At 45.5% G+C, this 143,015-nt stretch overlaps 4 protein-coding genes and 1 pseudogene across 7 annotated transcripts; 1 reads left to right on the forward strand and 4 right to left on the reverse strand.

Moving 5' to 3' along the window:
• Window positions 1-5,981: 5,981 nt before the first annotated feature.
• Window positions 5,982-6,410, reverse strand: LOC123393132 (annotated as a pseudogene).
• A 3,417-nt stretch (window positions 6,411-9,827) lies between these two features.
• Window positions 9,828-17,172, reverse strand: NRSN2 (neurensin 2). Its single transcript, XM_004746711.2, has 3 exons — window positions 17,094-17,172; window positions 13,422-13,616; window positions 9,828-11,520 (listed from the first exon to the last, which is right to left on the reverse strand). The coding sequence occupies exons 2-3, from the start codon at window positions 13,605-13,607 to the stop codon at window positions 11,095-11,097; spliced, it is 612 nt and encodes a 203-aa protein (XP_004746768.1). The 5' UTR covers window positions 13,608-13,616; window positions 17,094-17,172; the 3' UTR covers window positions 9,828-11,094.
• A 10,403-nt stretch (window positions 17,173-27,575) lies between these two features.
• SOX12 (SRY-box transcription factor 12) lies at window positions 27,576-32,483 on the reverse strand. The gene has a single exon (XM_004746812.2). It carries the CDS (start codon window positions 31,977-31,979, stop codon window positions 31,026-31,028), a length of 954 nt encoding a protein of 317 aa, XP_004746869.2. The 5' UTR covers window positions 31,980-32,483; the 3' UTR covers window positions 27,576-31,025.
• A 20,081-nt stretch (window positions 32,484-52,564) lies between these two features.
• ZCCHC3 (zinc finger CCHC-type containing 3) lies at window positions 52,565-55,697 on the reverse strand. The gene has a single exon (XM_004746811.2). The coding sequence runs from the start codon at window positions 55,294-55,296 to the stop codon at window positions 54,079-54,081; it is 1,218 nt and encodes a 405-aa protein (XP_004746868.2). The 5' UTR covers window positions 55,297-55,697; the 3' UTR covers window positions 52,565-54,078.
• A 5,114-nt stretch (window positions 55,698-60,811) lies between these two features.
• On the forward strand, window positions 60,812-80,944 carry CUNH20orf96 (chromosome unknown C20orf96 homolog). 4 transcript variants are annotated; one of them, XM_004746705.3, is made up of 11 exons: window positions 60,812-61,235; window positions 61,506-61,554; window positions 62,104-62,221; window positions 70,115-70,227; window positions 74,013-74,171; window positions 76,424-76,523; window positions 77,624-77,781; window positions 77,861-77,962; window positions 78,136-78,222; window positions 78,907-79,025; window positions 80,570-80,944. In XM_004746705.3, exons 1-11 carry the CDS (start codon window positions 61,216-61,218, stop codon window positions 80,628-80,630), a joined length of 1,086 nt encoding a protein of 361 aa, XP_004746762.1. In that variant the 5' UTR covers window positions 60,812-61,215; the 3' UTR covers window positions 80,631-80,944. The 4 variants fall into 4 exon arrangements, with proteins under 4 accessions (XP_004746762.1, XP_012908889.1, XP_012908887.1 ...); XM_013053435.2 differs by lacking the exon at window positions 62,104-62,221 and having other exon boundaries at window positions 60,816-61,235; XM_013053433.2 differs by lacking the exon at window positions 60,812-61,235 and having other exon boundaries at window positions 61,242-61,554.
• Window positions 80,945-143,015: the final 62,071 nt, after the last annotated feature.

The following is a 143,015-nucleotide window of genomic DNA, read 5'->3' on the forward strand; positions in this document are numbered from 1 at the left end:
CAGAGGGTATGACTGCTTGCTTCCCCACAACTTCAACAGCACAGTGCCTTCTCAAAGTCTTTTTTTTGTTTGTTTAAGATTTTATTTATTTGACAGAGAGAGATCGCAAGTGGGCAGAGAGGCAAGCAAAGAGAGAGAGAGGAGGAAGCAGGCTCCCTGCGGAGCAGAGAGCCCGATGTGGGATTCGATCCCAGGACCCTGAGATCATGACCTGAGCTGAAGGCAGAGGCTTAACCCACTGAGCCACGCATGCACCCTCCCTTATCAAAGTTTTTGATTTGTACCAACGTGAAGTGTTTTCATGAAGCTTCCCTATGTTTCTCTAGTTCTGGCAAATGAATCTTTTCACATTTTACAGTCACAAAGCCAGATGGGGAAGAGGAACTAATCAAGGTCATCACCTCCCAGCTGCCTTGGTGAGTGATGAGCGTCCCATCTGGGGAGGTGACCCAGCAGAGGTAAGAGGAGGCCAGGTGCTGGCCTGGCAGGGACTATGCTTCTGAGATAGGTTTCAGCTCCCTCTGCTTCCTCCATTCTCACCTCCCCTCCCCCTCCCAGGCGTGCACATGGGCTGGGCTGTCAGTTCTCTCTCATCTCCTTCCATGTCTGCACCCCCACAGGCCACTCCAGAGTTCTGGCCCCTCCCTTGGGAACCCCTTTTCCTCTTCCTGTTGTTTGACCTTTCCTTGGCCCAGAGTTTCTGGAATGCTGGGCTCAGGTGACAAACAGCCCTCCTACTGGGCCCCACAAGACAGGGAAGAATATCAGAATCTTAGGCTCTCTGCTACTGACACTTGGTGACGGTCAAGACCACACCCCCTTATCGTGGGCCAGCAGACAGAGTGTGGGTCATGTGTCCGGGTGTGCCTATGTGTGGACATTGCTGGGTATTGCACAGATGTGTGTGTCTCTCTGGCCCCCTGCAATGAAGGAGAAAAGGCCTGGGTCTAGAGCCAGACCAGACCTAGGTTTGAATCCTTATTTAGGCGCTAGCTAGCAGTGTGACCTTGGGCCAGTTACTTGCCCTCTAGAAGCATCAGCTCCGGGTCTGAAAATCTAGAATGACAACCAAGGAGCTGGCTCCTGCCAGCCTTGCCTGCCTCCTTCCAACCCTCCCTCTCCCCCTCCCCCGTTCAGTCTGCTCCAACCATGCTCCTTTCCTTTTCTAGTCCTTGTACAAACCAAATTCATCCTGCCTCGGGGCCTTTGTCCTTGCTATTCCATCTGCCCAGTTTCCTCCTCCTCCTCCTCCTTCAGGTCGCAGGTCAAATGTCACCTCCTCGGAGAGGCTCTCATGAAGCGTCATGCCCACCCCAGTCCCGGTGGTCTGTCTCTACTCCAGAGCCCTGTCTTAATGTATTCACAGCACCCGCCAAGGTTTGAAATGATCTCACTTATGTATTGAATTATTTATCCTCTGCATTCCTAACCCCACCAGAAATGACAAACCTGGAGGGCAGTGAAGCCTCCTCCTTCTGTCGAGCACAGAGCCGGGCCCCTACTGGGTGTTCAATGAATTGTCAAAAGAATGAATGTAAAGTGCTCAGCACAATGCCTGACATATAATAAAAGCTCAGAATTGCCGGGTGTGTTTATTATGTAAGTGCGAATGGCTGTCATTATTTATGGGGAATGCACAGCTTTGCTCAAAAATTCTTACAGCAAGTATTTATTTGATCCTGTGTGATGAAGAGTTACGAGAAAAACAGAAATAGGAGACCCAGGACCTGCTGTTGAGGAAGAGACGGGATTGCTGGGAAGACTAAGACTTTGGGAAAATAATAAGACTATTGAGATCACAACGCATTGCATTACTCTAACAAGACCGGAAGTGGCTATCACCACTCCATTTTTGTCCATGAGAAGCCAGGGCTCGGAGAGGCTGATATGCCTAAGGTCACCCACCTGGTCTGAAGCATGAGGTTTAAGAAAGTGCCTATGCCCACAGTGGGGACTCAGTGGCCAAGGGCCTCATGCACCTGTTGGACTTCCCAGAGGTTCTTCTGGTGCTCGCAAGGTAGGACACAAGCCTGGGCACACACCACCCCCCATGACTGGGCACCCAGGTAGAGGCCCAGGGCTGCTCGTGTTCCTCACAATTCAGGGCTCCTGGTGGAGAGGTCTGTGTCAAGGGCCAGAGGGGTCTGTCTGCTAGGAGGCCTATACCCCTGAGCTCCAGGGTCTGCGCTGAGGGGGGGCCTTGGTCCTGCGGTTGGAAGGGAAAAGATGGGGTCAGGTGGAGGCCTGGGAGGGGAGGAACGAGGCTTGTGCTTATGGGACACACATACACACCAAGCTACACAGGCACTTGTGGACACCTGCATACACACCACACCTCTTGCACACTCTTCTCCCCACAGACACACAGATGACTGCTCGCACTGGCAGGGCGCTCCCAGTTCCTCCGTCTGACTGGAGCCATTTGAGTTCTCTGGGCTTGGCAACAGCAGGCTCAGTCTGTCCCACCCACCCAGCACCCACAGTGCCCAGCCCAGGGCAGGCACTCAAGATCCATGGAAAAGCGTGGCACCTGGGTGGCTCAGTCGGATGGGCATCTGTCTTTGGCTCTAGTCATGATCCCGGGATCCTGGGATCAAGCCCCACATTGGGCTCCTTGCTTGGTGGGGACCGCTTCTCCCTCTCCCTCCCGCTGCTGCTCCTCCTGCTTGTGCTCTCTCCCTCTCTGTCTGTCAAATAAATAAATAAAATTTAAAAATTAAAAAAAAAATCTGGGGAGAAGATAAATCCCTTCCCTTTCTCTTTCCATCTTGTATTTATTAACCCCTCCTGATCTCTGTGGTCCCCCCTGCTCAGGGCCACGAGGATCAGGCAATGGTGAGGCCCTGACCCCTCCCTCTGGACTCCCCCTCCCTCACACAGCAAGCATCTGCTGAATGTGCATCAAATACCACAGCGTGACAGCTCTCCCCATGCCAACCCCGGCCAGGGAGCCAAGCTGGGCACACACCCGGCGGACATCCTGTTTCCCTCCCTCTCCCTGCCTTGACCGCACGTCCGGGGCCAGATGCTTATGAAATCCCATGGGTTCTTCCATTACCAGGCTCCTGGTGGCCTGGTGCCCAGGACTTGGCTTTGAGTCATGCACTTTGGGACTTGGCAAGGCCAGGACAGGAAGTTCACAGCCCTTAGTGATGCCAGCCCGGGCTGAGACTTGGAGTGGGGCCGGAGTCACGGGTCCCACCACCACTCAGGCCAAGGGAACACACTTGTGAACAGACATGTGGGGATATGGCCTGTAAGAGGATGTGATGTGCCCAAGGTCATAGGGAGTGTCCATGTGAAAATCCCACCGTGGCACTATTCACTTTTGAACACATCTGCTCCATAGTGGAGACAGGACTACAGGACCAGAGTCTGAATCCTAGCCATTCACTAGCTTTGTGACCTTGAGCAAACTACTTCATGTCTCTGAGACTTATCTTCACTTACACATAGTAGATGCTCAATAAATGTAGCAGTGGGGAAAAAAATCAGCAACAGTGTAAGTGCAAACACACACTGGGTGTATCAGCATGTCTACACACATACCATTATAATAATTTACACACCTGTTGTGTGCACACACATGGATACTGGGACACACCCACACATGTTATGTGTGTATCCAAAGGCTTGTATAGGGGTCCGCTGATTCACATATGGACACGTGTGTCTGTGAGCTCATTTTCACTGATTACTTTTTCCCAACAACATACACCATTCTCAGGGTGGTTTTCCAGAGGATTTTCCAAGCACTTGTCATAGGCAGGATAAAGCAGTGTGTTTATCTGGGTAAATGGGATGCCTGGGTATTTACCCAACACCCGTATTCCTGCCTGTGTCTGTGTGGACCTGCGTGAGGGCTTGTGGGTATGACCTCATCGCTTCTCAGGTTGAAGGCTGATCCGTTGGCAGAATCCGGGGGATGAGTGTGTTTCTGCATCCGTAGATGCCAGAGGTATGGGGCACTCTGGACCTGGACTGTCTGGGCTCAGATGTCACCTGAGAAGCCTTGGGCAAGAGGCTCACCTACTGTGCTCAGGTTCCTTTCCTGTGAGGTGAAGAGGATGGTCACCACGCTACGGAGGTCGGAGGACAAAGAGTTCTCTTCTGTGAGGTACCGAGTACAGAGCGTGGGACAGACAAGCGCTGTCTGTGTTTCTGTTCTGAGTGTCTGTGCATCTGTCCTCTCAGCTGTGATATTACCTGGCGATCCAGCCGCAGCCCTGACTACGATATGCTGCCATCGTCCGATGGTCCATCTGCAGGGCCTGCCTTTCCACCAGACTGTGACGGACGGCAGGACCGCGTCTGAGTCATCCACAGTTATAACCTGTGCGTTTGCAGAAGAGTTGCAGAGGTAATAGAGCTCATAAATACCCTGCTCATCTGAACTTCAGACTCCGCCTCTGGGGTCACGACAGCTAGAACTTATCAGGCACTACGATGTGCCAAGCACTGTCCAGCTCATAGGTCTTCAAACTACCTCAAGAGACAGCCATTCTGGTGTGCCTGTTTTAGAGGGAAAGAAACTGAGACTCGGAAGAGTTAGGGACCGCCTTGGCTCGCAGAGTGACTTGAACCCTGGCAGGCTGCCCCCCTCCTCAGCTTGCTCTCAACTTAGGAGGAAGGGTCAAGGGTCGGGGCGTGGATGTTGCTGGTCATCTGCACCTCCCACTAATGCCTTCCCCACCTCTACCAATATGGCTTCACTTCCTGTCTCGCCTGGGCCAACTCAGCTCCCTGCCCTGCACAGCACCCCCAGAGGCCAGGCTGTGGCCTCAGCTCATGCCTTTTTGATCCAGTTGGGGGTGAGGTGCAGGAGCTCCTCTGAAGCTGGCCTTGAGAAGTCACCTCGTTGGTCCCCTGGGTTTGTAGGTACAGGGAGAGGGGACACAGATCCAACAGGAGGGAGGTGCAGCCTCTGGTTCTCAGGCTCTGGGAAAGAAAGGGGTAAAGCAGAAGGTGATCCTCCCCGCCCCAAGCCCTTCAGCCCCCCGCCCTCTTCCAGAGCCCCCACCTCAGCGAGCAGGGAATGCAGGCTATGGGAAACCTAGCTTCCCTCTGAGGAAGAGGAAATGGCCGGCTGGCTGAGCTGCCAGCACCTCAAAAGAACACCAGAGGGCACCCGCGGCAGCTATGGGCTATTGGGTTCAGTGCCCCCAGTGCCCTTTGGGTCTCCAGGAGCCACCAAAGCCCCAGGCCTTGTGAATTCTCCTGCTGAGGGTGGAGCACCCTGCAACTGTCAACTCGGCTGGGTGATAACGTCATCCGAATCTCCCCTTACTGACAGCCTTATGATTGTCTGTCTACTTGTTTCCTCATTTATTATTACAATCCGCGCCACAGGCTGGACCGTCCCAGGGAAGTCAGCTGGGGGTCCTGTAGGGCTCCCCTCACTCCCTCCTTTCCTGGTACGTCCTTGGTCTTTTTCAGATGGGAGGGTGAACCTGATTCCTGTTACTCCACCTTTTTTTTTTTTTTTTAAGATTCTATTTATTTATTTCATAGAGAGAGACAGATCACAAGCAGGCAGAGAGAGAGAGAGGGAAGCAGGCTCCCCACTGAGCAGAAAGCTCGATGCAGGGCTCGAACCCAGGACCCTGAGATCATGACCTGAGCTGAAGGCAGAGGCTTAACCCACTGAGCCACCCAGGTGCCCCTCCTGTTACTCCATCTTGACAAGAAAAATTGTATGATCATCTTTTTTTATTTAAAAAAATAATTTTAGGGATGCCTGGGTGGCTCAGTTGGTTAAGCAGCTGCCTTCGGCTCAGGTCATGATCCCAGCATCCTGGGATCGGGCTCCTAGCTCAGCCGGGAGCCTGCTTCTCCCTCTGCCTCTGCCTGCCATTCTGTCTGCCTGTGCTTGCTCTCTCCCCCTCTCTCTCTCTGATAAATAAATAAAATTTAAAAAAATAATAATAATTTATTTTATTTTATTTTATTTTTATTTTAAGCCAGAACATTTACTATGTGACTCATCCCTGAAATCCTTCAGATGGACTGGAGGCTACAACAGAGGCCCCCCTGGGCTGAGGCAGTGTTCCTTCACAGAATCCAGGCCTGAATCTTTGGCAGATAATTTTCAGGTGCCTCATTCACCCGGTCCCCATGGTATTTTGTCTTCTACCCTTGACACCCCAGTTACACCTTCTCTTCCACTTGGCAAGATAGCCACATTTGCCCCAGCTCGACTTCTGAAGGTGGTAGGCCTGAAAGCCACGCAGGCCATCTTATTTTGATGCTTTCCAAATGATGATGTCCCCTCTGTCATCTCACTTCTACACCCAAAGTAATGTTGTAAAGTAATGTTGGGGGCACCTGGGTGGCTCAGTGGGTTGGGAGTCTGCCTTCAGCTCAGGCCATGGTTCCAGAGTCCTGGGATCGAGCCCTGAGTCAGGATCCTTGCTCTGTGGGCAGCCTGCTTCTCCCTCTGCCTGCTGCTCCCCTTGCTTGTGTCCTCTCCCTCTCTGTCAAATAAATAAATAAAATCTTAAAAAAAAAAAAAGAAAAAGTGATGTTAGATTTGCAGAAGAGTTGCAGAGATAATAGAGTTCATGGTTATCACAAAGTACTGGCTTCAAACAGCATAAAGGTATTGCCTCACAGTTCAGGAGGCTGAAGTGTGAAATCAAGAGTGGGCAAGGCCACCCTCCTTCTGAAGTCTTTAGGAAAGAAGACTTTTTGGATGCTTCTAGTTTCCGGTGGTTACCGGTGACCATTACCATCCCCCGGCTTATAGGCACATTATAGGCACATAGACCCTGCCTCCTTCTTCAGGTGGACATCAGCCCTCTGTGTGTCTGGCATGTCCGAATCTCTCTTTTCTTTTCTTCTTAGGATGAGTTATTGGATTAGGGCCCATCTTAGTCCAATGGGAACATCTTTTATTATTTTTATATATTATTTTATATATTATTTTATATATTTTTATTATCTCTGCAAAGACCCTATTTTTAAATAAAGTTACATTCACAAACTCCAGGTGGACGTGAACTTTGGGGAAAGAGTACTGAACCCAGTATACATTCCCCCTAGCAAAGTATGGACAGTGGAACAGCCCCCTTTAACATGCTTCAAGGATTCATGCAACAGTTGGTGTCAGTGCGAATTAACTTTGGTTATTGGATTCTGCTTCTCTGAAAAGAGATTCCCTGTGGGGAATGGGGCTTTGTGGGGGCCTGGGTTTTATTGGGCTTACAGATCAGGGTTGGCTTCCTCCATGGCAGCTGGGAAGGAAAACTAAAGTGAGATATAGATATTCCGGGGATGGAGGCCTACTTCCATTTCTGGAGGCCATCTTGTCAATGTGAAATTCCATCCCTGGTCCTGTCCAGCTGAGGGCACGAACTCAGAGTGTCCAAGTCATAGGTCACACGTGGCCTCTCAGGAGTTGAAGCTATCCCTGGGAATGTTTCCTCCTGCTCAGTGCTCAGTCAAATTTTGAAACAGATCTAATTTTTAAAAAATGTCTTATTTATTGGGGCACTTGGGTGGCTCAGTAGGGTAAAGCCTCTGCCTTTGGAACAGGTCATGATCTCAGGATCCTGGGGTCGAGCCCTACATGGGGATCCCTGCTCCGCAAGGAGCCTGCTCCTCCTCCCCGTGCCCCCTGCCTCTCTGCCTACTTGTGATCCTTGGCTGTCAAATAAATAAATAAAAATCTTTAAAACAATTTTTAAAATTATTTATTTATTTGACAGAGAGATCACAAGTTGGCAGAGAGGCAGGCGGGGTTGGGGGGGATGCAGGTTCCCCTCTGAGCAGAGAGCCCTATGTGGGGCTCTATCCCAGGACCCTGAGATCATAACCTGAGCCAAAGGCAGAGGCTTAACCCACTGAGCCACCCAGCAACCCCCATACTGATGTTTTAAAAACGATACATCTCTGGGGTGCCTGGGTGGCTCAGGCAGTTAAGTGCCTGCCTTTGGCTCAGATCATGATCCCAGAGCCCTTGCATCAAAACCCATGCTAGGCTCACTGCCCAGCAGGAAGTCTGCTTCTCCCTCTCCCACTCCCCCTGCTTGGTTTCCCTCTCTTGCTGTCTCTCTGTCAAATAATTAAATAAAATCTTTGAAAAAATTAAAAATGGATACATCTCATATACAAATTTGGATTCTAACTTCTCTGGAAAAAAAAAAAATCTGTTCACACTAAGCTCACAATTCCACAGGGCAACAAACATTCCTAAATAGGTTTGTTGGCTCTCAGTGTCATTTCCCCAGCTCTGCACCTTCAAACCAAGGGGCAGTGCAATGCAGTGACCCAGACTGTGGACTCAGGAGCTCCCCTGCTTGTGTTTGAACCTCAGCTCTGCCCCCTTGCTACCTGTGCATCCTTGGGTCAGCTACTTAATATTCCCAAGCCTCCCGGTCCTCACCTATAAGACTAGGATTGATTTATTCAAGCCATTTTTATCAAGCATCTACTCTGTGCCAGGCGTTTTCTAGGCCCTTGGGGTATGTCAGCAAACAAAGTGAAGGAAGATCCTCCTTTTGGCAGAGATCACACTGGGGCCGGGGTAGACAGGTAACGGAGGCACATATAACAAATAGGTAAGCTGTAGACTGTACTGAGGGGACAAATGCCACAGGCTGTGCGGACGGAGAGAAGCCCGGTGAGGTTGTATTTGCGAGATTGGCTAGCCACTGGGTTGGATTTAGAGGGTGAGGACAGACTGGGGCCAAGATGGCTCCTAGGGTTGGGTTAGAGCCAGCAGGGAGCTGGAGCACCGCCCTCTAAGGGGGAGGGGTGAGGGTGGGGGAAGGGGGCCTCGCAGGGGCTGGTCTGAAGGACGGGTTTAACAGGAGCAGTTTGGGATAGTTGAGCAGGAGCACATCATGGTTGGAAATACAAACCTGCTGTCTGGGAGCCAGGTTTGGGAATAATAGTCCTTACCTCATAGGCTGTTGTGAGGGTAAATGAATGAATGTGTGTCTGTTAGGCACTGAGAACAGTGTCTGCCCTCTGGTAAGTGCTCATAGGGGTTAGCTGTTTGCGTTGCCCTGGAAACGATCCCAGCTCGTGCCAGCTCCAGATCCCAGAGCTCTGGGCTCCAGGAGCTTACCTCCCCCTCAGGGATGGGGGCAGTGGGTTGTCAGGACGCTGGAGAAATCTCCTTCCCAAAAAGTCAGTACTTTTTTTTTTTAATTTATTAAAAAGGATTTTATATATTTTGCCGAGAGAGAGAGAGAGAGAGAGAGAGAGAGAGACACCACAAGCAGGGAGGGCAGCGGGAGAGAGAGAAGCAGACCCTTCACTGAGCAAGGAGCCCGGTGCCCGGCTCAATGGGGGGCTCGATGGGGGGGCTCCATGCAGGATCCTGGGATCATGACTCCAGCCGAAGGCAGCCCCTAACCGACTGAGCCATCCAGGTGCACCCCAACAAGTTAGCATTTAAATCCTCCCTTTAAATTGCCCCATTTCTCTGACCACTAGTTAACTCATCTGTAAAATGAAGATGAGGGGTGCTCAGATGAGCGGCTCAGTAGGTTAAGCCTCTGCCTTCGGTTCAGGTCATGATCTCAGGGTTCTGAGATGGAGCCCCGCATCCGGCTCTATGCTCAACAGAGAGCCTGCTTCTCCCTCTCCCCCCACGCCTGCTTCTCTGCCTACTTGTGATCTCTCTGTCAAATAAATAAAATCTTTTTTAAAAAATTCAAAATAAAATGAAGATGATAGTCTCCTTTCCCAAAGAGTTATTATCATAAGGAGCTAATGAGAAATAGTGGATTTAAGTGTCCAGCACACGGCAGGAGCTCCTAACAGTCTTTTTTCCTCTCTACCCATGCCCCATGGTCAGGGAGAAAAGAAGCCAAGCCAGCATCCGTCTCAGCTCTTTATTGAAAGGGAAAGTAAGACAGAAGGGGTCCCGAGTGGGGAAGGAGCATGGAGCACAGAGGCAGTAGTGCCTGCCTGGTTGGGGAGAACGGTGGACACTCCCAAGAGACCACTTCAGGGTGGAGGTGCGACGGAGAGGGGGAGGGTAGGGGCGGGATCCGTGGGCTCCTCTCTCCAGCTGTCTTGGAGCCCCCTCTAGTGGTAAGAACGGAGGTGATTCATCTGGCTGGGGAGCCTGCGGGATGAGGTTCTGGTGCCCCCAGGAGGACGCATTATGTTACAGAGTAAGGTCAATACCGTGGGTGATGGTTACTAAGTGGGCGGATTTTGAACGGCAAAGACATCCCAGTTCTCCTGCCCCCGGCTCTAAGAGACCATTTAAATGCATGTCCAAATTCTCTTCTGAGCTACCTAGGACCCTCAGGCCTCCAACCAGGCTCCCTGGCCCACCTGCCTCCCAACCCTGGAGGTCCCGTGGAAGCCAGGAAAGCATCGGGCAGGTCTCCTGTTCCAGCCATAGAACAAGAGCTGGTCCAAGAGGAGGCAGAAGATGTGGGTCCCCATTCCTGCGGACTGACCGCTTTCCTCAGCCACCTCGTCTGTAAACTGAGGCTAATTAGAGCGCATCATGGGCCAGACTCAGGGGCTCTGAGGCCAAAACGCACAGAAAACATTCTGTAGGAGGTGACTGCTTCCGCACCATCCGGAAGGGAAGTCCCACTGAGTGCTCTTGACCCATCCGCAGGCATGCTGGAGCAGCTGACAGAGGAAGGGGTCCGAGATGAGAATGACTTTGCTATGCAACCCGCCAACTTTGTCTATGGTAATGCTTATATCTGGGGAGAGGAAAGTCATGGAACTCTAGAATCTGATCCAAACCCCTCACAGTATGGAGACAGGAACAGATGGTCTGAAAGGAAAAGGGGCTTCCCCGGGTCACAGAGAGTAGAGGGGGGATAGATTGAGAGGGATGTTTTCTTCTCCCGAAAGGTCTTGGGAAGGAAGGGTAGGTGGGAAGTTTTGGGAGGACCTGGGGAAAGTTGGCATCTTGGAGGAGTTGGGGCTCAATCCCTGGGAAGGGGTACTGGGATTTGAGCTCCAGACTCTTGACCTGGAGTTGGGTCTTCTGATAGGTGGAAGGGGCCCCACTGAAGGGGAGAAGTTAGGGAGACAACTGGAGGGCCGGGTGTGGTGGGACAGAGGAATGGTCCAGACCCCAGGTCTGGCTCCTCCTCTGGCCTTGTGGGCAGCTCAGGAGTCCCGCTTGGGCTGGATGGTCTGCACGGAGGATTGCCCAAAGGGGCTGGCAGGTGGTGAAAACCAACACTGGCCATTGGCATCGCGGAAGATGGGGGACAGCTGCTGCTCTGGCTCATCCCCGAAGATCTCCACATGGCCATCAGCTTCGGTGTCCAAGGGTTCTGCCTTGGTGTCTGGGCTCAGCCAGCCAGTCATGGCCCAGAGCAGGCAAATGGCCAGCAGGATCCCAGCCGCCATGCAGAGAGCTGTGCCTGCCAAGCGGCAAATGCTCAGGGCCCGGTTGTAATCAGCTGCCCGCTGATCCAACACGAGGAATTCCCCCTCTCCGATGCCCTCCAGCTTGGGAGGCACTGCATAGCCAGTAGTCAGGGCCGCCACACCCAGCAGCAGAAGCAGGGTTCCCGAAGACAGACTAATCTGGAGAGAGGCAGACAGATTGGGAGGTAGTTAGGGTCAGCCTGATGGTGATCCCAATTAGACTTAACGGTAACAACTTGGTCTAACCTTAAGAGATGGGAATCACAGAGAAGTCACAGAATACACTTCCTAGGATCGAACTGATGAGGGGCACAAACTGTCATGTTCTACTTGGAATCTTGAAACCCCTAGATCAACGTCTTTCCAACTCCCACTTAGCAGTAGGTTTTTCCAGTACCTTGAGTTCCCTTCCATCATTATTTGGGTCCCATCTCATCTCTGTATCCTGTCTGCCCCCTTCCTGCATTCGGGATAACTCCTACACATCCCTCAGATCTCATCTCAAACTCACCTCCTCAGGGAAGCCTTCTGGGATGCCCCTGGCCTGCGTCAGGTCCCCTGCTTTGCATTTGTACAAACACTGTGCACATTTTTTCTTCTGTGCACTCACCATGGTGCACACTTGAACATGGAATTTCGTTACTATGTAAGTGATATCTGCCTGTCCCACTGGAACCAGAGACTGGAGAGCCATGAGAACAGACACTGTCTGTTTTGGGTCACTAGGTGTCTTCCTAGCACGACGCTGGTACAGAGCAGTAGCTGAGTGGATGTTTGCAGAATGACTACGTGAACCACAGCTAGGAGCTCCTAGAGGAGAGGGACCACATCTCAAATTCTCTGTCCTCAAGAGCCTAGCACATCTGGCAATTAGAAGATGCTCAAAGTTTTAAAATACATGCTCACTTTCTCCTGGGAGTCTTCCTTGCTCACTCCAGGTCCTGAGAGCATCTCCCTTCCTGGCACCCTCTGACCACTTGGCCTGAGGTCTCTAGATCTCTACACTTTGCCTCCCCAGTAGAGTAGAAGCCCTTTGAAAGCCGAGGGGAAGGGCTCTTTGCCTCAATTTCGTTATAGTATTTAGCAAAGAGCTATGCCTGTTGTAGGGATTCTGCTTACTGCCACTTCCACCCTTTCCCTACACTCTGCGCCCTCACTGACCACTCTCCCTGGTTGTTGGAGACACTCACTGCTCCTTTCCTCCACTGTCCCTGTGACAGTACTCCAATATGTCATTGAGAAGCCACAGGAAGAGTTAGCTGAGATGAACCCCACTTCCTTACAGTCAGTGTATACTGTGCCCTCTGGCCATAGTAATTAGTTCAGAGACAGGCAAGTGATCCAATCAGAGCCAACGCAGTGCTTGACAGGACTCCTGGAAATGGAAAGCAGTGTTTCTTTTCTGAAGGAAATACTGGAGGAAATTCTGATTTCCGGCGGATAGTGTGGAGTGAAAATGCAGAAGATCAGAATGGTAGCAGCTACTTGGAGAACATGTGCATAGATTCTGAAGCTAAAGGGGCCACAGGGGCAGGGGTACCATGGGGAACCTGAAGACTAAGAGAAATCTTGAACGACTGGATTGAACTTGGCCTGAAGTTGCTCAATCTCTGGCCCTTTCAATAAAGTGGGTGATATCTTCCCTTCCTTGTTTAAGCCCACTTGAGGTTTTTTGTGTTTTGTTTTGTTTTTTAAGATTTTCTTTTTAGGTAATCTCTATCCCCAGTGTGGAGCTCAAACCTACAATCCCAAGATCAAGAGTCTCACGTTCTACGAACTGAGCCGGCCAGGTGCCCCAAATTTGTACAGTTTTGAATGACTTATCAACAGTAGTCATTTGCCAATTTTTTAAAAAAAGTAGGCTCCACATCCAATGTGGGGCTTGAACTCACGACCGGGAGATCAAGAGTCACACGCTCTACCAGCGGAGTCGGCCAGGTTTCCCTTAATTGGGTTTTTGTTGCTTGTACCTGCTGTACCATCTCTTTTTCCATCCACCAATCCCATCTCCTCCCTGCAGCCCCGAGAAATCCCAGGAGTTGCTCCTCCTCTGGCCTTACCTTCCAGCACAGTGTGGGCCAGGGTCGGCGGGGACACAGGATGGGAGGCCCCTCAGGGTCATCGCTGAGGGCCGCACCTGCACAGTCTTCGTAGAAGAGGTGCAGGTAGGAGCGGACCCCATACCATTTGCCATCTTCCACCTTGGGGCCGCGGCTACAGCTGCAGGAACGGTCACAGCCTGGCATTGTGGATCTCTGTTGGGGGAAGCAAGGTGCAGACAGGGGGAGAGATCCGTGAGACCCTCCCAGACCCCCGGAATCTTTGTGCGTCATCCGCTTTTCCTCCCATTTTAGATAACCCACACTCATAACGCAGCCTGGCCTTCTAGGTACTGGTTTGTCTTTCTCTAAGTATGCGGTGAATGAGCCAGCGCATAGGGGCACTAAGGCCAGTGCTTAACAATTATAGATGCCAGTAAATGTGCTTGTTTAATCTGGAGGCCATCCGGTGGCTGGGACTGTGGGTTCTGGGGGTCTGACTGTCTGGATTGGAATCCCAGGTCTGGATGGAAATCCCAGATCTACTACTTCCTGGCTGTGTGACCTTAGACAAGTGCTTTCACCTCTCTGAAACTTGGTTTCCTTACCTGTAGAGCAGAGCTAATAATCACCTCTGCTTCACACAGTTACTATATCTGAGGCCAAGGAACGGCACCAGTTGTCATTACCATTACTGTAATTTCTTCCTTATTATTTTTATTCTAAACCTTTTGAGCCCTGTATCTGGAGTAAGAGGTTCTCCACCTCCTCTCAAAATCTTCCCCTCTTCCCGGTACTCTTGGGGGTAACTATCATGGCTGACACTTGTCCAATCAGGCTGAGCTCCCAAGGTGCAAGGCTCTAAAAAAAATCCTCCCGGGGATGCCCCTCACAAGGCAAGAGCCTCCAAGTCCCAAATCATCTTGACTCCAAAGGAGGTGAAAGCCAGGGTCCCTCTTAGTCTCAGGGTGTTTATTTTTTTATTTTTTTGAGGATTTTTCACAAGCAGGAGGAGTGGGAGAGGGAGAAGCAAGCTCCCCACTGAGCAGGGAGCCCGATGCAGGGCTTGATCCCAGGACGGTGGGATCATGACCAGAGCGGAAGGAAGGCAGATGCTTAACACAACTGAGCCACCCAGGCATCCCTTGGGGGATGTTTAGATTTTTAGGGAAACCTATCTAAGAACCCCTCCTTTTAGAATAATACCCTTTTTTATTGAGGTATACGTGGCATATAATATCGTATTTGTTTCAGGTATACAACACGACTCAGTATTTGTAATGATCACCATAATAAGTCTAGTTAACCTCTGTCACCATACCTAGTTACCAATAAATGTCCTTCCTTGTGAGAGAAACTTTAAGATCTACTCTCTTGGCAACGTTCAGATATGCAATATGGTATTATTAACCATAGTCACCAGGCTACACATTATATCCTCATGACTTATTTATTTTATAACTGGAGTTTGTACCTTTGACCCCCTTCACACATTTTGCCCTGCCTCTGGCAACCACTTACCTTAAGAATCTCCCTTTTAACAGATGGAGACACTGAGGGCTTGGTAATGGAAAGTACTTGTGTATCTACACATGGAGAGGACTAAAACCAAAGTGGGGGATGAGGAGAAGGGTGGGTTTGGGGAGGGGAGTTGTTTATACTGGGAAAGGATTGGGGTCCTGCATCAGCACCCCTGCATCAAACAAAATAAAGCAATGAGCGGGGTGCCTGGGGGTCTCAGTTGGTGGAACTTCCGACTCTTGATTTCAGCTCAGGTCATGATCTCAGAGGTCATGAGATTAAGCCCCCACGGGCTCAGCATGCAGTGTCTCCTGAGATTCTCTCTTTCCCTCTCCCTCTATCCCTTGCCCTACTCATGGGCGCGTTCTCTCTCTCTCACTAAATACATAAAATCTTAAAAAATAATAATAAAGCAATGTGCTTACACTGAAGGATAAAACAAATTTCTGGATCTCCCCCCAATTTCCAATCAGATGTAGCTTTCAATTTCCTGCATAAACTCACTAGCACACACATACCCACATAGCACAGAGAGGCAGGCATACACACACACACACACACACACACAAATCAAACAGAGACATACCACAGACTGATGCACAGACACACACACCTGAGACACACACCAACATGGCTACACAAACATAACAGAGACATACCGAGACAGGCACTTACATACTACCTAGAGACATATTCAGATAGACACACATAGCACCAAGAAACAGACACACTACACACAAAGACACTCCACGGAGAAACACACACATATACACACACACACACACACACACAGAGCCAAAGTGTGTGTTGGGGTAATTCTTGGAGCCCCCACGGATCCACACAAGCGCCAGAAGTTCTCTTCTTATAGCCTGTCTATAAATCGCAGTTCTTTATAACCGTCACCCATAACTCAGGGAAAAAGAGAAGAAAAGGAAAATACAAGAAAAAAAAAAAGTTTTGGATCGAGAATGGAAAAAGACACAGACCAAAACCGAAAGATAAGGAAGAAGACAAGTGGTCCCGCGAGAGAGCAGGAATCTCCCTGGGAGGAAGGTGGGGCGGGGCCCCGAGGGGTGTGGCCACTGCAGGAACCGCCCCCGGCCCGGGCCCTCGGGAGGCCTGGGTGGGGAGACTGAATGGGGGCTTGGGGGCAGTCAGAGTCAAAGCTGCAACTATTAATTAAAGTCCTAGGGGAGGGGGCAGGGAAGAGAGGCTCGGGAATTGTAGGTCTGGGTTAGCTCCTCCCCTGCAACTCACCGTCCCTCAACCTCAAATATACTTAATCACTCAATCTTGCTGGCACTGGAGAAGGAAGGTGACCTTGACGCAGCCTCCCGCTAGGCCTGGCCCCTCCCCCTCCCGTGTTAAGGTTGCTAGAAGGCGGTCTGGCGGTCAGGGGGAGGGAGAGAGAGGATGCTCCGGACACCGCGCGAGTACCGGGGACGTGGGTTGCCATGGGAACCGCTGGGGAGGTGTCCCTAGGCGAGGGGAGGAGGAAGGAGCTCAGTGTGAAAGGAGCGGGAAGAGGAGGGGGGCTACAGGGGCGGAGGGGGGAGACTGCGGCGGAGGCGAGCGGAGGGAGAAGTACGCGCAGGTGATAGGCGCAAGGGCCTGAAGATCGTTGGAACCTATTGCCTGAAGGGCCTCATTCATTCTCCTTTCCAGACCCCAATCTGGACCCCCACTGCCCACAACAGTGTCCGGCGCTGCCGGGGTTGGGAGAAGGGGCGCCCTCTTGGGGGGCAAGTCCAGGGAAATCGGGCCAATTCCTCTCTCTCGCTACCGCACCGCTGTTTCTGATAGGAAATAAACCATATGGCCGAGATAAACCATATCATTTCCCCCAGGGGAAAGGGGGAAACTGAGGCACGGAAGGGTGGGAATAGGTTTTTAATAAAGAGGTGGGTGGGGGTCTTGTCCTCCGAAGCCTCTGCCCATCCTCTCAGCATTGAGATATCTCTGGGAGACGGGGCTGGTGAGATCTCTGCCCCCTACGACTTTTCTGGGACCTCACCTCCCAAAGCTCGAGGCACACCAAGGCTTGGGCGCCGCCGTCCCGTCCGAGGTTGGACGTGGCGGGGCTGGGGATGCGGGCTGAGGTGGGGTTCCCCGGAACCCGGGAGAAGGCCGGGTGGGGGTCGGGGCGCGCGCGTGGAGCCGGGCTGAGCTCACCTCTCTGCCTGCTGTCTCCGCCGAGCGGGAGCCAGAGCGAGAGCCGAGCAGAAGCTGGTTCTGTCGGCGCCTGCGCCGCAGTCGGGGGGCGGGGGTGATACGGGGCTGGGGGGTGAGGGGGGGGGCACCCGCCAGCCCCAAAGGCTGGCTCTGCAGATTGCGGACCCCTGCAGAATGAGAGCCCCTACCTCCTTCCAGAGTTCCCTTCTCTCTCTGAGACCCCAGGCCGCTCGCGGAAACCCTATCGCCTCCCCAGAACGCACCCCCTCCTGCAGTCCCTCAAACTCCTGATCCGACTCTCCATCACTCCCTTAATCTCCCACCCCTATCCCTGAAGACCCTTGCTTCACCGAGCCGTCATTTCCTCATTGCATCCTCTCTGGGTCTCCATCCTCTTCATGGAGCCCCTCGCCATAAGTGTACAAGTGCTCATCTTGCTGACCCCACCCCCACTTTCTCCACAGATTCCAGTCTCTCTTTCTGTCTCTCTCTCTCTCAGCCCTCACCCTCACTCTCTCAGGAGCTCCCTACCTCTTCCTGAGGCCCCTCACCTGTCACTGAATCCCTCGTCCTCTCTCCATTCTCTTTCCCTCTTTGAGCCACTGACCCTTGCTAAGGCTCAGCTCCTCTTATGTCGAAAAGGAAGTTGAGGCTGGGGAGAAGGGGTTGGTAGAGAAACTTCCTTTCCCCTCTGGAAGAAACAAGTGTTCTCTCTCCTAACCTACCTGCAGTTCTGCTCCAGGCAGTGTGTGCCTTGTGGCCCCTCTCTCTGGAGAACCAGCCCTTGCCAGATAACTGTGTCTACTTCATTCCTTGTCATGAGCCCACAGCCTTGATTTTGTCTTACACTTGCTGTGTGGTCTTAGGAAAGTCACGGCACTGCTCTGAGCTTCATCAAACACCATTGCACACACATGCCTTCATGCCTTAAGCAACCATTCTGTCTTTCCACGTGCTGGGGGCTGGGGATACAGAGATGAATGAATTCCAAGATGAGGCCAGATCTTTTTCATTCACTATTGTATCCCAGAGAGTTGTGTAGTGTTTGGCGTTGACTAGGCAGCTCAATCGATATTTACTGAACATAGACTAGTAATAATAACAAATATATGGTTTGTTATGTGCAAAGGGCTTATCTAAGTGCTTTACATGTACTACTTACTCATTTAACTGTGTGTGTGAAACAGACACAGACAGACAGAAAAAGAGACAGAGAAAAGTCCTAGAGCCCAAAACTAAAGACCTTGAACAGTGACAGGAGATGATGCTAGAGAGGCAAGCATACATGAGACCCTTCGGGGCCTCATAAGCCAAGGTAAGGAGTTTGCAGTTCAACCCAAGGGTCGTGGGGGTCCATGGAAGCTTTGGAAGGAGGGATGTGTTCTGGACTGCACACTGAAAAGATCCCTCTGGCTGCTGATCCCTCTGTAGAACAGGCTAGAATGCTTCAGAGAGGAAGCAGAGAGATCCGAGAAGAGCCTCCATATCAGAGATAACTATGACTTGGCCTAGTGGGCTTGCAGAGAAATGAATGGATCCAAGAGATGTTAGGGGGTAAAATGAACTACAGGAGAAGCCCATAAGAAGTTGCCTGTCCCAGCTAGGCTTGGCCTTTGAGTCGTCCCAGTTTAGGCATCAGACAAGTGAAGAAGCAACCAGATGATTCCAGTCCGGAACTGTCTGAATCAGGTTCAGCTCTGATAATAATGGGAGAGGGGATGGAAGAGGTTCCAGAGGCGATGGGAAGGGATGAGGTCAAGTGTACAGGAGGGATGGGCTTTGAGCCAGCCCAGGAAGGATCTAGTATCCTCTGAGACCCAGGGGAAGGAGGGAAGGTGGCCACTGAGAAGAGAAACAGTGTGGTGGTTATGTGTTGAACTCTGCCTGAAACAGACTCAGGTTTGAATCTTGGTTCTGCCACTCACTGTTTGCATGATTTAACTTCTCTGAGCCTCTGTTTCCCTGACCACGAAATAGAGATAAGATTAGTGGTTGCTTCTCAGAGGATTTATCAGAGTGAAATGAGATGTGCATCGAAGACCCTTAGTGAAGCACGTTGGCACAGAGTCAGACCTCAACAAATGATTGTTGTTGCTACTGCTATTATTGGTGCATTAGTTTATAGGTAAGGAGGGCAGGGAGTTGAATGACAAGACATCTGATAAATTGAACGCTCTGGAGAAAAACAAGAAGAATCATCTATTAAGAAAGAATGGTTTTAGGGGTGCCTGGCCAGCTCAGTCGGTGGAGCATGTGACTCTTGATCTTGGGGTTGTGAGTTTGAGCCCCACGCTGGGTGTAGCAATTAAATGTAAATTATTAAAAAATAAGAGAAAGGTTTTAGTTCGACAGGAGGATTAAAAAGGGTGGTGAGACAGATACAAAAGGCCATATGTTGTATGTTTCCATATAGATGAAATAGCCTGAGTCAGAAAATCTGTAGAGGCAGAAAACAGATTAGCGTTTCCTACGGGGTGGGGGAAGGGAGGAATGAGGAATGACTGCTTTATGGGTTTCCTTTTAGAGTGATAGAAATATTCTGGACTAGATAGTGGTGATGGGTGCATAATTCTGTGCATGTACCATCACTAATGACAATTTTATGTTATGTAAGTTTTTCCACAATCTTTTCAAAATGTGGTCAAAATTTGGAATAATCAGTAATGATGATGGTGGTGGTAACAGATGTTACTTACTGAGCATTTACTAGGTGCCAGCATAATTTATCTGCTCAATAACCTTATGAGGTCACTTGCCTGAGGTCACCCACCTGAGGTCATTCAGTCACGATTCCGCAGAATCTGAATTTGCTCTGATGGCTCTGAGGCCATGATCTGTAGAGGCAATGGTGTGCATGGCTGTGACTTTCTCTGGCAGTGTCAGGAGAAATGGGAATGAAGGAGGCTGCTGGCACTCCGGTTCTTGGGTGAGGGGGTTCTCCAGGACAGGTGGGGCAGAAAGGAGGGGTGAATGGGAATGCAGAGGAGAAAACAGATCCCATAATGAACCTCAGGATGGATCCTGGCTCAGTGGGGAAGGATGCCAAAGGCAGCTGAGAAAGAGAGCAGATGGATCTGGAGAAGATGCAGGAATTCCAGACGGAGGAGCTCAATGAAGTCCCAAAATAGGTATATGGGAAGAAAGGGAGCCTGAGGTCAGAGTGTGGGATGTTGTAGTTAAACATTTTAGATGTAGAACGCTGTAAGAGATGAGAAGGCTTACTAAGCCAGTGCTATCCAACAGAAGTTTCTGCAAAGGTGGGAATGGTCTAGATCTGTGCTCTCTGAACAGAACCACTGGCCATATTGGGCTATTAAGCATTTAAAATGTGGCTAGTGAGGCTGATGATTGAACTCTAAATTTTATTTAACCTTAATTACTTTATTCACTTCTTTATTTTTAAGTAGGCTCTATGTCCAACATGGGGCTTGAACTCATGGCCCCGACATCAAGAGTCACACGCTCTACCCTCTGAGCCAGCCAGGTGCCCCCTGACCTTAATTATTTTAAACTCAAGTTAAAATAGCCACATGCCGCTAATGGTCATCATATTGGACAGTCAGGTTTCAGTGGGACAAATCTTGCTGCCAGGGCCCTACTTTGAGCATGACTGTCATCTCAGACTCCCATCATCCAAGCCCTTTTACCTAGTGTTTTTGCCCTGCCCTGTAATGGTCTCTTCTTTACATTGTAGCCACAGTGATCCTTAAATCAAGAGTCAGATTCTCATACAGGAGTCTCATTCCCTGGTCAAAACCCTCTAATGACATCTCATCTTACTCAGGGCAAAATGAGAAAACTGGGGGTGCCTGGGTGGCTCAGTGGGTTAAACCACTGCCTTCGGTTTGGGTCATGATCTCAGGGTCCTGGGATCGAGTCCCATATCGGGCTCTCTACTCGGCGGAGAGCCTGCTTCCTCCTCTCTCTCTCTCTGCCTGCCTCTCTGCCTACTTGTGATCTTTCTCTGTCTAATAAATAAATGCTTTAAAAAAAAAAAAAAGGAGAAAACTGTGGTGGATTAAAGATGGCCACAAACTCTTTTTCACTCTGCCCTTCAAAAGGTGGAGTTTCTTGCTCCTCAACCTGAGCTGGCCCTGCCATTGCTTCAACCAACCAAACATGGCAAAAGCAATGCTGTGTCTGTTCTAGACTTAGCTTTCAAGAAGACCAGCTTCCGGGGCACCTGGGTGGCTCAGTGGGTTAAAGCCTCTGCCTTCAGCTCAGGTCATGATCCCAGGGTCCTGGGATCGAGCCCCACATTAGGCTCTCTGCTTAGCGGGGAGCCTGCTTCCTCCTCTCTCACTCTCTGTCTGTCTCTCTGCCTACTTGTGATCTGTCAAATAAATAAATAAAATCTTTAAAAAAAAAAAAAAGACCAGCTTCCTCTTCCCTTCTCTCGGAACACTCACTCCTGGAAAGCTCCCTCTTGGGCCCCAGTCCCCTTGCCGAAGAAGCCCAAACCACATGGAGAGGTCTCATGCTGGTACTCCAGCTGACAGTGCCCACCAGACCTCTAGCCCATAGCCAGCACCAAATACTGTATCAGGCAGCATGGTGTGAGCGAGTCCTCTCGGACATGTCCACCCACTTGAGACCGCAGATGACATCACATGAGCAGAAGAGCTATCCCACTGAATCCCATAAACCCACAGGATCGTGAAAGATAATAGAACAATGTTAAGCTGTTAAGTTGAAAGATGGTGTGTTACGCAGCAATGACTATCCCAAACCAGTTCTTTTTTTTTTTTTTTAAGATTTTATTTCTTTGTTTGACAGATACAGAGAGAGAGAGAGATAGAGAGAGAGCGAGCACAAACGGGAGGAACTGCAGGCAGAGGGAGAGGGAGAAACAGGTTCTCTCTGGAGCAGGGAGCCCGATGTGAGACTCCATCCCAGGACACTGGGATCATGACCCGAGTTGAAGGCAGATGCTTAACTGACTGAGCCACCTAGGCACCTCCAAACCACTTCTTACTAGGACCTGTGATTGCCCTTTGCCCACAAACTTACTTACCTCCGTGTTCTCCTCTTCCTCCATTCCCTCACTCACTGCTCCAGCCACACCAGCATCCTTGAGTAAACTAAGCCCATCAGGCAAACCCCTATCTCAAGGTGTCAGAACCTTTGTACTTGTTTCTCTGCTTTATTGCTCCTTCTCCAGATATCTGCATGGCTAGCTTCTGGCTTTATTCAGACCTCTGCTCACAAGAGGCTTTGTTTAAACACTTTGATAGAGACATAGACCGCTCACCAAACTTCCATGTGCATCACATACATTTCTCAGTTCCCTTGAAGTTAGACAAAACCAGGTGATTAGTTCTGGCCAATGAGATCCAGGACTCCAAAGAGATCCTTGGCTGCAGATTTTCTTGGAAGAGAAAGAGCAGAACTTAACATTCATTTAGTTAACAGAAAACCCTGAAAACAACTGAGGGTGAGAAACTGGGTTGCTAAGAAACCTCCTAGAACGGGGGAGATGTTTGGCATCCATTGCTAGGCAACCTAAAAGAAGCCAGAGAGGCAGGTTTGGCTGCAAGCAGCTTTCCCCTCCTTTACAGAGGCTCCCTGAACGCCAGATGGGATATGCTCTTGAATGCTTCTGGTCCAACCACCTAACTGTATAGATGGGGAAACTAAGGCCTCAAAAGGCAGGATGATTAGTCCAGATTCCCTCTAATTTCTCAACAAGAGCAAAGACAAATGGCATAGGAGGACATTGTTTTTGGGAGTGGCGTGACTGAGGCAGAGCTTTAGGGCAGAGCTGGTAGCTGAAGAAGAGACTGTAAAAACAATAAAGAAGTCAACTGTAAAAGGCCTTGAATGCCAAGGCCAAGAATCTTAACCTTCATCCTGAGGTTAATGGGGAGCCACTGAAAGGTTTCCAGAGGTAGTCACATTTGTTTTCTTTCTTTCCTTTTATTTTTTTTTTAAAGATTTTATTTATTTATTTGACAGAGAGAGATCACAAGTAGGCATAGAGGCAGGCAGAGAGAGAGGAGGAAGCAGGCTCCCTGCCGAGCAGAGAGCCTGATGCGGGACTCGATCCCAGGACCCTGCGATCATGACCCGAGCCGAAGGCAGAGGCTCAACCCACTGAGCCACCCAGGCGCCCCCCTTTTATTTTTTTTAAAGATTTATTTATTATGTTTAGAGAGAGAGCAGGGAGAGGGGCAGAGGGAGAGGAAGAGAGAATCCTAAGCAGACTCCCCACTGAGGGCAGAGCTGGCCATGAGGCATGATCTCACAACCCTGATATCATGACCTGAGTTGAAATCAAGAGTGAGAGACTTAACTAACTGAGCCATCCAGGCGCCCCAGTCATGTTTGTTTTCAAAAGACCCCTCAGGCTTGGGGGCACCTGGGTGACACAGTTCATTAAGCTCCAGACTCCTGGTTTCTGCTCAGGTCCTGATTTCAGGGTCATGAGATCCAGCCCTGGGTCAGCTCCAGGCTCAAGATGCGAGTGTGCTTGAGTTTCTCTTTTCCTCATCCTCTGTCCACCCTACAACGTGAGCGCCCACATGTGCACACGCTCTGTCTCTTTCTCAAATAAATAAACAGATCATTAAAATGAGCCCATGAGGGGCACCTGGGTGGCTCAGTCATTAAGCCTTTGGCTCAGGTCATGATCCTAGGGTCCTGGGATCAAGCCCCACATTGGGCTCTCTGCTCGGTGGGAAGCCTGCTTCTCCCTCTCCCACTCCCCCCTGCTGTGTTCTCTTTCTCCAAATAAATAGATAAAATATTTTTAAAAATTTTTATTTATTTACTTGACAGAGATTACAAGTAGGCAGAGAGGCAGTCAGAGAGAGGAGGAAGCAGGCTCCCTGCTGAGCAGAGAGGCCAATGTGGGGCTCAATCCCAGGACCCTGGGAACACAACCTGAGCTGAAGGCAGAGGCTTTAACCCACTGAGCCACCCAGGTGCCCCAAATAGATAAAATCTTAAAAAAAGAAAAAAAAAGGGAGCCCATGGGCTGCAGTACAGAGACTCAGGACAAAGTCCCAATACCCTCCAGGCCCTTCCTGTTCTTGCCAGTCTGTCTCCTCTCTCCCCACCGCCCCCGCCAGCCTACAGCCAGCTCCCTTCCATGTCCCTTTCTCTTGTGGAGTCCTCTCACTTGCCATTGCTGGTGTCTGGAAAGCTTTTCCTTTCATCTGAATCTGCTTAGTCTTACTGTGCTAGTGATAACCACTGCATAACCAACTGCCCCCAAACTTAGTAGTGCGAATAACCACAATTTCAGGACAACCATGGACTCTATGGGTCAGGAATTCAGACCAGGTAAGAGGGGATGGCTTGTCTCTGCTCCATGACGGCTGAACTCCAGCTGGGAAGACACTGCTTGAATGACTGGGGGCTAGGATCACCTGGAGACCCCTCTGCTCACTTGTCCGGCACCCGAGGAGGGGTCTGGATCACCAGGAGCACCTACGGGGAGGCTCTGCACCTGTTTTGGGCTTCTTTATTGCATGACCATCTTAGGGGTGTTGGACTTCTTATTTGGTGGCTCAGTGTAGAAACCTATAGCATCTTTCTGCTACATTGTATTGGTTATGAGTGGATTGTGAAGGCAGCCCAGACTCCAGAGGAAGGAAATTTATGGAAAGAATGTCAAAGAACATGTAGCCATGTTCTAAAATCACAACAACCTACTGAGGTCTTGGTCACAGCTTGAACATCACCTTCTCCATGAAGTGACCTGACCATGCCCTGCTCCACGTCTGTGTGCCCCCAGCCCCACTGTCCATGTCCATCAGTGCATTTCCATCCCTCTGTTGATGTGTCTTTCTCCTCCTTGGGAGTTAAGTTCAGTGAAGACAGGCCATGTCTGTCTTTTTCACCTTTGTACTCCAGCATCCAGCACAGAGCCTGGCAAAGCTGTTGACTGGGTGAGTGAAGGAGTGATTGAATGAGCTAAGGCAAGGAGTCCAATCCAGAAGCCAGTCCTTCCTTGTGAAGCTGATATACTAATTAGAGAGAGAAAGAGATACAAAATTGAAACTGTATATGATAAATACCACAGCGATAAATGCTATTAATAAAGCAAAGTAAGGGGATAGCCTAAGGGTTTATGTGTAATACTTTACAAGACTGATCAGGGAAGACCTTTTTGAGGTAGTGACATTGGAGCAAGTGCCAAAGAAGTGAGGGAGTAAGCCATGTGGGTATCTGGGAGAAGAGCACTTCCAGCAGAGTGAACAGGAAAAGGGCTGGCTGTTCAGAAGGGCTGAAGTGGGCATGTGCTTGGTAGTTTTAGGAAACAGCAAGGAAGCCAGTGGGCTATTGTATGGCAAGGGAAGGAAAAAGCAATAGGCAATGAATCCCACGGGGGGCCCCAAGCTAGATTACATAGGTTTTTGCAGGCCATGCTGAAGACTTTGGCTTTTAGTTTGAATGAGATGAGCACCGGTGGAAAGTTTTGAGAAGTGAGACATAGTCTGATTTGTAGGCTAACCAGATTCCTCTGGCTGCTGTGGATAAGACTGTGATTGAAGCAAAGGAGAAAGCAAGGAGTCCAGTGAGAGGTTGGTTCAGGAGACCAGGCAAGAGATTGAGGGGGACTGTGAGGGTGGCCATTGAAAGGGTGAGAAGTGATAAGGGCACAGGACACATTTTGAAAGTAGAGCCAACAGGGACAAGGGATACGAAGCTATGGGGAAAAAGAGGAGCTGAGGATGACCAACAGGTTGTTGGCCTTTAAGTCACATGTGATGGGAAGATGTGGAGTGGGGAACAGCCTTGGAAGCACTGCAGAAACAAGAATTCATAGTTAGGCATGCCAAGTTTAAGGTGCCAGTTGGACATCCCAGTGGAGATGAGGAGGAGGCAGCTAGATAGAAGAGTCTGGCAACATCAGGATGGAGATATGGACTTGAGAATCCACAGCTATGTTAAGCGGAGTTCTAAGATGGCCCCAAGATTCCCCCCCACCCCGACCCCTCCCACCGTGGTGTGCATGATCCACATAACCTGCTATCCTCTGGGTGGGAGAGACCAGTGAGTATGACGGATGATGTCGTTCTTGTGATTAGGTTACATTATATGGCAAAAGTGAAGGGATTTTGCAGATGTGATTAAGGTCCCAAATTAGTTGAGCCTTAGCTTATTAGAAAGGAGAACCTCCTGGGTGGGCCTGATCTAATCAGGTGAGCCCTTTAAAAAGAGAGCCTTCCCTGGGGCACCTGGCTGGCTTAGAGCATGTGACTCTTACCTTGGGTTCAGGAGTTCCAGCCCCATACTGGGCACAGAGACTGCTAAGTAAATAAATAAATAAGTAAATAAGAGCTTAAAGTGCCACTCTGTGAGAGAGCTTGGGAAGATAGGACACTGATAGTGACCCGCAGGATTCAAGAGTGGCACCAGCTGACAGTCGGGAAGAACACAGTTCCTTGACCCCAAAGAACTGAACTCTGCCCGCCACCAGGTGAATTTGGGAGAAGACTCGGAGTTCCAGAACGGAATGCAGTCCAGCCAACACCTTGATGCAGCCCTGGGAGATCCTGAGCAGAGAACCCAGCTAAGGCACGCCTGCATTCAGGGCACAGAGACTGAAACAATAAATGTGTGTTGTTTCAGGCTGATACATTTGTGGCAATTTTTTACCGGCTACAGATAACCAACACCTCAGTGTACAGGTGTTCTTAAAGCCTTGGAAACAAGATGGTACAAATAGCCCAGGTCTGAGGGGCGCCTGGGTGGCTCAATGGGTTAAAGCCTCTGCCTTTAACCTCAGCTCAGGTCATGATCAGGACCTGCATGGGGCTCTCTGCTCAGCAGGGAGCCGGCTTCCTCCTCTCTCTGCCTACTTGTGATCTGTCAAATAAATAAATAAAATCTTAAAAAAAAAATAATAGCCCAGGTCTGGGATCCAACGGGGATGAGTCAATGACCTCGGAAACCCAGTGAGATTGGAATGGGATACACCCCACCCCTACCCTCAAATGCTTCCTATTCCTTTCAGCCTCTAGGTGTCCCCAGAGCCCACATAAGCAAGTCTCTCCCCGCCTTTTCCAGGTCAGAATCCATTTCCTTCTGAAATGTAAAGAACCAAGTAACAATAAATGGTCTCTCAACTATTCTGTTCCTACTTTCCCCTCCCAAACTTTATATATGGGGAAACCGCCCAAGATGCCACCGTGATCTAGGACTACCTCTGGCCTGGCACTTTACCCTTCCATGGCACTCAGAAGGGCAAAAGACCGACCCCCTCCCTCTCTCCAGCTTTGATCAGGGAAGGGATCTGCAGTGATGTAGACAGAGGCTGCAGTTTCTCACTGATGCCCACTGGAGGGAGCAGCCCTAAGGTGGGGGCTGCCGGCCTGTGTGGAGAAGGGAAGAGACCCCCCTCCCCACCGAGGTCAGGGGCATCAGAAGTGCCCCGCTGCGGGTACAGGGCCAGTGACCCAATTCCCTCTGTCGGGCCCCTCACCCCCTCCCTTGCAGTCCGAGTTCCCCCCAAACAGACGCTGAGACGGGGTCTGGGGTGCAAGATATTTATTAGGTATAAGCACCTGTGAAAAGAAGAGGAAGCAGGATTGGGTACAGGGGTCAAACTGCACTGCAGGCCTGGCAGAGCCTCGGCTGCCCTGGGTGAGTGACTGCAGGGGGAGGTTGTGCACTGGCGCTGCCTGTTGATGTCTGTCCAGTCCCCAACGCTGAACCAAAATGGCCAGGCATTTGTCTAGATATCTGATCTCCCTGGGACACCGGATGCAGGCTGCCCTGGGTCAAAGGGCTCTCAGCAGCGGGAGGCTATCCACTGACCATACTTCTCATGGCTGGGCAAGTCCCTCCTTCTAGGGGGTTCTGGTGGCACCTAGTTCTGTCTTTCTCACCTTCTCAATTCTATCCTAGAAGCCTTTGCAAGAAGGCACCCAGCACTCCTAAACCTGCTATAGTCTTCTTTTCAATTGTCTATGGGTATCCCAGTCCCCAAATACCCTCTCTGGATGAGGTCTGTACACTTGACCTTGGTTCTTACTTGGGGAAACAGGCTCTGTTCAACCTTAGGAATTCACCGGAACTGGCAATGGAGGAACTGGGAATGGGGGTGGGGGAACAACAAATAATTTTTTAAAAGGCCTTCCTCTGTTTCCAAAACATGCTGGTAAGAATCTCAAGGACAAGAATCACTGTGGCTCCCGTTGCTCTTCTTTAGTTATTTAATAAAATTACACTGTGGGCCAATTATGTTCTAGATACTGGGACCAACCCCACCATCGCTGCCCCCCACCCAGAGGACAGCCTAACACCATCTGTGAATAGGGAAGGAAAGGCAGCACCCACAAGGAGAGAACCAAAATGTGGGGCCCGACTCTGACCTTGGCTGCTGGTAGGCCCTCCTACAGGTTGCTTTGCCACTCTGAGCCTGTTTCCTCCTCTGCACAATGGAGTAATACACTTCAGGGAGCATCTTATTAAATACTTCTGACCTCAAACTTCATTTTAGCCTGAAGCAGCTACTGTTAAACGTTCTCACATGTTAATCCTATGAAGAGTCAGGGTGAAGTGAATTTGTTCAAGGTCACACAGGTGTTCAGGGGTGGTGGTACTCGGGCTTTTTGAGCCCAGACAATGTGGCCCGACTCTTCTTACTTCTCATTAAGGGCAGGGTCAAACTGGCTACCCTTGGACCAGGTAATGCCTGCACACCTGTTTTTAAAAATATTATGAGTCAGCTTTCATTTTGCAATTGAGATGTTCATAGAAACATCCAGATTTCTACCTTCTTTTGAACAATCTGGCCACCATGGGCTGCATTCCCACAAGGTCACGACTGGCCTGAGGTGAGTGGCTGCCCCCCTGCTGAGGCCCATGTCTACCCAGACTCTATCACTTATGTCACATGCCTGGCCCTGCAGGGATGAGTTTGTCATCCTTAATGAAGACCAGGGAGTCCTGAAATAGGAGGAGACAGAGGACCCCCGCTCTTCCTGCAGGGTGCTAAGTCACATGGACTTCCCTCTGGCAAACTGTCTGGGGGAGGGTTGAGGAGAGGCACAGACATGTAGAACCACAGGGCAAGGTCGGGGCAAATACACTTTATTCAGTCCTGGCATCAGACTGGCGGAGTCCTGCTGTGGGTGCCAGTGCCCCAGATCAGAGGGACCCCTCCCCTCGGCTACTAGACTAGTTCTCCAAGACCACAGACAGTGACATCTCTTCACTCACATGACGTTTTCTGGGTTTTTTCATTGTCTTTTTGTTGTTGTTGTTTTTCTTTAAAAAAAAAAAAAAAAAAGAGAGACAGAGAAAGAGAGAGAGAGACAGAGAGAGAGAGAGAGAGAGCGCGAGAAAGGCCCAGAGCCGGAGCACCAAGCTTAAAGGAGGCAGCTGGTGGCTTTGTCAGCGACGGGAACGCGTGGGGCAGAGACCTGCGGAGACCCTGGGCAGGGGTCCGAGAGGACTCTGGGACCGTTTGTTCCTGAGATTTGTGTGTGTGTGAATGAGAGTGTGTGCACACCCAAGAGGGTGAACACACGCCGGTGAGATACAGGTAGTGAGGGCTGAAGGGGGCGTGGGGAGGCCGGAGGGGCGGGACTTGAGGACTAAGAGGGGTAGGGTCATCGAGGGCACCCCGGAACGGAACACAACCTCCTCAGGCAGCAGCGCTATCCCGAGTTTTCACATGGAAAAACACGCGCAAACGGCGGACCTCTACTACTCTGACCCTCCTTTCAGTCTCACTGGCCCAGTCGTTAGTCTCTCTCAAGCCAGCTGTTTAAAAGTGGGGGTCTTCTTGCCACGCCGGCTATCATGCCTCAGTCTCAACACCCCCCACCCTGTACCAACGTGCCTCAGTTTCTCCCACTGAATACTGTCACTGTGGGCACAGGACTCGAGTGATAGAAAGGAGTGGTGGGCGTAGGGAGGAGCCCAGACTGCGAGTGTGCCTTTGACTTGATGGGGCACTTGGAGGGGGTGGAGTGGGGAGCAGCAAGAACCCTGTCCCCAGAAAGACTGAAATGCCTTGGTTCGGAGTTTTCTTGGGCAGTCCTCTCGTGGTCCAGTTCCAGATGCAGACCCTATTCCCAGTTCCCAGGTGGGGTAAAGAAAAGGGAGGTTTCTGGGACCAAGGTAGACTGTAGAGGCAGCCTAGCGGTGTGTTTGGGCAGAGGGTGGGGCGGGGGAGGGAGGGGGAGGAGGTGCACCTCAGTCTGGGCAAGCCCGCAAGGAAAAGGGACTATGCCACCAGATAGAGTTCCAAGCTCCAAACCAAATCCTTCCGGGCCAGCTAGTCTCTTTCTCCCCCTTCCTTAGCGCTCCTCCCATTAAGGCAGTGACGCCCCGTCGGGTTGAAAGGAAGCCGCGGCTCCCGGATCAAAAAATTTCTCAGGATCGCTCAATACCCGCCCCAATTCTTCCCGAAGCGGGCCACAGAGGCGTACGGTTCGACTGGGACTGACCCCCTCCTCCCAAGAAGCATTAAGCATGCGCGAGAAGGGGGCGGGCCCCGGCGCTCGGCGAGGGAGTGGAGGGGGGCATGGGAGGAGCGTGCGGTGCCGCCCAGCCGCAGCGCCCCCCTAAACAAGAGAGGAGGCGGGCTAGGCAAAGGCGGAGGGATTCAGGAGCAAGGGCAGGGGCGTGTCCTCCGGCCACGAGGAGGGGCGTGTGCGAGGTGGGGGAGGGGTGCAGGTCTGTAGGAGTGGACAGGAGGTGTAGAGGAGGGGGGCTGGCTGCTGGTGGCTGTGCGGGAGGGGGCAAGATGGGGCGGGGCTTGGATGTCAGGGAAAGAGTGGGGGTTGGGCTGCCTTGGGGTGTGTCTGCGGGGGAGGGGCATGTCTGGATTTGAGGGGGATGGGCACGTCTAGGAGGGGGGAGGCTGCGCGGGAGATGGGGTGCCAGCCTCGGCCTCCGAGGGGCCCCAATACCTGATTCCTGTATGTAAACAGCTGGTTTGGGGGCGTGCGCGCCCCGCTGACGGTGGGCTCAGTAGGTGAAAACCAGGTCGGCGATGCTAGACGGGCGCCAATCCCCCGCGATCATCTCGGTAACCTCGGGGGTGCAGTAGTCCGGGAACTCGAAATGCGACGTGCCCGAGGGGGGCGGCAGGTCCGGGTCGCGGTCCAGGGCGCTGCAGTCCAGGCCGGCGGGGCCGGGGGGCAGTCTGGACAGAAAGCCCAGCGGCTCCTCCCCCGACGCCACCGTCTCCTCTTCGCCTTCCTCCGCCGCCGCCGCCTCCTCCTCCTCTTCCTCCGGCTCCTCGTCCTCCGACGGAGTGGGGGAGGCGGTGGTGACAGCCACCCCCTCGCCCGACGGCCCCTGGGCGCGCTCCGCTGGTCCCCGGGCAGCCCGCCCCGCCGGGACCATCCTCCACAGCTCCCTCCCGGGGGTCTCGACCAGGCGCACTTCCAGCAGCTCCTCGTCGTCGTCCTCGTCGTCGTCCTCGGGCGCCGCCGCGCTGCCCCCCAAAGGCCCGCCCGCTGCTCGGCGGCCCCCGCGGCCAGGCAGCTGCGGCCCGGGCTTGAGCCTGCTGCCGCTACCGCCACCACCACCACCGCCGGGGGGGCGGGGCCGCGCCTTGGCGGGCGCCCCCTTGCTCTTTTTGCGCGGCCGGTACTTGTAGTCCGGGTAATCCGCCATGTGCTTGAGGCGCAGCCGCTCCGCCTCCCGCACAAACGGGATCTTCTCCGAGTCCTGCAGCAGCTGCCAGCGGCGGCCCAGGCGCTTGGAGATCTCGGCGTTGTGCATGTCGGGCCACTGGTCCATGATCTTCCGCCGCTCGTGCTGCGACCACACCATGAACGCGTTCATCGGTCTCTTAATGTGGCCGCTCGGCGTCTTGCACCAGCCAGGCTCGCGCGCCCCCTCCTCGGCCGGCCCGGGCCCCGGGGGCGGCGGCCCGCCGTCCCGCTTGGCCCTCGCGCCCCGTTGCTGCACCATCGCGCCTGGGCCCGGGGCCGCTAGACGCCGCCGGGGGCCGTCCGCATCCTCCGCGGCTGGGGGTGGGGGAGGAGGCAGCAGCGACGGAGGGGCGGCCCCGCCCCGCAGCTCGGCCCGGCCCCCGCGAGCTGGGGAGCGAGGAGCTGGGCGCTCGGGCCCAACGGACGGCGGGGGGAGAAGGTCAGCGGCGCGGTCTCAGGCGGGCTCGGCGCGCCCCCGCCGCCTCCGGCAAGTTGCGCCCTGCCGCACGCTGCACATTGTTTTGCGGGGGCGGAGGAATCGCACCCTCCGGCCCCCGCGGGCTCTCCTCGCAGCCTCCTGCTCCGCCGCGGCCCGCGCACGCCGCTCCCCGCCCCGCCGCCTTCCAGTGTCTTTCTCCCCGCGCGGCCCCGCCGGCGCGCGCGCCACCCCTCCCCCTCGCCGTCTGCGGGCCGCTGCGGCGCGCGCGGGGCCGCCCCGTGTAAACACCGAGGTGCCCGCTTGGGCTGCGGCCGGGCCACGCCTCGCGCTCGGGCGGCGCGTCACCCGTTGCTGGGCAGAGAAGCTGGTATTTGCATCTCCCAATCGCTGGCTGCCGGGATGGGGCGGGGCTCGGGCGGCGGGGCGGGGCGGTCTCGCGGCTGGGTTGGAGGGTGTTGGATGAGGTCGGTTTCTTTTCTTAGGCTGGGGACTGGAAGGAGGGTGGGGGAACGCGGAGCGCCCTTCCCATCTGCCTCCGAAAGCTTGTTCCGCCCCACGTTGCCTTTGAAATTTTTAGCTTATTCAGTGACACCTGCTGCCAGGTGGGACCTCCGCGCCCTCCTCTTTTGGAGGCCCAAAACAAAACCTTTTGGAGGTCTGTTCTGGACCATCCCAGAACAGAATGTAGGGGACTCAGGATCGGGAAAGCTCTTCAAGGGGACAGACTCCTCGTTTCATAAATGTAGCCCCTGCCTAGTACACACACGGTCCAGCCACACAGGGGCTCGACAAGTGATTTTTGTCACAAATCCAATGAATATTTTTTAAAGTCTCGTTTGAGGCGCCACAAGAGTCCTGAGAAAGAAGGGAATACGACGCCCACTTTCCCGGATTCGGAACAAGGAAGGCAGCCGAATAGGGCTCGAATCTCGGGCTCGTGGTCCCAGCTCTCTCCTCCCAGCTCAGAGCATCTCGCTGGGGCATCTCGCCTTCCAGCCAAGGGTCTCGAGGAGGGCTGACTTTCTGCTTTTCACAGTCTTCAAGAGAGGTTCGAGGATGCGGGGAGTGTCCCATCCCAGGTCCCACCCCACACCGCGACCAGCTGGTTGCGGGACTAGGGCGCGACGTCCCTCCGGAGTCCGGAGAAGCGTGCGCGGGCACGGGGGCGGAGCTAGGCCAAGGGGCGTGTCCGCGACGCATGCTCGAGGCGCGTGGCGGGGAGGGGCTGCGCGCTCCTCACTCACCACGTGTGAGCCCGCTCGGGCACCGCGGGCCGTGTGCTGCCCCCGGGGGAGGTCACCTTCACGGCGCCATGGGCCTGGGCGATGGGAGGGGGCGCTGAGGTCTGGCCCCTGGGAATCAGAAGCTGGGAGGGGTCGGGATCAGGGTCTCTAAAGTGGAATTCCCTTGGGGTATAGTGGGCACTGTGCGGGGTGGAGGGTGAAAGCCTGGAGGCAGAACTCACCCACCACCGGGCGGGTGGGGACAGAGCCCAGCAGGAGGCTGTGGGGCGGGGAGCAAGGGCTGAGGTGCGGCTCTGCAGACGCGGGGGGCGGGGTGATGCTCTTGGGTGCCCGGGAGGGAAATTGGAGCGTGGCGGGAGGGAGGGGGCGAGTCTTAAAGGCACAGGGCGCTCAGAGGGGGAAGGCCCTGCTTCCGACCAAATGGTTGTTCCGCAGATGTGCTGGACGCTGAGATTTGGAGATCCCCCGGGTTTGAACCTTCAGAATGGGAGTTTGGCCAGCTCAATCCTCCAGAGTCAGAATTACTTTATTCGCATGCAAGTGCCTCCTTTTCCTTCTTGAAGTGGGAAAAAGCGGTTTCTTCCTCATATGGTTGTTGTACAAGTTAAACGGGATAATGGCTGCGAACAAGTCCCTGATACCTAGTAAATGTTCAATAAATATTAGTTATCTGGGACTCTGGACACTAACAACGTAGAGACACTAACATAATAAAAATGGCGGGGTGTGATTGTATTTATTTCAAGGAAGGTATCCAAAGTAATCATGGAAAAATTAAAGGTTTTTTTGAATTTTCTAACACTTTTACACTTTTTCCATGTAAGATGGTGTTTTATTCTAAATGACATGAAGGCATGGCCATCTTTTCAGTGCTTAAGAACTCTCAAAGGTTTATTCTGGCCTTTCGGTGGCTTCTATTATTCTAAGAGTTTCAGGGTACTGGCCTCCTGGATGTTCCTCAAACACAGAAGGCCCACCTTAGGGCCTTTGTACATGCTTTCTCCTTTGCCTGGAAAAATTTTCACCCCATCCCCACATGGCTGACACATCTCATTCTAGCCTCAGCTTAGGTGGATTCTCCAGAGAGGTCTGCCCTGACCACTCTGTTGTAGGCCGCCCATTCTGCAGCTCAGGTGCACAGAATTGCTTGTCTGTGGCACATTTTCATCACTGCCCATATTTAACTCACCTTATGTTTGTATTTATTTATATATAATATAATAAAAGCTAAGGGGTCCCTGGGTGGCTCAGTGGACTAAGCATCTGTCTTCAGCTCAGGTCGTGATTTCAGGGTCCTGGGACTGAGCGGCCTCTCATCCTGCTACTTGCTAGATGGGGGCTCTGCTTGTCCCTCTCCATCTCCCTCTGCCCCTCCCCCACTTGTGTTCCCTCTCTCTCAAATACATAAATAAAGTCTTCAAAAAAGAAAACAGGGGCGCCTGGGTGGCTCAGTGGGTTAAAGTCTCTGCCTTTGGCTCAGGTCATGATCCCGGGGGCCTGAGATGGAGCCCGACATCAGGCTCTCTGCTCATTAGGGAGCCTGCTTCCTCCTCTCTCTCTCTGCCAGCCTCTCTGCCTGCTTGTGATCTCTGTCTGTCAAATAATAAAAACAATCTTAAGAAAAAAAAAAAACTTTAAAAAATAAAAAAGAAAACAGTTAAATCAGCAACCAGCACAAGAACCGGAACATTGACAGTAACCAAACTTCTATGAACTCCTTTCCCAACCCTTCTCCCTTCCCTTGCTTGAGGTAATGTCTATCCAGAAACTTCCTTTACATTAAAAAAAAGTAGGGGGGAGCATGGGGTGCCTGGGTGGCTCAGGTGGTTAAGATTCTGCCTTAGGCTCAGGTCATGATCTCCAGGTTCTGGGATGCAGCGGCAAGTCATGCCCCAGAGTGGGCTCTCAGCTCAGTGGGGAGTCTGCTTTTCCCTCTCCCTCTCCCTCTGCCCCTGCCCCGCTTGTGCTGTCTCTGTCTCTCACATGAATACATAAAATCTTTAAAATAAAAAAAAAACCTCTTAACAGATTTATGAAGATATAATTCACAGACCATACTATTCAGTCATTTAAAGTATGTGATGCGGGGCGCCTGGGTGGGTCAGTGGGCTAAAGCCTCTGCCTTCGGCTCAGGTCATGATCCCAGGGTCCTGGGATCAAGTCCCAAATTGGGCCCTCTGCTCAGTGGGGACCTGCTTCCTCCTCTCTCTCTCTCTGCCTGCATCTCTGCCTACTTGTGATCTGTCAGATAAATAAATAAAATCTTTAAAGTATGTGATGCAATGGTATATACACAGAGTTGCACAACCATCAATTTTAGACTATTTTCATCAGCCCCCAAAGAAACTCTGCTTGTTATCCATCTCTCCTCCATCTCCTCTACCTGTACTCTAACCCCCACCTCTAAGCAAACATTAGTCTACTTTCTTTCTTTTTTTTTTTTTTTAGTATTTTATTTATTTATTTGACAGACAAAAATCGCAAGTTGGCAGAGAGGCAGACAGAGAAAGGAGGAAGCAGGCTTCCTGCTGAGCAGAGAGCCCGATGCGGGGCTCAATCCCAGGACCCTGAGATCCTGACCCGAGCTGAAGGCAGAGGCTTAACCCACTGAACCACCCAGGTGCCCCACATTAGTCTACTTTCTGTCTCAGTGGACTTGCTGCACCATAGTAGTGTGTGAGGGTTGTGTGTGAGGGTTGCGATTTCTCCTTTCTCTTACTTTTGAAAATACGATTTCTTAAAAATATATTGTCTTGCCTTTAGCTTTGTCAAAAAGGTATCATGCTGCATTTAATATTCTGGTATTTACTTTCTCACTCAGCATTACAGTGCTAAGATTCACCTAAAGTATTGCACGCGTGTGGGGCTGATTCATTTTCCATTGTGGGGATATGCTACAGTTTTCCTATCTGTTGACCCCATCCATGGATAATTGGATTATTGCCAGGTTTTGCTCTTATGAAGAGTGTTACTGTTACCAATCCTAAATATGTGCCTGGAAGTCAATCATGGAAACTGTGATGGCCACATCTGAGGACACGTGAATGCTAACTTTTATTAGGTGATGTCAGACTTCCCAGTTGCACCAATTAACTTTTTCACCAGCAGCACAGAAGAGATCCTTTTCTTTCCTTAATCTTTTTTTTTTTTTTTTTTTTTTAAAGAGAGAGAGAGAGAGGGAGCATATGCACTACCCTTATGCCTGTGGGGGCATTGAGGGGGGTAAAGAGGAAGAGAGAGAATACCAGGCAGGCTCCATGCTCAGCCCATGGAGGGACTCAATCCCAGGACCCTGAGATCATGACCTGGGCAGAAACCAAGAGTTGGTTGCTTAATCAACTGAGCCACCTAGGCGCCCCAGAAGAGATCCTTTTCAGCCACATCTTGTCCGAAGTTCGATGTTGTCAGACGTCTTCATTTTTGCCCATCTTTTTGTTTGTTTCATGGCAGTTTTCACATTCTGGAATTATTTTATTTGTTCACTTGGTTTTTGCCCATCTTCTCTCCAGTGGAACATAAGACCCAAGAGGGCAGAGATTTTTGTCTGTTTTGTTTTAGGGCTCTATCCCTAGGAGAGTGGGAGGCACATAATAGGAGCTCATTAAATATTTATTGAGTGAATAAAAGGCAGTGTTCTATCAGGAGTATACACTCAAATTCCTATGGGAGCCCGGAGAAGAAGGTAAAATTTTGGAAAGTAAAACCTAAAATTCCAGCCTGCCACTGAGATGTGGAGGTTATCAATGCACACAGGTTACCTTGAGTCCTTTCAAATGGGTGCCCCAATGTCTGAATCTTATAGGCCATAGGTTTTTAATGCTGGGCTTACCACTGAGCCGTTCTGTGTAGATTGCAATAGGAAGACAGTGAGGTTCTTGAAGAGATGATGACCACCACGGCCCAGTGGGCCAGGCCACCATCACCTCTCTTCTGGGCACCTGCCAGCCTCTTCGTACCAGGTCTCCTTCCATTTCATTCTCCTACCTGAAGCCAGAGTGATGGTATTTTCTAGTCATAAATCAGATTGTGTGTAAAAGCCCTTAAAGCCCTTCACTGGTTCCCCCATTACTCTCAAGATGAACACTAGGCTTTCATGGGGCCCACCAGGCCAAACTTGATTTGCCCCCACTCATGATCTGATCTCCTTTTCTGCTTTCTTTGTCTTGAACCAGTTTCCAACCACATTAGTGTCTTCAGTTTGTGGGACAAGCTCACAGACTTGAAGTTCCTCCCCACACGGGGTGTTGTAAGTCCATTCCCTCACCCCTTCTAGCACTCCTACCTCTGTCTCCCACCTTGTGGCTCTCCTAGCCCCATGTCCCTTCCCCTCCCTTCAGTGTATCTGTGGTCTACCTGGGTCATGTGACACTCAAGACAGAGAACTTTTTTTTTTCTTTTTTCTTTTTTTGGAGAAGGTGTGGGGGTGGGAGTGGAGCGGTAATGGAAGAGGAACAGAGAGAAGTTTTTTTTTTAAGATTTTATTTATTTATTTGACAGACAGAGATCACAAGCAGACAGAGAGAGAGAGAGGGGAGCAGGCTCCCCGCCTAGCAGAGAGCCCGATGTGGGGCTGGATCCCAGGACCCTGGGATCATGACCTGAGCCGAATGAAGAGGCTTTAACCCACTTAGCCAGCCAGGTGCCCCATCTTTTTAACACCGATATCTTCTAAATTACATTATTTACTTTTTCCTATTCTTTTTCTTTTTTCTTTTTTTTTTTTTAATTTTGTAAAAAGATTTTATTTATTTCTTTGACAGAGAGACACAGTGAGAGAGAACACAAGCAGGGCTTGTGAAAGAGAAGCAGGCTTCCCTCTGAGCCGGGAGCCCTATGCAGGCCTCAGTCCCAGAACCCTGGGATCATGACCAGGGCAGATCTGAGAAGGCAGGCCTGAGACATCCAGGTGGCCTCCCCCTCTCTTTTTAAAAGATTTTATTTATTTATTTGTCAGAGCACAAGCAGGAGAGAGACAGGCAGAGGGAAAAGCAGGCTCCCCACTGAGTAAGGAGCCTGATATAAGACTTGATCCCAGGACCCTGGGATCAAGACCTCAGCTGAAGGCAGCCAGTTAACCAACTGAGCCACCCAGGCATCCCTAACTGATAATATTTTCAATAATACTCATAAAATGCAATAACACTAATGATAATGGCTGGAAAAGAAATGTAGATGGTGAAAATATTCTTTCTTTGAACTTTTTATGTGTAATCATGTCAGCAAAAACAAACATTATAGCGCAAAAATAGGAAAAGAGTATTGAATCAATAGTTTTCAATTACGCTGAGATATTTCTTTGGGGAAAAAAAAGAGGGAAGCCTGGGTGGCTCAGTTGGTTGGGCAGCTGCCTTCAGCTTGGGTCATGATCCCAGGGTCCTGGGATTGAGTCCTGCATGGGGCTCCTTGCTTGGTGGAGAGCCTGCTTCTCCCTCTGCCTGCCACTCCCCCTACTTGTGTGCTCTCTCTCTCTCTGACAAATAAATAAATAAAAATCTTAAAAAAAAAATTTTACATAGTGATCATTTGCAATGATAATTATGTCACATTATGGTTTAAACACAAGAAAACACTTTGAAAATAAAAATCAATTTTAAGGGTGCCTGGGTGGCTCAGTGGGTTAAGCTGCTGCCTTCGGCTCAGGTCTGAATCCCAGAGTCAATGTGTTCAGGATTTGAAGTAAAAATGTATTCAATATAATTAGTCTTTAGGGAGTTATTTCAACTCATTAGTTTCCATTTTCTTATCTGCAAAATGGGAGAGTATAATAGTTCAGGACATAGGACATGGTAATGGTTCAGTGAGTGGTAGCTATAACAAAAGCAACAACAAATAAACTCTTGTGTGTCTTCTCTTAAAAAAAAAAAGGCACGGGGCATCTGGGTGACAGAGTTAGCTAGGCGGCCAACCCTTGGTTTTGGCTCAGCTTGTGATTTAGGGCAATAAGATCAGCCCCAGTTGGGTTTTGCACTCAGCATGAGTCTGCTTAAGTTTCTCTTTCTCTCTGCCTACCACCACACTCTTTCTCTCTCTAGAATGAATTTTTTTCATTCTAAAATTTTTTTTAAAATATTCTATTTATTTATTTATTTCACAGAGAGAGATCACAAGTAGACAGAGAGGCAGGCAGAGAGAGAGAGGGAAGCAGGCTCCCTGCTGAGCAGAAAACCTGATGCGGGACTCGATCCCAGGACCCTGAGATCATGACCTGAGCCGAAGGCAGCGGCTCAACCCACTGAGCCACCCAGGCACCCCTAAAATTTTTTTTTAATTATTTATTTGTTGAGAGAGAGTGAGAATGAGAGAGATCACAGAGGGAGGAGAAGCAGACTTGCCGCTGAGGAGGGAACCTGATGTGCAGGATCCCAGGACCCTGGATCATGACCTGAGCTAAAGGCAGCTCCTTAAACAACTGAGGCATCCCAAATAAATCTTTTTTTTTTTTTTAAGAAGGCACCAAAAGCAAAACTATAGAGATAGTAAAAAGACCTGTGGTTGTCAGGGTTTGAGGGAGAGAGGGTTGAAGAGGTGAAGTACAGAAGACTTTTTGGGGTGACGAAACTCTTCTGTATGATACTATAATGTTGAATCCATTACGCATTTGTCAAAACCCATAGAAGTGTACAACACAAAGGGTAAATGCTAATGCATGAGAATTAAAAAAAAAACAACACTTAAAGCATCTGGAGAATCTCAAGATGGAATGCAGAATGTAATGAAACATTCAAAGTATATTACACATGTATAAGACAATCCCACCAAAGAGGATGGGAAAAAAGCACTGGCTTAAGTAACTTCAGAAAGGAGTGGCTCTTGTAAAACTAAAAGCAAAAGAAAGTGTACAGAAGTACTGCACTCTAGTTGATAAAGTTTTCTACAAGGGTATGGGTCAGCAATGCTGATGCTGCTATCCTTGCACACGGGACTTGAACAATTAGGTAAATGGATGGTGGATAGTGGGAGCCAGGTTTCTCACTGTTGGAGTGGGAATTTACAGATATGCAAGGAGAGAAGGCTATAATGATTCATGTGGTAATGGATTAGAGTTGGAAATATAAATATGAACTCATGTTTGGTTTAATATAGATACAGGCAGTTACATACAGAAATATGTATAGTGTTTACACACAGGTTAATATATACACATATATTTCTTTGTTCTATTTTTTTAAGATTTTATTTATTAATTTGACAGACAGAGATCACAAGTAGGAGGAGGGGAGGAGCAGGCTCCCTGCCAAGCAGAGAGCCCAATGTAGGGCTCAATCCCCATACCCTGAGGCCAAGACCCGAGTCGAAGGCAGAGGCCCAACCCATTGAGACACCCAGGCACCCCTATTTCTTTGTTCTGTTAGTTGAGAAGGCTTAAAAGAAATGACACCTTAATAGCAATGAACACACTTAGCACCAGATCTTGATTTCTAATACCATTCTCCAATGGGAGGAATCAGGACTTTTGAGAAACAGCTAGTTCTAGACTGGGGCAGGAAATATGCAAGAAAAACCTGCGGTATCACATAGTGCCAGAAAGAAGGAAATGCCCAAGAACAACAACAGTAAGAAGAAAGGACACACAAAGATGGGGGGCATGTATAAGGGACACAGGAGTTACCTGAGTTCCCAATGGCCAAAGCTGGAACCCTTTGAGCAATAAAATTAAGTAGTATTGGATTATAACCTAAAGTATGAAATAAATACCTGTGAGTCCATACTGATACAAATAAATAACAGAATAAGTAAATAGAAAAGACAAATCTTCACTGCAGAAAAATTCCAAATAACTTATGTAGATACTCTCCTCTCAAGGAGGGGTGGAACATAACTCTTCATCCTTAGGTTGGGCTGAGCATAGTCACTTCCTTCCAAAGAGGACAGTATGAAAAAGGAAAAAAGAAAAGTAACTTCTCAGTGGAGAAACCTAACAAACTCCTCTTCAGCCAGCTAATCAAGGTTAACACCAATAGTACTAAGTCATGTCTGAGAAACTGCCAGAGGCCAGAGGAATGAAGGCATTATGGGATAAATGAGATTCCCATCCTGGATGGGATCCTGGCATAGAAAAAGACATCAGATAAAAACTAAGGAAATATGGGGTGCCTGGTGGCTCAGTGGGTTAAAGCCTCTGCCTTCAGCTCAGGTCATGATCTCAGGGTCCTGGGATGGAGACCTGCATCATGCTCACTGCTTCCTTTCTTCTCTCTGCCTGCCTCTCTGCCCTGTCTGTCAAATAAATAAATAAATAAATAATCTTTAAAACAAAAACAAAAACAAAAACAAAACTAAGGAAATATGAATAAACTATGGACTTTAGCTACTAATAATGTATCAGTATTGATTTATTAATTGTAACAAATGTATCATGTTAATATAACATGTTAATAGAGGAAACAGGGTGGGTGGGGGATAAAGAACTTTGTATTATCTTCACAATTTTTCTATAAATGTAAAACTGTTCTAAAAAATAAAGTTCATTTTGGGGGTACCTACATGACTCAGTTGGTTAAACTTCACACTCTTGATCTTAGGGTCCTGAGTTCAAGCCCTGTGTTAAATAAATAGAAAATAGAAAATAAAACTTTGAAAAAATAAAATAAAGTTTATTTTTTAAAATAACATTAATTTTTTTTTAAATTTACTTATTTGACAGAGAGAGACATGGCGAGAGAGAGAACACAAACAGGTTGAGTGGGAGAGGGAGAGGCAGGTTTCTCAAGGAGCAGAGAGCCAGAGATGGGGCTTGTTCCCAGGACACTGGGGTCATGAGCTGAGCCGAATGCAGACACTTAACGGTTGAGCCACGCAGGCGCCCCTGACGTAAGGTTTTTAAATATACATTTAGTTTATTTAGACTTTAGAGTGTCAAAGCCATTACACAACGTACCGTGAAAGTGGAATTTCTTCAGTGGGTTAAAATAAATATTCATTTATCCTACACTTTCACTACGTTTCAAATTCAGGCAGGAGTTTAAACGGATTAAAAGTTGGCTTTCAGTTACTTGGGTCAATGTCTCATGAACTCAGCATCGAAATCACAGCATCTTTAATTTGTATGTATTTGAAATACAAAGAAGGGAAGATGACTGGTTCCTTGATCATTTTAAATTAAGTGAGAATACCTATAATGAAAGAAATCCACATAGAGCAGATATCATCCCCATTGCCTGCATTTTCACTGCCTCAAATTTAGTACAGAATGACATTTATTGTTGTGTAATTGGAACAATTTCGTTCTCCTTAAATAAAATACCAGTCAAAGATCATTCAGGCTGCAACTGACAGAGGCGTTACTACTAGTTCCTTCTAATTTAGAGAATTCCTTTTTTTTTTTTTTTTTTTAAATCGAGTCTTGTTCCTACATTGAAGCTAGAGGGAGAGCGGGGTCGAAGCTCATTGGTGGTGTGCCTGGGCCAAGGGCAGGGCTCTAAGCCAAGGGGCCTGCCCATTGGTGGGCTGCTGGGCCGCTGAGGGGCGGGGGCGCCTGGGATGGAGCTCGAAGCCCATTGGCTGTGTCGCTGGAGGATGGTGTAATGGACCGCCAAGGCCTGTGCAGCCGGTTTCTACGGCAACGGAGGCTTGAAAGAGCCACTCAGATTTCGGCGTTCGCCCCCAACTCCCCCTTCCGGAGGGGGGAGGGCGGCCTGGATTTGAGGGCCGGAGAAGGAGACGTGGGGGCTGGGAGTTAAGGGGACAGGGCCTTCCTCTGACCAAAGCTACCTAGCAAAGCAACAGTGGAACTGGGTTCGAGGAACTTGGGTGCGTGCTCACCGGGTGGAACAATCAGCCAAACAGAAAGCCATTAAGAAAAAAGAGAAAAATGACATAAAATTCTATCCGCCCTTGACTTTTTCATTGGTAATGTTTTGCATGTGAACGAGCACAAAGCCTGGCACAGAGTAGGAACTCAATATTCAATGGAAGGGAGGAAGGGAGGAAGGAAGAGAAAGGAGAGATGGGGGTGGGGATGGGGGGGGAGGATCCTTGATGTGGGCAACGTGGCGTGAGACAAAGTGCCCGCCCTATTGGGGTGAAGTTCCACAGACAGACCCCGAGAACTGATGGAGTATGACGCCTCAGAAGGAGAGAGGGGTCGCCTGGTGCGCTGGCACGAGGGAGGGGGAGGCACGCAGGATCGTGACTGGGTATTTGGAAGACCTGATTGTGCAGTAAGACTCCCTGGGTTCACATTCCCGCTGGCTTTGCCACTCGCCAGCTGCCAGGGCTCCAACTCTCCAGATCCCAGTGTCTTTGTGTTTGGGGAATAATAATACTTCACTGAGTTGGCGTCAGAACTGAGTCGAGATAATGCATGTCAAGTTCTTAATACAATGCCTGAGACATCCTAAGCGTGCAATCACCAGTAGCTGTTTTCATAATTGAAGAGGGGTGGGATCTGCCTAGGCAGAGAGAATGGGGAGCTTATATGGTTACTGGGTAAGGAGGGAGTAGGGAGGAGCTGTGTGGAAATCCTACAAAAGAGACCAGTTTAGATGTCATAGAGAAAATCATGGCAGATGATAGCCGGAGGGCAAACAAGAGAAAAATAAGGAGGGGTAGCTACTGTTCGCTGAGGGCCTGGCACTCTGCCAAACCCTTTGCATGAATTGTTTCATTTCATTTTCTCACCATCCCTGATGAGGCAGTTATCATTAAACTCATTTTTTTTTTCTGGTAAGAAAACAGGCCCAGAGAGGTTTATGTGGTTTGTCTAAGCTAAGAAGTGACAATCGAAGAGAGGCATTTGTGGGGCCTGGACCGAGGGTACAGTTGGAGGTCCACATATCTCTAAAGAGTTAGAAGTTATACATCAATCTAATGTGCCGAATGCAATATGTTTTCTTCTCCTTCTTGACCCATATATCCTCAGAAAAACCTGGAAGGCAGGTTCGAATTAGAATTCCAGGACCCTTGAAGTTCTGAGCCAGAATGTGTTGGTCCAAGGAGAGCAACTGGATTCTGCGTCCTGCCCTTGTCCAGCTACCTCCCATCCCATCAGTGAGGGACCCAGCCTGCATGAGTGGACGGCCCAGCCGCCACATCCATGCTGTCTCTTGGAAACCGCTACTTTGAAAACTAAGCCTCAGGTCTATAAGGTGTGCATTAGGCAGTGTACTTTGCCCTCAGCTGAGAGGGACCCAGGGATGAGACCCATGAAGGCTCTGCAAATGAGCTTAGGGATATTTTGGAAGGGAATTCTGGGGTCTTAGGAAATGTTCTAGAAAGGGAGGACACAAACTCGGCGTTGGGAGCCGTTCCTCTTGTAACTAGAGAATCTTTTTTTTTTTTTTTTTATGTAGAGAATCTTCACTCCACCTCCTGAGGAGGAGAAATCAGATCTCAGGCCAACAGCTACTCTTGTTGTGATGAGAGATAATTGAGGCTGGGCATCTGGAACCCAGGAACCAGGTACTCTCTTCTGTGCCTCCCTGTGCCAGGGGACACAAGGGCTGTCTCAGGGATATGCCCTCAGAGAACTAGGGGAGGATGGGGCTGACCACTCAGGCTGAAGGAAACCCTTAATCAAAAGTGAAAACACAAAAGGAGTGAATTCGTTTTTTAAAGATGAAAGAAGAAGCCATTTTCAGTATAGAATCAGTGCAGGTGTGGTAAGAGATATTTTGAGTATCATTAAAGAAGGACAAGTAGAGGGGTGCCCGGGTGGCTCAGTTGGTTAGGTGTCTGTTCTGTTAGTGAACTCAGGGTAGCAAGATTGAGCCCCACCTCCAGGCCCCGAGGCCAGCTCTGCACTCAGCTGGGAGTTGGCTTGAGATTCTCCCTCTCTCCCTCTCCTTCTGTTCCTTCCCTCCCACATACATGCTCTCTCTCTCCCACTCAAATAAATAAGTAAATAAATAAATCTTTTTTTTTTTTTTTTGAGAGATAGAGAGAGCATGGGGAGGGGAGGAGCAGAGAGAGAGGGACAAGCCTACCCTACCCTGAGCGTTAAGCCTGACATGGGGCTCTATCCCAGGACCCTGAGATCATGAGGAAACGAAGGAAACCAAGAGCCAGACATTTCACTGACCGACCCACCCGGGCATTCCAATAAAATAAATCTTTAAAAAAAAAAAAAGGACAAGTAGACACAATGTCTTGATCTGTAACCTTAGCCAAGTAATTTCTAGATCATTCATGCAAATGAACACTTATTGGGCTACTACGATGTAGCACGCACAGTGCTAAATGCTGGGCTATAACCAAGAGCAAAAAAAGCCCTGGTCCCTGTCCTCTGTGAGCTCAAAATTGAGAGACAGAGACAGATATTAATAAAGCCATGGCATAAATAAACATACCATTGTACTTGCAAGGAGCTGCTGAAATGACAGCAGAGTGTGAGATGGTCTCCTCTAGAAGATTAGGGGAGGCTGCAGGTAGGAAGTGGCATTAGAGCTGAGCACCAGGAAAGGTAAGAGTTAACCATGGGTGAATTCCTGGAATGACTAGCAGGAGCCCAGCCAGGGTGAGGGGGTGAGGCCCAGAAGAGGCAGGGCTCCAGCAGGGCCTGGTGGGCCCCAGGGAGGACACAAAGTCTTTGAAGGTCTTTAAATGGGGGAGTTATGTGATCAAATATCATTCTGGAGACTGTAGTCGTGGATTGAAGGAGACCAAGCTAGGAAGCAGGGAGAGCAGTGAGTGTGCTGTTCTAGGGTCTTAAACTTTCCCATCAAATTTTTTTTTTTTTTAATTTTTAAAAATAGAGGAAATGGACTCCAGTCTCTTCAGAGTCTACAGGAATTTCTTTGAAGTCTTGTGTTGTATTTTGCACTTATTTTTGTTGTTGTTGTTGTTGTTTTTTGCCAGAGATAACAAATGAAATAATTTTCTTTTAAATTTTATTTATTTATTTGACAGAGAAAGAGAGAGAGCACAGGCAGGGGGAGTGGGAGAGGGAGAAGTAGGCTCCCCACTGAGCAGAGAGCCCTATGCAGGACTTTGTCGCAGGACCCTGGAATCATGAGCTTAGCAGGAGGCAGACGCTTAACCAACTGAGTCACCCAGGTACCCCAACACATGAAATAATTTAAACAAAACAAAACAAAACGAAACCTCTAGGGACATACTGTAGAAAATAAATTTTCCTTTCATCCCATACGCCAAATATCCAGTTCTTCTCAGAAGCTACAATAGTTGGGGCATCTGGGTGGCGCAGTCGGTTAAGCTGCTGACTGTTGATTTTGGCTCAGGTCATGATCTCTGGGTCCTGGGATCAAACCCCCAGTCAGGCTTCACGCTCAGTCGGGAATCTGCTTGGGGATTCTCTCTCCCTCTGTCTCCTACCCCCAACAGGCATGCTCTCTCTCTCAAATAAATCAAGAAAGCTTTTTTTTTTTTCAAGATTTTATTTATTTATTTGAAAGAGAGCAAGAGAACAAGGCAGGGGTGTGGTGCAGAGGGAGAGGGAGAAGTAGGCTTCTCTCTAAGCAGGGAGCCCAATGTGGGGCTCGATCCCAGGACCCTGGGATTATGACCTGAGCCAAAGGCAGTGGCTTAACTAACTGAGCCACCCAGGCACCCTTAAATAAATAAATCTTAGAAAAAAAGAAACCACAGCAGTTACCAATTTCATTAATAGCCTTCCAGAATTATTCTATATATAAATAAGCATGTGTACATATTAATTCCGTAATCTTAAAACACAATATGTATGTCAAATCATTACATTGTACACTTTAAATATTTTATGATTTGTCTATTATAACTCACTGAAAAAAATGAAAAAGTTAAAGTTAGAAATTTTAAACAGTAACATACCATATCTTACTTTGTTGACTTTACTTTTCTTTTAAAGGTTTATTTATTTATTTGAGGGAGAGAACGATCTAGCTATAGATTCATTTCCTATAAGTGAATGCTGTGTTAATGATTATATGGATTTTATTTTATTTATTTACTTTTTAAAAGATTTTATTTATTTATTTGACAGATCACAAGTAGGCAGAGAGGCAGGCAGAGAGAGAAGGAAGTTCTGAGCAGAGAGCCTGATGCGGGGCTCGATCCCAGGACTCTGAGATCATGACCTGAGCTGAAGGCAGAGCCTTAACCCACTGAGCCACCCAGGTGCTCCAATTATGTGAATTTTAAATTTTGATAGATCATGCCAAACTTTTCCAAAAATAGTCCGTGTTTTTATTTATTTATTTATTTATTTATTTAGCTGGGGGTGCACAGAAGGAGAGAGAGAATCCTGAGCAGCCCCCACCCCCAGCTCAGAGCCTGACTCAGGGTGGATCCCACAACCCCGAGATCATGACCCCAACCAAAATTAGGAGTCAGACGCTCAACAGACTAAACACCCAGGCTCCTCCCATGTTTTACTTTAAAGCTCTGTAAAGTTTGCATTCTCCTCTGTATTATATCTGTGTTTGTTTGCATGAAACCTGTCCTCCCCCAGATAGTCTCAGGTTGACGATCCAGTAAGTGGCACTGTATGGACCCATTGGATTTGGACATATCTGGTACACTCTCATGAGACCCCACCTTAAATTTGGTATAATCTGAGCTCTGTTCACCCCCAGTTTGCTCTTGTACCACTGCACCCTCCACCATCCTGAATTCCTACCTGGAGGTGACATGAGCAGATGTGATGGGCATTCTGGCTGAGATTGAGGTCCCAAAGGAGTTCAGGAGCTTCTTGCGAAAGGAGTAGGATATTAGGTTGACTCCCTAGAGCTATAGGGAGCCCCAGAGCACTGGACTGGCATTTTAGGAAGATTGTTCCTTGGTCGGTCTCCTGCTGCCATCATTCTGCCTCAAAAAGGCCTTCACCAGTGACCTCCCCATTACTCAGTCCAGGGGTGCTCTTCAAGCCTGACTTCGCTTGATATTTCTCAAAGTCAATTTTACTCGATCTATTGCAGGACTCAATCCAGTTGTTAATCCCACTGATGGTAACTTTCCTTCCTTGGTTTGTATGTCTCTCCACTCTTGTTTCCCTTTTCCCTTCCGACTGTCCTTTATTAGTGTGTCACAATATCCTTTTCCGTCGGGAAGACTCACATGTCAGAGCTGCTTACGGTGTGATCCAAGTTGCTGTACTCTTTCTCCCCCAAGCTTTTTCTCATGACCCATTAGGAGGCTGTAAAATCAATTTAATGGGTTGTGTAAGGATTTGTAAAAGAATGAAGCAATAGAATGGAAAATGTCAGGGCACATCACCCAAAGGGTTAATGTTATTTTTTTATATACATAAACACTGGTTTCTTTATACATAAGTACATATGTGCATATGTCTGATGGCCATGGTATAAAATGTCTGTCTTATTGTAGGATGTAGTTAAAAAGTTTGAAGGACTTCTGTTTCTTTCTCTGGCCCAGAACTCTCCTTAGAATTTAAGACCTGGGTTAAACCACCTATTCCATACCTTTCTTCAGACATTCTCTGTGTCCCAAATCGCCTCAAGACCTTCTTCTCAAACTTTATACTTTTTAAAAAAAAGATTTTATTCATTTAGGGATGCCTGGGTGGCTCAGTGGGTTAAGTGCCGGCCTTCAGCTCAGGTCGTGATCCCAGGGTCCTGGAATCGAGTCCCATGTCAGGCTTCTGGCTCAGCTCCTTGCTCAGTTGCTACCCCTGGTTGCTCTCTCTCTTGCTCTCTGCCAAATAAATAAATAAAATCTTTTTAAAAAAAGATTTTATTTATTTGAGAGAGCAAGAGAGAGAGCATGAGTAGGGGGAGAGACAGATGAAGGAGAAGCCAACTCCTTGCTGAGCACAGATCCCAATGTGGGGCTCAATCCCAGGACCCTGAGATCATGACCTGAGCCGAAGTCAGCTGCTTAACTGATTGGCACCCCTGGGACCCCCGCCCTTCTTTATACTTGGGCTCCTGCTGAAATATCATCCTGAATGATATTTCAATTTTTATTTTTTATCGAGCAGGCTCCACACCAGCATGGAGCCCAACATGGGGTTTGAACTCATGGCCTTGAGGTAAAGACCTGAGCTGAGATCAAGAGTCAGATGCCTAACTGGCTGAGCCACCCATGGGCCCTCTGAATTATCTTTTTTAAAAATTTAAAAAATTTAACGCCGATCATGTCTCTTCCTTGCTTAAAAACCTTTCAGTGTCTCCTCATCATCATTCTTAGATTCAAACTCTAAACATGGCTAACCAAATCCCCAGGATCTTCAGCTTTATTTTGTATCATTGTACAAAGTGCAATATATTTTGTATACATTGTGCCTCTGTGCGGTGGCCACACTAGCTGTTCTGGATAGGATTAGTTGGAGATGGCCTCCATTCCCACTGTTTTTTGTTCATTTTTTTAATTCTACCCCCAACATTGGGCTCTAATTCACTACCCGGAAATCAAGAGTCACAGACTTGGGCTGCCTGCATGGCAAAGTGAGTTGAGTGCCTGCCTTCAGCTCAGGTCATGATCCCAGGGTCTATGGGGGTGGGGGCACCTTGCTCAGTGGGAAGCCTTCTCTCTCTGCCTGCCGACCACCCTGCTTGTGCGTGTGCTGTTTCTCTGACAAAAAAAAAAAAGAAAGTCACAGGCTCATGGGGTTCTTGGCTGGCTCAGTCAGAAAAGCATACGCTTGGTCTCGGGGTCATGAGTTCGAGGCCCATGTGAGGTGTAGAGATTACTTAAATAAATAAAACTTTAAAAAAAAGAAAAGGAAGAAAGAAAGAAAGAAAAAGTCAGAGACTCTACAAACTGAGCCAGCCAAGTGCCCTGATTCTCACTGTTTATGTGCCTTCCTGTGCTACACATGCTGGAAAGCTAAAACACTTCCTGACTCCCCTCTAGCTAAAGCTCTAGCAAGTAGATATATTTGCATGAGGTTTGAAGGTGGAAGTCAGGCAGAAGTCAAACAGTTTTGGCCGTTTCTGCTCCTAAGTAAGGTTGTGGAGACACTGGTGTCCTGTCTCTGGCTTCAAAAACTTATTTCATTGTCTTGGTGGTAGAAATGGCCTCCTGATCCCGGCAGCCTGTCCTTGGATGGTAGCTTCAGTAGTGTGTCCTCAAACTCGGCCTTTCCAGGTGGCTTCCTGGCTCTTTTCTTTGAGAGTAGCTCCTTTAGTAGGTCAGTTCAGTAGGGTTCTAGGATTCATTCCTAAGACCCAACCTAGGCCCCATCACTTTCTTCAGTACTTAGAGTGGTTTCTGTTTCTAAACCTGGACTGATAACACTGGGCTTCATTTGGTTTCTAGAACCGGCCATGCCACCTCTCACCATAGGGTTGTTATGCTTGTTGTCCCTTTTGCCTAGGCTAGTATACCCTTGCCACCTGTTAACCCAATATCCTATCTCTCAATTAACTCCTGATATTTTTTATCTCACTTCAAAGGTTTTCTCTGGGAAGTTATCCCCAACCTCCAAGACCAGATCAGTCTCTGTATGTTTCTTTCAGGGCTTGATCATAGTTTGTAATTATGTCTTTGTGTGCCTCTAGAATTTGAGTCCCAGAGAACTTGACTATGGTGCTGTATTTAAATTGCCAGAAAGAGTTGGCGCTTAGGATTCATGCTAAGTGGATGGAATGGAGGTGGCCAGACTGGAGGGGGTCAGGACAGAATAAAGCCCCTTAAGTCACACCAACAGGCCCTGGGTCACCTCCTCTTGGCCTTTTCCCAAGCACATGTTTGGGACTCTACAGTCAGTCTGAACACCCTTTATGCTTCGGCCTCTGGGTCTTTGCACAGGCTGTCTGTAATGCATAGATGGCTCTGCACTCTTCACCTGGCTTCTTCATCTTGCAGATTTCTGTCATGATATCATCATCTCTTCCAGGAGACCTGTACTTCAATTCTATATTCTTTGTATAATTTTTTCAGAATATTTAAAAATATTTAATATTATCTTAAAAACTGCTCATTACTCGTCTGCATCTCCCTTGGCAAGGAACTGTCTCATTCAGGGTACATGCAAAGTGCCTTGCAGGAGGGCTTGGCTCTACAAGACCAGTGTTCTAACCCCTGAGCTATAGGGCCTGGGGGCTTGGCTCTAATGGCTCTCAGTATTTGTTGAAAGCCCAATGAAGAAATGCCAGCTAGTCAGCCAGCCTCATTCTGGGGATCTCTGCACACTCCTTAGGAACCCTTGAACAGTGAGGGATTGTAATTTGGGGGTTGCTAGATCAGGAGAGGAAGCTGGGGGAGGTTTGTTCCATTCCAGCCCATGGCTCTGTCCCCAGACCGCCAGGCAGGAGGCCCTGGAGCAGATCCTGTGGGGGGATGGGCAGGGAAATAGTTTCTTCCTCTGCTCCCTTAGAAGAGATGGGAGGGAGAGGGGGAGGGCAGAGAGAGGGAAGATTCCTTCCAAGGAGGCTCCTTGGCACAGTGCCTGCTTGGAGGGAGGGCGGGTATGATGAATGCAGGCTTTCTCCCCGCCTTCTGCCTGTGAGGGAGGGAAACCCAGCGCAGAGAAGGGGGGAGATGAGGGGGAGGGATCAAGGAGGGAAGGGTCTGTTAGCTTAGGGAGACAAGGAGAGGCTGAGCTGGCCTGGGCTCCTAAAAGCCAACCAGGCCTCAACTACACCTTATCAGCTCTGGAAATATCCTCAAATCACTGAGTTAGAGAATCAACACTGAGAACTCTAGTTCTTAGGATTGGATCACTTTAGTCTCAGAGCTGAAAATCCTTCAGTTGTCTGGGGTCTCCATGGCTGGCTTGGAGGAGTGTCAGCTCTGTAGGAAATTTCCTGGCCTCTTTCTTCCTCCTCTAGTACCGGAAGAGATGCATTTTTAAAAGTCCATAAATACTCTGCATCCAGTTCGTGGACATTTACAGGAACTCTAAGATGATGAAGTGAACATCTTACTTCTGTTTTCCCCATCGTAATCTCCCGAGGCCAGAATCCATCTTTCTCATTTTAGTACAGGTCAGAACTGTGGTCTCAAACCTGGATGCCCATCAGAATTGTTTGAGGATGCTCACTAAAAATATTTTCACTCACACCAGTGATTTTGATTCCTTGGAGCAAAGTTAGGGCTTAAAACTTGAGTTTTTACAATGTGCTAAGTGAGTGCGATGCATACATAGGGTTTAGGTAACAACTCCAAAGGGCTTGGCACAACATAGTAGGTGCTAAGCATTGCCTGCAGGGGTTAGAAATGTATTTGCAGGGTAAACAAATGATGTGTAGAAATATGGATTGATTGAAGGAGACTCTGTGTACTGGAGCATCTTACACTTTGAAAGGAGATAGGGCAACGGTGTTAAGCAATACAAAAGATAAATATTTATTCAGAACAAAACTTAACAATCGATTTTACATTCTAAGCCACAAGGAAATAGCAAAACATAAAGCAAAGGGAAAACAAAAACTAAAACAAAAGCAGTGTACTGTCTTTTCTACTTTAACTTGATAACACTTAGTTGACCCAATGCCCTCTTGCTTGACCTGTTTTGCAAGCACATTTTAGAGTTAACAGCTTATTATTCCAGGTTAAAATCACCTTTCTCCCGTGAGTCAGGAAATTGTGGATGAGCTCCAGTTTGAGACTTCTCTGGGGTTTCTAGCTATGGAGGCTAAGGTACAAATGTAAACGTCTGGGAGGTTTCCTTATTCAGGAACACCCCCATTTCTAAGTGGTGGCAATGAATGATGTAGGGTAAGGCCCCAAAGGACTTGGCACTTTAATCCAGATAAGATACCCCGGGGAGCAATGAGTACCCTCTAGCTTATGTTCCTTTGTCCCTTCCCTATCTCCCAAGTTTATTCAGAAGCCCCTGCTAAATCCCTTTCTGCTTCCTCCCCCAGATGATTTCTAAGCATTCCTCTGGGCTCATCATTCTGGAGAGATCAGACTTTCTGGGCCCTCAAGTGTTGAGGAAAATGTTGTGAAGTGTGAGAGGTAGTGGAATGAGCACCGGGCTTGGGGTCAGGGAACTCTACTCTAGGCTAGCTCTGGCACCAGACAGCTCTGTGATTTTGACCCAGTCATTTAACCTCTCTGGGCCTGTTCCATCTGTTGGAAATCCAGGGGATTGGTCTAAACCAATTTTTAGGTCCTTTCCAACAAGAAGATTCCAAATTCCATGATTCTGTGAAAAATGGCTTCTGAGCCACTGAACAGCTGTCCCAAAGTCCATGCATTTTAATGCCATAAGAGAGGCCCTTGGCCACCATTCAGAGCTTATTGATTCAGATTACATACACTTCTAACAACACTGGTTTCACAAATTCTCAGACCACATAGATTAGAAGCAGCAAATTAAACCGGGAGGGGAAGAGCTGCAAAAAGTAGACACCCTGACGGAAGCCACAGTCAACAATGTTCTCAATTCAACAAACACTGATGGAGTGCCTACCACGTGGTGGGCCCCGTACCTAGTGCTGGGGCATAAAGATGAGCAAGGCAGCCCAATGGGTGAAAGTCCAGGGAAAAGACAAGGCGTGGGGAGTAAAAAGTACAAAAAAACCCACACAAAAAACCCACACACACAAAAAAACAAAAACAACTCATACAAAAATAAAAACAAAATTTTAAAAAGGGCGAGGCGACACATCTGCACACTACAGTTCTCGGTAGTTACTGATGACAAGAGTCACCAATTCAGAAAAGGCTGAAATGGAGTAAACTCGGTTTAAGAAGGCAGAGAGAGAGAGATGTCTCTTGTAGGTTTAAAAAGATCTCCTTCGAAAACGTAAAAAATGGTCTAAAAAAAAGTTTTGGCACTTAAGAGGGGTAAGCTGGCTCTGTATTCACCCTGGCAGGCAGGCGGGTGTTCAGTGTCCAGCCACCCCGGTTAGCTGAGCTGCCACGGAATTGTGAACTGCTTTGGGACACTGGGCAAAGGCGTGTCCTCGCTTGCCACAGAGGTTACACACGATGCCCTTCCGACAGTAAGGGCTCAGGTGTCCCTCCTCCCCACACCTGAAGCACCTGTCCTGCGTGCAGCTGCCGCTCATGTGGGTCCGGGAACCACATTTAAAGCACGTCTTGGGCTGCCCCTTGTACCAGCTGTAGCCCCTCTCGGCCCCCAGGAAGAAAGCCCCCGGCAGGTGCCTAACCCCGCCCTCCCCTTGGCGCAGCTCGATCTCACACTTGTACTCCCCGGTCCAGATCCCAAACCTGTCGGTCACTTTCACGGGCACGGCCAGCACATCGCAGTGGCGCTTGAGCCAGGTCACGATGTCTTCCACGTCCACCGTCTCGTTCCGGAAGAGGATGAAGAGCGTCTTCAAGCTGGACTTGCTCCGCCCCAGCACCACAAAGTTCTCCCAGCAGTCCTCCTGCTCGCGCTTCTCCTCGTAGACGCGTAGGAACAGGGCCAGCTTCTCCGCCGAGCGGAAGCTCACGTCGAACTCGCGGCTGCCAGGGATCTGGATGACCGCGAAGATGTCGCTCGGGTCCATGCCGATGGAGCGTAGGATGAGCGCGCCCACAACGAAGTCCCGGGTCGGGCAGGCGCCCTCGTCTCCCTGGAAACAGATGCGCACCAGGAAGCGCCCCTTACCCGGGCCCGCCGCGGGGCCCGACGCCACCGCCTGCTCGTCCTGAGCGGACCGCTCCGCCGCGTCCTCGGCCGCGCCAGGCCTCGCCGGGCTCGCCATGGCCGCCGCCGCCTCGGCCTTCTTTCTCCGGCCCGGCTCGGCTGCACCCTTCTTCTTGCGGGGGTCCGCCGCCTCGCCGGCCGGGTCTCTCCGCCGACCCTTCGGATCCCCACGGCCGGCCGGGGGGAAGTCGCCGAGGCCCGGCACCGCCAGGCCCGCGGGGGCGCCGAGCCCGCCGCCCACGCCGCTGCCTCCCTCCTCCTCCCGCCGCGGCGGCCGCGACTCGCGGAACTCGCCCTTCTTCTCGGCCAGGTTCTTTACCACCTGGGCCCAGCCCATCTTCTCGCGGCCGCCCTCGGGTTCCTCGCCGCGAGCCGCGGGCCGCGCGGGGGGCAGGAGCTGCGGCCGCCCCCGCTTCCTCTCCTCCTCCGCGCCGCCGCCGGTGGCCATTTTACCTCCTTCCCAGCATCCTCCACTCGCTCCCGCAGCCAAAGGGCGCCCATCCGCGCGCCCGCCCGCCCGCCGGGGGCTGTGGGGGTTTGGTGGTTTTTTTTTTTTTTTTTTGAAATTCGACGCTTCTCTCCCCCTCCCAGCTGAAGGTATTTACCCGCGGCGCGCCGCGGCCAGCGCCGGCCGGGAGCCCTCGGGTAACGGCCGAACTGCGGCTCCGGCGACGCGCTCCGGCCCCACCTCCCGGGCGCCAAGGCGGGATGCGCCGCTTGGAGCGCGTCCCTGTCCCTTGCGAGGGCTTGGCAGCCCCGGGCTGCGCTCTCGAGGATTCGCTCTTTCGCAAGCGGTCCTCGATTTCATTCAGGCAGCCTCGCGAACGGCCCTCGGCCCTGAGGCGGGACTGAGCGGAGGAGGATGTACCCCCGTTTCGTTTGCTTTTCTATACCTTTTCTGTTTCTCCAGAAACAAAACGAAACGGTCTCTGCCTCCCAGAGCACACGACAATGCCTTGTTTGTCCAGGGTTGGGTTATGGACATTTTCTAACAGAGAAAGTTGAAAGAATTTTACAATGGATAGTTTACCTTTAACTTTGGACTATTTTGACTTTATATCGTTAGAATTTTTACTGTGCCTTATCACACTACACCTCTGTCTATAGTCCTTATTTTTTGATACATTTCCAAGTAATACTGCATTATTTTTTAAAATAGACCTCCATCATACTCGTGATGACAATTATAATATATTGAGCTCCTCAGTGCCCGGTACTGTTCTAAGCACATTCGGACATTGCAAGCTTTATCACATGGAATCTTCCAAAACCACACTGTGATTACACCCTTTTTACAGGGGGCAGGGGGCTTGGAGACCGGGTTAGAACACTTGGTGAAGTGGCAGACTTAATAGGCTACCACGTGAAGCTGGCTTATATTTCTAAAGGCGCTTGCTTCTGACATTGTGGAGCAAAGCTGTTTCCATCACACTCTCCAGAAAAATCTGGTTAACACAAAGATTCTCGGCTAAAGCTAGCGCTGGACAGAATTTCTGTTCCTCTTTCATTGTCTCAACGGGCTTGGGAAGCATTGATAAAATCTGGGTGTCTGAGGGGATGGGTTTAACAATACCCTTTGTCAGCTTCGTTTTTCTTAATGCAAGTCTGTGTGCATTTCAGGGTGCTTCAGTGACCATTGTGACTTTAGTGAAAGAAGAGGTGGATTGTGGAGACAGAGAGACCCTAGTGTGAATCTGATTACTTTGAATCTCATGAGAGATTCATTTTCACATGAGACCAATGACCTCAGTTTTTATAGATTAGTTTGCTCATCCATAATGAAGGAATATTAATGTCTACTCTCAGAGGGCTAATGTTGGGGTTCAAGGAGATAGCCTGTGTCAAAGAACTGGGTCCACAGTGGGTTTCCAGGCAAGGTTATTTTTCCTTCTATTGGTGTCGGATTATTTCCTCTTTCTCTGCCATATCTTCCAGTTCTACTTAGCATTTACGGAGTCCCTGTGAGTTCTTGGCTTACGATCTTTCGCTTCACCCAGTTCCACATATTGGTCTCAGGGAAGCCTACGTCTCCAACTCTTATGCCATTTGGACCTTCCGGTTTCCTCACATTATAACTTCTGGCGTGCTTTCCTCCATCTCTTCACTGCCACACATTCCCATGATCATACTCAGATCACTACCAGAGGCATCGAACTCTGGTAGTCACATAATCCACTCTTTTCCTCTTTCTGTTTGCCAGCTCACTGGGAGAACATTTACAAAACCAAACAGAACCTATATAATTTAAAATAATCTCTTCCATTCCTCTTACCTTGCCCTCCCACCCCAGGTGGGAGGGTGGGAGGCAATATCATACAAATATCTACAAGATCAGGCAGGTACCTTAAATAAGGACAAGGTGCTGAGTGAACTGGAGAGCAAGTCTTCTACCTGAAGGGGCAGTGGCAAGTCAACCCTAGCTGATTATTACTCTCCATAAGTGAGAGCCCACTGTAGCCAGATACTCCAAATTCTAAAGAGAAAACCGAACTCTATTTTATTTATGGGAAACATTCTTTCTTCCCCTACAAGGCTGTCTCAGCTATATTTGGATCCTCTGCAGAAAATTTAGAATCAGTCTACTAAGTCCAAGGAAACCATTTTTTTGGATTTTAATTGGAATTGCATAGAATTTGTACAGAAGTGCCATTTTATAATACTAAATTGCTGCATCTGACCTCACTGGTTGTCTAGTTTATTTAAGTCTTATTATTTTTACAAATTGCAGTAACATTTTATAGTTTTCTTCATAAGGTCTTGCATAATTAAAAAAAATTATTCCAAGGTATAATATGATTTGGTTGTTATTGTAAATAATATGTTTAGAAATTACATATTTGTTATTGGTATTTAAAGGGAATACAATTGGGGCACCTGGATGGCTCAGTTGGTTAAGCATCTGTCCTCTGCTCAGGTCATGATCCCAGACTCCTAGGATCACACCGCATGCTGCATCGGGTTCCCTGTTTCTCCCTCTCCCTCTGTCTGCCACTCCCCCTGCTTGTGCGCTCTCTCTCTCACATTAATAAAATCTTAAAAAAAAATAGAGGGCATACAATTGAATTTTGTGTGATAGCAACAATGCTGACATCTTTTAAAATTTCCAGTGGTTTTTAGAATCATTTTGCTTTTCTGTGTTAATAGTGGTATTGTCTGAGTAACAAAGGTTTTGCTCTTTCTGTTCAGATCTTACACATTTTCTTGTCTTGCCTTACTGCACTAGCCAGGACCTCTCATATAATCATCATATAGAGGGCATTTTTGTTTTATTTCTGACTACAAAGAGATCTATTTGAATTTCGAAAAGATTTGACTTGTGGATTGGGTTCTGGCTCCCTCTGAAATTTTAGTAACAACATCTTGTATCTTAAGGTTTTGTTGGTATATGTATGGCCATTCCTTCCATCAGTTCTATTTTTCTCAGGTCAAATTTTGGAGATCTAAGATCCTATATTCTCTTTTTGTTATTTTTGGCTTAGTTCTTATTATCACTGCCAGCAATTTTCCCTATGAGTTGGACAAAAGACTGGAGACATATATATATATATATATTTTTTTTTAAGATTTTATTTATTTATTTGACAGAGGGAGATCACAAGTAGGCAGAGAGGCAGGCAGAGAGAGAAGGAAGCAGGCTTCCTGCTGAGCAGAGAGCCAGATGTAGGGCTCGATTCCAGGACCCTGAGATCATGACCTGAGCCAAAGGCAGAGGCTTTAACCCACTGAGCCACCCAGGCGCCCCTGGAAATTTATTTTTATTTCTCAGTGGATTTCTTTAAAAATTGTCAGCCATCCTCCTTAGCACTGTTCCAGCAGTCAGACTGGCCTTTTGTGGAGATCAGGGATCAGGAGCTACAAGGACCAGGTAGAATCCCTCTAAACAAATCAGTCCAGATGGGCACTGAGGCCATCTACAGAGCGGAACTTGACTCATTTTTTGGCAAATTATTGGCATAGAAGGATATCAGAATTGGTCAGTTTGGCACCTCAGTCTAGCTTCTTATTGACAGACTTTTGGAATTGCACTTTTAAAGAATTTTATTTAAACAAATTTTTAAAAAGATTATATTTATTGAGAAAGTGAGTGAGAGAGCAGAAGCTGGGGGTTGGGGGTGGGCAGCAGAGTGAGAGGGAGAAGTAGACTCTGCTGAGCAGAGAGCCTGATGTGGGGCTTAATCCCAGGACCCTGGGATCATGACCCGAGCTGAAGGCAAGCACTTAACTGACTGTGCCACTCAGGCACCCTGCACTTTTTTTTTTTTTTTAAGATTTTATTTATCTTTAGAGAGAGAGAGAAAGTGGGCAGAGGGGGACCAAGAGGAACAAGCCGATTTTGGAGCTAAGGGCGGAGCCAACACAGGGCTCTATCTTATGATAGAGCTAAAACCAAGAGCCAGACACTCAATAGACTGAGCCACCCAGGCAGCCTGGATTTTCACTTTAAAAAAAAAGCTACTTAGAAGATTGTGGAGGAGGCATGATTTGAGATGGATCTTGAAAGAAGAAGTAGATTTGGAATGCGAGACGAAAAAAATCTGTGGGCCAGAATTTGGCAGGCAGGTCTTTGTCCTGCTAGTTGTAGTCTGGGTGTGAGAGGAAAGGTGGGTATGTGTATGTTGGGTGGTGGTAGTAAGAAGTATGATTCCAGATGTACTTTGAAGGTATTGCTGAGACTTGGATGTGGGATGAGAGGTGAATCAAAAGATGAATCAAGCGTGACTCCAGGAAGAGAGTTGCCGTTTTGAGTTGGGGGAGAGAGTTGCATGTTAGAGTTGCCTATTAGGCACCCAAGAAGAGATGTTGAGTAGGCATTTGGATGTTTGTGGCTGAAATTCAGTGGCGACGCTGGAGATATGAGTATGGGAGGCACCCAGGTAGAGATGGCATCCGAAGTCACAAGACTGGAAGGAAACTTGAATGGAGTGTGAGTGGAGAGAGGAAAAGAGAGGGAGAAGAGGAAGAACAAGCAAAGGAGAAGAGAAAGGGTCAGGAAGCCATTCAAGAGAGTGGTTTCCTGGGCACCTAGTTTACAAAGTGTTTCAAGGAAGGAGTCTTCCGCTCCGTCAAATGCTGCAGATAGGCCAAGTAAGATGAGGATGGAGAAGTGACTGTGCTGTTTAGCAAAGTGGAGGACACGGGTGGTGTTGGCAAGGACAGTTTTAATGGAAAGGTAGATAATGAAAGCCTGACTAAAGAGGTGGAAAGGAATGGGCAACAGCAGTCAAATCTCTCTAGGAGTTGGGCTGTAAAGTGAAGCAGAAATGGCAGGACAGCTAGATGGGAAGTGGCCACTTGTAAACTTTTTCATTTTTAAAAGTTTTGTTTTTTTAAATTAATTAAAAAAAAGATTTTATTTATTTATTTTACAGGAGAGAGAGCGAGCGAGCGCACAAGCAGGGGGAATGGCAGACAGAGGGAGAGGGAGAAGCAGGCTCCTGGCTGGGGAGAAGTCTGATGTGGGATCAGTCCCAGGACCCTGGGATTGTCACCTGAGCAGAAGGCAGATGCTTAACCAGCTGAGCCACGGAAGCGCCCCTAGTCACTTTTTTTTTAATAGCAGAAATTAAAATATGGTGTTATACCGATGGGAATAATACAGGGAGGGTGATAGGAGAAAATTGGAATTTCTAGGGCAGTATCTTAAAAAAAAATGAGGAGGGTAGGATTCAGTGTACAGTTGTCAAAATCGGTCTTAATAGGCAGTTTATGCAGTCACAGGAGGGAGACAAAGTAAATGAGACATGAAAATGTGAGTTTAGGGGCGCCTGGGTGGCTCAGTGGGTTAAAGCCTCTGCCTTCAGTTCAGGTCATGATTCCAGGATTCTGGGATGGAGCCCCGCGTCCGGCTCTCTGCTCAGCGGGGAGCCTGCTTCCTCCTTCTCTCTCTTTGCCTGACTCTCAGCCTACTTGTAATCTCTGCCTGTCAAATAAATAAATAAAATCTTAAAAAAAAAGAAAAAAGAAAATGTGAGTTTACTGATCCCCACAATTTTCTTAATGAAATCGGAAGCAAAGTCATTAGGCAAGAGAAAGGATGGAGAAGAAAGTGATGGGGTTTGATGAGAAGGGAAATATGACATAATTGTTTGGGATAATGGGTGGGGCCAGCTGAAGGATAGCACTTAAAGCCTAGCTGAGCAGGCAGTGGCGAGCTCCGTTTCTGTGAGAGATTAGTCCCTCTGGGCGCTCGGTAGTCTGCGTCCGTTTCCTTGGAAACGGAGGCGAGGGACTGGTCTTTCTGGGAAGTTTCAGTGGCCTAGGTTACCACGCGGTCCACGTTGTGACAAGAAAGTCAGAGAAGCGGAGTAATAAGTATCGCAAGAGACCAGGGCTCCACGGACTCACGACTCTTCTTCCACTTCACCCAATGGCGCGCGTCTTTCCCAAGTAGGTTTAAGAACCAAAGGGTGGTGGAGTGCGCATGCGTGCCCCCCCTGCGCTCCATATCGGCCTTCTTCTCTTTTGGCCCCGCCCCTTCCCCGCCCACGTCCCCCTAGCTCCGCCTCTCCCTCGCGCTACCGCAGTTCCCGCTTGGTTGCTCCGGTTCCTAGTGGACCATGGTCTCTGTGGAGACTCCACGCCTGTTTCACGTTTGCTGCTCACAGTCCCAGGGGTTGGGAATGATGGAAGTTCTTTTCCGCCCCGAACTCTTTCCAGACCCAGCCACTGTGGGATTCACTCTACAATCTACAACTTCCAGAATCTGGTGAGTCCGGGAGGGCCAGGGAGGAGATGAGGGCTTGCTGACTCTGGGTCTGCAGTCCGCCTGCCCCCATGGCCGTGACTGTTCCCGCTGATAGAATCTGGAGACCTGAATTCCAGGCTTACCTGTGTCACACATTGGCTGCAGGACCCACTATTTTCGCACCACCGTATCAGAGCGTGAGGGTGTATTATACTGCTCTCTTACTCATCTCTGATCGCTCCTCTGGTTTCCTCTTGGGTCTTTTCCATGCCTTGTGTTTAGTTCTTAGCACCTCACAGCCTGGATGTGCTTAGTAAATTATGGCTGGCTGATAAAACAAGTGATAGCTCACATTTATGGAGCACTTGCCACATGCTTTACAAATACCGCCTCTTGGAATTCTCACATCAATCTGTGGAGGTAGGTTTTATAATTAGATCTAGTTTACAGATGTGAAAATTGAGGCTTCGAGCTCAGAAGTTACTTGCTCAGTGTCACAGATATCTGTAAGGGGCAACGCTGGGATTTGGACACACTGGGCTGTGTGACTGATTGTGTTATATCTGGTAGGATTATGTTCCATGGCAGCGGTCCAAACAGAAATCCAAGTCACCTACTCTGCCTCCCATCCTACAAACCAGAGGCCACCAGAAGAGCAAAACGAAGACTTTGACTAGCGTCCTGCCAGGTGGGCAGAGGCACTTGAAGGTGGACATGGGAACTGGGGACAGGATAGAGTGTACGCCTTTGCCCTTTGGTGACATAAATTATATTAGAGTAGGCTAATTCTTGTGACAAACAATACCCAGGTTTCAGGTATTAGTACAGAAGCTTATTTCTCATTTATGTCAAAGTACATTTGCAGATCTGCAGGGATGGAAGTAATCTTTTCCACATGATCATTCAGGGATCCAGGCTGCTTCAACCTTGTGGCTGTGACAGTTTGGAAGGCCTTGAATTCCTCTGCTAAATACTTGTGCATTCAGCTGGTAGAAAGGGACGAGAGAGCGCATGCGCGCGTGTGCGTGCGTGAAAATACGGGTAATTTTTTGGGCAATTTTTTTTTCAGGGCCTAGACTTGAGGTGACACATACCACTCCCACTCTTATTCAAGTGGGCATAACTAGTCATATGACCACCCTTAACCACAAGGGAAGATGGGAAATGTTGTCCTGCTGTGTGTCCAAGAAGAAAAGAGAGGAAAAGAAAACAGGGTTTGGTCCACTTAGGATAATCTCTGCCACATCGTTGTCATGCTATCCAGGGGAGTTCTCAGACCCTTGACTGAGGCAGACACAGGTTTTCATCTTGACTCTGCCATTTACTATCTTGGGAAAGCCATTCTTCTCTCTGAGCTTTAGTTTTCGCACTTGTAATATGAGGACCTGACAAGATTGTCGCAAGAATTGTTGCTCTCAACCTCATCAGACCCAACATTCCTTTCAATAACAAATACTTTGTAATATTCCTTTAGTATAGATAAAGGACCTGACAAGATTGTCGCAAGCATTGTTGCTCTCAACCTCATCAGACCCAACATTCCTTTCAATAACAAATACTTTGTAATATTCCTTTAGTATAGATAATATAACCTACCTATGTATATAATTTAAAAAACTTAAAATAATGCCCTAAGGTAAAGTAAAGGAAAAGGAAAAGGAAAGCTACTTATAGTTAAGTAATGTATATTTCAGTATGTAAGTGCCCGGGATGAGCTCTACTGGAAGTTATGTCAAAGTAGTCAGAAGCTTACTCACAGATGTGGAGTCATGGTGAACGTAACCATTGCAAACGCAGACTGTCACGTGGTGTTATATCAGGGACTCAAATAACTAGAGGGATTTTTTTTTTTAAAGATTTTATTTATTTATTTGACAGACAGAGATCACAAGCAGGCAGAGAGGCAGGCAGAGAGAAAGGGAGAAGCAGGCTTCCTGCCGAGCAGAGAGCCCGATGCAGGGGGGTCAATCTCAGAATCCTGAGATCATGACCTAAGCCGAAGGCAGAGGCTTTAACCCACTGAGCCACCCAGGCGCCCCAGAGGGTGTTTCAATGAGGTCATGATTTCCAAAGTGGGACCCATCTCTTGGTAAAGTTCTGAACAAAACAAAGTACAACCTTCCCTTGATTGTAGCTGCTTTCTTGGAAAATTTAGCATTACTGTAAAATCCTGCAAAATATCCTTTCTGTTTATACGTGAAAGAGAGTCAGGTTCCGGGATCAGATCATTATAAATAAGTTTTTTTTTTTTTAAAGATTTCATTTATTTATGACAGACAGACAGAGATCACAAGTAGGCACATAGGCAGGCAGAGGGGGGGGGTGGGGGAAGCAGGCTCCCTGCTGAGAAGAGAGCTCGATGCAGGGCTTGATCCCGGGACCTTGAGACCATGACCTGAGCTGAAGGCAGAGGCTTAACCCACTGAGCCAACCAGGTGCCTTTTTTTTTTTTTTTTTTTAATTTATTTGACAGACAGAGATCACAAGTAGGCAGAGAGGCAGGCAGAGAGAGAGGAAGGAAAGCAGGCTCCCCGCTGAGCAGAGAGCCCGATGCGGGGCTCAATCCCAGGACCCTGGGTTTATGACCTGAGCCGAAAGCAGAGGCTTTAACCCACTGAGCCACCCAGGCACCCCCCCCCTTTTTTTTTAAAGAGTCAGGGGAGAGGCAGAGCGAGCCTGAGCATGAGCCGTGGGGGAGGGGCAGAGGGAGAGGGAAAAGCAGACTCCCCACTGAGCAGGAAGCTGATCCAGCACTCGGATCCCAGGACCCTGGATCATGACCTGAGCCGAAGGCAGATGCTTAATTGACTGAGCCACCCAGGTGCCCTGGGAGAGAGAGAATCTTAAGCGGGTTCCACACCCAGCATGGAGGTTGACAGGGGGCTCCATCTCAAAACCCCAAGATCATGACCTGGGCCGAAATCAGGAGTCAGACACTTAACAAATTGAACCACCCAGACGCCCCTCCAGAATGCACAATCTTTTAATTTTTATTTTATTTTAAATTTGTTTGAGAAAGAGAGAGTGAGAGAGCATGAGGGGTTGGGAACAAAGGGAGAGGGAGAGAGAGAATCTTAAGCAAGCTCCATGCTCAGCATGGAGCCCGATGCAGGGTCTGATCCCATGACACCGAGACCATGACCTGAGCCAAAATCAAGAGTCATATGCTCACCCGACTGAGCCACCCAAGAGCCCCGCCAGGATGCACAGTTTTAACCATGTATTAGTGGGGAGCGTATGGGCGCTGGAGAAACATGGACCTGAGTTGGTATTCCAGTTTCCCTTCTTGCTCTCCTATCTAGGTTGCTTGTCACAGCCCCAGTCTGCAAGGATTCCTGCCTTTATACAAGTGAAAGTGTCTGTGTAAATTATAATGATGAAAAGAGCTACTGCTGGCTCAGGACCCATGTTGTGTTGTGGAGTCATTATTCTTTCCTTCCTTCATTCAGCAGCATCCATTTGCTGAGAACCCATGTGCCCAGCAATGGGCTGAATGTTGTTGACTCATAGTGAAGGAGACAGATTGGGTTTCTAGTCATGTAGAGTTCACGGTCCCAACCTCAAACTGTAACTACACAAGAGACAGATTGGGTTTCTAGCTGTGTAGAGTTCACGGTCCCAACCTCAAACTGTAACTACACAAAACTTTAAGAACACTTGAGACAAATAGATAGAAGGAGGTCATCATTTCATTCATTCCTTATGACCTGGGAGATGATCTCATCACCATTTTACAGATGAAGAAATTGAAGCTTAGGTTGGTAACATGTCTTATGCAAAGTCATGGCCTTGAGGGCAGCTTTTGTGTATTAACATAGGTAAATCAACTGATTCCACCAAGATGGGGTAGCCCCATTCCTTCTTGGTGATCCCTTTTACAACTAAAAAAAGCCCTGACTGAACACAGAGAACGTAGAGGACTCTGAAGACTGGCCTTCATGCTACATCTCAAGAGGGGACTGTCTGAAGTAGGATCCTGAGTGTTATTTAGAACATCAAGGATTCAGTAGAAACCACTTGTCATACCAAGAATAAGGAAAATCACAACATGAGTGAGAAAAGACAGACACCAACATCAAGATGAATTAGGTAGAATGATATGACTGTTTTTATTTGCAGATGACACACCCATCTAGTAGAGAATCTTTAAAAATCTACTAAATTTAAGAGAAACTGGAATTAATAAGTGAGTTCATCAAGGTTGCAGAATACAAGTATACAAAAATCAATCACATTTTAAAAACGTATTTATTTAGAGAGCGTGAACGCAAGCTGGGGGAGGAGCAGAGGGAGAGGGAGAGAGAGAATCACAAGCAGGCTTCATGCACCCATCATGGAGCCCCACGCAGGGCTTGATCTCATGACTCGGAGATCATGACCTGAGCTGGAACCAAGAGTCAGATGCTTAACCAACTGAGCCACCCAGGTGCCCCAATCACATTTCTATGAACTAACAACGATTAAATTTAAAATTAAAAAATGTATCTATAATCTAAATAAATGAAATATTTTAAAAAGATTTTATTTGTTGGGGTGCCTGGGTGGCTCAGTTGTTACGTGTCTGCCTTCGGCTCAGTGCATGATCCCAGGGTCCTGGGATTGAGCCCTGAATCAGACACCCTGCTTGGCTGGAAGCCTGCTTCTCCCTCTCTCACTCCCCTGCTTGTGTTCCTTCTCTTGCTGTGTTTCTGTCAAATAAATAAATAAAATCTTAAAAAAAAAAAAAGATTTCGTTTTTTTCAAGTAACCTCCACAGCCAATGGGTTCAAACTCACAACCCTGAGATGGAGAGTTGTATACTTCACCGACTGAGCCAGCCGGGTGCCCCAGGAAATGAAATATTTAGATTTAAACTTAAAGCTACTACTCTGCTGAGAATTACATAATGTAAATGAAAGAAATCAAAGAAGACCTAAATAAAAGGAGAGACAAACTATGTTTATGATTAGAACATTCAGTATAGTAAAGATGACAGTTCTCCCCAATTTTATTTATATGTTTGATGTAATACCTGTCAAAATCCCAGCATGGTGTTTTGTAAATTGACAGGTTTATTCTAAAATTTATATAGAAAAGCAAGGCCCTGGAATAGATATACTATTTTGAAAAAGAAGAATAATGTGGGAAGAATCACTTTATCTGATACTAAGGTATATTATTAAAGCCAAAGTATTCAAGATAGCATAATATTGGCAGAGAGATAGACACATAGATCAATGGGGCAGGCTAGAGAAACCAGAAATAGAGCCACACAAGTATGCCCAGCTGATTTGGACAAGGGTGTGAAAACAGGCCAGCAGAGGAAAGGAAAGCCTTTTCCACAAATGGTGCTAGAGCACCATTTCTTGGACATCCACAGGCCAGAAAAAGAACCTTGACTTAAGTTCAAATATAAAAGTAAAATGAAATAAAGATTAAACGTTAAATGCCATACTGGAAAACTTTTAGAGGAAAACAAAGGAGAAAATTATATTTGGGACCCCTGGCCCCATGAAGTGCCCTTAGACTTTCTACCAACACCTTGATCCATAAAATAAAAATGAAATAAGTGGATACGTTGGATGTCATCAAAATTAAACACTAATTCTGTGAAAGACTCTTAAGAGGATGAAAAGACAAGCTACAGACTTGGAGAAAATTTTGCAAATCACCTCTGACAAATGACTGCTATGCAGAACATATGGAGAACTCTCAAAACTCATATTGAATTGAATTGAAAAGCAATTCAGTTAGTAAATGGGCAAAAGAGGAGCCACCTGGGTGTCTCAGTTGGTTAAGGGTCCTGCTCTTGATTTGGGCTCAGGTCATGATCTCAGGGTAATGGGATGGAGTCCAATGTCAGGCTCCATGCTCAGTGGTGGGCTGGCTGGGGATTCTCTCTCTCCCTCTCCCTCTACCCCTCCCTCTCACTTACTCACTCACGCCTGCTCTTTCTCTGAAATAAATAAATAAATAAATCTTAAAAAAAAAAAAAAGAAAGAAAATGGGCAAAAGATATGAAGGGACGTTTCACCGAAGAGGATCTCCAGATGGTAAATAAGTACGCGAAAAGATACTCAACATCATTATCCATTAGGGATATGCAAATTAAGCCATAATGTGTTTTCCCTACCTACCTATCAGAATGGCTAAAATGAAAAATGGTGATAACTCCAAATGTTGGCAAAGAGGAGAAACTGGACCGTGCATGCATTGCTGGTGGGAATGTAAAATAGTGTAGCTGCTCTGGGAAAAAGTGTGATAGTTCTTTTTTTCAGAGAGAGATTGTGAGCATGAGGGTTGAGGGGAATGGGCGGAGGGAGAGGGAGAGAGAGCATCCAAAACTGACTCTAACACGGGACCCTGACATGGGGCTTGATCTCATGACTCTGAGACCATGATCTGAGCTAAAATCAGGAGTCAGATACTTAACTGACTGAGCCACCCAGGTGCCACCATATGAGAGTTTCTAATGAAACTAACATGTAATTCTCCTCATACTGCAACACTTGCACTCTTGGGCATCTATTCCAGTGAAATGAAAACTTCTGGTCACACAAAAATCATTGCATGAATGCTTTGTAGCAGCCTTATTCATAATACTCCCAAACTGGAAGCAATCCATACCATGGAATACCATCCATTAATTAAAAGAAAGACCTATTGATACAGTCAATAGCTTGGATGAATCCACAGGATTTTGCTGAGCAAGAAAAACCAATCTCGGAAGTTATATACTCTATGATTTCATGTATACAGCATTCCAGGAATGACAAAATTCCAGAAATGGAGAGCAGATTAGTGATTGCCAGGGGTTTGAGACAAAGGTGGGCAGAGCATGGTCAGGGGAGGGAAGAAAGTATAGCTATAAACGGCAGCATGAGGGACGCTTGGGATAATGGAAATGTTTTGTATCTTGTCTGTCTTGATGTCAATATCATGGTTCTGATATTGTAGTTAGTTTTGCAAAATGCTACCATTCAGAGACTGGGTTAAAGACACATAGGATTTCTCTGTAGTCTTTCTTTAAAAAAATTTTTTTTAGTTTAAATTCTAGTTAGTTAACGTACAGTGCAATAATCATTTTTTCAGGAATAGAATTCAGTGATTCAACTCTGTATTATTTCTTAAAACTGCATGTACTTGAACTTATCCCAAAATACTAAGTTTAATTAAAAAGAAGATAAATCAGGGTTACTACTACTAATGAAAATAAATAGTCATTAAAGCTACAAATCTCCCTAAGTATTCAAGTTCAACTTACTAATCTTATAATTTTTATGAACACTTCTAAGGGGGATTTTGGAACTTCGCTAATTAGGTTCCCGCAATCCTTTTAGGCCACATTTTAAAATTTAATATATTCATTTTTCATTTTCAAGTAGTTCACTTGTCTGATTCACAAAGACCATTGAGCGTTTGATAATTCTCATAATCTAATAAATAAACATCAAGACATGGGTAATCTATGTCCTCTTAAAACTTTTGGTAACCTATACACATTTAATAAAAATGTCTTAAACCTTAAAACAAATCTAAATCAAAATCTCATTTAAATTAGAACCACAAGATTATTCTATTAATCATTTCATCTTTTAAACAATGCAATTAAATACCCGACATATACAGATAATTCACAACTGTAACACAAGATTATTTTATTTTGCTTCATCACTTCAATAGTTAATAGTAAAAATTTCCAGGGTTTGCTGTATTAATTCATTAGAGAAATCATATTTTCTGAGAAGTACTGTGTTGCCCTTGGAGGGGGGGATTTTGGTGGACATTGAGAATGTGGCCTTAGCATTCAAGATGATTTGGGTGATTTGTCTCAGGCTGATGCCTGAGAGGAATCTGGGGTTCTGAGAACATGCCCCCCAATGCCTTATGCTGATTGGAACTATTTCTATATGGTCTTTATCTGGCGGGACCACAGGTTTTATAGGTGTTTCAGTCAGGTAGGAATTTTGCACAGCTCTTGTACCTTTGTGAGGGGCTGTGGTCCTGATGCCAAGCCTCAGGTCATCAGTAATGACAGTGACAGCTAGGAATGCATATTCCTCACTGAGTCTGTGTTGGGCACTGCTCTGAACACTTGAAGGTATAGTGACATCTTATTTAATCTTAGGGACAGCCCTATGAGACAGGTGTGATGATGACTCCTGTTTTATAGGTGGGAAACACTGAGGGGCAGAGAGGTCAGGCTACCAACCCAAGCACACATGGCCAGTAGAAAGTGGAGCTTGCATTGGAACCCAGGCTGTCTGGCTCATTAGTTCTTGCCCTTAACCCCTGCTGCATCTGACCTTGCTACCTGCCAGGTTGGTGGGAGAGACTGTGGGCACCTGGCCAGCTTCTGTTGCTTCCCCTCTCCTCCCCTCTGTCCATACCCATAGTCATGTGGAAGTCCCCTGTGCAGAGTGGGGCCTGGGAGCTGATTGACAGATGTGAGTCCCATGCTCTGCCTCACTGTCACATATTAGAAGGTCAAGAGTGGGTGGGGCTGGTGCCCAGGGCCATCTCCTAGATGGTGCCTTCCCTGGGACCCGCCCTCAGGCCTGCCTGTACCCTCACTCCCTCTCTGCTCTTTCCCATGCCCTAGGGTTACATTCCAAGCCCACCACGTCTATGACAAGTCAGCTGAGGAATCCACAAGAAAAGTACAGTGGGAGGTTGGACTCCGGGAAGACACAGAAGAAAATCCGGCTATTGAGGGTATGAGCAGCCTCCCCATAGGCATTGGAGCCGTGGTAGGGACAGAGGGTCAGGGGGATGGTGATTGCAAACACGCACAGACCATTTTGCAGTGCTGCACTTGACTCATTTCCTTTCCAGCAGTGCCATGAGCATGCTTATCATCACCCCCATTTTACAGATGGGAAACTGAGGTGCAGGGAGATCACGGACTTCTATCAAGTCGTGTGGTTAGAAAAATGGCAGTACCAGGGATCAAAGCTGGTTAAGCAAGGTGTTTGCCTTTGTATTGAAGACTAGGAAGATGATCAGAATCGCTCTTCTGTTTCGCTGCATTAGGAACACAGTCTGGTGGCTTGCTTGTTTAAAAATTTCCAGTAAATTAACCTTTCATGGAATACAGAGCAGCTCAAGGCACAGCTCAGAAGCTCACTATTACATTTTTCCCATCATCTGATACAGCTTTAGATAATTAGTGTTCTCACCATCTATTGCTTTTTTATGGCTTCTGAACAATGTTTTAAAATGTTTGAAATGACTAAAAGAGGAGGAGTCTTTTGTGTCCTTAGCAGAAAGTAGAATACTAAATACTATAAATGCTACAAAATACTGGCAAAGAATTCATACTTTCTTCAAGAAGGGTTTTAAGAGCTCAGTGAACAATGACTACTATATAAAGAAATAGGGAAGAATATATTCGCTTTGAAACCTTTTCTTCCCTTTAACCTTTAATTTTGCAGAGTGGTTCAGAGGCAGCCCAGAGTTCTTAAAGGAGGAATTCCTATCTCTGGTGTTATTTTTATCCTGACTTTAGAACTTGGACAATTTGGCTCTGAAGCCTGGGCTCCCAAACAGTTCCTAATGTTGTCTCTTGTGATTATTCATTCATTTAATTGATTTATTGAATGTCTACTATGTGCCAGGCCCTGGCATATAGTATCTAAGTGCGGACATTCACCAGTGATATGGCCTCTGACCTTAGAGAGCTCACATTCGACTTTGAGAGACAGACAATAAACAAGACAAATAAGTATATAACATGTGCCACGAAATGAAGAATGTAAAGCAATGCACAGCAATGAAGTATAAAGGTAAGGTCAGGAAGAGTGGCCGTGACCATCTGAGACAGAGTGGTCAGAGAGGCTGCTTAAATGGTGACATCTGAGGAACGAATGTTCCAGACATAGGAACCGCAAGTGCAGAGGTCCTGAGGTTGATGTGGCTAGAGCAGGTGATGAAGGAAACCTGGTGGGTGTGAGGGTATGGGTGATGACTTATTTGCAACTCTGTAGTCCGTAATTAGGCTTTGTGTTTCTATGCTGAGCAAGACAGGAAGACCCTGGAGGATTCTGAGTAGAGTAGAGAGACATGATATGACCTAGGTTTTCACAGGAGTCCTTGGGCTGTTGCTGCTGCTGTGTGGAGAATGGACCGTGGAGACAAGGGGGAAACAAGAAGGGAGCAGAAATTACTCTGTTGATTTGCTCTCAGAAATGGAACAGGATCCTGACTCTGCCCCTCAATCACCAGACATTTAATTTGTTCAATCTACAATTCTTGAGAGAGTGCCTCCTATGTGCCGGGCACCATGCCAGGTGTTGGGGACACAGCTGTGAACATAGCACTCAGAATCTGTGTGCTTATGGAGCTTACACTATAATGGGGAGACGTATAATAAATGAATTTTAAAAACCCAAAGAATAGTTTATAGCCATCAGTTTATTCAGCCCATACTTATGGAGCTCCAGGCACCATCCTATGTGCTGTGTCCTACAACTGTGATGGAACAGCCAGTTCCCCGCCCCCCACCACCCCACCGCCCCCGCCCTCCTGGCTGTGCCTTTTGAGTGGGAGAGACAGTTACAAAATAAGAAAAAAAAGAAAATAAGATAATAAGAAAAACATATAATCCCAACTGGGGTTAAGGGTCAGGAAGGAAACAAAGTCGGGTTTCTGCACTAAATCTTGTGCTCAGGGATGATCCATTTCTAGAGCAGAGGTCATTAATTATATAGCTTCTCCAAATCCCCTGGGAATGGGGTCTGTGCTAAGGATACACATTTCTTTTCTTTTCTTTTTTTTTTTTAAGATTTTATTTATTTATTTGACAGACACAGTGAGAGAGGGAACATAAGCAGGGGGTAGTGGGAGAGGGAGAAGCAGGCTTCCAATGGAGCCTGATGGGGCGTTCCATCCCAGGACCCCAGGGTCATGACCTGAACTGAAGGCAGATGCTTAATGATTGAGCCACCCAGGCGCCCCAAGGATACACATTCCTGATGCCAGCCCCCGCGATGTCTGCTGGGTGGGCTTCTGTGAAACAGGGCCAAGATTGGTGCCAAGTGAGGTCGTGCATGTGACCTGCTGAGCAGAGTGTCAGGCCCATACATAATAAACAGTCTGTATGTTTGCAGGGTTACTCGTTATTGTATGAGGAATGCGGGAGTTGGGGGCCAGGAAGGGGTAGCTTCTCGTGAGGGACAGAGAAACAAGGAAGAACAGGAATAAGACAGAGAGTGCAAAGGCGCAGCAGACCTGGAGGCCTAGAGCCTGTGGGCACGGTTATCACGGTTATCACCACTTCCTGCGGGCAACCTGAGGGTGCCAGGCGCAGCCACTCCGTGTCTTGACTGTGAACATTATCTCATTTGTTTTTCCCAGCAATGCTAGTTTCCTAACCTTTAGAATGAGTACAGCAGGGACGCCTGGGTGGCTCAGTGGGTTAAGCACCTGCCTTCAGCTCAGCTCATGATTTCAGGGTCCGGGTATGTGTCCTGCTCAAGCCCCTTGCTCAGCCGGGAGCCTGCTTCTCTCTCTGCCTGTTGCTCTCCCTACGTGTGTGTGCTCTCTCTCTATAAATACACTTAAAAAAAAAATAGAATGAAGATAGCAGAGTTCTGGGGGGTGGTTAACTCGTTTGCCCATGTTCCCTGAGGGAGTAAGCGGCAGAACTGGTATTTGAACCGAGGTTCAACCATGCCTTGCGCTTTGAGGCCGCTCACTTCCTTCTCTTGATGTGGTGGAGAGCCAGACATCGGGAGTCAAGAGTCCGGCTTTCCAGTTCCGGTGCCATACCTTCTGGCTGTGTGACTTTAGGCAAGTCACTTAAGGTATCTGAGCCTCCATTTATCAATAAAATAAGAGTCAGTAGACAGGGCCTTTGAATGAACCAATATCACCTTCTGAGTGCCCAGTGAAGCCCAGTACCCAACACATAGCTGTTATTATTGTAGCTTTTGTTTACCTGCTGGAGGTGATCTTAGCAAACCCCTTAAGCTTTCAGCGCCTCCTTGTTTCTGCGGGGAAATGCGGGCAACGAGAGAGCGAGTACTCATTTAGCTCAGCCGTCTCTGATGAACATCGGTAGCGACTATCATCCACTTGGCTTCCCCGCTTTTTCCAGACCTGACCCATCACTTCCGCCCCTTTCTTACCTACCTGAGGTGTTTTCTATTTTTATCACTACTGTTACTACTATTTTTTATTGATTCTAAGAAGCCATTGGTAATAAGGTGCAGCTTTATCTTATTTCCAACGAACAAATTTTGTCAGATCGTGACATGCCACCCGTTGTAAGAGGCGTCCACCTCTGAGGTGTAAAAATCAGGGAAAATGGGCGTTTCAGAATGGATGAAAGAGTTGGGGGGGGGCTGCGTGGGGCGGACTCTGTCCCGCAGACAATGGGGCTGCATTTACCAGTCGAGACCACAAGGGGGCGGGCGTGCGGCGGGAGGGAAATGGTCCCTAAGCTCCGGGCCGCAGCGCGCAGCACCGCCTCCCATCCTTGCCCTCCCCTCCGCCTGCAGGCGTTGCTCAGGAACAGGCGAACCACGCTGCAGGAGCTCTCCAGCCATGAGGTCTTTCTCACCAAGCTCAACCTGGAGCTGATCAAGGACATCCAGGACATGGAAGACAGCTCGGCCCTGAAAGTGCGCACGATGCTGCAGGAGCAGGACATCCTCCAGGTGAGGTCCCACCCGCACCTTCCCCAGCCTTGGCCTCCGCCCCCTGCACCTCGGTCCTGCCCGCGGCACCGCCCCCTTGAGCCTTCGGGCGCCCTCTCCTGGCTTCTCCAGGCCCTTTGCACAAGCTGCTTCCTTCCTCTGGAAGATGAATCTCTCCCACTCTTCGCCCCACCTAGCTGGGCTTTGGAACTATACCAAGATGGGGGTTCTCACTCCAAAGCCAGCATTTATTAGCTGGGAGAATTCGAGTTAACCTCTGAGCTCTGTAAAATAGAGCACAAAGCACCTACCCTAGAGGGGTGTTGTACTTGGCACACAACAGGTGTAGCTATGCCGACCACTCCCATTCCTACTCACACAGGGTTGTACATATCCATATAATCCCTTACCACAACCCCGTGGGGTGGGCATTATTATCTTTATTTTATATAGGAAAAAATGGAAACAGAGGGGCCGGGTGACTTACTCAAGGTCACCTTCAAGCTCACTCATCTAGCAAGGGTCGACACTTGACTTGAACACAGTACATCTGGCACCAGGATCTGGCTTCCTTCCCGCAAGCTGTGATTGTCACCCTCAGCCACTGGTGGTGCTTATGGTCTGGGCGGGGGGAGCCACTTTTTCGAGAACCTGGGTGGCATCCTCTGCCTCCTCTGGGAGAGGCTTGGGAAAGCTGCTGGAGGAGAGTGCAAAGTTCACAGGGGACCCAGGAGCTCGGGCTGGAGGAGAGGCGGAGGAAATGGTCTCATAGAGCAGTAATGCCCTCTGGCTGCCGTCTGCCCAGGGAGAAGAGGGACTGAGCTCACCGGAGCCTGGGAGATGAAGAGAAAACTCGGTGTTGGGGACTTAGTCTGCTCAGGTGGCCTTACCAAAGCACCAGAGACCAGGTGACTTACACAGAGAAATTTCTCCTAGTTCTGGATGCTGGAAGTTCAAGATCAAGGCGCTGGCAAGTCCGAGATCAATGTCCAGTGAGGAAGCCTCTGTCGTTGGGGATACAGATAGCTGCCTTCTCTTTGGGTCCTCACGTGGCCTTTTCTCTGTGCTCACATGGAAAGGCTCTGGAGTCTCTTCCTTTTTTTAATAAGTACACTGCTCTTATCGGATTCTGCACCCTTTAGACCTCATTTAACCTTTTACCTCCTTAAAGGCCCTGTCTGCACACACAGCCCTATTGGGGGTTAGGGCTTCAACATATGAGTTTGGGGGAGTACACAGTTCAGTCTATCACACAGGCCAAGGACTGCAGAGTCATTCAGCCCAAGGGAACTTAGAATATTCTCCAAATTTAGATAAAATCATTGTTGATCTTCTGGCATTGATCCATTAGTATATTTTTTGTTCATCCTGAGTGCTCCCTGTGGGCTCTTGGGAAACAGGGATCAGTGGGACACGTTGTCTACATCAAGCTGTCATTCTAGTGGGGTCCAGGCAGTTAGAAAGCCATTTGTGTACTGTCGTGGGGACAGGGGTTCTGGGGAGCTGAGAGGGGCCTCTCACCCAGACATGGGTGGGAGGTCAGGAAGGCTTCCTGAAGAAGGTGATGCCGTTGAAACGGGGAGAAGTAGGTGTTACCTGGTAGAGAGCAGGAAAGTGTTCCAGGCAGAGGAACTGGGTGCTCAAGGCCTGTGGAGAGAGGGGGCGTGGCCAACTCAAGGGGCCACATGTTGGCCTAAGCCAGTGCAGTCAGGGCCTTGTCAGCCAAGGTTAGGAGTTCAGACCGTATTTACAGGGCAGAGGGGAGCCCCTGGAGGGTTTTAAATAGGAGAGGGATGAGGTCAGCTTTAAAAAAATTTTTTTTTTATTTTTAAAGAAAGCTCATCCTGACTGCGGCATGGAGCAAAGATCAGAGGAGGACCAGTTAGGGGTAGCTGTGGTACTATTTGAGGCAGGAGATGAAGAGAACTTGAATAAGACAGTGGCAGTGAGGGTGGAGAGAAGGACATGGTTGTGAGAGCTGTTGGGGGTTAAATCCGTTGCACTTGGTGACATTTTGAAGGAGGAGGGAGCGGAGACCACTGCATGGGTTTGGGCCGGTGCCTGGGTGTGTGGTAGAGTCCTCGGCTGGGGTGGATGGTAGGAGAGGGCCCAGTTTGGAGCGGCTGGGCTGGTCTCCGGTCAGGTTGCTGGGTCTAGGACTGTTTTTGGATCTGGGGACTCCCTGGAGGAAATGCCGAGTCGCCTGAGGGGGGACCAGGCTTTGGTAGCGCCAGAAGAGGTGGTGGGGCAAGCTGACCCCGCCACTCCCACAGACTGTCGTGGACATCTTGGAGTACTCGAACAAGAAGAAGCTGCAGAAACTCAAGTGTGAACTTAAGGAGTGGGAGGAGAAGGAGGAGTCCAAGATGAAGTGTAAGTATCCCCGGCATGAATTCCTTCATCCTCTCCCTGGCTTTGGGGAGGTCAGCAGAGCCTTCATCTCGCACCTACCTTTTGGAAGACAGTAGGCCCAGCATCCCCCACCTTAGGCACGGAATTGCTAAGATGCAGAGCTAACAGCTTACTTCTGGAGCAGTGAGCCCTGAGCACTTCAGGCCCCCCGAGGGTTCAGATGTACGGGCACACTCTCAGTCATGGCAACTACCTGTGAGGCAGGGACTGTTTGCCCATTTTACAGATGAGAAAGCTAAAGCTAAAAGAAGTACAGTAGCGTGCCATAGATCATAGCAGCTGCGAGCCAGGATCCAGCCCCAGCCTGCCTCTGCTTCCTGCCGTCTCTCTGGGAGTCAGTGGCTCAGCCAGGTCTCAGGTCTTCTGGCTTCCATAGCACTGACCTTGAGCTTGAGCTTGTGCTTTCTTTCTGGAGTAGACTGGGAGCCCTCTGGCGGGGGTGGTGTGTCAGCCAACCTCAGACCTTGGGGCCACCACCCATGGAGGGCATCAGTACAGACATGATCTTTTTTTTTTTTTTTTTAAAGATTTTATTTATTTATTTGACAGACAGATCACAAGTAGGCAGAGAGGCAGGCAGAGAGAGAGTAAGGGAAGCAGGCTCCCCGCTGAGCAGAGAGCCAGATGCGGGGCTCTGTCCTAGGACCCTGGGTTCATGAGCTGATGGCAGAGGCTTTAACCCACTGAGCCACCCAGGCACCCCCAGACATGGTCTTAATGGTCATTTCACGGGAGTCAGTGTCACCCCATCTCCCTGGGCTTGTTGCGGGGGAAACTTGTGCAGGAGGAGACGGAGGTCCAAGGAGGGACAGTTTTGGTGAGTGCCACAGAGTAAGTCAGCGGCAGAACTGGGACTCATCTAGGGATCAAGCCCTGGTTTAGTTCTCTTTCCTACCCAGTGTTGCCTCTTCTCCTTCGGGGGTAAAAGACTCTAGGGACTTAGCCTTGTGGGAGCTTGCTTCCACCAGATCCCAGTCCATTGGCCAAGGAGAGCTTTGCCTCCTGTATCTCCTGGGAGGGGTCCCTGAGAGACTGCCTCCTGTCCCTCCTGCCCTCTGCAGCCCTGGCACAGCAGGTGGAACAGCTGAATGCCAAGATTGAGAAGACCTACAAGGAAGTGAGCTTCCTGAGCACGTACATGGACCATGAGTATCCTGTCAAGTTGGTCCAGATCGCCAGCCTTGTGCGTCAACTGCAGCAGATAAAGGACAACCAGCAGGTAGGGGAGCCCCTGGCCCCGCCCTGCCGGACTACACTGGAAGCAGGGCCGTGGCCCACACCTTCCCGCTGGCCCCTAGGATGAGCTGGATGACCTTGGTGAGATGCGCAGAATGGTCCTGCAGTCTTTGTCTAATCAGATTCAGAAGAAGAAGAAAAAGCTTCTGCAAGCTCTGGTGGTGGTGAGTGGCCAGACGTGGTGGTGGGTGTCCAGGTCCTGCCCCAGCCCTGCTTCCTTTCCCGTCCTCTGCCTCCAGGCTCCCTGCACTCACCCCCTCCCACCCCAACTGGAATCTACCAGGCCCTGCCTCCCCGGAAGAGGCACCTGGGGGCCAGATCTCCTCTCCCTCCGCAGAAAAGCCAGCAGCCCCATCAGGAAGCTCTTCTGCAGAAGACCCGGGACAACCAGGACCTGCTGAAGTACATGGACAAGTTCCGAGAAGTGAGTGGGCACGGAAGGGGACGACCCCTCTGTGAGGGAGCAGAAGGGTGGGTAGGCCCCAGGACCTGTGTGAGTCAGGCTTGTCCTGACCTGGTGCTCAGGAGGCCTCTGGCTCTGGTGTCAGCCTCTCGCCCAGCTAGCGCCATATTATTCCTCCGACAAGGAGGTTAGTGCAGGCCCAGGCCTTGCCTCACTAACCAGCATCACCGGCGATGACCCACTAGCAACATCACCAAGCATCCTGTGCTCACCCATCATTTTACTGTCATAACCCCCTCCTATCTTCACCACTTAATTCTCGCCACTGACCATCACTCACTAGCCGAGTTAATGAACTTCACCATCACTGCCCCTCACCCCACATTCATTTTCATTATCACCCTCCATCTGCTGTCAGCATGAGTGGCCTTCACCGTATCTGCCAGCCCCCATTCGTTCTCATCACTGGGTACTGCCCCTCCCTGCTTTGCCACCTCTCTCCATGCTCCATGACCTCCGCGCCTCATTCAGGACCATCAGACATTGGCCCTTACTTGCGAGCAGCCCTCTGGAGACCAGGAGGCCCCTGTGGCCAAGCGGTGCCATTTCCCTAGATGGCCTTCCTCCTCATTCGGGTGGCCCCGTTCTTCCTTTGTTGGGGGATGCTGGGCTCCTCACTCTCCCCTGCCGTGCTTCTCCCCTCAGTTTATCAACCAGTTTGAGGAGGAAATACCCATACTGAAGGCCGAGGTGGAGCAGCTCCAGGTGCAGGTCCAGGAGCCCCGAGAGATCGTATTTGCAGACGTCCTGCTTCGGAGACCCAAGTATGGGATCTTTTTTTTGCAGCTGCTGCTTAAGCCCACCATGCTGGGCCCTCGAAGAGGCTCTCTGTCCCCAGGAAAGGCAGCCTGGTGGAGAAGGCAGACCCCCGGATAGAGGGTGCAGGGCGACCTGGGTCTCCTTGGCTCTGCTGCTAACCACGTGGCAGAAGTGATCTTTCCCGTCTCTGGGCCTTCATGTCCCATTCGTACGCAGGAAGCTGGGTTACATAAACTTTGTGGACTCTTCAGGTTCTCAGATTCCATGTTTCCTCCAAGTGGGTATACCCCTAAGCTCTCAGGGTGTTTAGGAAGGTGGAATTGAATAGGGTGTTTGGCTCCAGGGAAGATGGGCCTGGAAGGCACTCTGTGAGGAGAGAAGGATGTCTTCTCCGCCTGGCAGACTCCCAGGCCCCAGAGGAAGAACTAACTTCCTTCCAAAGCCGGTTCTCCGCCTACCTTTCTTGGATCAGGCGGAGCCTGGGGATCCCATGAGGCCAGGCCTCATGTGATAGTTCACAGGACCTGGGGCACCTCGTGCAGAGCCCTCAGGTCGATGATTGAACTCAGAAGACTGATACATCTACAGATGGAAATTTTGGCATTGTCAGTATAGAGATGCTTTTTCTTTTTTGCCATTATTTTGGGAAATTTCAAATATGCAGACAGTAGAGAGAATGTTCTGGTGGACACTCAGTTGCCCGTGTAGATTACGAGTTGTTCTATTTTTGTCATATTGGGTTCATCTTCATTCCTTCGCTTTTTCTCGTGAAATACCGTCCATTGCAGACATCCTGACATTTCGTGCCTGAATAGCTCAGTGAGGGTCAGGAGAGTATGGAAGCCACGAGAATGGATGAGAGAATTGGGACGAGGTTGGGGGCAGGGTGTCATCCTCTGGCCCCCTAAATGTGCTGGTCCCTGTGATGGAGGCTGTTCTCACTCCTTGTATGGAAAGAAGGACACCTGTCACTGACGGAGCTTAGTCCACCTGCCAGAGATCGAGGTTCGAATTATTCCCTCCCCGTTTGAGCAATGAGGAAACTGAGGCCGCTCTGGGCTTGGGCACATAGTGAGTGCTTGTCACATACATGCCAACCGAAGGAGTGGGGCTCTGGGGGAAGTTGGAAGCTCAAGGTGACACACAGCCAGGTGTCCAAGCCGGCCATTCTGACCACAAAGACAGTGCTGGGCGTGAGAGGCTGCATGTTTCAGAGCCTGCTCCCTCTTGACCCCAGACCTCTGGAGGGGAACATTCATTATGCCAGACCCATTCCTCTTTTATTTTTGGTGTGTGCGCACATCTCCACGTGCCCACACAAGAGATCGTATTTGCAGACGTCCTGCTTCGGAGACCCAAGTATGGGATCTTTTTTTTTTTGCAGCTTCTGCTTAAACCCACTGCTGCACAGTCACTGGTGTTTGGGATGGGGCTCCCCAGCTGAGTACAGTGTTCTGAGAGCTGGCTGCCCCCGAGGCCGTGCTCTCCCACGCTTCAACTCTGGCGCCCCTGCCTGACCTCCCGTACCCTCTTTGCTCTTCCCTACCAGGTGCACCCCAGACATGGACGTCATCCTCAACATCCCCATGGAAGAGCTGCTGCCCTTCTAGATGCCGGGGCCAGGGGCCAGCCTTCCCTCCCTGCTCTTTTTCCTATACCTGGAGCCTTGACTTATCGTCTTCCCTGAGCGCATGCCCACGTCCAGAGCCTGGTCTCCTGTTCCTCCCTTCCTTCCTTCCCCGCCTCCCTTTCTCTCTCTTTTCCTTCCTTCTTTCCTTCCATCCTTCCTTTCTTCCTTCCTCCCTCCCCGGCTCCCTCCACCTTTCCTCTTTTCTTTCTGGTTTGCACTGCTGCTTGGGCCAGGTGGGTACTCCCAGTCAAGTCTGCCATTCCTTTTTACCAATAAAGCCGGCCTTGCATTTGCTCTTTTGCTTGGAGATTTCCAGCTAGGCCTTGAGTAGATGTGGTAGGAATGGACTATGGTCTTAAGATAAGGGGTGGTTAGGGTGCCCGAGTGGCTCAGTTGCTTAAGCGTCTACCGTCAGCTTGGGTCATGTTCCCAGGGTCCTGGGATTGAGTCTCTGCATCAGGCTTTCTGCTTGGTGATAAGCCTGCTTCTCCGTCTGCCTCTCTCTCTCTCTCTGTGTGTGTGTGTCTCTCATGAATAAATAAAATCTTAAAAAAAAAAAAAAAGATAAGGGGTGGCTAACTGCGCCGACTGTGTCTGGGGCACAGGACTTCTCGAGAAGAGCCGAGTGAGCCCCTCTCCGAACTGGCTCTGGGCTGCGCTGTCCCTGGTGCGATGGAAGCCCAGCTTCCCTCCTAATTTGTGCTCAGACCTGTTGAGGCCAGTGCCAGGGCAGAGGGGAGACTCCGGAGTTGGTGTCCCTGGGATCTTGCTGGGTTTTCCTCGCTGATGGCCATCTCTCTTCTGGTCCAGCTGTCTGTCTGTCCAGGGCCTGCACCCCAGCCGTGCGTGGACGTGAACACACGCTCGTATTCAGGTGGAGTTAGGCGCAGCCCCCCACCCTGTGCTGACTTGGAGCTGTGCTGCCTGGCCCCCCCTTCAAGCGAGGACAGCTGCTGCAGTCCCTGGGAGTGCCGTGGGAATGTGTCCTTCGGCAGTCAGCCCCTTCAGGGTTTGCCTCGGCTGCAGAGAGCCCCTCACCCAAGATCAGTCCCCTCCCACGTCCATGACGGCTCCGTGTGCAAATGCCAATGGCTAAGCCATCCTGGCCTCACCTGGAATGACTCTGAAGACCTCTTCTGGCTCCAGCATTCCCTGTCGGGTCTGCTGAAGCTGTCCCTGGGCCTGCATGACAGCTCATTTCTTCCTCTGCCGAGTTCTGCCTGTTTCTCCCTCCCTGGGTTCCCAGGGACTCAGTGATTGACACCCTGTGCTTTGCACTTGGCCTCAGAACCGCTTCCCCAGGGACAGGCTCCTGCAAGGCCTCAGACGCTCTGACCGCTCACCAATCCACCTGGCGTCCGGAGAGACTCACAGGTTACAGGACACCTGACCAAATTGTCCTACACAAAAAAGGGCTCAGGGAAATCAATGTTCTAGGTGAAGCAAGGGTCTCTCCAGAAATCAAGTGACAGCACCAAGGACCTGGTTTCTGTTTCTTTACTTTGTTCCAAGGTGTTCTCTTCCTGAGGATGAGCCTCCTGTGGTCGTGGTGTGTCTCCCAGCCTCTCCTCGGGGGTTGTACCTCCTGGTTCGGGTACTGCTGGAAAGAGGGTCTCTGTCCCAGAATTTTCAGCCCAAGTCTTCATATTCAGTGTGATGGGCCTGGCTTATCTCGCCTGGCCACCTTGAACTAGTCCAGGCACTGAAGAGTGCCTCCTAGTTTGGTCTAGGTCACATGAACTACCCTGGGAGCAGGGTCAGGGTGGCTGGGGTGAAGCACATGACCTAGGTTAAGCCAGTAGGCACCTTTAGAACCGAATGGATTGCAAAACAGAAATGGACAATTAAAAAAAAATGATTTTATTTATTTATTTGACAGCGATCACAAGTAGGCAGAGAGGCAGGCAGAGAGAGAGGGGGAAGCAGGCTCCCTGCGGAACAGAGAGCCCGATGTGGGGCTTGATCCCAGGACCCTGAGATCATGACCTGAGCCGAAGGCAGAGGCTTTAGCCCACTAAGCCACCCAGGCGCCCCGAAATGGAAAATTTTTAAAAAAGATTTTATTATTTCTAAGTTCTATTTTAAATTTTTTAAAAAAATTATTATTATTATTTTAAAAGATTTTATTTATTTATTTGACAGAGATCACAAGTAGGCAGAGAGGCAGGCAGGCAGAGAGAGAGGAGAAAGCATGCTTCCTGCTGAGCAGAAAGCCCAATGCAGGGCTCGATCCCAGGACCCTGAGATCATGACCTGAGCAGAAGGCAGAGGCTTTAACCCGCTGAGCCACCCAGGCGCCCCTAAAAAAATTATTATTTTGTTTAGAGAGGGAGGGGCAGGGGGCAGAAGGAGAGGGAGAGAGAATCTTAAGCAGGGTCCCTGCCCAGCATGGAGCCTGATGTGGGGCTTCATCTCACGACCCTGAGATCCCAACCTGAGCTGAAATCAAGAGTCAGATGCTTCACTGACAGTCACTCAGGTGCCCCTAAAGATTTCATTTTTAAGTAATTTTCACACCCAGCGTGGCACTCGAATCTGTAGCCCTGAGATCAAGAGTCTCATTGATGGAGCCAGCCAGCACCCCAGAAATGAACAGTTTTGAACACAATAGGAGCAAAAACTCAGCTAGCACTTAGGACCCTATGCTTTTCTTATAGTCAGTAAGCCTCACAAGGTCAACCCTCTGAGGTAGGGATCATAAGCATTTCCATCTTACAGATAAACCCAGTCCATGAAGCGGCAAAGTGATCTTCTGAAGTCACCAGACATAAGGTAGTTTACTTTTTTTTAAAAGTTTTTATTTATTTATTTGACAGAGAGAGAGAGAGAAAGAGAGAGAGACCGAGCACAATCGGGGGAGCAGGAGGAGAAGCAAGCTCTCTTCGAAGCAGGAAGCCAGCCCCATGCATGGCTCGATCCCAGGACCCTGAGATCATGACCTTAGCTGAAGGCAGCTGCTTAACCGACTGAGCCACCCAGGCGCCCCGAAGTCGTTCACTCTTAAGCACTGTACTGTCAGGAGCTCAGCTGAGCTGGAGATCTGAGCCGCCAGGGGCCAGAGCCGCCAGTTAAGACAATTCAAAACTAAAGTGACAGGCCTTTCATTGCTTGCTTCGAGCAAAGAAGAGGCTAAACTAGAGAAAGTGCCACAGTCCGTTCCATGTTCCCTATGGAATGGGACCCATGGTCAGGGGGATGAGCGCCTGGGGCTGGTCTCACTGCTGGGGGAGCCCCAAACAAAAGTCTTTTGCAATTTTGTGAATCTGGGGACCCCCATGGGGGGTTGGGTGGGGAAGGGAGAATGGGCAGGGCTGGGAGAAGGAAAGTGTCTGCAAGGTTCCCCCTCCCCCTGCCCGGCAGGTCTTGGCCGAGGCTCTGGAGGAGGGCACTGGGGGCTGAGTCCTTGGCTGCCTCCCACTCTGAGACTGCCAGGCACTGGCCGGGCACCCAGGCTGGGGCGCAGAGTGTAGTTTCCTGCCAGGGAAAGCCTTCGTCATGGCCTAGAGATTGGACCTAAAAAATCACATAGGATTTTAGCCAGGAGCTTGACACCTTAGAGCGATGGAACAAATGAATTCTGGCAAGGGAAACCAAGGAAGAAAGCCTGAACATACAGATTCCCTGACATCGCATGCAGCCCTCAGGCCTCCAGGTGTGACAGAGAGTAGCTCACACGTATGCACGCTGTACACAGATCTCCCCCACTTACCAGGGCTGCACGTGGGTCGGCTCTCGTGTGCACAGGGATGCCTCCCTGCACGTGCATGTGCAGACACACACCAGACTGGCCTAAGTCACAGAAGGAGGACCCTTGTTACATGACTTCTTAGGAATTCTATGTCCTGGTCAGCTTTCTCTCCAGTCATACTGCTGCATGAGAACCAACGGCAAAACTCGGTGGATGGCAGCAAGAAGAACTCTTTTACTCCGTGTCTTCAGGTCAGCTATTACCTTTGTCTGGCCTTGGCTGGCTTGGTGGGGTGGCTCTACTTCTGGCTACAGGTCATCTGGGCTGGGTTTCAGACTGTGGGTTAGGCTTAGGGGTGCTCCTGGGCTCTGGGGTGATCTGGGGCGTGCTTTTCCCAAGGAGGATCCCTAGAGTGAGTCTGATCAACTACTCACGACTTCTATGTGCATGCACGCTAGCATTTCACTGGGCAAAGAGAGTTAAAGGTCCAGGCTCTGCGGCCATTAGGCAGGAAAGTGGTCCCTCAGGAGTGCTGGGGAATGCATATTTGCTGAACAGTAACTCAGACCATCGTGTTTCTCTGCCTGTAGAGCCAGGACTTGAGCTCTGGCATTAATTCCCCCCCCCTTTTTTTTTTTTAAAAGATTTTATTTATTATCATTTGAGAGAGACAGAGATAGTGAGAGAGAGTGCGAGCAAGGAGAGGGAGAAGCAGACTCCCCACTGAGCAAGGAGCCCAAAGCAGGGCTCAATCCCAGGACCCTGAGACCATGACCTGAGCTGAAGGCAAAGGCAACTTTGTTTGATGTTTGACCAACTGAGCCACCTAGGAGCCCCAAAACAATTTATTTTAATCTTCCAGTTCTGTAGGTCAGAAGTCTGACACAAATCTCAAAAGGCTAAAATCAAGGTGTCAGCAGGGCTGTGTTCTAGAGCAGAGGCTCTAGAGGAAGCTTCTAGAATCTGCGTGTATTCCTTGGTGTGTGGGCGCTGCTCCACCCCCAGGACAAGTAAGGGCAGGTCAAGTCCATCCCCTGTCACCGTGGCTTCCTCTTCTGCCCTCTTTGGCTGTTAAAGGCTGTGGGACCTTGTATCCATCAGGATAATTCAGGGTGATCTTCTTCCAGGTCAGCTGATTAGCGACTTAATTTTAACTGCAATTGTAATTCCTTTTTGTCCTGTAGCATAACACACTAGGGGAGAGGGTGTGAACATCTCTAGGGGGCTATTTTCTGCTCACCACAGTCTGCCTTCTGGACTCCAAAGATTCACATCCCACATGCAAAGATCCGTCCCACATGCAAAACATATTCACCTTGTCCCCCAGTCTCATCCTGTGATCGCATCAACTCAAAGCAAAAAATTCTTATCTGAATCTCATCTGCTCGAAGGGCCCCTATCTCATCATCTGAACTAGGTAGAGGGAGGATCTGGGAATAGCTCATCGTGGGGCACAATTTCTTTCCACACGTGGGTCTAAGAAACTCAATAAACAGGTTACCTGCTCCCAAAATACAATGGTGGGGTGTACATAGGGTACCTAAATTTATAGGCTTTTCCATTAAAAAGGGAGAAAATAAAAGGAAAAAAGGAGTCCCTGATCCCAACTTATTTCCAGATTCATCTGCTGTCTAGGCCTAGAATAATCCTCTGGGCTTGAGACTTTGCCTTCACTGTCATTTTTCCCTCTTTGATGCCAGATAGTACCTTTTTGTAGTTCCACCAACCTATTTCCTGCCTAGAGGCTTTCGGAGGTTGGTGTCCTGCTTTCATTTTTTGGTCTTATTTCATCTCTGTCCCTTTTATTCTCAGCTGGCAGTGTTTCTGCTGACCTGACACCCCCAGTAAGCTTTTGGGACTCTGGGGCATGTCATAGGAATTCACTCCATTCATCTCCATGTAGCTTTCCTAGAGACTCCTGTCCCTTGTGATTTGTGACTTCTGCTCAGCTGGCTAAGTGGTTCTGTGAGTCCCATGCTTCCTCTCTTCAAGGGACCTTTAAAAATTGTGGTTAAAATATATATAACATACAATCGACCATTATAGCCATTTTGAGTGCATGATTCGGTGACCATAAGCACACACACAATATTGTGTAAACCTCACCACTGTCTATCTCCAGAACTTTTTTTTAATCTTCCCTAAGAGAAACCCGTCCCCGTTAGATGCCCCTGTCATGTCTGTTTTCCTCTCTTTCTCTGTGAATTTGCCTGTTCTACGTTCTTCATATAGGTGAAACCATACAATAGTTCTTCTGTGTTCAGTTTATTGCACTTAGCACAATGTTTTCAAGACTCCCTCATGTTGCCGCATGGGCCAGAATTTCATTCCTTTTTAAGGAGTAATATTCCATTTTACGGATACATCATGTTTTATTTATCCATTCCTCTGTTCATGGACACCTGGGTTGTTTCCACCTTTTCGATGGTGCGAATAATGCTGCTATGACCTTACAAGTGGAATTGCTGGATTATATGGTAATTTTGTGTTTAACTTTTCAGGAACCACCAAATTTTCCCCCAGTGGCTGCACCACTTTACCTTTCCTCAAGCGATGCATAGGGCTCCAGTTTCCCATATCCTCATCAAAACTTGTTCTGTCCTTCCATTCTCCCTTGGCTCCTCCCTTCCTTCTTGCCCTCTCTTCCTTTCTTCTCCCCCCCTCCTTCCAACCTTTCTTCCTTTTTAAAAATAATAGCCATTCTAGGGACACCTGGGTGGCTCAGTTGCTTAAGGGTCTGCCTTTGGCTCAGGTTATGATCCGAGGGTCATGAGATCGAGTCCCACGTCGGACTCCTTCCTAGTAAGCCGGTGTTGACCGTGGCGTGGGCATACCGAGTGTCGCCAGCAGAGGGCGGCAAAGGGCCAGTAAAATTAATTAAGGGCGGGCTCTGGGGGAATGGATCCCCGGTTTGTAAATCGTTAATGACACTTTTTATTGTAGAGTTCACAGTTGGAACCGATCATGCTCACCATTAGCGTGGTGAGTGGGACGACTGTGTTATGTGCCCAATGCTCCTGCCTGCTCCATGCCTCCAACCTCATCCTTTTCCTGTCTCTACTTCTAGTCCACCAGCCTTCCTTCTATCCATCAAACGAGTGCATTTCCAGCTCAGCCTTTGGCACTGGCTGGTCCCCTGGTCTGAATGCTCGACTCCACGTCTTCAAGAGGCCAGCTTATCATGTGCTGGTAGTTCAAATTTCTTTTCTGAGAGAGATCTTGCCTGACCACAGTTTTTTTTTTTTTTTTTTCCCATCACATCACTCTGCTTTACTTCATTGATAGCACCGATTACTGCTGGACATCACACATTGGTTTACTTCCTTTTATGTTTGTTCTTGGAGTCCAATAACCATAAGGTAAGCAGCACGAGGGCAAGCAATTTGTCCTTCTGGTTTATTGCTACCTTTCGTGTGGGGAGCTGTTCCTGGCACATAGTTGGTGCCAACAAATATTTATGAAATTACTGAATGGGTGAACTGGCTCTGCTGGTGTAAAGCCAGGTTTCCGCACTGACACTTGCATCGTCATGGAAATGAAGCCCCCACCTGGGGAAAACGGTGCAGTGAGGAGGCAAACTGGAGTATCTGGTCAGCATTCTGCAGTATAAGACTCTCACCATTCTTGAACTTCTGATGACAGGACCAGGGTGTTTGGTCCTGCCCTCCCATTGAACCGGGGCAATGAGCAGAACATCTGGAACCTCCAGGTTGTCCCTAGTCTTCACAGAGGCTTGTCCCTGTGCCAAACACCACAGAAGCTTTTTGTGCAGCTTTTGTACTGGTTGGGTTGAATCTGCCAATGGTTTCTTCAGAATGCAGTAGCGTTGGGGCACCTGGGTGGCTCAGTAGGTTAAACCTCTGCCTTCAGCTCAGGTCATGATCTCAGGGTCCTGAGATCGAGCCCCGCATCGGACTCTCTGCTCGGCAGGGAGCCTGCTTCCCCCTCTCTCTCTGCCTACTTGTGATCTCTCTCTGTCCAAAAAAAAAAAAAAAAAAAAAAAATGCAGAAGCATTTATTAAAAAAAAAAAAAAAAAAGGAAAGAAAGAAAACAGAATGCAGCAGCACCTGGTGCCCAGTCCACCTGCCACCTGAGCGGGGGTTCAATTACCTCCATCTCCTATGAAAGTGCATCATTGTAACTAGCTCTGCGTTGGCCCCTGTACTCAGGGAATTTCAGCAGAGCTCTGTCTTAGGCAAACTAGGATTTGCGTAGGGGGATGAATAGGGGAGATGAAGAAGGTCAACAGATGCAAGCTCTCACTGTTGAAGATGGTGGTGTGGTTATTACTAGTCGACATCTTAGGGCTGTGTGGTTTTTTTTTTGTTTTTTTTTTTAGTAGAAGCACATTTAAAATATGGATTAAAAGTAAGTGTTTAAATAGTCATTTACATAAGTTTAACTAGATGTTCATAGTGATGGGTGGGGTCATTTTTAACAAGTCAGTGAGAGAATACCAGTATTACATTGACTGAACAATTTTCTCTTTTTAGATGTTTACAGTAAAAACAATTCTAAAGTAGAAACAAATCTGAACAGCATTCACAGTTGTGAACCATTTTGGAGGAACCGCAGGGTAACTCCGACTGGGCGTACTTCAGTTTGACTCTAGACTCATGTACCTAATGCTGGCTCTCAGCTTTAAGTTCATTTATTTAAAGGGGGAAAAAAATGCTTCCAGGGACTCACTTAGACCTGTAGCCCAGAACACTGAAACACAGACAGAAACTTCAGGATGGTTCTTGACTTGTGTTCCATCTCTAAGCTTCTGGGGATGCAGTATCTTCACAGTAAGGGTAGCTTGCTTTCTGCTTGCGATGGACCAGCAGGAAGCTACTCTACTTCCTGTGGTAACAATTCCAAAATTTCCATTTGGGGAATCCATGCTGGCTCCTTTCTCAGTCCCTGCAGAAGCTTTGGGGTGAGATTTTTTATTTTTTAAGATTTTATTTATTCATTTGACAGAGAGATCACAAGTAGGCAGAGCAGCAGGCTGGGGTGGTGGGAGCAGGCTCCTTGCTGAGCAAAGAGCCCGATGCAATGCAGGGCTTGATCCCAGGACCTTGAGGTCATGACCTGAGCTGAAGGCAGAGGCTTAACCCTCTGAACCACTCAGGCGCCCCTTGGGGGTGAGATTCATGATCAGGACTGAGGCACTCAGAGTATTCTATCCACCCCAGCCACTGACTGATTTAGAGATGGGCACAAGACCAAAGTAAGGCAGTTCAGGTCTGCTGAGGCTCAGGTCTTGGACATCTATTTGTGTTGCTCTCTTTCCTACTGGGTTTCCTGTTGCAGTTGGTGGGTAATTGCAGTTGCTTGGAGCCGTCATGTACACATAGCTTACCAATGAGTCCAACAGAGCAGGAGATGGATATTAGCACCAGAGGAGAAAGGAAGGTGGGTTCTAATGACATCATTTGATCCCTTGCTGACAGCCTGGATGATTGTGCCTGGTCTTTCAGTTGGGTGAGCCAATAAATTACCTGAAGAGTGTTGACTGATATGTAGTTTAATTCCTCCTTTTTGTACTTAAGCCCAGATTTTACTTTGAAATACATCAAGAAAATAAGAGGACTGGCTAACGGCACTTTCTAAGGCTGGTCGTCTCAGGAAAAGGAAGATGCATAAGCTTAAGATAATCCTTATTTATCAAAATACATGAGTGAGTTCTGGAAATAGGGCTTTACAGTTTTTAAATTGTTTGATTAATTCAATCAATATTGCATGCCTAGGGGTTGCCTGGCTGATTCAGTCATTAGGACCTGTGATTCTTGATCTCAGATCATAAGTTTGAGCCCCACGTTGGGTGTGGAGCCTACTTAAAAAAAATAGTACATGCCTACTCTGTGTCTGTGCTAAGTGCCCATTCTAGCAAGGTCAGGGAACTTGGAAATGGGAAATAAATGCAGTTCCTAAATGTTTTTTTTATTTGCTCAACTTGCATGCCTCACTTAGTGGAAGTATCAGTACTGCCTTGAAGAAAGGAGCAATTCTCATCATCAATCAGCTTCAAGTTCAAATTATTCTGATATTTTGTCACATCAGTAAAAATAATAACCTTATTTACCGTGGGACCCAGGGCTGGTTTCATGGGTGTGTGACCTATGCAGTCACATAGGTCCTCCTACTCAAAAGAACTCTTTGCTTGGTTAAATATTCTGCTGTAACTATCTTGAAATTCTTAATAATTTTAGGACAAGGGACCTCCCATTTGGCTCCATGAATTAGGTATCTTGCATGGACTGCAGCTGACCAGATAGAGTCTCTTATTCCTGAAATCCCCCAATTTTTTTGATTTGCAGAAGCAGCTGACTACATTCTTCATCAGAATTATGCCACCAGCCTGCATTTCTACCATCTGATTCTATGAAAATGAATGAATTCCTGTACTGTGTTTCATAGCCTTGGGACACACTGGATGATGATTAAGGGCATGAACACAGAGAAATGTCACATCTTTCACTTCTTTCATCATGTTATTTGACCGATAAATGAGGCTGTAGGAGAAGAGCTTGAAAAACGGCTGGAACATTCTTTTCTGGTTTGCATTGCTCTAGTGAGCTCAGTTTTTTCATATTCGTGCCAAATTTTAAAAATTATTTGCTAGCTAAACTGAGGCCCCACGTTCTTTGCTAAAAATATCAGGAGGGACGAACTTTGTTCGTAGGCCGCAGGTTGGGTCCTTCTTGAAGGGACCTATGTCTGAGTAAAATGGTTCCGAGGATGGGACCTGGCAGAGACTGAATGCCAGGTCGGGGAAAGTTTCTTTCTATCTCTAAGATACAGTGACAGCTTTTTCTCCTTCATGGCAGCCATGATGTCTTCAAATTAAATAAGGTTTCAGGGACAGTGATCAAAGGCAGCTGTGCAGGAGGCGGAAGGAGAGCACCTTAAGTGCCTTGGGAGAACTTCAAACTCCCTCTGACTTGAAAGGAAGAGATGCTCTCGAGCGAGAAAAAACCCAAGTGGTTAGCTCATTCCAAGCCTTGATTTAATACAAGACTCATTTCCCCAACCCCTTCTGAGGAAACATTTCAAACATACAGTGCAGTGAAAAGAACACACTTGCCCCACCACCAAGATTCTACTCTCAACAATGGTCTGTACTTGCTTTACCAGGTCTGTCCATCTGTCCATCCCCCATCCATCCATCTGTCCATCTTATTTCTGTGACTTTTTAAAAAAATTATGAATTCTGGGGCGCCTGGGTGGCTCAGTGGGTTAAAGCCTCTGCCTTCGGCTCAGGTCCTGATCCCAGGGTCCTGGGATCGAGCCCCGCATCGGGCTCTCTGCTTAGCTGGGAGCCTGCTTCCTCCTCTCTCTCTGCCTGCCTCTCTGCCTACTTGTGATCTCTGTCTGTCAAAATGAATAAATGAAATCTTTAAAAAAAATTATGAATTCTATTTTTTTTAAATTGTGGTAAAAACACATAAAATTGACCATCTTAACCATTTCTAAGTGTGTGGTTTAGTGGTTTTAAGATTACACGCATTGTTGTGCGTCTAGTCTCCAGAACTTTTTCAACTTGTGCAACTGAAACTATACCCATTAAGTCACAACTTTCCATTTTCCCATTCCCCAGGGCCCAGGCAACTGCTATTTTACTTACTGTTTTTATGAATTCGACTACTCCAGATACCTCAGATGAGTGGAATCATAGGCAATTTGTCTTTTCTGCAACTTTTTCCCACTTAGCCCTGGGTCCTCCAGGTTCATCCACATTATAGCATATGCCAGAATTTCCTTATGTTTTAAGGCTGAGTAATATTCCATTGGAAATATATGCCACATTTTGTTTTTTCATTCATCTGTTAGTGCACATTGGGTTGGTTCCACCTTTTGGCTATTGTGAATAGTGCTGCTATGAAAATTGGTGTGCAAATATCTCTTCAAGATCTTGCTTTAATTTTTTCCTCAGCTTTATTGAGGTATAATTGACAAATACAATTGTATATATTTAAAGTGTATTAAAGTACTTTCTGTTTCCTTCACCGACCCACCATTCTACCTAGAAGTCTCGTTTTTAGTAACAGAAATCCACTTAAAAAAAAAAGATTTTATTTATTTATTTGACAGGCAGAGATCACAAGTAGGCAGAGAGGCAGGCAAAGAGAGAGAGAGGAAGAAGCAGCCTCCCTGCCAAGCAGAGAGCCTAATGCGAGGCTCAAGCCCAGGACCTTGGTATCATGACCTGAGCCAAAGGCAGAGGCTTTAACCCACTGAGCCACCCAGTTGCCCAGAAATCCACATTTTAAAGACATCTTGCCTCTAGGAATAAAGACAGTATTTTCTAGCTTCCCTTAAAGCTGGTATGGCCATGGGACTAAGTTCTGGCCCATCGTATGTAAGCAGAAATGTTGTGTGGGAGTTTTGGGAATGTTTCCTAAAGGTGAGGTCCTCTCCTATTCCTTCTGTTCTTTGAAACAAAAGCATGATGGCTGGAGGCCCAGCACCGATTTTGTGCCATGAGGTGACCTTGAGTATGGAAGCTCTTCAGTACAGATGGTGAAGCAGCAAATTAGCAACTTGGGTTGGTGATGACAGAGTGGCCCTGTGAAACTAAGGCCTGAACTGCTTTCTGCACAAGTCTTCTGCATAAGAGAGGAATAAACATCTATACTGCTTAAACCCTTTTGGCTTTTTCTATTATATGAAGCTGGATTTAAGCCTGACAATAAAGAAGGTTTCCCATATTTTATTTATAACCTTTTTGCAGTCCCCATTTTTTTTTCAAACACAGGCCCATTATAAATTCTATACTTTTACAATCTAAAGCCCAAGATATCATTTTAATTTTTATATATTTTATAATGTCCAAGATTTTTGGTGAAGGCAGGTACTTAACTGACTGAACCACCCAGGTGCTCCACTTAAGAACATCCTTAATGAAAATTATAATTTTAATCAAACTTCATCCTTTGAGTACTATGGGGACCAAGAGCAGGACACTCCCGAATTTGTCATTTTGGCATATTGATTGTTTTAAATAGAAGTTACTTAAGAAAGAGTGGTTCTGGGGCACGTGGGTGGCTCAGTCGGTTAAGCATTTGACTTCGGCTCAGGTCATGATCCCAGGGTCCTGAGATTGATTCCCATGTTGTGCTCCCTGCTCAGTGGGGAGCCTGCTTCTCCCTCTCCCTCTGCCTGTGGCTCACCCTGCTTGTGCTTTCTCCCTGTCAAATAAATAAATAAAATCTAAAAAGAAAGAAAGAAAGAAAAGAAAGAAAGAAAGAAAGAAAGAAAGAAAGAAACAATGGTGCAAGGACACTCAGACTCTCCTCTGTCCCCCTGAAAGCAGGAAACAAATCTCCCATGTGAAAGATACTGTTCCTATATAAAAAATAAAAAGACATCTATCATCAGAGATGAGACATTTTATTTATTTATTTAAAAAAGATTTTATTTGTTTATTTGAGAGAGAGAGAGAGAGAGAGAGAATGTGTGCATAAGCAGGGGGAGCAGTGGAGGGAGGAGAAGCAGGCTCCCCACTGAGCCTGATGTGGGGCTTGATCCTAGGACCCTGGGATCATGACCTGAGCGGAAGGCAGACACGTAACCAACTGAGATGCCCAGGTGCCCGAGAGACAAGGACTTCAAAGTAACTGGGTGATAGGTATTAAGGAGGGCATATGTGGTGATAAACAGTGGGTGTATTATACAACTAATAAATCGCTGAGCACTACACCGAAAACTAATCATGTACTATATGCTAGCTAATTGAATATAATAAAAAATAAAAAAAATAAAAAAATAAAGAGAACTTAGAAGGAAACTTTTTTCTTTAATTTACTACCTTAGTCTAAATTCTGCTTAGAATTATCTACTACTTAAAGCTCCCAAACACCTGTTTTCTATATCCTGTCAAGTAGTCACAAGTTTATTGTTTGTCTAAAATGTATAAAAACTGCCAGCCTTGGTCATTTCTTTAGGTCTCAATTTCAATATTGGGTTTCTGTGCACATGTAATAAAATCTTGGGTTTTTTCCCTCCTGTTGCCTTATCTCATGTGAATTTAATTCTTGGTTCAGCCAGAAGACCTTGAAGTATAGAAGAAGAATATTTTGTTTCCTAGGGAATGCATCTTTTTAAAATTCTGTATGATGAAATGGGAAATACTTTTGAAGTATAATGGTTGTTTCAAGTTAAAAATACTTGTGCCATGGAACTGTGGGTTGTACTAGCCACTCTTCATGAAATACTATTTTACTTGGATAAATGACTTATAGATAGACTATTGAATCTACCCAGCTAGTACCCTGGGAAGACTGATGTGGCTCACTGGTGATCAAGGGGACATTTTTCTATTATGTCTAGATCATCTTAGTGCCTGTGCTGTGAACTCTCTTTTCCTTGACAGGGGAGAGGTCAGTACTACAAATATTTTGTTTCTATTTTTTGTCTTATGTTTTGGTATTAGTTGTGGTAACATTAGCTCATGTAACAAACTCCCAAATTCAGCCTTGTCACCTAATAGTTCACTTCTTACAGACATCCCATTCCACAGTGTGAGGGGAGGTGGCTTGCTCCTCCATGTAGTCATTCAGGCAGCCACGCTGATGGAGACCCTGCCATCTTCAACATGTGGTGATCAAGGTCTCCCAGGGTATCACCAACCTCCTAGAGGCTATTCCATGGAAGAGGCCATATTACACAGGAGGAGTTTCCAGGTCACCCGGAAGTGGCATTAATCACTTCCTCCTACATGCCCTTGGCCAGAACTCAGTCACATGACTCCCCGAAGTGCAAGAAGACCAGGAGATGTAGTGTAGAGGCAGATCCGGGAGGGAAAGAAATTAGTTTGGGTGAAAGCTAGTCTTTTCCTCTGGAAAAAGATGATTATCATTTCTTCAGTAGGGAAAAAAGGCAGAGTGTTCTTACTGTTCTGGGAGTTTTAATCTCACCATCAGCCACCCTGTTACCAAGGCTGTAGCTATAAAAATGGATATGGAGATGACGACATTTCATGTGGTCAGAAGCTGCAGGCAATCTGTGGTTGTCCATTGTGGGAAGCTTACTTAGCCTTTTTTTCCCTGAAAAAAAAAAAAAAAAATGAGCACCCAAACTATTGGTTCTAAAAAAAAAAAAATCCAAATATTAAAGCTTTTCAGTTACTTCTTTTCTCATTTCTGAATTTTTTATTCTTCTTCTCACTTATAACTTGTTACTATTTTTTTTAAGTACTATTCCCAACATGGGGCTTGAACTCATAGTCAGAGATCCAGTGACATGCTCTACTGACTGAACCAACCAGGAGACTCACTTCTGTTATTACCTTAATGTAGTACGTCCTGTTACCATCTTAATGTTATCAGCATTGTCATATCAAAATGTTTAAATTGTAACATTATTTAAAACTTGAAAACAATATTCATTAAAAACAAGTCTAATTTAAACGTATTATTAACATAATACCTACAATGCACTATTTTATTTTGGAGTTCAGAAAAGCCAAGGCATTTTATTTGGGCTGTTTGTACCAATAAAACTTAGACATCGGGTGCATGGATGGCTCAGTGGTTAAGTGTTTGACTTCGGCTGAGGTTGTGATCCCAGGGTCCTGGGATTGAGCCTCACAGCCAGCTCCCTGCTGGGCGGGGAACCTGCTTCTCCCTCTCCCACTCCCCCTGCTTGTGTTCCTGCTCTTGCTATCTTTCTCTGTCAAGTAAATTAATAAAATCTTTTTTCTTTTTAAAGCATAGATAATCTTTTTTTTTTTTTTTTTTTTAAGATTTCATCCATTTATTTGACACAGAGAGAGAGATCACAAGTAGGCAGAGAGGCAGGCAGAGAGAGACGGGGAAGCAGGCTCTCCGCTGAGCAGAGAGCCCGATGTAGGGCTCAATCCCAGGACCCTGGGATCATGACCTGAGTTGAAGGCAGGGGCTTAACCCACTGAGCCACCCAGGTGCCCCAAATAAATAAAATCTTAAACAACAACAACAACAACAACAACAACAAAAATTTACACAGAGACTATAAGATGACAGTATATCCTTTTAACTCTTTTCCTTTCAGTTTTTAAAATTTGATAGCTTTAGAATTAAACACCAATTATAAAAAGTCTTCAGATATACATGGGTATTTATCAGCATATTAACTTTCGAAAAGGCATTTGAAAATAGCAGATGATATAATATCTCATGCAAATAATATTAATGCTAAAAATTACTATAGAAATTTATTTTGGGATCGCTTGGGTGGCTCAGTCGTTAGGTATCTGCCTTCTGCTCAGGTCATGTGAGACCCAGCCACACATCCTGGGGCTCCCTGCTCACCAGGAAGCCTGCTTCTCTTTCTCCCACTCCCCATGCTTGTGTTTTTCCGCTGTCAGATAAATACATTAAAAAATCTTTAAAAAATTTATTCCGGGGGCGCCTGGGTGGCTCGGTGGGTTAAGCCGCTGCCTTCGGCTCAGGTCATGATCTGAGGGTCCTGGGATCGAGTCCCGCGTCGGGCTCTCTGCTCAGCAGGGAGCCTGCTTCCCGCTCTCTCTCTCTCTGCCAGTCTCTCTGCCTACCTGTGATCTCTCTCTGTCAAGTGGATAAATAAAATCTAAAAAAAAAAAAAAAAATTTATTCCGGGGGCACCTGGGTGGCTCAATCAGTTAAGCGGCTGCCTTCTGCTGGGGTCATGATCCTAGGGTCCTGGGATCGAGCCCTGCATAGGGATCCCCAATCAGTGGAGAGCCTGCTTCTCTCTCTCCCTCTGCCTGCTGCTCTGTCTATTTGTGCTCTGTCTCCATCTCTCTAATAAATAAAATCTTTAAAAAATTATTTTGTTAAATCTCATAAAATTTGAGTGGAATTTTAATTCACATAATTTTATAGTATAACCTGGGTATTTTTGTATATGAACCAAGTTGTAAGTCGTTAGTTCATTATTCATACCAGCCAGAGAAAAATGCTTCTGAAGGCCTCAGCTGATTGGGTCGGGTCTTTATGGAACTCTCCACAAATTAAGGCCACTTTGACTTAAGCCTTTATATCTGCATAATCCCTTCATAGTTGTACTTAGATCAGTATTTGAATGACTAACCCAGGGACAGAAACCTTGGGGTGGGAGTAATGTTAAAATTATTCGTATTGCAAAACCCATGTTTATATTACATTTGCGTATCCTCAAGTGTCGTTATAGGTAATGAAAGATCTAATGCTTTATAGAAAAGCAAAGGGAATTAAAATGTTATCAGCAGTTTGCTTTAGCATAAAAATCTAATAAAAATACAACAAAATGTGCCATCTCTGTATTTTCAAAACTTTTAACATTCTGTAATCAATGCATCATTATAAGGGAATCGAAGCATGTCTATATTCATTTTCTCAAAACAATTACGATTATTTATCAACTTGTCTTTTTGCTAATTGGTAAAATTAAGTATTGAAAGTCCAAAACTGAGTGGCAGGGATTGAATGTTTATGTCCCCCTCCAAGATTTACAGGCGTTGGTTCCCAAACTGGGGAATTCCCAGGGAGGGGAGGATCTGGAACTCGCCCCTCCCCACCCAGAGGGCAGGGGGAGACCCCCCAAAAGAGGCAGACCACCCCAGATGGGTAGGTGGCAGTTTCAGTAGAGCAGGAAACTGACCTCTGAGGCTTACCCTGGGCCTTACGCGTTCCGCAGTGCCCGAGTCAAGGTGGTCTCGTCAATACAGTGCTCTACCAAAGCTGTGTCCTTGAAAATGGCTCCGGCTGCGGAGTTGGTAGGCGGAACGAACGTTCCAAGCCCGCGGCAGGGGGTGAGGGACGTCTAAGCGTCCAGGTCTAGCCCCGGGGTCATCCTGCCTTCAGGTCCTTTCAATGACCTCCTCTAACAGTATGTCGCCGCCCGAGTCCGCTATGTGACTGTACTTGAAGGTGGGGCCTCTGAGGAAGGGGTTAAGGATAAACGAGGCTATAAGGGTGGGTTCTAATCCTTAAGATTAGTGTCCTAGTTAGAAGAGACCCCGGAGCCAAGCTCGCTGTCCGCCCGGTCAGGGCACAGCGGAAGGACTGGCAGCCACAATCCGGGAGAGCCCTGCCAGAAACCCGCCCTGCCAGCCCAGGATCGGCGCCCTCCAGCCTCCAGAACTGTGAGCAAATAGACCTCTGTCGTTTAAACCAGTCTATGGGATTTTGTTAGGGTACCCTGAGCACACTAACACGCCGAGAAATACCAACATTTACAGTGTGATTATTTCATACACTTTATTTGCCTTTACATTTGGAAATAAGATAATAATTAGTAAAATCCAAAAACCGGGATGCCTGTCTGGCGCATTCGACAGAGCACGCCACTCTGGATCTCCAGGTTGTAAGTTAGAGCCTTCTGTTGGGTGTACAGATTACTTAAAAATAAAAACATTAAAAATATTTAAAAATCAGTCCCTATATATATAAAAATATTTAAAAATCAGTCCCTATATTAGAAGAGCGGTGGTTCATTCTTTTTTCTGCAACTTACAAACCAGGGCCTTAGAATGTAGTTTTTTAAAAAGGAAAATAAGCATTTTATTTTCAAAAACCTCCGTATTTCTGCTTTAGAAGAGAATGCTTTGAAATTAGCTACTGTGCCATTTTTCTGGGCAGGATGCCATGGTATATACGTTATTTTATTGGTTTCATGACTTGCTGCCAATTTGTAGTTGGATAACTCATAAGTTCAGTTTCTTCTGTGAATACGATTATACTGAAGGATGGAATATTAAGGACAGTTCAATTTCATAAGAGCATTTTGGTTTTATTGATTAAAAAACGCCTTGAAGTGGATTAATAGTACAATCTCTTAGCATATTTTCCCTCTCCTTCTTCCTTCCCTCCCTCTCTCCTTTCCTTCCTGGCCAAGAATACAATCATCATACAATTACCCTTGAAACAAGATTCAGAGTTATTTTTCTTCTTTGCAAGGAAAAAAAAAAAACCTGGCAAAGAAACAGGGGCAAGCTAAGCACATACTTATTAAAATAGTGATTGCGACCAAGCATATTTAGAGCTCTGGGTTCATCTTTCCGAGCGTTCCTGCTCCTCACAATTACTGTTTCAGTTCCCTGTAGCAAAATGACAAAGAGAGAGGAAAAGGGAAGGAAAGAATCCTTGTCTTTTCATAAGAGAATTGTTTGCTTAAGCTATATGTAGAAGTTTAAGTTATAGTTCTTGGGTACTTGCATTTTAATATTTTCTATTGAAATTTTATTTTATAAGAAGGCCACGTTGATTAAAATGAAAAGTTCTCTGGTGGAGTTATGGACATTGGGGAGGGTATGTGCTAGGGTGAATGCTGTGAAGTGTGTAAACCTGGCAATTCACAGGCTTATACCCCTGGGGCTAATAATACATTATATGTTTATAAAAAAAAGTAAAAAATTAAAAAAAATTAAAAGTTCTCAGAATGCTTGGGCGGCTAAGTTGGTTGCGTGTCTGCCTTGGGCTCAGGTCATGATTCCAGGGTCCTGGGATTGAGGCCCGTGTCAGGGGGGAGCCTGCTTCTCCCCCTCCCTTTTCCCCGCTTATGATCTCTCAGTCTTTCTCCCTCTCAAATAAATAAGAGCTTAAAAAAAAGCTCTTAATTGTTCCAGTATATCAAAGAAGTTTCTCCCCACAATGACATTTTCTGTAACTGTGTATTTTACTTTTTAATTTCAAAAATTATGATATTATAAAATGGACTCTTTTGGGTGTACAGTAGTCTGAGTGTTAACTCTCACCAAAATCAGGATGCAGAACAGTCCTCCCACCTCCCCAGATTTCTTTGGTATCCTTGACTACCACAGGAAGGAATTCTTTCATCTTCTGCCCAGGAAATCAAAGCCTGGCTGGCAGGCCAATTGAAGCGGAGAGGGGGAAAGGAACCAGGTGTCTTCTAGATCAATAGGGGCTCTTTTCAGTCCTTCTAGAGTGGCTTTCAGCTCTTCTCTGTCCTTGAATCCAGCAGCTCTTTGTTCATACTCTCTCCAGAGCAGACATTTGGCTTTCTCTTTATATTAATTTCTCATCGTATTTTGTTCTGACTAAAGACTGTGAAGTGTGTAATTTCTGCTTTTAATTTTATTTTTAAAATTTTAGATTGCAATCTAAAAAGACTTTGCCAGGGCGCCTGGGTGGTTCAGTGGGTTAAAGCCTCTGCCTTCCGCTTGGATGATGATCCCAGGGTCCTGGGATTGAGCCCCAAACTGGGCTCTCTGCTCAGCTTCCTCCCCTTTCTCTGCCTGCCTCTCTGCCTACTCATGATCTCTGTTTGTCAAATAAATAAATAAAATAAAAAAAAATAAAAAGATTTTGCCAATTTTTGTGAATCTCCTACAGGTTTTTGGAAAGAAATTTTTTTTTTCTAGTCATGCAGAATGACCTATGTTTAATCACTTCCAAGTTTATTAATTGGTAAAAAATTTCCATGTCCTTATTTTTTTGCTTTCTGTAATTGATATATTGATTTCTAATAGAATTGAAGGTCATTTACTTAGAAGAAACTTTAGGAGAGACATCCTGGGTGGGAAAAACTTTTTTTTTTTTTTAATTTTTATTTTTTATAAACATATATTTTTATCCCCTGGGGTACAGGTCTGTGAATCACCAGGCTTACACACTTCACAGCACTCACCAAATCACATACCCTCCCCAATGTCCATAATCCCACCCCCTTCTCCCAAACCCCCTCCCCCCGGCAACCTCAGTTTGTTTTGTGAGATCAAGAGTCACTTATGGTTTGTCTCCCTCCCAATCCCATCTTGTTTCATTTATTCTTCTTCTACCCACTTAAGCCTCCATGTTGCATCACCACTTCCTCATATCAGGGAGATCATATGATAGTTGTCTTTCTCTGCTTGACTTATTTCGCTAAGCATGATACGCTCTAGTTCCATCCATGTTGTTGCAAATGGCAAGATTTCATTTCTTTTGATGGCTGCATAGTATTCCATTGTGTATATATACCACATCTTCTTGATCCATTCATCTGTTGATGGACATCTAGGTTCTTTCCATAGTTTGGCTACTGTGGACATTGCTGCTATAAACATTCGGGTGCATGTGTCCCTTTGGACCACTACATTTGTATCTTTAGGGTAAATACCCAATAGTGCAATTGCTGGGTCATAGGGCAGTTCTATTGCTGGGTCATAGGGCAGTTCTATTTTCAACATTTTGAGGAACCTCCATGCTGTTTTCCAGAGTGGCTGCACCAGCTTGCATTCCCACCAACAGTGTAGGAGGGTTCCCCTTTCTCCGCATCCTCGCCAGCATCTGTCATTTCCTGACTTGTTGATTTTAGCCATTCTGACTGGTGTGAGGTGATATCTCATTGTGGTTTTGATTTGTATTTCCCTGATGCCGAGTGATATGGAGCACTTTTTCATGTGTCTGTTCGCCATCTGGAAAAACTTTTTAAGTAGAACTATTACACAGTATGTTCTCTAGGATCCCCTCCATGCACTGTAGGTAAAGGGAGTAGAAATAATCTGTAGTATCCTATCTTTTTCAGGGGTTGTATCTCATCCTTTGGTAGCCATCACCATTGGTATCATCACCATCGGTAGCACCACAAGTAATTTTGGTATTGTACTTTAAAGAAGCAATTAGCCTAATTTTTGTGTATCAATCAAGTGTTTCTTTTTATAATTATTATGTATTTTAAAATTAAGTTATAAATGACATATTTTAGTTTCTAGCATACTTTAAAGCATCTTTCAAATATATAATACAGTCTTATTAATTATAGTCACCATGCTATACATAAGATCTCAGGACTTATTTATTTTATAATTTAAAGTTTGTATCTTCGATTCCTCTCACCCCTCCCTCCCAACCACCAATCATTTATCTGTATCTCAGTAATTTATTTTTTTAAGATTTCACATTATTATAGTTATAGTTATATTCTTAATATTTGGAATAACAGGAAGATAATAAACCATTTATATATCTAATATATATAAATTAGATATATATCTAATTTAGATTAGATATATAATATATATACATTAGAATTAACATATTCTAATTTATAATATATATAATATAATATATATTAATTCTAATTTATATATAATATATAATACATAGAAATTATATATAATATATAATAAAATATATAAATATAATAATATATTATATATATTTACATATTGCTTATTTATATATAATATATAAATATATATAAATTATATAATATATATAAATTTTGAATAAACCATTTATATATCTAATATATATAAATAAGATATGTATATCTTTATATACATATATATCTTTATATATAAAGATATATAAAAATATAAAATATATAAATATATAAAATATTTAATATATAATATATAATATCTATTATAGATATATATCTTATTTATATATAAGATATATAAATGGTATATTCAAAAAATGTTTTTGGCAATTTCTAGCTATTGTGCCCCATGGATCCCCGTGAATCCTTGACAGAGAGTGAGGAAATGAGTAGGTGACTGGAAAATGTTTTGCCAGTTCAAGTTGTGATATGCTATATAATTATTATGCTTCCGTTAGGGTTCTACTTTTTGTCGGTATTTTGTTTACTGTATAAAAGTTAGAAAGAAACATTACACATATAAATAATAGGAAGCATTCTCTGATCTCATCTCTTTGTATATCCATTTAGGGCCTCTTGCTATCAGAAATGTTTTTATGATGACAGAGAAGTAATTTACTTGGAATCTTATGCTATTTCCTAAAGAGATTAAGTGCTAAGAAAGGTCATTATCTGCTGACTTAGGGAGGGAAGGTTGTGAATGGAAGCAGCAGCAAGAGGGCAAAACAGCCTTCATGTAGGGAATGGGGAATGTGGGGGAATTATAGGGAGTAGGTTGGGAATCCCAGGCATGATCCGTTATGAATGGAGGAGTGGAGTGACTGCCAAGACTCAGGGCTTGTGGGCTGAGGTGTCAGTGACTGAAAAAGAACTTGGAAAAAAAACAAGGACTTTTAAAGGGAATGGTTGTGAAGATTTGTTGGATAGGATGATGGAAAAGGTCTTCTGTATTTCCCTATAAAAGCTTTAAGTAAAACATTTTTTTTTCTCATGACTGCATTGTGGAACTGAATCTACTTTGGGACGCATTGCATTTCCTTTTTGAGAAGGTCATGGAACAAAAATAATAGCTGTTGATAGAAGCCCCCCCCCCCGAATTTTGGGTACCTGTTTGTGCACACACATGTATCTTTGCTATAAAATGGGATCACTGTGATTTTTATAGTGCTCTTTGAATGAGTAACACAGTTGGATTCATTCTGTATGACTGAAGAAAGCTCTAAATTTATCCTTTTTAAAGGATGCATAGCATTACACATTTTGTATATATCTATTTTATTTAACACCTTTCATTCCTAGACATTTAGACAGTTTCCAGTTTATACTCTTCTAATCATGCTGTTAGGATTATGTTTGTACAATACATTAAAAAATGTGGACTCTTAAAAACAAACTAATAGACATGGTTCTTATTATTTCCTTGGAATATATTCATTCCCAAAATCAGAGTCTCTGAGGGGATGCGTGGGTGGCTCAGTTGGTTAATCAATCATCTACCTTTGGCTCAGGTCATGATCAGTGTCCTGGGGCTCTCTGCTCACTGGGGGAGCCTGCCTTTCCCTCTTCCTCTGTCACTCCCCCTGCTTGTGTGCTCTCTCTCTCTCAAGTAATAAATAAAACCTTAAAAAGAAATCAGAGGCTCTGAGCCAAAAAACATGAACATTTCTGGGGTTTTTGAAAAGGGTAGCTAAATATCTTCCCGAATTACCCATTTAGTCCTAAATAGGAGTGTCTGATGACAAGACTTGTTCCTGTCTATACATAACAAACTTGGGTTTGCAAATCTTTTTTTTTTTTTTAAAGATTTTATTTATTTATTTATTTGTTAGAGAGAGAGAGAGAGAGAACACACAAGCAGACAGAGGCATAGAGAGAAGCAGGCTTCCTGCCGAGCAAGGAGCCTGATGTGGGACTCTGTCCCAGGACCCTGGGTTCATGACCTGAGCTGAAGGCAGCGGCTTAACCAACTGAGCCACCCAGGCATCCCAAGGGTTTGCAAACCTTTTGAATATCTGACAATCCCATAGATAAGAAAATGAGATCTCATGGTAGTTTTAATTTGCATGTATTTGTTTTGAAAATTTTTATAATTTACTTTATTTATTTATTTATTTTTAAGATTTTATTTATTTATTTGAAAGAGAGAGATCACAAGCAGGCAGAGAGGCAGGCAGAGAGGAGGAAGCAGGCTCCCTGCTGAGCAGAGACTCGATCCCAGGACTCTGAGATCATGACCTGAGCCGAAGGCAGCGGCCCAATCCACTGAGCCCCCAGGCGCCCCCTATTTATTTATTTTTTTTAAAAAAGATTTTATTTATTTATTTGACAGAGATCACAAGTAGGCAGAGAGGCAGGCAGAGAGAGAGGAGGAAGCAGGCTCCTTGGTGAGCAGAGAGCCTGATGCGGGGCTCGATCCCAGGACCCCTGGGATCATGACCTGAGCTGAAGGCAGAGGCTTTAACCCACTGAGCTACCCAGGTGCCCCTGTTTATTTTATTTTAAAAATTACTTATTATTATTTTTGAGAGAAAGAATGCACGAGAGGGGTAAAGGGCAGAAGGAGAGAGAAAGAGAGAGTCTCAAGCAGGCTCTGTGCTAAGCAGAGGGGCTCCATCCCAGGACCCTGAGATCGTGACTTGAAATGAAATTGAGTCAGATGCATAACCAACTAACCACCCAGGCGCTCTTCTATTTTATTTTTAACTGAAGCATACTTGACATATAATATCTTATTAGTTTCAGGGATATGGTGTTACATCCACTATTGGGTGCTCACCATGAGAAGTGTAGTTACTCTCTGTTATAAGTTATAATAGCATTGCCCTACTATTACAATATTATTGACTATATTCCCTGTGCTATATTTTTCATCCAGGAAGTTTATTTTATAACTGGAAGTCTGTAACTTTTTTTTAAGGTTTTATTTATTTGAGAGAGAGAGAGAGAGAGAGAGTGAGAGCATGAAAGCGGAGACGGTCAGGAGAGAAGCAGACTCCCCCTGGAGCTGGGAGCCTGATGGGGGACTCGATCCTGGGACCCTGGGATCATGACCTGAGCCAAAGGCGGTTGCCCAACCAACTAGGCCACCCAGGCGCCCTGGAAGTGTGTAACTTTTAATACCTTCCACCTATTTTTGCCTCCTACCCGACAACTACCAATTTATTTCCTGTATTTATGACTGTTTCTGTCTGTTCTTTTTGTTTTTTTTTTTTATGCATTTGTTTTCTAGATTCCATGTATAAGTGAAATCATATGATCCTTGTCTGTCTGACTTATTTCACTTGCATAATAACCCCTAGGTCCATTCATATTGTTGCACATGACAAGATTTCATTCTTTTTATGGTTAAGTAAATGCTAATATATATATAATATATATAAGTAATATAATATATAATATATATATATTTGTTTAATTTGCATTTATTTGATTCCAGGTGAAATATTATTTTCCTCATGTTTTTTGGGCATGTTAGGCAGTTATGTTTCTAGTTCATATCACTTATCCATTTTCCACTGGGAGTTTCATATTTTCCTTCTCTTTTTAACATTTTATTTTTTATTTTTCTTTAAAGATTTTATTTATTTATTCAACAGAGAGAGTGCATGCACAGGCAGGGGGAGCAGTGGGCAGAGGGAGAGGGAGAAGCAGGCTCTCCTAGGAGCAGGGAGCCCTATATGGGGCTCCATCCCAGGACCCTGAGATCATGACCTGAGCTGATGGCAGACACTTAACCGACTGAGCCACCCAGGTGCCCCTCATGTTTTCCTTCTTATATTATGTTAACTTATTATATTTTTAGGGTATCAGTACTTCGTCTAGGTCTCACTTTGTCATTTGCCTTTTAAGTATTTATGATACTTTACTTTTTCTATTTCACTTTGATGTTTATTTTATTTTAGTGGCTTTTTTGAGGATTAATTGACATACAATAAACTGTACACATTTAAAGTGTCCAAGTTAGTAAATTTTTGCCTTATGTATACCGCTGCTAAGCCATCGCCACCATCAAGGTAATGAACACGTTCATCACCTCAGAGTATCCTTATGCCCCTTTGTAATCTCTTTCCAGTCCTTTCCTCACACCCTCCCTATTCCCAGGCAACCACTGGTCTGCTTTCTGTCATTAGTGCTTACTTCGAATTTTGGAGAATTTTATATAAACGGAATTATACAGAATATACTTTTTGGGTAATTAATTATTAAAGAAATACAAATTAAAACCACAAGGAGATACTACCACACACCTATTAGAGAGGTTAAAATTAAAAAGACTGACTGTATACCAAGTGCTGGTGAGAATGAGCAAGTGGAACCTGTACTGATGGTGGGAACAATTCATGACACAAGCATCTTGGGGAACAGTTTGGTACTTCTTTAAAAGTTAAACATTCACCTACCATGTGATCCAGCCATTCCACTCCTAGGTATTTATGTAAAAGAAATGAAAGCATAGGTCCATACAAACACTTGTATGTGAATGTTCTTAGAAGCTTTATTTGTAAATTACCCCAAACTGGGAACAACCCAAATGTCCATCAACAAATCTGGATAAATAAATTGTGGTACTCATAAATCATAAAGAAGAGAATAGTACTCATGAATCAGAAGAAGAGAACTGTTTATATAGGCAATGATATGGATATGTTTTAAAGTGGTATTTTTTGACATGGAAGTTTAATGTTTTATGCTATATAGTCCGCTTAATTTTATATGAATTTTTCTTTTATTGCCATGTTTAGAGTTTCCTGGCTCCCAAACTAAACATTTAGCTATATAATATTTTTTCTATTTTTTTTGTAAGAGAGAGACTGTACATGTGCATGTGTGAGCAGAGGGGGTGGCGGGGTGGGAAGGGAGAGGGAAAATCCCAAGCAGACTCTACACCCAGCACTGAGCCCAAGGCAGGGCTCCATCCCAGGACCCCGAGATCATGACCTGAGCTGATGGCAGACACTTAACCCACTGAGCCACCCAGCCGCCCCTAACTCTGTAATCTTTTAATACTTTATTTTTCACACTGTTATTTTTAAACCATCTGGAATTAATTTTGGTTTGAGGCATGAGTAGGGAATTGGCATTTAAGTCTTTTGTATGGTTAGCTAGTTTCCAGGATTGCTTGGAATTGTTTAGGCCTGAGTGTTCTGGTTTGTTTCTCGTGGGTGGAATTTGGCATCTGTCTCATAAATGTTACACAGAATTAGTGGACATCGTATGTAAGAGGAAACATGTATAATCCTGCTTTCCAATAAAAAAAAAGTCGTAATTTTTACGGCCTTCATTGTGTCACTTGAAGAGATATTTTGACCTAATGGCAACTGTAGTGTAAGTGCTATTTCAGATAATGTTATAAGTATGTACTGTGTTCTCTAAGTATTTCCATTTGTCCATAATTATACACATCATTAGTATAAAATATTTCATCATTTAGAGTTTTCCCACTTTCTTGAAATTTTAAATAACATTGCATTGTACACCTTTGTGCCTTTTTGCTTTTTTTGAATAACTTAACCTTAACAAATGAATAGCTTCCTAGAAGTAATGTTAACTGGATTAAACAAATAGAAGTTCTGTTTCTTTGTTCTTATCTCCAGTTGGCTTTGCAACCGGGTTATGCCAATTTTATGTCGTGGATGGGCACGTTGGAGCCCCTGGCATCGCTGCAGAGAATATTTCAATGTGAGATCTATGTATTGTGTCCATTTTATTATATACAAATGAATAAATGAATGCTAATTAGTCAGTCTACATGGCTGACAAAACATACCCTTGAAGCTCTTTTCTTTCCTACCTCATGCTTTGGGCAGCCGTGGAGGTGCCCCTCTCAGACCTCCCTTCAAGAGAAGCTGCTGTGAGAGTGTGGTTTGTGGAGAGCCTCCAGCTGCCCTACTTGTAGATCTACAGTAACATTCACTTCAAGGCCTTGTTCTCTGGGGGCTGCTCACAGCCCATGACTATGCTCCATGCTGTACAAGAGCCTCGTGATCTTTTTTATTAAAAAAATATTTAATTTATTTATTTGAGAGAGAGAGCATGTGAGGGGAGAAGGTCAGAGGGAGAAGCAGACTCCCTGTGGAGCTGGGAGCCTGATGCGGGGCTCGATTCTGGAACTCTGGGATCATGACCTGAGCCGATGGCAGTTGCTCAACCGAGCCATCCAGGCGCTGGAGCCTGGTGATCTTTGCCCTGGGTGGGGCTCCTCTGAGGGGGTGAGCCTTGCTTTGAGCCTTTCCATTAGCCTTAGATCTGCGATGTTAAGCTTCTCCTCTCCCATCCTATATCGGACCCTCAGACCCTTGTTGCAGTCTGAAGGTGCTCCTGCCTCCTCCTGCTCCTCACCTTCCTCCGTCACAGGTGTTTCCCCCTCATGAATCTTTTCATGTCTAATTCTGCCTTGACGTCTGCTCTTGGAGGCCCCAAACGGACACAAACCCCGTGGATGAGTGGATAGGGCAGTCATTTGCATAGGATTGATACAAACTCCGGGGTTTATTCAGTGAGTGACAGAGTGATATACAAGAGTAGCTTTGAGATGGGTCATAAATTGGAGCCGCAGAAGGAGGGAACCTCAACCTCTTGTAAGGACACCACAGCCATATTGAATACCTGGAAATGACAGTAGTTCTGGTGTTATACCCCTTTGATGCTCCTTAGTTCGTCTTCTTATAGATTTTCTGCAGGAGTCCTTAGGTTTGTGGACAGGAGGTGGCGAGGTGGTCCTTAAGAGGTCTTTGACACAGCACAGTTTGTACCTGTCGCACATGAATATGGATCTTTCCAGGGAGTTGCAATGCATCTTGCAGCGTCCGGGGTAAGAGCGTGCACAACTTGCCCCACCCCCACCGGCTGCAGAGGAGAGGACAGAAGTGGAACTTGAGGGTAGAAGCAGTCCCAGGACTTCCCAGGGGTCAGGGCCATATAGGAGTGATTGGGGTTTTATTCTGAGTGGGGGGCTTGAGATAGCCAGCAAGTGAGAGGTGAGAAGGCAGGGAAGGGGAGAAAGAACTTGCCTTGACTGTTGGCCTCTGGGAACTCTGAGGAGCTTTCTCTCTGCCAGTCTTTGCAACTTTGCCTCTAGTTAAAGCCTGCACTTTAGCTGTCACCAGTAATGCAGAATGTATGCGTGAAATCGGGGCGTGGGGAGTCAGCTTTCATGTCAGGAAGGAACTTGAACACTTAAAAGTGGGAATTGGGGCTCTTCTTACCCCACAGTCTCCACTTATATGGTGTTTCTGCCTCATATTCTCAGGGAATATGAAACTAAATATCAGTCAACCCAGGACAAAGAAAAAAAAATGTCCCAATCCTTCCCCAAGGCAATTAAAGGGAAAGTAGTGGTTGCTTACTGACAGGGTATTTGTGCATTCATACACTGCCTGACACCGCGGGCCACCTCCTGGTTAAATCTGAGGGCTTTGTCTCAGCTCTGTTTGCCATCACCTCAGCACTGGCATTTTCTGAGAACCCTCCTCCTCTGGTTTTCTACACAGTGCTGCCTGGCTTTCTGTTTTCTCTCTCTCTGGCTCTGCATGCTGTCTTCACTCCAGGGCTCAAGCTGAGCACCTTGTTTGCCATCCTGTGTGAACTTGCCCTCTGAGGGGTCTCTTTGCTCTGCCTGTCCCATTCACAGGAATGGGACCCCTGTGATCTCCTCCCAGGCTCAGTCTCTCCTCCAAGAACTAACCCTGGGGTGATCTTAAAAGAGGAAAATGGCAGAGAGAGATGCCTTCTCAGCATCCTAGGAGTTTAGATACAGGGAGCTCACGTAAAGTGAAAGAAAGGGATTTTGTACCAGGTTGAGGCTGACTCTTGTTTTAGAACAGGAAAAAAGCTTGGGGGACTGGTTTTTGTATAAGGTTGTCGTATATAGGGTGGTGACTGGGTACAGAGTATTGAGGCTGGTGGTGAATGTTGAGAGATCCCCCACCTTAGGGTGCCTCCAAGCCCCAACCTGGTCTGTCTGTCAACAGATCTGCTAGAGCTCCTGGCCCCTAGCCCTCTTCTCTCTTTCTCCATCCATTTTACCTGGAGTTCCCAGGAATCCAAAGGATGCAAAGACCAGGAGCAGGAGCTTCATGGCTGAAGGGGTGGCTTGGGGAGCAGGTGGTGGTTTAATGGAGTCTGGGCCCTCTTTGTGACAAGCTTGGAGCTACTGCCTTTATAGGAGCCACTTGATGCCAGGATACTGGGCAGTGAGCCAGGGAAGAGTTGTTTGCCACCCAGAACAGTCAGATTAGATCATAATGTCTACTAGTCTGGAGTTTTGATTGATTTATTGAGCACCTGTATTCTAGGCTGTTGGGAGGGAAAGGGGCAGAATAAAGAGAATATCAGTTCACAGCACCCAGCTTTCAAATTATGCTTTCTAGCCAGTGTTGGCGAGGGTGTGGGGGGAATGAGTACTCTCTTTCACTGTTGCTGAGAGTGCTCATGGGTATTGTTTTGTTTTTGGAGAGCCATTTGGCAATATACATCAGAAGTCCTGAAAAATGCCTCTATTTTACCTCAGGAACGATTCTTGGACTTCTGTTTAATGGAAATAATTGAACAAGTAAGTACACAAAAATGTTTATCTTAACATTGTTTGCCATAGCAGAGAACCAAAAGCAATTTAAATGATGGTAAAACATGAATGCAATTGAATATAGAATATAATCAAACACTGTGCCGTGCTGACACCTACAGCAGAGACTCATTCACTCAGAGAGCGGCTCAGTAAGGACACTCCGACATTCTTCCTGTCTCAGGTAGTGATGTATGAGGTTGCAAGAGACGGGCAACTCAGCTAACAGTGGCTTAACTCACAAGAGTATCTGTTATTTATCCAGCAAGAGGAAGGGGGTGATTTGGTGGTGGTATGAAGTCATTCTTGGATTCTTCTACTCTGCTCTCCTCAGCATGTAGATGTGCTGATAACCAGTTTATTCTCTCTTAGCTCCAAATCCACTCTTCTTTGTCTTGCTTGACAATACTGGATTTGGATCCTGGAAAACTGGTCCTGTGTTAGCTTTTGACAATAGAGGGTGTTGGAAGAATACCACAAAATGATAATTCCATTCTGGGTTCCAGTCTTCCATTTTAAATTCAGCCCCGGAGTCGTGTGACTCTCAGACAAGCTCTAGCCTAGCGCAGGCTAGACCCTTTCCACCAGGGGCTGCTCCAGGAGCAGCACTGGCTATGTCCTCACGCAACTGTCTCTCAGCCCATTGACCACCTCTGCAAATCAGCTCTGGCCTGCTTCCTCGGCTGAGTGTCCTTGTCACTGCTCAGGGGCAACTACATCCTCTTTGAAGAGAATGTGTGAGGTGTAGTAATTCTCCTAAGCCCTTAGCTCCCCCACTGGGAATCAGAAGTAGAGAAACATGTTCTTTCTGTAACGTTAATATTGCTGCTACTTCAGGTCTTCAATCATATACCTTTTGTTTTGTTGATTAGGTCACTTAGCAGTTTTTACTTAATTGTCTTTTGTGGGGAGTAAAGCAATAGACCCTTGAAGTAGTTCAACCCAGATGTAGACTTTGTCCATTTCCATACCATGTATATGTTCACCAGTAGGAATAATAGCCATTAACTGATTGGCCCTTATGACTAAATGGAACATTTCCCAGACTGGTCACTGTATCCCTCCTGGGATGTTCTTCTGCTTGATTTAATTAATTAATTAATTAAAAATATTTTATTTATTTATTTGACAGAGATAAAGGGCACAAGTAGGCAGAGTTGTAGGCAGAGGGAAAGGGAGAAGCAGGCTCTCCATTGAGCAGGGAGCCCAATGTGGGACTCCATCCCAAGACCCTGGGATCATGACTTGAGCCAAAGGCAGCCACTTAACTGACCGAGCCACCCAGGTGCCCCTGTTCTTCTAATTTTAACATGACATTTCTCATTTGTCCTATGGGTACATGACTTGCACCCTAGAGGAGTCAGCAACCATTCCAAAATTTCTAGGACTCACCTCGATGTTTCCATAGCTACTCTCAGGAGTGGGTATGAAGGAGGGACTGTCTTGGGGAGGGTAAGAGATATAACCCTCCAAAACCTTAGATATCACCTTATTCATGGGGAATGGGCAATTAAGCTAAAAACAACAGTATGAAATCCATTAGTCATGCTAGACAAAATTTACCAAGGAAATCACTTTATTATTTTTTTATATAATAAATATTATTATTATTTTTTTTAAAGATTTTATTTATTTATTTGACAGACAGAGATCACAAGTAGGCAGAGAGGCAGGCAGAGAGAGAGAGAGGTGGAGGAAGCAGGCTCTCTTCTCTGCAGAGCAGAGAGCCCAATGCAGGACTCGATCCCAGGACCCTGAGATCATGACCTGAGCTGCAGGCAGAGGCTTTAACCCACTGAGCCCAGGAAATCACTTTAGATGCACGATAGACCAGCCTGAGTTCCTTGGCCTAGAATTCTCTTAACTCTGTTGGGCAGCAGGAGGACATCTTCACATTGGCTAATCCAACATGTTTTGTATTAGGTGATACCAGCTGACTAATTGGGTTAGAATAATAGGTTCCCTGCACAGGAATAGGTACAATAGTTGAATTTGGCATGCCATTTAGCACTCTAGAACCACTTCTCGTAGCTTGGTCTGGGTATCCTAAGTTTCTGGTTTAGGAAAAAACTTCAGGTGCTACTTATTGTTCCAATTATCTGTTGCTACATAACAAACTGACTTAGTCACTTAGACCAGCAGCAGTCATTCATTCAGCTCATGCATTTGCTGTTTGTGCAGGGTTCAGTAGATGAGGCTCATCTCTGCTCCACATAGTGTCAATAGGGGCGGGTCAAGTAGAGTTGGAGGATCTGTTTCCAAGGTGGCTCACTCATATGGCTGTCAAGGTGGTGCTGACTGTCAGTTGGAAACTCAGTGGGCATGAGGGTCCTCTTAATTTAGGCCTCTCCATGTGGGCTTCCTTACAGAATGGTGGCTGTATTTCAAAGGTGAGCATCCCAAGAGAAAGGGATTAACTTGCTGTTTGCCTTGTCTTCAATAGGTGTAACTCAAAGAACATCAATCAAGGCTGAAGAGGCAAATGATAAAATTATAGACATACTTGGCATTGTAGAGATAACACTGAGTAAGAGAACTTTATTGATTCATATTGGATGGTGTTGGAAAGGGAGGAGAAAGAAAAAATATGCTAGTTATATCATTATTCTAGAAGGGAACTAGTAGATACTGTAAAAAGAGAGAAAATCTAAGGGTACTGTGTAAAGTTATTATTATAAAGATGACCACTTAAAAGTCTAAATCTAATTAAATGTCTTCAACCTAAATATTAGAAAACCGTTCACATATACAGCATGGTGAAGGACTTTTTAGAAACATAAAAAATACTTAATTTAAAATATTATAAAATTCAGATTAAATATTTATCTGCCCTATCAATAAAAATGTAAATGCTTAAATCATTCACTTTGAAAATTTCATATTAGATCATAAGGCAAGCCCAAATCTGCACTATATATAAGATACCTAAATTTCTGTTTTAGAAAGAAAGAGAGATCTGTCTTAAAAAGTGTTACAGGGGGTGCCTGGGTTGCTCAGTGGGTTAAGCATCTGCCTTTGGCTCAGGTTAGGATCTCAGGGTCCTGGAATCGAGCCCCGCATCAGGCTCGCCGCAGAGCGGGGAGCCTGTTTCCGCCTCTCTCTCTGCCTGCCTCTTTGCCTCCTTGTGATCTCTCTATCTCTGTGTCAAATAAGTACATAAAATCTTAAAAAGAAAAGAAAAGAAAAGAAAAGAAAAGAAAAGAAAAGTGTTACAGACATATCAGTGCTCCTGTCTTGTCTGTCCTCTTGGAACGTGGAGTAAACTGGCTTCTTCTGGAGTAACACCATTGCCCTATAAGCAGGGGCTTGTACTGGGGGTCAGGGAACCTTTGTCTTCTTGGCTTGCCCCTCTTGGAACTTCTGCCTATGAGGAGGGAGGGAGATCACAATCCAGGTACTCTTGGCTTGGCGCTCCTGGGGTAGAACCTCAACCCTAGGAGTGGGAGTTAGGTGGGGGAAAACGAGTCTTTTGGACTATGCTTGCCTTGAATAGAACTGGAATGAAAGGTGGAATGAGAGACACTTCACCTGGGGTAGAACTATAACCCTATTACTGGGTTCTGGGGGGAAGAGAGTCACTGTGTTTTGAGCTTTCCCTGCCAAGGGTTCATGGACCTGCTGTGTGTTTTGTATATGTGTGTGTGTATTGGGAGCAAGGGCTGGCCCCAGCGTTATAGACTTGCACTGCTTTACTGAGATTTTGTAGTTTTCTTGAACAAGTGTTTCCTCATTTGCCGTGTACCCACCTTTAGGAGATTTCCAGGGACTTAACTTTAAAACTTTTTGTCTTTTCTTTTTCCCAGAGACTTTTAAATGATTGTTTTTATGATTTTCACTAGTGAAATGGTGAGGATGAAGAGGGCCTGCTGAGTTTCTCACACAGCTGGAGTACTCCCTTTATAAGGGCTTTTAAATTTTATTTGTAAAAAAAACTTATTTTATTTATTTATTTTTAAGTAGGCTCCACGACCAACATGGGGCTTGAACTCATGATCCTGAAAATCAAGAATTGCATGCTCTATCAACTGAGCCAGCCAGGCACCCTGTAAAGTCTTTTAAAATTTGATGTTTCAGAGACTGTTGAGGGGCCAGTTCAGTTCAGTGATTCCCTTCCATGCACTTCTGCATCCACTCATGTGTAGGGACCCTCCAGATTTGACAGGAGGTTCTCAGATATAGTTGCCTGGTTTTGGGTTTTCAAATTGTAGCTTGTATCTGAGTCACTCAGAAGATTGGTGAAAATGCAGATTGTTGAGCTCCTACCCCCAGAGCTGCTGATTCACTGGGTCTCAGGTTTTTGGGAGAGAATGAGCCAGTAGTGGGAGGGGGTGGTGGTGGAGTGAGGGGTAGAGGAAGAGGGAGAGAATCCCAAGCAGACTCTGTGCTAAGCACTGGGTTGGACTGCAGGGCTCCATCGCACGACCCTGCGATCATGACCTGAGCAGAAATCAAGAGTTGGCTGCTCAACTGACTGAGCCACCCAGGTGCCCCTAAGATTGGCATTTCTAAAACATATCCATGGTGTTGATGTTGCTGGTTTGGAGTCCACACTTTTTTTTTTCTTAAATTAAGGTATAATTGAATATATTAGTTTCAGGTATAGAACATAATGCTTCTATATTTGTATAGAATTTTGATAGATTTAGAAATGATCACCTGACTCATAAGCCTACTTCACACTCATTATTATACAGAATTACAGAGTTTCCTTTTTCTTATGTCAACAACTTCAGATTTATTCTCTTAGCAACTTTCAAACATGCAATACAGTATTATTAAGTATAGTTGCCATGTTGTATAGTCCATTACCATAACTTATTTATTTTATAGCTGGAAGTTTGTGCCATTTGGTCCCCTTCATTCATTTTGCCCACCCCTCATTCTCACCTCTGTAACCAGCAGTCTGTTCTCTGTTTCTGTGAACGTGGCTTTTGTTTGGTTTAGTTTCCACATATAAGTATGATCATATTACATTGTCTTTCTCTGACTTGGCATAATGCCCTCAATCCATGCTATTGCAAGTAGCAAGATTTTTTTTTTATTTTTTTTATTTTATTTTTTTTTAAAGATTTTATTTATTTATTTGACAGAGAGAGATCACAAGCAGGCAGAGAGGCAGGCAGAGAGAGAGGAAGGGAAGCAGGCCCCCTGCTGAGCAGAGAGCCTGATGTGGGACTCGACCCCAGGACCCTGAGATCATGACCTGAGCTGAAGGTAGTGGCTTAACCCACTGAGCCACCCAGGCGCCCAAGATTTTTTTTTTAATTAAATTTTTTTATAAACATACAATGTATTTTTATCCCCAGGGGTACAGGTCTGTGAATCGCCAGGCTTACACACGCAAGTAGCAAGATTTCATTTTTTTTTATTTAAAAATGTTTTTAAAGAGGGGCGCCTGGGTGGCTCAGTGGGTTAAGGCCTCTGCCTTTGGCTCAGGTCATGATCCCAGGGTCCTGGGATCGAGCCCCGCATCGGGCTCTCTGCTCAGCAGGGAGACTGCTTCCTCCTCTCTCTCTCTCTGCCTGCCTCTCTGCCTACTTGTGATCTCTGTCTGTCAAATAAATAAATAAAATTAAAAAAAAATTTTTTAAAGAAGATTTTATTCTTTTTTTTATGGCCAGCATTCCATTCCATTGTATTTATAAACTTCATCGACCCATTCTTTCACCAATGGACACTTATGTTGTTCCTGTATCTTGACTATGGTAAATAATGTTGCATGAACAAGATACTTTTTCAAATTAGTGTTTTTGTTTCCTTCAGATAACAACTCAGAGTGGGATTGGTGAATCCATGGTAGTTCTATCTGTAATTTTTTTGATAAATCTCCATATTGTTTTCCATAGTGGCTGCACCAGTTTACATTTCCCCCAACAATGCACAAATCTCCCTTTTCGGAGACTGCACTTTGAGAACAACTGGCTTAATCTTATACCCAAGGCAGGATATTCTTGTTGGGGCACATGTTAGTGCTTTTATTGTTGTGCTTGTAGTCAGCTATTTTTTTTTTTTTCTTCTTTTTATTCTTTTCTTCACTTAGTTTTGTTGATAATGTCATCTGTGTGCTTGCACATGTGTGTTTGTATTTGCTATTTTGGGGGAGAATACAATTAAAAACAAAATCCCTTCTCAACCCATAAAACCTCCCCACAGAGGTAGGAGAGAAAGAAAACAGTTTTGTCACTGAATGAGCATTAAACCAGAACGTGATGCACATCATAGACAATCTGCTAGGAGACTACAGAGACCAAAGTCTTACCCATTTCTCTAGCCAAGCAGATACTCTCATTACAGACATGTTCTCAAGATAAACAATCACTAGCTTTCAAGTATGAGGATGTGAAAGTACCATTTGTCACATGCAGCACATCCTAGACTCACTTGATAATTGGAGTGGCTATCTGTGTTTGCTGATTGGTTTCATCCAAAGGAAAAACAAAATTCTCATATCCTTGAAACTTGGAGCAAGGAGCCCTAGGAACCTGCTGAAGTTAGGCTCCTATCTATCCACAGAGACTGGGAGATGGGTGCCATCTTTCTTGATAACTGCATTTCAAAGAGGTGGCTCCCAGGTCTTTGAGAAAGACATTTCAGGATTGTAAAGTGGTCAAGAGATCTATTTACATTTTTAAAAGATTTGCACATGTTTTAAGGAGAAAGAACTTACAAGTTTTCTCAAGTAAATGTTCTAAGGAAAGGGAGAAGTGAATTAAGTCTCTAACAGGGAGAATTAAGGCTCTCTTTCTCTTTTGTAACCTCACTCAGATTTTTATTACACAGAGGTTGTCCCATATTTGGATGCTTCTCTACTTTGTACACAATTATTCTTGCTCCCCAGAGAAAGGCTGCTTCTTAACTTTTCATCTGGTGGTGGCAAGCACTAAAATCCCAATTTTATTTTTCAAATTTTATTTTTAAAGATTTTATTTTATTTTTTTTTTTTGATAGCAGAGAGAAAGAGAGAGCACAAGCAGGGGGAGACGCAGAGGGAGAGGAAGAAGCAGGCTCCCTGCCAAGGAGGGATCCCAATGTGGGGCTTGGTCCTAGGACCCCAAGGTCATGACCTGAGCCAAGGGCAGACGCCTTCTTGACTTAGTCACACAGACACCCCTCATTTTAAATTTTTATTTGCCCTTACACTGTCCTGCTTGCTCTTTGCTTTAGGGAGGATTTGGGTGTGTGGCAAATAATTTTCATTATGTATATGCCTGTCTTTTATTTCAAAAAGTTAATTTTGATGTTCTTTCTATAGGTTCTTAGATTTAAGAAACTATATTTGCTTATTTTTATCTTCCTTTTATGTGTTTATGTTTTGTTTTAATCCCATAAATAGTATATAATATACTTTTTAAAAATTCCATGACTTTTTCAAATGAGCGTATGACTGCACGTTGATAAGAATTGCCAAAGTAAAAATTCTCAACAACACTAATTGCTGGCAACGATATGGAGAAACTGGGATCTCCTGTGTTGCTGCTGGTGGGAGTACAAAATCACGCAGTCACTCTGGAAGAGTCAGTTTCTTTTAAATATGCCGGATGCGTGGGTAGCTCAGTTGTTAGGCGTCTGCCTTCGGCTTGGGTCATGATCCTAGGTTTCTGGGATCGAGCCCCACATTGGGCTTCCTGATCCTTGGGGGGCCTGCTTCTCCCTCTCCCACTCCCCCTATTTGTACTCCTTTTCTTGCTATGTCTCTATCAAATAAGTAAATAAATCTTAAAAAAAAAATAAAGTTAAACAAACACCTGCCATCCATCGGACTTAGCAATCCTACACCTCGGCATTTGCCCTAATGAAATGAAAACCTAGGATCACACAAAAATCTGTAAACAAATGTTTATAGCAGCTTTATTTGTGATAACCTGAACTGGAAAACCCCAAATGTCCTCAATGAATGAAAGGAGAAAAAAATCTGCACTATGTCGCTAGGATGTAATACTCTTCAGCAATAAAGAGGAATGAGTTACTGGTGTACACAAAAAATTGGATGAATCTCAAAGACATGCTGAGTGAGAGAGCCAGTCACAAAACATTTTATTTAGGTACCATTCTAGGAGAATCAAAACCATTGTGATGGAAAGTAGATTAGTGGTTGTCAGGGATTGTGGTGGGATGAAAGTCTGAATATGAAGAGGAGTTTTTTAGGCAGTGAAGCTATTGTGTGTTCTGTTTGTGGTGGTGGTTGCATGAATCTGAACCTATCAAAATTAACAGAACTGTGCACCAAAAGCCAAATTTACTCAGTAATTGTAAACAAATTATAAAAAATAATTGTATCATTCTGTACTTAGGGTTCTTTAGCTTCCTTTCAAAAATTTAATATGTCCAGTAGCTCTTTTCACACCTAAAAATGTGGATCTCCATGATTCTTTTCTAATTTTATACCACTTTACACATACGGATGTATAGTGAGCTAGCCAAAAACAGTACCCTTTGATGAATATGTATTTTATTTTTTCAGTTTCTCCATTTACAAAAATGGGAATGATTATTTCCCATCACTTCAAATAGTTCTCACTCTTTTTTGAGAGAGAGAGAGAGAGAGAGAGAGAGTAGGCATAGGGGGAGAGAGAGAGAGAGAATCTTAAGCAGGCTCGGCCCTGGCACTAAGCCCGATGCAGAGCTGGACATGGGGCTCCATCTCTTGACCCTGAGATCATGACCTGAGGCGAAATCAAGAGTCAGATGCTGGATTGACTAAGGCACCCAGGTGCAGACATCTCCAAATAGATCTTTTGTTTGTGGTCATGCTACCAGTTCAACACATGGACTAATTTGATTTCTTTGGTTTTTAATTTTTAAGGATTTCTTTTAAGATGTTTATTTTTTATATTAGGTGAAATGTTTAAGTGATTCCAAAGTTAAATCTTCCAAACAGGGTATATTCAGAGAAGTCTAGCTTAAAAAAAAACAAAACAAAACACCTATCTTCTCTGCTTTATGTCCTCCTACTCCTATAGGTAGATGTCCATTAAGATTTTTCTTTTGTTTTTAAAAGATTTTATTTATTTATTTGACAGAGAGAGAGAGAGATCACAAATAGGCAGAGAGGCAGGCAGAGAGAGAGGGATAAGCAGGCTCCTCGCTGAGCAGAGAGCCTGATATGGGGTTCGATCCCAGACCCTGGGATCATGACCTGAGCCAAAGGCAGAGACTTTAACCCACTGAGCCTCCCAGGTGCCCCTCTTTTGTTTTAAAAATAGATATATCTAATGCTTTAGTTTTCATCTCCCTTTTCTGTCATCATTCTCTTCTTGGTATGGAGAATTCCAGGTTACTTAGAGTCACTGAAGCCAGGAACAGAAGAGCAGCAAAAGCCAGAGGCAAGAACTTCATGCTTGAAGGATGGGGACATGTCTGGGGACAGTGCAGTGGGGTGGATGGACAGAGGTACCTATGTCACTTGCCTGGAGCTCTATCTTTTATACAATTTCAGATGAGATAAAAAATTGGGCAGTGAGCAAGTAATAAGGTAAAATAAAGCAGAAATCTCAGCCATCAGGGCAAATGGATTTGGCCAGGCTGTCTCACTGGCTACTGCCTACATTTACTGAGTTCTACCAGAATATCTGGAAGACTATTAGAAATATACTTTAGAAATATACTTTCTAGCTACTGTTGGTAAGGGTGAAGCAAAACGGGGACAACTGTGTACTCTGTGTGTTTAAATTAATGGAATATATTTTGGAGAGAATTTGAAATACATATTCAGTGTCTAAAAAAATTTAAACAGCAGAACTATGCTATCCTTTGACCCAGAACTGATACACATGGAATAAATGGATAAGTTCACAGAGATGTCTAAGCACTACATTTCCTTCTTAGCATTGCTCATAATGAGGGTGTGAAAATCTAAATGTCCACCAACAGAGAATATGCTGATTTATGGTACATAACATATTAGAATTCCATCCAACTTTAAATAGTGATAATAATTGAGGACTTATGAGATAAAAAGCTGTCAATGATATATTCAGTGAGAAAGGAAAATTATGGGTTAGTAAGAGCTAGCCTTTATTGTATATATTTATACATAAACATACATGGGTTTAAAGTATAAAAAAAATAACCTAGGGGCGCCTGGGTGGCCCAGTGGGTTAAAGCCTCTGCCTTCAGCTCAGGTCATGATCCCAGGGTCCTGGGATCGAGCCCCGCATCCGGCTCTCTGCTCGGTGGGGAGCCTGCTTCCTCCTCTCTCTCTCTCTCTCTGCCTCTCTGCCTATTTGTGATCTCTGTCTGTCAAATAAATAAATAAAATCTTAAAAAAAAATCTGGAAGATATATACACCAGATTTTAAGGGTTCTTTATCTTTGTGAAGGGTTATTGTGATTTTTTGTTTTATTTTTCATAATTTAATATTTCATATGAATGTTCCAAAATTACTCTGTGTAACTTCATAATTAGAAAAAGTCAATTTGGGACACCTGGCAGGTTCAATCAGTAGAGGAAGCAACTATTGATCTCAGGGTTTTGAGTTCAAGACCCATTTTGGATGTAGAGATTTCTTAAATAAATTAAAAAAAAGAAAACCTTAAAAAAAGTCAAACTACTTCCATATAGGAAGCACATCTTATTCTTTTAAATAATTTTTTATTATGTTATGTTAGTCACCATACAGTACATCATTAGTTTTTTAAAATTTTTAATTTATTTATTAGCATATAATGTTTTATTAGCCCCAGGGGTACAGGTCTGTGAATCGCCAGGTTTACACACTTCACAGCACTCACCATAGCACATACCTTCCCCAATGTCCATAACCCAACCACCCTCTCCCTACCATCCCTCCAGCAACCCTTAGTTTGTTTTGTGAGATTAAGAGTCTCTTATGGTTTGTCTCCCTTCAGATCCCATCTTGTTTCATTTATTCCTTTCCTATGCCCTCAACCCCCCACGTTATCTCTCAACTTCCTCATATCAGGGAGATCATATGATAATTATCTTTCTCTGATTGATTTATTTCGACCAGCATAATACCCTCTAGTTCCATCCTTTCTTTTGATGGCTGCATGGTATTCCATTGTATATATACACCATATCTTCTTTATCCATTCATCTGTTGATGGACATCTAGGTTCTTTCCATAGTTTGGCTATTGTGGACATTGCTGCTATAAACATTTGGGTGCATGTGCCCCTTGGGATCACTACATTTGTATCTTTAGGGTAAATACCCAGTAGTGTGATTGCTGGGTCATAGGGTAGCTCTGTTTTCAAATTTTTGAGGAACCTCCATGCTGTTTTCCAGAGTGGTTGCACCAGCTTGCATTGTCACCAACAGTGTAGGAGGGTTCCCCTTTCTCTGCATCCTCACCAGCATCTATCATTCCCTGACTTGATAATTTTAGCCATTCTGACTGGTGTGAGGTGGTATCTCATTGTAGTTTTGATGCCGAGTGATGTTGAGCACTTTTTCATGTGTCTGTTGGCCATCTGGATGTCTTCTTTGTGAAAATGTCTGTTCATGCCCTCTGCCCATTTCTTGATTGGATTATTTGTTCTTTGGGTGTTGAGTTTGATAAGTTCTTTATAGATTTTATCTATATGTCGTTTGCAAATATCTTCTCCCATTCTGTCAGTTGCCTTTTGGTTTTGATGACTGTTTCCTTTACTGTGCAGAAGCTTTTGATTTTTGATGACGTTTAGGAAGAAGTTGTTGCGGCTGAGGTTGAAGAGGTTGCTGCCTGTGTTCTCCTCAAGGATTTTGATGGATTCCTTTCTCACAGTGAGGTCCTTCATCCATTTTGAGTCTATTTTCATTTGTTGTGTAAGGAAATGGTCCAATTTCATTTTTCTGCATGTGGCTGCCCAATTTTCCCAACACCATTTGTTGAAGAGGCTGTCTTTTTTCCATTGGACATTCTTTCCTGCTTTGTCGAAGATTAGTTAACCATAGAGTTGAGGGTCTATTTCTGGGCTCTCTATTCTGTTCCATTGATCAAAAACAAACAAGTGTGTCTGTTTTTGTGCCAATACCATACTGTCTTGACGATGACAGCTTTGTAATAGAGCTTGAAGTCTGGAATTGTGATGCCTCCAACTTTGGCTTTCAATATTCCTCTGGCTATTCGGTCCTTTATTAGGTCTTTTCTGGTTTCATATAAATTTTAGGATTATTTGTTCCATTTCTTTGGAAAAAATGGATGGGATTTTGATAGGGATCGCATTAAACGTGTAGATTGCTTTAGGTAGCATAGACATTTCCATAATATTTGTTCTTTCAATCCATGAGCATAGAACATTTTTCCATTTCTTTGTGTCTTCCTCAATTTCTTTCATGAGTACTTTATAATTTTCTGAGTACAGATTCTTTGCCTCTTAGGTTTATTCCTAGGTATTTATGGTTTTGAGTGCAATTGACTCCTTAATTTCTCTTTCTTCTGTCTTGTTGGTGTAAAGAAATACAACAGATTTCTGTGCATAGATTTTATATCAGTGTCCCACAGATTTTGAACCATTGGGTTTTCATTATCATTTGTTTCCATGAATTTTTTCAGTTCTTCTTTAATTTCCTGGTTGACCCATTCATTTTTCAGTAGGATGCTCTTTAGCCTCCATGTATTTGAGTTCTTTCCAAATTTCCCCTTGTGATTGAGTTCTAGCTTTAGAGCATTGTGTTCAATCTTTTGATACTGGTTGAGACCTGATTTGTGACCCAGGATGTGATCTGTTCTGGAGAATGTTCCATGTACATTAGAGAAGAATATGTATTCTGTTGCTTTGGGATGGAATGTTCTGATTTATATCTGTGATGTGCGCCTGGTCTAGTGTGTCATTTAAGGCCTTTATTTCCTTGTTGATCTTTTGCTTGGATGATCTGTCCATTTCAATGAGGGGGTTGTTAAAGTACCCTACTATTATTGTATTATTGTCAATGTGTTTCTTTGATTTTGTTTTTAATTTGTTTATGTAGCTGGCTACTCCCATATTAGGGGCATAGATATTTAAAATTGTTAGATCTTCTTGTTGGACAGACCTTTTGAGTATGATTCAGTGTCGTTCCTCATCTCTTATTGTAGTCTTTGGCTTAAAATCTAATTTATCTGATTTAAGGATCGCCATCCCAGCTTTCTTTTGATGTCTATTAGCATGGTAAATTGTTTTCCACCCCCTCACTTTTACTCTGGAGGTGTCTTCGGGTCTAAAATGAGTTTCTTGTAGACAGCATATTGATGGGTTTTGTTTTTTATCCATTCTGATACCCTGTGTCTTTTGATTGGGGCCTTTAGCCCATTTACATTTAGGGTAACTATTGAGAGGTATGAATTTAGTGCCATTGTATTACCTGTAAGGTGACTGTTACTGTATATTGTCTCTGTTCCTTTCTGCTCTACTACTTTTAGAGTCTCTCTTTGCTTAGAGGACCCCTTTCAATATATCCTGTAGAGCTGGTTTGGAGTTTACAAACTCTTTTAGTTTTTGTTTGTCCTGGAAGCTTTTTATCTCCTTCTATTTTCAATGATAACCTAGCTGCATATAGTATTCTTGGCTGCATGTTTTTCTTGTTTAGTGCTCTGAATATATCACGCCAGTTCTTTCTGGCCTGCCAGGTCTCTGTGGATAAGTCTGCTGCCAATCTAATATTTCTACCATTGTATGTTATAGACTTCTTGTCTGGGGCTGTTTTCAGGGTTTTTTTCTTTGTCACTAAGACTTGTAAATTTTACTATTAGATGACGGGGTGTGGACCTATACTTATTGATTTTGAGGGGGGTTCTCTACACCTCTTGGATTTTGATGCTTTTTCTCTTTGCCGTATTAGGGAAATTCTTACAATGATTCACACCAATTCACCTCTGTCCCCTTCTCTCTTTCTTCTTCTTCTGGAATCCCAATTATTCTAATATTATTTCATCTTATGGTATCACTTATCTCTCGAATTCTCCTTGTGGTCCAGTAGTTGTTAGTCTCTCTTTTGCTCAGCTTCTTTATTCTCTATCATTTGGTCTGCCATATCACTAATTTTTTCTTCTGCCTCATTTGTTCTAGCAGTAAGAGCCTCCATTTTTTATTGCACCTCACTAATAGCTTTTTTGATTTCAGCTTGGTTAGATTTTAGTTCTTTTATTTCTTCAGAAAGGGCTTTTATTTCTCCAGACAGGATTTCTCTAATATCTTCCATGCCTTTTTTGAACCCAGCTAGCATCTTGAGAATCATCATTCTGAACTCTAGATCTGACATATTACCAACATCTGTATTTATTAGGTCCCTAGCCTTTGGTATTGCCTCTTGTTCTTCTTGTTCTTTTTCTTCTACCTTTTTTTTTTGTGATGAGTTTTTCCATCTTGTCATTTTATCCAGATAAGGATATATGAATGAGAGAATAAAATACTAAAAGGGTGGCAAAGACCCCAGAAAAATGTATGTTAACCAAATCAGAAGAGACCCCCAAATCATGGGGAGAGGAAAGGGGGTAAAAAGAAGTAAAAAAAAAAAAGTTAAACAAAAAAGAAAAAAGAAAAAAATATATATTAGACTGGTGAATAGAACAGAGCCATCGACTTAATTTTGGGTGTATTTTGGTCTCTTAGAAGAAACTACCTCCCAAAATTTTAAAGAAAGACAAACTTTTATATATATACATACATACAAAAATAAGGGTAAACATGATGAAGGGATGGAATATGACTGTAAAGATGAAAATTTAAAAAAAAATTCTGAAAAAGGAGTTGATAAAGTAAGTTGCTTGGGAAAAGAAAGGAAAAGAAAGTGGAGAGAATTTGCTCAGGCTGGAGACTAGAACAAAGCCCTGTACTAGAATTATGGTATATTTTGATCTATTAGAAGAAGTTGTATCCCAAAATTTTTTAGAAGAAAAAACCCTATGTATATATAAAAAATAAAGTTAGATATGATGAAGGAAAAAATATGACTATAATAATGAAGGTTCAAAAAGATTTTTAAAAAACATTTTATTTATTTATTTGACAGAGATCACAAGTAGGCAGAGAGGCAGTCAGAGAGAGGGGGGAAGCAGGCTCCTGCTGAGCAGAGAGCCTGACATGGTGTTCAATCCCAGGACCCCACGATCATGACCTGAGTCAAAGGCAGAGGCTCAACCCACTGAGCCACCCAGGTACCCCAAAGATTTTTTTTAAAAGAAAGGTATTGTTAAGATAAGCTCGTTAAAAAAATGTTAAAAGAGGAAAGAGTAAAGTTAAATTAGAATAAGAAAAAAAATTAAAAATAATTTAATAAACTTTGCAAGACTAAAGAATCATGGGGAGAAAGCTATGAATTCCATGTTTTGCTTTCCCCTCTTCTGGAATTTCGCTCTTCTCCTTGATCGGTGAGCTTGGTCTTGGCTGGATGTTCTTGCTGATCTTCTAGGGCGAGGAGCCTGTTGTAGTGATTCTCAGGTATCTTTGCTTGAGTCAGAATTGCTCTGCCCTTGCCAGGGGCCAGGGTAAGTAATCCGCTTGGGTTCGCTTTCAGGAGCTTTTGTTCCCTGATCGCTTTCCATAGAATTCTGGAGGACGGGAATGAAAATGGCAGCCTCCCAGTTTCCGGGGAAGAGGAGCTGAGAGCTTGTGGTCCCACTCCTCAGTGCACTCTTGGAGAAAAGCAGTCAATCCCTTCTGCTCCCTGACCTCTGGCCCCGCTCCAAGCTCACCCGGCCTATGACCGATGGTCTCTGTCTCTGGCACACAGCCCCGCCTGGAGTCTCCAAACCCAGCAGATCCCTGCTGCTCTTCCAGGGGCATCTCCCCAGATCTGCCACTTGTGGGGTCCATGCTCAAAGAGCAGTGGTCTGACTGTGCCACGGATCACAGTTTAAGGTAACCCTGAGTTGAGAGCTCACTCCCCAGTTTTGTCTCTGTAGCCGGCTTCCTTGCTCTAATACCTGTGAGCTCTGTGACACTCAGACACCCCTGATCCTTCTGTGACCCCATGGGACCTGAGACCATGCTGTCCCTGTGAGGGCTCCAACCCCGCTTAGCCTCTGGAACAATGTCCCTCAGTGGAGCAGACTTTTAAAAGTTCTGATTTTGTGCTCTGTTGCTCCACCACTTGCCAGGAGCTGACTCCTCCTCCCGCGGTCTATCTTCCCGTTGCTTCAGATTCACTGCTCCGCAGGTCCTACCTTTCAGAAAGTGGTCAATTTTCTGTTTCTAGAAATGTTGCTCTTTTTCTCTTCAATCTTCTGTTGGATTTGTAGGTGTTCAGAATGGTTTGATAAACTATCTAGTTGATCTCCTGCTACCTGATGTCATCTCAGCCTGCTACTCTTCCGCCATATTGACTCCTCCCCACTTCATTAGTTTTTGATGTAGTGTTCCATGGTTCGTGGGGGAGCACATCTTCTTTGAAAACCTTTTTTCTTTTCTTAGTTCTTTGTTTTGTTTTATTTTATTTTAATTTTTTAAGTTTTTAAATAATAGTTGACATAGTATATTCGTTTCAGGTATACAACACAATGATTCAACAATAATATGCATTACAAAAAGCTCAGTGCAAAGAGTAGTTATCAAAGAGTAGTAGTTGTTGCAATATTATTTCCTATATTCCCTATGTTACACTTTCATCCCTGTGAATGATTATTAATTTTATAGCTGGAAGTTTGTATATCTTAATCTACTTTACCTTATATTGCCTATCTCCTCCCCCATTCTGCCCCCTGGGAAGCACCAGTTTATTCTCTATATTTATGAGTCTATTTCTAATATTGCTGTTTGTCTTGTTTTCCAGATTCCACAAATAAGTGAAATCATATGGTATTTGTTTTTTCTGTATGACTTGTTTCACTTGGTATTATACCCTCTAGTCCATCCATGTTGTAAATGGCAATATTTCATTCTTTTTTATGGCTGAGTCGCATTTCATTGTGTGCATAGATCACATCTTCTTTATCCATCATCTGTTGATGAACACTTAGGTTGCTTCCATATCTTGGTTATTGTAAATAATGTTGTAGTAAACATAGAGGTCCATCTTTTTGAACTAGAGTTTGCGTTTTCTTTGGATAAATACCCAGTGGTGGGATTACTGGATTGTATGGTACTTCTATTTTTAGTGTTTTGAGGAGCCTCCATACTATTTTCCAGAGTGTTTTTTGAAAAATTTTGAGATGAATATACTTACACAGTATTACAGTATTTGCTTTCTTTCCTGATTAACACAAAAGAGGTAAAGGATCTGTATTCAAGGAACTACCTTACACTCATGAAAGAAATTGAAGAAGACACAAAAAGATGGAAGACCATTCCATGTTTATGGATCAGAAGAATAAACATTGTTTTAATGTCTATACTGCCTAGAGCAATCTATACTTTCAGTGCCATTGTGATCAAAATTCCACCAGCACTTTTCAAAGAGCTGGAGCAAACAATCCTAAAATTTTTCTGGAATCAGAAGAGACCCTGAATTGCTAAGGAAATGTTGAAAAAGAAAAACAAAACTGGGGGCATCATATTGCTGGATTTCAAGCTTTGCTACAAAGCTGATCACCAAGACAGCATGGTACTGGCACAAAAACAGACGCATAGACCAGTGGAACAGAGTAGAGAGCCCAGATATGGCCCATATAGTATTACCACTGAATTTGTGACTTAAAAAGTGTGTGTATGTTTTTTTTTTTTTTTTTTAAGATTTTATTTATTTATTTGACAGAGATCTCAAGGAGGCAGAGAGGCAGGCAGAGAGAGAGAGAGAGGAGGAAGCAGGCTCCCTGCTGAGCAGAAAGCCCGATGCAGGGCTTGATCCCAGGACCCTGAGATCATGACCTGAGCCGAAGGCAGAGGCTTGAGCCACCCAGGCGCCCCAGTGTGTGTGTGTGTGTTTCTTAACAGCAATTTTAAGTACTTTCATTACCACGGTTCCTATCCTGTGCTCTAAAGCCATTTCTTCTAAATTCCTTTTACAGTATGGTAGCCAGAAGAGAAGGCAATAATCCAAGTGTGAAATAACTGGGTCTTGAATTTGACAAATGCAGGAGTCGTCCAAGTTTTGGGGTTTATTAAATCCTTTAGGACAGGCATATTTGCTCCTCCTCCTCCTCTTTATGCTGGGTCACCAGCAGGTGTAATAATCAAGTCCTGTACAGCTTCTTCCATGCTACTGCAAAAAGTACGAGATGAGGTTATCCATATAGATGCTGCAGTATGTAACTGACACTGGGCACATGCTCCAAAGCTGTTGCCACTGGCAGTCAAGGTAGCATGGCAACTAAGGGTAGAGGCTCTGTTCTTAGACAGACATGGATTCAAGTCCTGGTTCTGCTACTTATCTGTGACCGTCAGCAGTTTAACAGAAACCTCAGTTGTATTATTTATATAGTGTGTATAGGGTTGTTGTTAGGATAAAGGAGATAATGCATTCAAGGTTCTCAGTCCTGTACCTGACACTTTAAAAGTGTTCTATAACTCTTAAAATGTTCTCATTATTAGTGTTTTTCTATAGTTCTTCTTCCAGGTTGCTATCTTTCCCTTAGCATCCTGTGGTGTTATGATCGAGCACTTATTAATAATTCATTGGGTTGCTTTTGAATTGAACTTCCATTTATTGATCTTGTTCACCCGGACTGATTTTTAATTCTCAGGTTCTCCAAGAGTTACAATGCACCAAATGATAAACTCTGGATATGAGGAATCTGGGGTTACAAGGGGTTCTTTGTCGTATATCCATAGAATCTCTAGAGCCGAAGTGATCTTACCATTAGCATCAAATGGTACTTTCACCATGAGTATGTGTTTGTTTCTAGGATTGCGCTCAAAGCTGAAATTCAAGATGGGAGGTCAGACAGTAGGAAGCACACTGAGTTTTCTTTCTTTGCCCAGACTTACTTAAGAGAAAAAGCAACCGACAATATTAATGATTACTTGTCATGTAATTCTTGAGCAATTTGTTTTCACCTGGTAGAGACTGCAGAGCCCTCTCATCATCTTCTCTTAATTTTTCTCCCTTGGATGCACAGGATCTACAGTGTGCCGACTGGGCCTGGTGAAGAGAAAGTAGTTGGTAGCTTAGTTGCTTCCTATATATACACCAGGAAATAGAGCAAAACTCTATGAAAATAATGGAGACTTCCACTTCAGCAGAGTTGCTGTAGATCCATAGTTGGTTCCAAAGAGAAAGAGAGTTTGCCTCCTTACACTTACATGTTAGCTGAGCCTCTGAATTTTTGAAGTAGATTGAGAATGTTCTCATTAAAAGTATTTATCTAAGTGGATTTTCTGAGGTCAAGGTTTTAATAGTTTTTAAAAAAATATTTTATTTACTTATTTGACAGAGAGAGAGAGAGAGCGATCACAAGTAGTCAGAGAAGCAGGCAGAGAGAGAGAGAAGCAGGCTCCCTGCTGAGCAGAGAGCCCGATGTGGGGCTTGATCCCAGGACCCTGAGATCATGACCTAGACCAAAGGCAGAGGCTTAACCCACTTAGCCACCCAGATGCCCCAAAATTTTAATAGATTTTATCAAATAAAAACATTGCAGGGAAGAAGCAGAATTGTTACTTTGGACTTGTAAAAAATACATCTTTTAAATTGAAGACTGAAATTCTTTCAAGTGTGAAATGTAAACAAATTTATTTTTTAAGGTTAAGGGCAAGCTCATGAATGAAACCTTGTTAATGATGTCATTAGGTAAATTAGGAGAAATAACTTAAAATTGGATGAATTTAATTAAAAGAACTTGCAGTTTGAAAAGTACTTGGCCCACATTTATTTTTTTTTCTAAAACAGAGCATGTTTTAAAGACAGTGTTTTTATGTGAACTGTACTCTAGGATAAATTGTATTAACAAAGAGTGATTTTTCTAGGTGTAATCATCCATTGCGTCTATGTCAAGATGGCATATGTGTTGTAACTGCCATTACAGAGAGGTAAATTGCTCTGTTTAAAGTGATTTTAATCCTTATTTAAACTTCTTATATATAATATGTATTATGTCTGGATTTATATACCAAATTTTGGAATATAGTTTATTTATTTTGAGAAATATGTTTCCATGACACCTTTGCAATACTTGGAATATGGTACCCAAGGAATTATTATTTGTAAGTAATTTGAAATTTTATTGAAACAGTGGAACAAATGTTACAGTCTTAATTTAAATAAAATATTCAATATACCATTTTAAAAAATGTTCTCTGGCTCGTGACTTGAAGATTTTACTGTGGCCAAGAGTGAGCAAAGGTTTCCTATTTGGTCTAAGCTGTAGTGCAAACAACTCTGTCCCTTATTATCTGTTCCTTTCACCACCCCCCCACCATTGTTTTAGATCTCAGCTATGGAATGAAACACTCTTCTGCATTCATGACACATAATCATTGGTCTGTGCAAGGCCCATCTCTTGTTTTATCCATTCATTTCTCTTTCATTGTATACCTTATTTGCTTGAACGAACTTAATGAATATCTTTTACTTGTCCTTTTAAGTGTGTTATTCTCTGCATGAATTTTTAGTTTACATAAATGGTATTTTACATTTGTTTCTTATTTTTTTTCACTCAGGGATATAATAGTTAATGTCCACCTACGTAGCTATGTGTATAGTGAATCATTGCTTCTAACTTACGAGTTGTATTCTAAAGTATGCATCCATATAATCTTATCAATCCACTACTCCAGAATGGGTATCCAGATTGCCTTAGATTGGTAGTGGGATTACCCATACTAATAATGCTGTAACTAACAACATATTACATGTCCTCTTAGGACTTGGGCAAGAACATTTTTGGGATATACTGAGGAGTCAAATTCTTGAGTCATAAGATAAGTATATAATGAATTTAACTAAGTAGTAGATTGTTCTCAGAAACATGAATTATCCATACTTCTCCAAGTAGTATTAGAGGGTTCCTGTGACCCTACATCTTCTCCAACATGTGCCATTATCCAGCTTTCTAATTTTACCAGTGCCGTTGGTTTGATTTGTTTTTCTCTGATTACCAGTGTATTTGAGCATCTCTCAGTATTGCTCTGTTGACTATAGAGTCAACACAATCCCTATCAAAATTTGGGCAGGACTTTTTTTGGAAACTGACAAGCTGATCTTGAAATTATATAATAAGACCAATAATAATAATAATAATTTTGAAGCAAGAGCAAAGTAGCAGGTCTTTCATTTAGTGACTTCAGAACTTATAGGGGCACCAGGCTGGCTCAGTTAGTAGAGCATGTGACTGTTGATCTTGGGGTTGTGAGTTTGGGCCCCATATTGGGTCCCATGTTGTGCATGGAGTCTAGTTAAATAAAAACAAAAAATAGACCTCACGTGGCCTTGGCGCAGTCGCAGTGTGTCTGCAGCGTCTCCGCCGCTGTGGAGGCCGACGAGACTGTGGAGTCTCTTCAGGAGTTCTCTGGAGGTTGTAAGATGATCCTGGGTTTGCTGCGTCAGCAGGGGAGCAGGACCCGTTTACTGTAGCATTGTGATTGTCAACGGACACCCTTCTAAGGCCCATCAGGCTGTTTGGGCTGCTTGCAGACACATAAGAAGACATCTAGTGTGCTTGCTAAAAATGCTGCAATCTCGGAGGGGAGGAGTCAAGATGGCGGAGAAGTAGCTGGCTGAGACTACTTCAGCTAGCCGGAGATCAGCTAGATAGCTTATCTAAAGATTGCAAACACCTGAAAATCCATCGGAGATCGAAGAGAAGAAGAACAGCAATTCTGGAAACAGAAAAACAACCACTTTCTGAAAGGTAGGACTGGCGGAGAAGTGAATCCAAAGCGACGGGAAGATAGACCCCGGGGGGAGGGGCCGGCTCCCGCTGGCAAGCGGCGGAGCAACCGGGCACAAAATCAGGACTTTTAAAAGTCTGTTCCGCTGAGGGACATTGCTCCAGAGGCTACCCCACGCGGGGTCAGCGTGGCCTCAGATCCCGCAGGGTCACAGAAGGATCGGGGGTGTCTGAGTGTCGCAGAGCTTGCGGGTATTGGAACGGGAAAGCCGGCTACAGAGACAGAGCCGACAGTAAGCTCGTAGCTCGGGGTGACCTTGAACCGGTCGCAGGCTCGGTGAGCTCGGAGCGCGGCCGAGGTCAGGCAGACGGGAGTAACTGGGCGCTGTTCTCTGAGCGCGCACTGAGGAGTGCGGCCTTGGGCTCTCGGCTCCTCTAGGGCCGGAGACCAGGAGGCCGCCATTTGTATTCCCGTCCTCCGGAGCTCTACGGAAAGCGCTCAGGGAACAAAAGCTCCTGAAAGCAAACCCAAGCGGATTACACACCCCGGCCCCGGGTAAGGGCGGTGCAATTCCACCTGGGACAAAGACACTTGAGAATCACTACAATAAGCCCCTCCCCCAGAAGATCAACAAGAAATCCAGCCGAGACCAAGTTCACCTACCAAAGAGTGCGGTTTCAATACCAAGGAGAGCAGCAGAATTCTAGAGGAGGAGAAAGCAAAGCACGGAGCTCATGGCTTTTTCCCTGTGATTTTTTTTTAGTCTTGCGGTTAATTTAATTTTTTTCTTTTTGATTTTTTGGTTTTTTTTCTCGCCTTTGGGTAAATTTTTTTTAACTGTTACCTTTTTCTTTTTTAACGATTTTTTACTAGTTTATCTAATATATATATCTTTTCTTTTTTATATTTTTCTTAGGTGTTTTCTTTTCTTTTAAATTCTTTTCTTTTTTTTTCCTTTTTTCTTTTTTTTTTCTTTTCTTTCTTCCTTTTTGAACCTCTTTTTATCCCCTTTCTCCCCCCTCACGATTTGGGATCTCTTCTAATTTGGTTAAAGCATATTTTCCTGGGGTTGTTGCCACCCTTTTAGTATTTTACTTGCCCCTTCATATACTCTTCTCAGGACAAAATGACAAGACGGAAAAATTCAACTCAAAAAAAAAAAAGAACAAGAGGCAGTACCGAAGGCTAGGGACCTAATCAATACAGACATTGGTGATATGTCAGATCTAGAGTTCAGAATGACAATTCTCAAGGTTCTAGCCGGGCTCGAAAAAGGCATGGAAGATATTAGAGAAACGCTCTTGAGAGATATAAAAGCCCTTTCTGGAGAAATAAAAGAACTAAAATCTAACCAAGTTGAAATCAAAAAAGCTATTAATGAGGTGCAATCAAAAATGGAGGCTCTCACTGCTAGGATAAATGAGGCAGAAGAAAGAATTAGTGATATAGAAGACCAAATGACAGAGAATAAAGAAGCTGAGCAAAAGAGGGACAAATAGCTACTGGACCACGAGGGGAGAATTCGAGAGATAAGTGACACCATAAGACAAAACAACATTAGAATAATTGGGATTCCAGAAGAAGAATAAAGAGAGAGGGGAGCAGAAGGTATACTAGAGAGAATTATTGGGGAGAATTTCCCCAATATGGCAAAGGGAACGAGCATCAAAATTGAGGAGGTTCAGAGAACGCCTCACAAAATCAATAAGAATAGGCCCACACCCCGTCACCAAATAGTAAAATTTACAAGTCTCAGTGACAAAGAGAAAATCCTGAAAGCAGCCCGGGAAAAGAAGTCTGTAACATACAATGGTAAAAATATTAGATTGGCAGCTGACTTATCCACAGAGACCTGGCAGGCCAGAAAGAGCTGGCATGATATTTTCAGAGCACTAAATGAGAAAAACCTGCAGCCCAGAATACTATATCCAGCTAGGCTATCATTGAAAATAGAAGGAGAGATTAAAAGCTTCCAGGACAAACAAAAACTGAAAGAATTTGCAAACACCAAACCAGCTCTACAGGAAATCTTGAAAGGGGTCCTCTAAGCAAAGAGAGAGCCTACAAGTGGTAGATTAGAAAGGAACAGAGACCATATACAGTAACAGTCACCTTACAGGCAAAACAATGGCACTAAATTCATATCTCTCAATAGTTACCTTGAATGTTAATGGGCTAAATGCCCCTGTCAAAAGACACAGGGTATCAGAATGGATAAAAAAACAAAATCCATCTATATGTTGCCTCCAAGAAACTCATTTTAAGCCCGAAGACACCTCCAGATTTAAAGTGAGGGGGTGGAAAAAGAATTTACCATGCTAATGGACATCAGAAGAAAGCAGGAGTGGCAATCCTTATATCAGATCAATTAGATTTTAAGCCAAAGACTATAATAAGAGATGAGGAAGGACACTATATCATACTCAAAGGGTCTGTCCAACAAGAAGATTTAACAATTTTAAATATCTATGCCCCCAACGTGGGAGCAGCCAACTATATAAACCAATTAATAACAAAATCAAAGAAACACATCAACAATAATACAATAATAGTAGGGGACTTTAACACTCCCCTCACTGAAATGGACAGATCATCCAAGCAAAAGATCAGCAAGGAAATAAAGGCCTTAAATGACACACTGGACCAGATGGACATCACAGATATATTCAGAACATTTCATCCCAAAGCAACAGAATACACATTCTTCTCTAGTGCACATGGAACATTCTCCAGAATAGATCACATCCTTGGTCCTAAATCAGGACTCAACCGGTATCAAAAGATTGGGATAATTCCCTGCATATTTTCAGACCACAATGCTCTAAAGCTAGAACTCATCCACAAAAAGAAGTTTGAAAAGAACCAAAATACATGGAGACTAAACAGCATCCTTCTAAAGAATGAATGGGTCAACCGGGAAATTAAAGAAGAATTGAAAAAAATCATGGAAACAAATGATAATGAAAATACAACGGTTCAAAATCTGTGGGACACAACAAAGGCAGTCCTGAGAGGAAAATATATAGCGGTACAAGCCTTTCTCAAGAAACAATAAAGGTCTCAGGTACACAATCTAACCCTACACCTAAAGGAGCTGGAGAAAGAACAAGAAAGAAACCCTAAGCCTAGCAGGAGAAGAGAAATCATAAAGATCAGAGCAGAAATCAATGAAATAGAAACCAAAAAAACAATCGAACAAATCAACGAAAGTAGGAGCTGGTCCTTTGAAAGAATTAATAAAATTGATAAACCCCTGGCCCGACTTATCAAAAAGAAAAGAGAAAGGGCCCAAATAAATAAAATCATGAATGAAAGAGGAGAGATCACAACTAACACCAAAGAAATACAAAGTATTATAAGAACATACTATGAGCAACTCTACGGCAATAAATTTGACAATCTGGAAGAAATGGATGCCTTCCTAGAAACATATAAACTACCACAACTGAACCAGGAAGAAATAGAAAGCCTGAACAGACCCATAACCAGTAAGGAGATTGAAACAGTCATTAAAAATCTCCAAACAAACAAAAGCCCAGGGCCAGATGGCTTCCCGGGGGAATTCTACCAAACATTTAAAGAAGAACTAATTCCTATTCTCCTAAAACTGTTCCAAAAAACAGAAATGGAAGGAAAACTTCCAAACTCATTTTATGAGGCCAGCATCACCTTGATCCCAAAACCAGACAAGGATCCCACCAAAAAGGAGAGCTATAGACCAATATCCTTGATGAACACAGATGCGAAAATACTCAACAAAATACTAGCCAATAGGATTCAACAGTACATTAAAAAGATTATTCACCACGACCAAGTGGGATTTATTCCAGGGCTGCAAGGTTGGTTCAACATCTGCAAATCAGTCAATGTGATACAACACATCAATAAAAGTAAGAACAGGAACCATATGATACTCTCAATAGATGCTGAAAAAGCATTTGACAAAGTACAACATCCCTTCCTGATCAAAACTCTTCAAAGTGTAGGGATAGAGGGCACATACCTCAATATCATCAAAGCCATCTATCAAAAACCCACCGCAAATATCATTCTCAATGGAGAAAAACTGAAAGCTTTTCCGCTAAGGTCAGGAACACGGCAGGGATGTCCATTATCACCACTGCTATTCAACATCGTACTAGAGGTCCTAGCCTCAGCAATCAGACAACAAAAGGAAATTAAAGGCATCCAAATCGGCAGAAGAAGTCAAATTATCACTCTTCGCTGATGATATGATACTATATGTGGAAAACCCAAAAGACTCCACTCCAAAACTGCTAGAACTTATACAGGAATTCAGTAAAGTGTCAGGATATAAAATCAATGCACAGAAATCAGTTGCATTTCTCTACACCAACAGCAAGACAGAAGAAAGGGAAATTAAGGAGTCAATCCCATTTACAATTGCACCCAAAACCATAAGATACCTAGGAATAAACCTAACCAAAGAGACACAGAATCTATACTCAGAAAACTATAAAGTACTCATGAAAGAAATTGAGGAAGACACAAAGAAATGGAAAAATGTTCCATGCTCCTGGATTGGAAGAATAAATATTGTGAAAATGTCTATGCTACCTAAAGCAATCTACACATTTAATGCAATTCCTATCAAAGTACCATCCATCTTTTTCAAAGAAATGGAACAAATAATTCTAAAATTTATATGGAACCAGAAAAGACCTTGAATAGCTAAAGGGATATTGAAAAAGAAAGCCAACGTTGGTGGCATCACAATCCCGGACTTCAAGCTCTATCACAAAGCTGTCATCATCAAGACAGCATGGTACTGGCACAAAAACAGACCCATAGATCAATGGAACAGAATAGAGAGCCCAGAAATAGACTCTCAACTCTATGGTCAACTAATCTTCGACAAAGCAGGAAAGAATGTCCAATGGAAAAAATACAGCCTCTTCAATAAATGGTGCTGGGAAAATTGGACAGCCACATGCAGAAAAATGAAATTGGACCATTTCCTTACACCACACACGAAAATAGACTCAAAATGGATGAAGGACCTCAATGTGCGAAGGGAATCCATCAAAATCCTTGAGGAGAACACAGGCAGCAACCTCTTCGACCTCAGCCGCGGCAACATCTTCCTAGGAACAACGCCAAAGGCAAGGGAAGCAAGGGCAAAAATGAACTATTGGGATCTCATCAAGATCAAAAGCTTTTGCACAGCAAAGGAAACAGTGAACAAAATCAAAAGACAACTGACAGAATGGGAGAAGATATTTGCAAACGACATATCAGATAAAGGACTAGTGTCTAGAATCTATAAAGAGCTTAGCAAACTCAACACCCAAAGAACAAATAATCCAATCAAGAAATGGGCAGAGGACATGAACAGACATTTCTGCAAAGAAGACATCCAGTTGGCCAACAGACACATGAAAAAGTGCTCCATATCACTCGGCATCAGGGAAATACAAATCAAAACCACAATGCGATATCATCTCACACCAGTCAGAATGGCTAAAATCAACAAGTCAGGAAATGACAGATGCTGGCGAGGATGCGGAGAAAGGGGAACCCTCCTACACTGTTGGTGGGAATGCAAGCTGGTGCAGCCACTCTGGAAAACAGCATGGAGGTTCCTCAAAATGTTGAAAATAGAACTGCCCTATGACCCAGCAATTGCACTATTGGGTATTTACCCTAAAGATACAAACGTAGTGATCCAAAGGGGCACGTGTACTCGAATGTTTATAGCCGCAATGTCCACAATAGCCAAACTATGGAAAGAACCTAGATGTCCATCAACAGATGAATGGATCAAGAAGATGTGGTATATATACACAATGGAATACTATGCAGCCATCAAAAGAAATGAAATCTTGCCATTTGCAACAACATGGATGGAACTAGAGCGTATCATGCTTAGCGAAATAAGTCAGGCAGAGAAAGACAGCTATCATATGATCTCCCTGATATGAGGAAGTGGTGTTGCAACATGGGGGCTTAAGTGGGTACGAGAAGAATAAATGAAGGAAGATGGGATTGGGAGGGAGAGAAACCATAAGTGACTCTTAATCTCACAAAACAAACTGAGGGTTGCTGGGGGGAGGGGGTTTGGGAGAAGGGGGTGGTATTATGGACATTGGGGAGGGTATGTGCTTTGGTGAGTGCTGTGAAGTGTGTAAACCTGGTGATTCACAGACCTGTACCACTGGGGATAAAAATACATGTTTATAAAAAATAAAAAATTATATTAAAAAAAAACAAAAAAAACAAAAAATAAATAAAAATGAAGCTTATTGTTCAAAGATTTTTTAAAAAATTTGTTTATTTGACAGAGTGTACGAACAGGTGAAGTAGCAGGCAGAGGGAGACCTCTGGACCCTGGGATCATGACCTGAGCCAAAGGCAGATGCTTAACAGAATAAGCCACCCAGGTGTCCCTAAAAACAAACTTTTTAAAAAATGACAGTCATCAAGACATTCTTAGCACAGTAGGAAGAGAATGTAGCCCCCTAAATCTCATAAAGATCACTTGGTTGGCAACTAAAACCACAGTGTACATGTTTCTCTCCCTCTCCCCTACAAAATAATTCCTAATGTAATTTGCCCCCTAAAATGTGTCTTGCCCTGTCTTTTCTTTTTAGTTTATTTCTTCAGTCTTTCTCGGATCATTAAAAATCACCCATGTGGACATATATAAAAGTTATCTAGAGAGGGAAAGATTGAGGGGTTATCACTCTAGTTTGAGAAGTCCCAAAGTTGATGATGTCACAGACCACTGATCTGTAGGACAAACCCAAGTCTCTGTCACCAGGCAGCCCTTTCAGAGCTCAGAGGAAGTCCTTTAAGAACCCTCAACAAATTACTCTCCCTCTTCCCATATTAAAACAACATAAAGCTAAACAAAGTCAAAGTTGCACCCCTTCCCAGAACAGGAGTTTACTTAGAGAGCTCATCTGCAGAGAAGAAAACTACTGCTTACTGGAGAAAGTTGTTACGTGTGAAAGTCAAGTGGAGTCTGGTGAGACCCGTGGGGACAGTGCAGGGTGCTACAGATGATGCTGACTTTGGAGGGCTAATGACAACTTTGGGTGCTTCATCAGACACAGTTTTTGGCTTTAGACCCATGGAACTGTCCTGAAAAGAAACATTTCTGATCATAGATTTCTCTTGGGCCCTGTTCTTTCTATGGATAGTTAGATCCCAAGGGACTCATGGTTTGTGTGCTCCCCTGTCTCCCAAGCTTTTTCTTATTGGGGTGTTTTTCTTACCTTAACTGAGTTTCCTGGGGTCATGTCCAGATGGGTAGCCTAGATTAGGAAAGGAAGTTTTTTGAGGGAGCAGTGCTCAAAGAGGCTGGACTCATGCATTTAGATTCTCACTTAAGAATGTATTTCTCTTTATAGCTCAGGAGATCCATGGTTGTTGGAGGTGTTGGTTTCTTTTGGTATCTGGAGCAGTCACCTGTGAACTCCATGTGGTGTGGTCCTTTATAGCTCCCTGGATACTTCTCAAGAGACGAGACTTCTTCCATCCTTGGACTGAGGGTTCCTGAAGGGTAGAAATGGTATTTTTCTCATGTTGACTGTTAGCCAGCTTGGTGTAAGGAAGGGCACACTCAACCATGAGGGAAAGACAGAAGCTATATGAGTCTGGCATGGGGCCTGAAGCTGCTACTTCTTCATGCAAATTGGGATGGTAGGATGGCCATTGCTGGAGGGTCAGATACACTCCAGTAGAGAATTAATTAACCAAGAACTGAGAATTAATGGAAGAGAACAGCTCTCTCATGCAAATAAATTCTTGTCCAAGTGAGCAAGGATTCAGAGACCCAGGGATGGAAGGAAATTCTAAGCACTGCCTTACATGGTGTTGTACATTATCTTATAGCAACCCATGTGACCTTGAGTCTGTAGTAAACCAAATATATGGGACCAATTAAAAGACATGTTTGTTTTGTGTCATAATATATTAATCTTTTTGAAAGTTTAATTTTATGTACTCTCCACACTCATGTGGGTTTTAAACTCACAAGCTTGAGATCAAGAGTCGCATGCCTACCAATTGAGATAGGCACCTGTATTAATTTAATTTTTATGTCTGTCTTCTGCCTTTAGAATGTAATCTGCATCAGAACAAGGCTCTATTTATCTTGCTTACTTTGGAGCCCCAAGAATTTAACTCTTACTCCATCCCTACATACTGGGTCCTCATTAAATAGTTCTCAAATGAATGAATGAAAGACCAGAAATAAAGGATGAACACAGGCCTGCCCTGATTTATGACATGGAAAGAAAAGAACCCATTTCTATTGAGTATAACTGTGGGCTACAGAGTGTCCAAGGGGTGTTATATAAGTGATATCATTTAGTATTTTTAGGAATTATTCTAGGCAAGGAATATTCTCCCCATTTTGCAGATAAGAAACTGGAGGCAATGGGAATTCTAAGTTTGTTAGTAGAGGTCTTACTATGAGTAAGTAGCAGAAATAAAATTCACTTTCATGTCCTTCTGACTCCTAAGGGTTGTGTGTTTGAGAGGCTGGCACCTTGACTGGAGGAATTACATCGAGGCCATGACTGAGGCAATCACAGTAATGTTGTAAGGTGAAGCTTCAGCCAGAGGATGCAAATCAGGAATCCTTTTTTATGAGGTAGCGGGAGAAGGATGAGCCAAGCAGTAGGGCAAGATCTGTAGAGGAAGCATGGACAAATGGGAGTCCCGGGGCTAGTGGGGGACATGACATCCTGACAACATATTCAGTTGTCCGTAATTGTCCCCAATTGTCTTTGATAATTTTTGTTCCCTTTTCAAACCACGATCCAATTAAGGACAATGCATTGTATTTCATTGTTATGGCTCTTCATTCCTTTTTAATCTCGAGTAGTCCTCCCCTGACCCCCATCATTGTCTCTTCAAGAGCTGAGACAGTTTTCTTGTAGAAAACTTGATTCTTAATTCATCTGATTATTTTCTTGTGAGTTTGTTTAATTTGTTCTTTTTTTCTCTGAATTTTCTATATACTTGCAGTTAAATGCAAAGAGTTCCTTCACTTTAGGTCAAACATTTTTGACAGTAATATTTCATGGTGTTTCTGTGTGCTTTGTATCATACCGCATTAGGGGGCACACATTTTAAGAATATGCCAGGAATTGTCGTGTTAAGTCTGGACACTGGATTAAGGTGGTGCTGCTGAATCTCTACCTTCTAAAGTTACATCTCTCCTTCTGTCACTGGCTAATAATCTGTGGGGTAATATTTTGACACCAAGCAAATACCTAGTTCTCCATCAACATTTCAGCTAATTTTTAAAGTATCTGTTCATGATTTTTATCTGAATCAGTTGTTTCATTTGGGACTGCAATTTCGTGATCTTCTCATTCTATCATCTGAGGAATGCATCTTTTTGAGGTCTGTTAGCAGGCATGTTATCTCTAGGGAGATAATCTTTCAGATAGTCCTGGCTGAGTCGAAGTAGCCATTCTTGTCTTTAGGCCACTTTTCTTTAGGCACTCTATTAGCCTTCTGATCACTCAGTTCTTTATTTTGTACCTGGAAATCCTGGGATAATTGACCAGGTGTCTTAGTCTCTTTGGGCCACTATAATGGAATAACATATAACAGGTGATATAAATAACAGACATTTATTTCTCATTTCTGGAGGCTGGGAAGTCCAAGATCAGGGCTCTGACAAGTTCAGTGTCTGCTGAGGGCTTGCTTTCTGGTTTATAGATGGCTGTCTTTTCACTGTGTCTTCAGATGGTGGAAGGGGTGACTGAGCTCTCTGAGGTCTCTTTTGTAGGGTTACTAATCACATTCTCAAAGGCCCACCTCCAACTACAGTAACATTGGGGGTAGGATTTCAACATAAATATACATATTTTTAAGATTTTGTTTTTATTTATTTTTAAAAAAGATTTATTTATTAGAGAGAGAGTGTGTGTGCATGCACTAGCTGAGAGGGACAAAGTGAGAGAGAGAATCTCAAGCAGATTCCCTGCTGAGTGTGGAGCCTGTTGTGGAGTTCAGTCTCATAACCCTGATCATGACCTGAGCTGAAATCAAGAGTTGGATGCATAACCTACTGAGCTACCCAGGTGCCCCTTAAAATTTTATTTTTTTATTTTTTAAAAAATTTTTTATTAACATATTATGTATTATTAGCCCCAGGGGTACAAGTCTATGAATCGCCAGATTTACATACTTCACAGCACTCACCATAGCACATACCTTCCCCAATGTCCATAACTCAACGACCCTCTCCTCCACCCCAGCAACCCTCTGTTTGTTTTGTGAGATTAAGAGTGGAGCACTTTTTCATGTGTCTGTGGGCCATTTGGATGTCTTTGCAGAAATGTCTGTTCATGTCTTCTGCCCATTCTTTTTTTTTTTTTTTTTAAGATTTTTATTTATTTGAGAGAGAGACACACAATGAGAGAGGAAAACAGGCAGGGGGAGTGGGAGAGGAAGAAGAAAAATTCCTGCTGAGCAG

The sequence above is a fragment of the Mustela putorius genome, unplaced genomic scaffold (genome assembly GCF_011764305.1).
Source record: "Mustela putorius furo isolate JIRA1106 unplaced genomic scaffold, ASM1176430v1.1 tig00000743_pilon_pilon_pilon, whole genome shotgun sequence".
NCBI lineage: Eukaryota > Metazoa > Chordata > Mammalia > Carnivora > Mustelidae > Mustela > Mustela putorius.

Bases quoted from the DNA above. Each gene is read 5' to 3' on its own strand.
- ZCCHC3 (XM_004746811.2), bottom strand. From the start codon at position 55,296: ATGGCCACCGGCGGCGGCGCGGAGGAGGAGAGGAAGCGGGGGCGGCCG.
- NRSN2 (XM_004746711.2), bottom strand. From the start codon at position 13,607: ATGCCAGGCTGTGACCGTTCCTGCAGCTGTAGCCGCGGCCCCAAGGTG. The intron at 11,521-13,421 runs GTAAGGCCAGAG...GCCTCTCTCCAG, and splicing joins GGCCCACACTGTGCTGGAAG to ATTAGTCTGTCTTCGGGAAC.
- CUNH20orf96 (XM_013053433.2), top strand. From the start codon at position 61,270: ATGCGTGCCCCCCCTGCGCTCCATATCGGCCTTCTTCTCTTTTGGCCC. The intron at 74,172-76,423 runs GTGAGGTCCCAC...CCACTCCCACAG, and splicing joins AGGAGCAGGACATCCTCCAG to ACTGTCGTGGACATCTTGGA. The intron at 79,026-80,569 runs GTATGGGATCTT...CTTCCCTACCAG, and splicing joins GTCCTGCTTCGGAGACCCAA to GTGCACCCCAGACATGGACG.
- SOX12 (XM_004746812.2), bottom strand. From the start codon at position 31,979: ATGGTGCAGCAACGGGGCGCGAGGGCCAAGCGGGACGGCGGGCCGCCG.